The sequence below is a fragment of the Scleropages formosus genome, chromosome 3 (genome assembly GCF_900964775.1).
Source record: "Scleropages formosus chromosome 3, fSclFor1.1, whole genome shotgun sequence".
Taxonomy (NCBI): domain Eukaryota; kingdom Metazoa; phylum Chordata; class Actinopteri; order Osteoglossiformes; family Osteoglossidae; genus Scleropages; species Scleropages formosus.
The window spans coordinates 1,021,687-1,148,875 of record NC_041808.1 but is presented as its reverse complement, the minus strand read 5'-3'; the positions used below and the strand labels follow the sequence as shown (position 1 = coordinate 1,148,875).

General features: G+C 44.6%; 12 protein-coding genes across 25 annotated transcripts in view; 7 read left to right on the top strand and 5 right to left on the bottom strand.

The window, feature by feature from the left end:
* Positions 1-3,096: 3,096 nt before the first annotated feature.
* Positions 3,097-7,246, bottom strand: LOC108924740 (olfactory receptor 142-like). Its single transcript, XM_018736287.2, has 2 exons — positions 7,233-7,246; positions 3,097-4,033 (listed from the first exon to the last, which is right to left on the bottom strand). The coding sequence occupies exons 1-2, from the start codon at positions 7,244-7,246 to the stop codon at positions 3,097-3,099; spliced, it is 951 nt and encodes a 316-aa protein (XP_018591803.2).
* Positions 7,247-12,209: 4,963 nt separating this feature from the next.
* LOC108924801 (olfactory receptor 5AN1-like) lies at positions 12,210-19,723 on the top strand. Of its 4 annotated transcripts, none has more exons than XR_001965335.2 (2): positions 12,210-12,444; positions 14,254-14,289. XR_001965335.2 is itself a non-coding variant. In XM_018736372.2 (2 exons), the coding sequence occupies exon 2, from the start codon at positions 18,551-18,553 to the stop codon at positions 19,496-19,498; it is 948 nt and encodes a 315-aa protein (XP_018591888.2). In that variant the 5' UTR covers positions 12,210-12,411; positions 18,527-18,550; the 3' UTR covers positions 19,499-19,723. The 4 variants fall into 4 exon arrangements, 3 of the variants coding, with proteins under 3 accessions (XP_018591888.2, XP_018591886.2, XP_018591887.2); XM_018736372.2 differs by lacking the exon at positions 14,254-14,289 and adding an exon at positions 18,527-19,723 and having other exon boundaries at positions 12,210-12,411; XM_018736370.2 differs by lacking the exon at positions 14,254-14,289 and adding an exon at positions 18,527-19,723.
* Positions 19,724-22,518: 2,795 nt separating this feature from the next.
* pgm2l1 (phosphoglucomutase 2-like 1) lies at positions 22,519-37,754 on the bottom strand. Its single transcript, XM_018736355.2, has 15 exons — positions 37,484-37,754; positions 37,073-37,188; positions 32,608-32,775; positions 31,443-31,549; positions 30,861-30,945; positions 30,405-30,488; positions 28,903-29,096; positions 28,621-28,810; positions 28,181-28,278; positions 27,609-27,786; positions 26,969-27,062; positions 26,492-26,621; positions 26,121-26,310; positions 25,820-25,953; positions 22,519-25,232 (listed from the first exon to the last, which is right to left on the bottom strand). Exons 2-15 carry the CDS (start codon positions 37,172-37,174, stop codon positions 25,130-25,132), a joined length of 1,857 nt encoding a protein of 618 aa, XP_018591871.2. The 5' UTR covers positions 37,175-37,188; positions 37,484-37,754; the 3' UTR covers positions 22,519-25,129.
* A 1,359-nt stretch (positions 37,755-39,113) lies between these two features.
* On the bottom strand, positions 39,114-41,318 carry lipt2 (lipoyl(octanoyl) transferase 2). Of its 3 annotated transcripts, XM_018736374.2 has the most exons (4): positions 41,258-41,318; positions 40,388-40,476; positions 39,708-40,153; positions 39,114-39,627 (listed from the first exon to the last, which is right to left on the bottom strand). In XM_018736374.2, the coding sequence occupies exons 3-4, from the start codon at positions 40,150-40,152 to the stop codon at positions 39,377-39,379; spliced, it is 696 nt and encodes a 231-aa protein (XP_018591890.1). In that variant the 5' UTR covers position 40,153; positions 40,388-40,476; positions 41,258-41,318; the 3' UTR covers positions 39,114-39,376. The 3 variants fall into 3 exon arrangements, with proteins under 3 accessions (XP_018591890.1, XP_018591889.1, XP_018591891.1); XM_018736373.2 differs by having other exon boundaries at positions 39,708-40,476; XM_018736375.2 differs by having other exon boundaries at positions 39,114-39,570; positions 39,708-40,476.
* A 1,976-nt stretch (positions 41,319-43,294) lies between these two features.
* Positions 43,295-51,567, top strand: pold3 (polymerase (DNA-directed), delta 3, accessory subunit). 3 transcript variants are annotated; one of them, XM_018736366.2, is made up of 12 exons: positions 43,295-43,443; positions 43,788-43,843; positions 43,963-44,065; positions 44,860-44,899; positions 45,899-46,031; positions 46,743-47,001; positions 48,049-48,118; positions 48,239-48,410; positions 48,581-48,690; positions 48,785-48,876; positions 49,183-49,261; positions 51,004-51,567. In XM_018736366.2, exons 1-12 carry the CDS (start codon positions 43,387-43,389, stop codon positions 51,204-51,206), a joined length of 1,374 nt encoding a protein of 457 aa, XP_018591882.2. In that variant the 5' UTR covers positions 43,295-43,386; the 3' UTR covers positions 51,207-51,567. The 3 variants fall into 3 exon arrangements, with proteins under 3 accessions (XP_018591882.2, XP_018591881.2, XP_018591880.2); XM_018736365.2 differs by having other exon boundaries at positions 48,046-48,118; positions 48,242-48,410; XM_018736364.2 differs by having other exon boundaries at positions 48,046-48,118.
* An 11,422-nt stretch (positions 51,568-62,989) lies between these two features.
* On the bottom strand, positions 62,990-82,923 carry chrdl2 (chordin-like 2). Of its 5 annotated transcripts, none has more exons than XR_003797556.1 (17): positions 82,377-82,923; positions 81,332-81,479; positions 80,480-80,658; positions 80,304-80,375; positions 79,446-79,518; positions 79,215-79,312; positions 78,961-79,112; positions 78,272-78,376; positions 77,107-77,288; positions 76,671-76,744; positions 76,519-76,572; positions 76,338-76,431; positions 76,030-76,145; positions 75,185-75,409; positions 74,892-75,033; positions 73,923-74,576; positions 72,181-72,257 (listed from the first exon to the last, which is right to left on the bottom strand). XR_003797556.1 is itself a non-coding variant. In XM_018736360.2 (11 exons), the coding sequence occupies exons 1-11, from the start codon at positions 73,154-73,156 to the stop codon at positions 63,678-63,680; spliced, it is 1,446 nt and encodes a 481-aa protein (XP_018591876.1). In that variant the 5' UTR covers positions 73,157-73,249; the 3' UTR covers positions 62,990-63,677. The 5 variants fall into 5 exon arrangements, 2 of the variants coding, with proteins under 2 accessions (XP_018591876.1, XP_018591877.1); XR_003797555.1 differs by lacking the exon at positions 82,377-82,923 and adding an exon at positions 81,682-81,735; XR_003797557.1 differs by lacking the exons at positions 78,272-78,376; positions 82,377-82,923 and adding an exon at positions 81,682-81,735.
* LOC108924803 (probable signal peptidase complex subunit 2) lies at positions 81,875-86,461 on the top strand. The gene is made up of 5 exons (XM_018736377.1): positions 81,875-81,935; positions 82,205-82,291; positions 83,803-83,963; positions 84,880-85,014; positions 85,159-86,461. The coding sequence occupies exons 1-5, from the start codon at positions 81,885-81,887 to the stop codon at positions 85,343-85,345; spliced, it is 621 nt and encodes a 206-aa protein (XP_018591893.1). The 5' UTR covers positions 81,875-81,884; the 3' UTR covers positions 85,346-86,461.
* Positions 86,462-87,912: 1,451 nt separating this feature from the next.
* LOC108924798 (sialidase-4-like) lies at positions 87,913-95,863 on the top strand. 2 transcript variants are annotated; one of them, XM_018736362.2, is made up of 3 exons: positions 87,913-88,304; positions 90,578-90,805; positions 93,998-95,863. In XM_018736362.2, exons 1-3 carry the CDS (start codon positions 88,068-88,070, stop codon positions 94,949-94,951), a joined length of 1,419 nt encoding a protein of 472 aa, XP_018591878.2. In that variant the 5' UTR covers positions 87,913-88,067; the 3' UTR covers positions 94,952-95,863. The 2 variants fall into 2 exon arrangements, with proteins under 2 accessions (XP_018591878.2, XP_018591879.2); XM_018736363.2 differs by lacking the exon at positions 87,913-88,304 and adding an exon at positions 89,213-89,518.
* On the top strand, positions 88,198-108,534 carry LOC108924741 (sialidase-3-like). The gene is made up of 4 exons (XM_029250507.1): positions 88,198-88,232; positions 104,512-104,583; positions 105,378-105,599; positions 107,471-108,534. The coding sequence occupies exons 3-4, from the start codon at positions 105,387-105,389 to the stop codon at positions 108,419-108,421; spliced, it is 1,164 nt and encodes a 387-aa protein (XP_029106340.1). The 5' UTR covers positions 88,198-88,232; positions 104,512-104,583; positions 105,378-105,386; the 3' UTR covers positions 108,422-108,534.
* Positions 108,535-109,800: 1,266 nt separating this feature from the next.
* wdr73 (WD repeat domain 73) lies at positions 109,801-119,028 on the bottom strand. 2 transcript variants are annotated; one of them, XM_029250508.1, is made up of 8 exons: positions 118,958-119,028; positions 118,424-118,491; positions 118,230-118,318; positions 118,006-118,094; positions 117,149-117,216; positions 116,805-116,966; positions 116,335-116,688; positions 109,801-110,428 (listed from the first exon to the last, which is right to left on the bottom strand). In XM_029250508.1, the coding sequence occupies exons 1-8, from the start codon at positions 119,005-119,007 to the stop codon at positions 110,190-110,192; spliced, it is 1,119 nt and encodes a 372-aa protein (XP_029106341.1). In that variant the 5' UTR covers positions 119,008-119,028; the 3' UTR covers positions 109,801-110,189. The 2 variants fall into 2 exon arrangements, with proteins under 2 accessions (XP_029106341.1, XP_018591884.2); XM_018736368.2 differs by lacking the exon at positions 109,801-110,428 and adding an exon at positions 115,337-115,725.
* On the top strand, positions 111,716-115,268 carry LOC114910240 (sialidase-3-like). Its single transcript, XM_029250506.1, has 2 exons — positions 111,716-112,701; positions 114,048-115,268. Exons 1-2 carry the CDS (start codon positions 112,474-112,476, stop codon positions 115,035-115,037), a joined length of 1,218 nt encoding a protein of 405 aa, XP_029106339.1. The 5' UTR covers positions 111,716-112,473; the 3' UTR covers positions 115,038-115,268.
* An 8,027-nt stretch (positions 119,029-127,055) lies between the features above and the next one.
* The window catches only part of LOC108924766 (ATP-binding cassette sub-family G member 1-like), an 18,717-nt gene continuing 18,583 nt past the window's right edge, over positions 127,056-127,189 (top strand). Inside the window, exon 1 of the mRNA XM_018736318.1 lies at positions 127,056-127,189. This exon is cut by the window's right edge and continues 61 nt beyond it. Coding sequence (XP_018591834.1) covers positions 127,170-127,189 — 20 coding nt within the window. The 5' untranslated portion in view covers positions 127,056-127,169.

The window sequence follows — 127,189 nt, the reverse complement described above, 5'->3', positions numbered from 1 at the left end:
TATTGGGGGATCTGGTGAATAAATGTGTGCTAATGTATTTGGATGACATTGACTTTCTCATGTTCTATAGAAGAGCATGTGCAGCATGTATGTCAGGTGCTGCAAAGGTAGTTACACAACGGCCTCTTCGTGAAAGGGGAAAAATGTATCTTTCGTCAGGAGCATGTTGCATTCCCGGGGTTCATCCTTGGTCCATATGGGGTGGCCATGGACCCCAAGAAAGTCCAAGCAGTCGTAGACTGGCACCAGCTGACATCAGTAAAGGCACTACAGCGTTTTCTGGGGTTCACTAACTTTCTCATTAAGATGGTTTGAGTTCTATCTGACAGATCCTATCAAATGGTCTGGCAGAGCTTCTCCTCTGCCTCTCTCAACCGGTGTCCCACAAGGCTCGGTACTGGGTCTTCTGCTGTTCTTGATCTACACCTCCTCCTTCAGCAGTGTCATTGTCTCCCGTGGATTCAAATACTACTGCTACACTGATGACACCCAGCTCTTCCTTCCCTTTCCACCTTGAGTATCAGACATTTCCGTGCGCATTGCTGCTTGCGTGTCGACATCTCTGCATTGATGTCTGATCACCACCTCCAGCATAGTCACTCCAAAACAGAGATTCTTCACCTCCCAGCTGGCCTGTCCTCCTGTCACGATCTAGCAATCAAACTGGACAACTCACTCATTTTGCCAACCTCCTCGGCTAAGAGTCTGTGAGTGACGATTGACGGATTGACAGATTCATCTATTCTATTTGTCTATTTGTCAAAGCCAGCAGAGTAAGAGGTAAGTAGTAAAAAATTGTCTTGAACATTTCATCATTTAAAATAATTTTACTGTACAAAGGCTGGCTCCTTGTAGATATTCATCACCTAATTAATAATCAAATTCCCTTTAGGTATCAATAACATTACTGTGACCAGGAAGCTCCCAGGGCTGCAGCTTTTCATACTCAAACTGCATACATGTGTTTTTTTTATTTTGTAGCCACTGAATGACTCTGATTACATTACAGACATTTTTAAGGACTTAAAGGCACCGTAAAACCCCACAGACACCACAGCCCCAGAGAACACAGTACACCATGGTTATATCAGTGTACTGATACCTGGTGCAAATTGATGCACTGGCTCCGTCTGCAGGAGGGTCCTAGACACACAGAGAAGTGTGTAATGCGTTAAATGGAATAATGTGGGACATGTTGAATGTCATGTGCATCAGGCAGTATCACGGTACTTAGGTTTTATACTTTCGTTTTGACTCTCTACATTGCAATTTTGATTCTCTGTATTTCATGTTTTCTATTGTTTTCATTGTTTCACAGATTCAGTAGAACTGCAGTCCTTACTAAAAAACATTTATAACAACCTATGATGCCCCATCAACACGAAAGTAATCAAGTCATTACATTATTTACCTGCCAAATGGTACAAATCTGGGGAGAGCTCATGGTGTAGATGCAAGTGGTGCATGTACCCTAACCGTAACCCCTAACCCTGGGGAGCATGTAAATTCCGCACAGGCAGAGCTGAGGTACGTTTTGAAAGATGACAAAGGAGCTGTGAGACACAATGTTATTTGAACCCTAACCCTAACCCTGAAACCCTGAAACCCTCAGTGCCCAGTACCCTTAACCCTCACCCTAGCACACCCAGTCTGTGTGTGTGTGTGTGTGTGTGTGCGCGTGTGGCAGAGAGAGGGAGTGTGTTCCGCTAACATGAGTGACGCACTGTCGGAAGTGTATCTTGCACTGTAACTCTCCTCGGGTGGAAAGGTGTGTGCTAAATCCAACTGCTCGATGTTCACTGTTAGTCACTTTGGAGGGAAGTGTGTGATAAATGCAAAAATATGGAAAATGAAGGTGTGTAAAGTGTTATTAAAAGTGCATCTGGAAATGAGATATGAAGAACCTTTCTCTGAAAAAATAATTGCATCCTGTCTTTAACCCTAACCCATAACCCTAACTCTAACCCTAAGTCATGCCTGACACCCGATTCTCACTGTATCCTCTGTATTCCGGTAAAAGCGCATCCTGGACGGAACCGGACAGGACGTCAGTCCACCACACCATGTCATGCACCTCAAGCACCTCTACATGGCATCACTTCTCTACTTCAGAGTGCTGTTGGTGATGTCCCTTCACTGTCCACCTGCTCCGTACTTCATCAGTACTCTTTATGAGCAGCACAGTAGCACAGCGAGTAGCGCTGCTGTCTCACAGCATCTGGGTGGGGTGGAAGGACATGGGTTTAATCCCCACTCAGTCTGTGTGGAGTCTGGATGTTCTCCCTGTGTTTGTGTGGATTTCCTCTGTGTGCTCTGGTTTCCTCCCACAGTCCAAAGACATGCTGTTCAGGTTCCCCCATAGTGTGTCAGTGAGAGTGTGATCCACTGATGTATGGATGAGTGACCCAGTGTAAGTCACTGTGGTGAGTAAGGTGTGTGAGCTGATAACACTACATAGAGTTCATTGGAAGTTGTTTTGGAGAAAAGTGTCTGATAAATAAATAAATATAAAAATGTGTGGTCAGTTGTGTGGCTCCACTCATTCTGCTCCTGCTTAGTGTCCTGCATTCATTGTACTTGTGAGACAGAGTCATCGCTTCTGCTTCTGACACTCGGCTGCGTTGCTCTGGAAACGGAGACAGGAAGATTTCCTCACGGAGTGAATCACGGTGTGCTGAAACACGCTCGGTCTTTTTCTTCGCACCTGTCACTTACAGGAGGTGTATGATGAAATGAAAGGGTTCGTTGAAAGTGTCATATGACATTTTATTCGTACAGAAAGTCTAATCATAACCATCAAACACGGAATGGCTTCTCTGAGTCGTTTTTGGGCTTTTTCTCAAGGAAACGGTTGCTTCTAATGCCATGCCGTGTATAACCCTTTCACAAGTTCGTGCATGAGTCTGCATTACTTTACAGTATTAAAAAGCCAATGACACACAAAAGTTTAACCCCAGTTTTAAGGGCCCATTTTATTACTGTTTTTATGGACATTAAATAGGATAAGAGATAAAACACACATTTCGGAAGAAAGCAGTAAAATTCCTGACATACACATCCACACCGTCCTGTTAGGGCAGCTCCTGGACTTTATATTCATTTTGGAAATAACTTTGCGGAATAATTCTTTTTAAACACCGTTCTTATCTTCGTGTTTCTTAACCCGTAAATGAGAGGAGTTAAGAGGGGAGAAATCATGAGGAAGTAGACGGATACAAATACTCGAAGCGCAGCGGGAACATGCGACAAATCGAATCTGCTCTGAACAAGCTCGAATGCGCTGGCGAGAGAAAAGTTCATCAGAGAAGCCAAATGGGGAGCGCAGGTTTTCAAGGCTTTCTTCCGACTTTCCTCGGATGTTAAACACACTCTCAGTATTTTGCCGTACGAGTAAACGATGAGAAATGATAAACCGAAAACGGTCAGAAACAAGCCAGCCAGGCCATACACGTTAACAGCAGTTGTGCTAATGCAAGAAAGCTTCACTAAGGAATAATTGTCACAGTACACTTTATTCACGGTATTACTGCACAAAGGCAGCCTGGCAGTCATGCTTACAGTGATGGACACTTTTATGACGGAGTAAATCCACACAATAGAAATGAACACAGACACTTTGGCTGGAGTCATGATGAGCCTGTACTTTAAAGGATGGTAGATAGACACGTAGCGGTCGTATGCCATGACAGCCAGGTTACACAGCTCTATCGTACCATATGAGATAATGCAGAAAATCTGCAAAATGCACTTATCTTTGGATATTTCATGTACGTCTGTGAGCATGTTCACTAAGAGTGCCGGGTACAAGGCAGTACTTCCATACAACTCATTCACACATAAACTGCACACAAACAAATACATGGGCTCATGCAAACTCCTCTCGGCACAGATCAGCCCTACGAGCAGTGAATTTGCAAATATAATTGAAATGTACATCATTAAAATCACACAAAAATAGAAATACCTGATTGGTCCCATCTCTTGAAACACAGTGAAAACAAAAGATGTTATATGTGACGAGTTCTCCATGACTCTTGATCAATGCCCACACACCTCTGAATGAAGAAATCATCTTTGTTTTAATAATTTTAGATAGATAGATAGATAGATAAGAGTTAAAGTGCTGCAAAGAAATGAAACTGAATACAATGAGTGAGGTATAGCCTACATACAACAACCTCTGTTTACTGTCCTCTGAGCTCACTTGCAAATTTTGGGCCTTTTTAGCAAAGTAAAAGTTTGGTATGAAGCACGACCAAGTCTAATAAACTGTACAAATAGTACAGTAACATCACTATGTACCTTAAGAGGCCTAAACTAAATCCTTAGGAATAAAAACTCACATTTGTCAAAACACAATATAGCAGTAAACTCATGATTTTTAAAAATAACTTTTATTAATCACTTACCTGAATTCTTATAAACTGCAAGTTAACAAATTCCTGTAAAATTGCTTGATCCACAAGAGTTAAAGAAGGTGATTTTGTTTTCCACCTTAAGTACAATACCATTTGGTTTTTGGATACTTTTTAATTCCTGAAAGAGACAGAACTTGTTTTAATACTAATAATACTGTTTGTCTGAGATTTGACAGAGAAAAAACTTAATAAACAACACATTTTACAAAGCATGAGAAAATCATTTCTCTTGAATGTTATGCACAAACAGCATGGAAGTATAGAATTGTGTTCGGCAGCACAATTCTGTTTCGTGAAAAAGCTCCAGCATACCTCTTTAGGGATCTCAAAAATTGCAGTGACAAAGCCATAACTGTTACCTTTTATACTTTCTCCAAGATAGGCTGGACATCTGAGGCAGCTGTCAATAACAGATGATTTTATACATTGTCAGTGTCATGGGAAAAATATCACTAGAGGTGTTATTAAAATTACTCTGGTTATGAGTAGTGTGTCTCAATAGTATTTTACCGTGTAAAGTGAATATCTTGTCAACACATGAAGCAAAAAAACATAGCTGTTGAAGATAAACTGCTTATTTTAAGTCTGGGGCAAAAAAAATTATGCAGAAGCTCCCAGTAACACATATCTTCTTGAATATGTTGAAATGCGAACTGCCTTTTGTTTTACATTGTTTTACATTGTTTTAAATCTTAGTGCTTTCCTAAACATAGACAGTATTGAAGAGCAGAATCTGTTGTTAATTATAGTTTGATGAGGTTTATACAAGGCAGGGTGCTTCAGACTCACATTGGAATGCCATCTCGTTGCTTGGCACGCCCGATTTTTTAACATTAATGGCAGGTTGGTAGGATTCCTCACAATATATGACAATATGGCGATGAACTGGAGAACACCACAGTATCACAGAATATATGTTATTCAATATTTATACCTTGGTTTATGTATTGTCCTAGTTGTTGAAATTGCTTGAATAAAGCATCTGCTGGAGCACAGGACTCAATATTTTCGTGAATTCCACAACCACAGTCAGTCACAATCTCTCAACCAATGCCTCCATTCTTCAAATTCCAGCTTAATGACAAAAAGAGCACAGCGATTTGTACTGCAATGCAAAGAGTTTTCATATTACCATCTCAATAACTCTGACTTGATAAACATGTTCCTCGGATATTTTATCAAGATGTCATCTAAATAATCCATTGCTCGCCAGTTTGTGAAGTCTCTCAGCACCTTTTTTACAAATGCTTGGAACACCTAGGAGCATTACCTAGACCATAATGCATGACTAGATATTCATAATAGCCTAGTTCTCCATTTATCACCTTCCTTTGTCCTGATGACATTATGAACACTATGCAGGTACAACTTGTAAAAAATAGTTGCACCAAAGACTTACTCTAGTGCTGCCTGTACCAGTTATAGGGGATAAGGGTACATGTCTGTGGCAGCAGACAATCGTTACAAGGTCTAAGCCCTTTGTCCAAAGCAACTTCCAATGAACTCTATGTAGTGTTCTCAGCCCACACTCCTTATTCACCACGGTGACTTACACTGCTAGATACACTACTTACACTGGGTCACTCATCCATACATCAGTGGAACACACACACACTCTGTGTCACTCACACACTGCGGGCAACTTAGAGTCACCAATCTACCTAAACAGCATGTCTTTGGAATGTGGGAGGAAACCCATGCAGACACGGGGAGAATATGCAAACTCCACACAGACTGAGTTGGGATCAAACCCATGTTGTCTATTACCACCCTGGCACTGTGAGACAGTAGTGCAACTCACCATGTCACCATGTCATACCACTGAGTGGCAGAGTGCTTGCATTAGATCTTCCTAATGGAAGGGTATTTTCACAGGTATGTTAGAATTGGGGCTTTTCGCTGAGGTTGACACACAAGGAAGAAACAAACACAACCAAATTTCTTAAAAAAGGAGCTCTCCCCTGAAGCGTATGATACCCTTAAACACAGGTTTACAATACGACATGAACATTTATTTATTTAGCAGATGTTCTTCTCCAATGCAGCTTTCGATGAACACTAGGTAGTATTTATCTCACATCTTTTCATTCAAGGTGATTTCCGCTGCTAGATACATTACAATATATTTCCTACAGGCCGCCAATCATATAGACACCTGAGCAAGATGTTTTCACACACACCCATGCACACACTGAATGCGGATCAAACCCATATCCACTCAAATTGTTCAGACACTATAATACTGCGACTTGCTGTACCACCATGCTGCCCATAACCTCTTAATTTGCTTCCCAGGTTCCAAGCCAAAGAAATACTTTTCAATACAATTAGAGTCCATATTCTTCATTCATCGTGGGTATAGAATACAATGGGTGAGGCTTCCGTGTTGCTTGGCAGCACCACATCATATTCCAGTGCAAGATAAGGAAATATTTTATCACAAAATCTATTTACAACTCAATGTACAACCAGGGGGGTGCGGTGGCGCAGTGGGTTGGACCGGGTCCTGCTTTCCGGTGGGTCTGGGGTTCGAGTCCTGCTTGGGGTGTCTTGCGACGGACTGGCGTCCCGTCCTGGGTGTGTCCCCTCCCCCTCCGGCCTTACGCCCTGTGTTGCCGGGTAGGCTCCGGTTCCCCGTGACCCTGTATGGGACAAGCGGTTTGGAAAGTGTGTGTGTGTGTGTGTGTGTGCAACCATGCCAGTATAGTGAGCCAGAGGATGCATCTAGTATTTGAGGCAAGGTGCAAAACATGGACTAATTGTGATCTGTAAAGTTTACAGTTTACCATCCAGGCAAACATGCTTAGCATTTACAAGACAAGCATCATTGTGTTCTGCTCCAGCAAATTTCCATCAAATAATTTTCTTTACAGCACCTTTAATAACCCTAAGTTGTACTTCAACTGTATGGCACATTACTTTCTTTATTCAGAGCTGCACTGTTAAAGCTGTCCAAAGGGAGGTCATTACAATATCTCAAGCTCTTTTCTGGCCATCCTATTCTGCAAACAGTGCAGTCTCCAGAGAACATCATTTGTTTGTTCCATTCTCTTGCTCTCTTCAGTGAGTGGTTTCAAATTGCTTTCAAGGGAGGACAAAGACACAGTGGCCTAAGGACCTCTAACAAACATGTTTATTAGCACAGCTTCTCTTTTCTTTACCCTTGGGTTTTGAGGACAGTTAGACGTTAGTACCACAGCGATCAGTGTCAGGAAGTTTCAAAGGATCATTATTTCAAAGCGTTTTTTTCCCCACATTTCCCTCATTTATTTAGGGAAAATCAAAGGCCTTCCTGTTTCATATTTCTCATACAAAGTCCATGATGCAAGTAATTTTTCCATGTTTGGTCCTTTATAGTAGGGGGGCGCAGTGGTGCACTGGGTTGGCCCAGGTCCTGCTCTCCAGTGGGTCTGGGGTTCGAGTCCCACTTGGGGAGCCTTGTGACGGACTGGTGTCCCATCCTGGGTGTGTCCCCTTCCCCTCCAGCCTTATGCCCTGAGTTGCCGGGTTAGGCTCCAGTTCCCTGTGACCCCGTATGGGACAAGCGGTTCAGAAAGTGTGTGTGTGTGTGTGTGTGTGTGTGTGTGTGTGGTCCTTTATAACAATCTTGCCACTTTTATATTTATTGCTTGTGCAAAAAGGTACATAAACTTAAGCAACTGGCAACTCCCTATGGAAACCCCATGCAATGTCAAAAATTACCAAAACTTTCAGTGCAACGTAGAACAATATACCTAATTTTCGGCAGAAATTTGGCTAGTTACCTCTATTTCAGTATTAAACATATACAAGGATTCCTTCTATAGCAAGCTGCAGGTTAAATTCTCGAAATCTGTTTCTATCTTGTATTGAAGGTCAGTAATATAAAACATGCCTTGTCCTTTTTCCTATGAGAGTGAAATCAGAAAAACTTGGAGATGTGGAACACGCCTTTTTTAATCCATTTCACTTTAAATCCGTCTAGCTGATACCAGGATGATATGAGCATGATGCAAACAACTTCACTAACTCTTAGCAATGAAACATTCATTGCGTTATTTATGAAGAATACATATAATTCTACGGACAGTGATTTTAATTTCTTTTATTTATGCTGGAGCTAATATAAGACAGTATATTATGTTATTGTGAAGCAAAGATATATAAAGAAGAAAAGACATAAAAGCATCTAAATCACTATTTTGTCTTGTAAATAAAAGATTCAGTGAATTTAAAGAAGTTAAAAGTAAGTGTAGGAATAATAGCCTAATAAAAATTTCATGTATTATAGATAATTGCGTGACTTTTTGTAATCTGTGAACGACACAGGAAAGCAATGACCAATGACCAGAGGGACTAATTATTATATTGTAGCCAGCAGAATTGCTACCATCAAGCCCTTAGAGATGTATCACCACATATGATTTGGAAAATGTTAGCAAATTATGTCTTAGGAGATGAAGCCTTTAATGACCAAATGACCTGAGATAAACATGTTTACTATGGGTTTTATTTGGGATACTTGAGTTATTACACACTGATGTAATAACTCCGAGTAAAGCTGATGACAGGAGGCTATTTTCTTTACAGTGAGAATCGCACATACAATACATACGTGTACGTCAAGCACTAAAAGGCAAAATGATTCAGTTAAAATATGTAAGATACTTTAAGAACATATGACCAGTCTAAGCTAAAAACAGAAATGTTTCATATTGACCAAACATTGTACTGAGAATTTATATCATAAATCATGCAAAAATACATTTTGAACAATCTGAACCTTCATCAATAGTGTTTTGTAAAGTAATGTTGTTTATCAACATTAAAATCACTCAAATGTCACTTCACTGTGCAGTGATATATCCCTAAAATGTCAAAGATTAAATATAACTACATTTTTAAGAAAACTGGAGCAATTTCAAATTTCCCATACCATAACATATAGTTTGTTTAGATTGGTAAATAATATAGCACCACTTACTGACCTGAATGATTTAAAAGAGGTGTTTTAAGAGATGTACATTGTTTTAGAGGTCAAAATGAAGAGTAATTCAATTTGAGTAGTTTTGCTTCTCAAAGTCAGAATAAGCGAGATAATGACTGACCAGAGACCAGAGAGAGTAATTATTTCATTATAAATTGGGGAAATACTTATGCTCTAAAGAACGCTTTCAGGTGTTCACTTTAGAAACTCAGCAGAATTTCATTGGGGAGACGTTAATGCATTATACCGGAGGAGAAAAAAGCTGATGATGATCTAATGAGCTGCGATAAATATGTTTGTTAATACCATGGGACTTATTTGAGGAACTTGCCCATGTGGACTTCCGTTTGTCTGCTCGACGAACAAGAGTTTCAATGGTCAGTGTGCTATATGATGGGAAACAAGCTCTAGCAAGTATTCCTTTTGCTTTTGCAGCATCTTGTGAAAAACGAAGTTCTAATGAGGATCATTAGAAAATCGTGATAAACAGATTTGTGCCCACTGGGAGGTGCGCATTCACTTCCGTCAAAGCAGTTCTCACAGCAGCTATCGACAAGGCAACACATGCCAACCTATTTAATTCCACGGTCCTACCAGCCATGCTGTACGGCAGCGAAATGGGGGCATTAACAAAAAAAGAGGAGTAAAGGTAGTCGGTCACCAAAAGGGCGATGGAACGCAGAATGGTCGGCATGACACGCCTAGTTTGTTGGAAGTCGCTTTGGAAAAAAGCATCTGCTAAATAAATAAATGTAAAAATAAATGTAAATGTAGACCACGTAACCCACAAAGCGGTGAGGGGAAGCAGCAGAGTGAAGGAAGTTGTGGCAGAATACAGGTGGAATAAAATGAGATGGGCAGGACACATAGTGCGGATAGCGGACAATCGATGGACCACACTCCTGGCTGAGTGGTACCCAAGAGAATGAAAACAACCACCCGGACGACCTCCGAGGAGAAGGGAAGACGATCTCGTCAGATGGGAAGGCCGCCTGTGGAGGAGAAAAGCAAGGAGAAGGGACAATTGGAGAACTTGTTGTGATCGGAGCTGTCTAAACAACAGCTAATGGACCGATCGATCCAGGGATCCAGGGGAGATTTGTGCATCATCGGCGTTCGAGTGAAAATGGATTTTATGGCTCTGTCTGAGCCAGACCTCACAGACATAGACAAATCAAAGAAAGGAGTAGTTCTCAGAAAGCTGCATGTTCTAAAGAAGTTATCTAGACGAAGGGCAGTACTTTGTCAAGAACTCTGGTCACTGCCGTTTCAGTGCCTTGGCCAAGGCAAAAACCTGACAAATTTTTTTTCTTTGTTGTGAGGCTTCTGCTTTTCCCAGATGATCCAAGAAAAAGAGCAAGTTGAAGACTGCTGGAAACTTTTGATCACAGTCACAGTGGACTATTCTGCAGTTGCTGCGTGTCACTCGAAAAAAGAATGACCTTGGATATGAGCACTGTGTTGTGACGTGGTTAATGCAGTAAACCCAGCAGTCCTGTTGGGTATTTGAAGGTTCCTCGTCAAGGATGTGTTCTATCCTGAGCCAAACCAGGGATGGCCAAATGACCAGTGAACAAACTAAAGGGACCACCTATAAAATTATTCCAAGGTCCAGTCCTGTGTTCATGAATGGTCAAAGCCAGGTAGTAAGAAAAAGGCAGATGTGTGGTGTCCTGTCCAGTGTTCTCTGGGGTTGTAAGCCATTCGGTTAGATGGCCACACTTGGAGGAAGGGAGGTCCATGTTTCATTTTGTGTCACCATGACTCAGTAAGTTAGCCTCATTAACTGTACTTCATTAGGACACGACTGACATGGCTTGTGCTCTTGGATATCATGTACTACGTTAGAGTGACTTTCTAAACCCATGCAAGGTTCAGCTGTGGGCAGTTTTATCAAGAGCCCCTTTGATGACCACAGCAGAAGGATTCACGTTTTCATTGCTGTCCATTGAGCTTCTCTGTGGTCTCAGATGGTCTCCACGCATGTCATGATTCAGCTCTTGTTTTAGGCCTTGTTTCCAAATCTTAAGGTTGGAGCAATTTAACCCAATAAGGAGGTAATTCAAAATGACACCTTTGTGTTTGACTTGTTACAAATCAGTGCTGCAACAATTTGTCAGATTGTGAATTTCACAACAACTCCTTGACAGCTAAATGGTCCAAGAGGAGCCCCACATGGGCTCTTCTTTTCAGTGAGAGTTTGGCTTGTGCTGCATTAAGTTCTCACCCTCCGTCAACCCTTGTTTGCATGTTCCCACTGTTATCTCCATAATAAATATCCATTTCAGTGGGATGTGATGTGGGGATATTTTAGTATAGATAGGTGTCACTTTTGGCGTTCAGGAACACAAGAACATTTTACCACTGAAATGAAGGGTAATTATGTCTTTAATTTATGAGATTTTGCCTTTCGAGGGGTTCCTCAAGAATGATTCACCTTTTCGTAGGCAGGGTGAAGACTGGACTAGTGTGACACGCAAGCAGTTCCTTGTTAAATGGGACACACACTGGTGGTGTGGGCCTTCATTTCATCATCTTATTGATATTTATCTTTCTTTCTCGCAGTTTATTAGCACCCTCCCAATCTGTTCAGTGTATCAGTTCACCTTCAGTGTGTGGTTGCTAAGCGTGGATCCAGTAAGATTTATGTGTTGACTTGAATTCCCAGGATATTGATGGCTCCATTAAGTGATTTATTTTACACTAAACTCTCACATGAGTTCATGGAGCTGAAATGTCACACTAAAAATAACCCAGCTGACTTCAGATTCCCTCTATGGCTACAACCAAGCGTGAGTTCTGAACTGCCTTCGAGGGAATTTACCCATCACTGGAACTAAAGACACAGGCCAGTGAAAATCACACGGTGAACCTCATACAGTTAAGACGTCTCTTGGATAATAAATAAAAGGTTGGTCAAAAGCAAGGCCGTCCACCTTTGGGGCCCAACATCTCAACAAATTCTAAGAACTCGGCAACAACAAAAGAAAAAAAGCAGCTGGAACAAGAAGAACCAAGAGGAGGAAAGTGAGCAATGTGCTGCTGGAATTTTAAATATCTGTGAGCCATTCATGCTTTTGACCTTTAGTGTGTGTATTATTTGGTATCCACTATATGCATAGCTTATACACTTTTTACACTTTTTTTAGTTGTTTTAATGATTTGTTTGAGACCTTGGCAATACTTTCACTTTAAAAAACTGAAACAGAAAAATGTATGTCCTTGGTTTACCGGTGTATTTACCAGTATTTAGCTACCTATATATCAGCATCTAAAAAGATATATAAAGGTATTTTATAATTAAAGGTATTTTTGCGCAGAACCTCAGTCGTTATTGATACTATTAATTCAGCTCACAGATAGCCGTAAAAATAAGAATGAAATAGTTATGCTTTCTGACATTTTCAAGCAATTCAAATGTACCTTTTCAGAAAACTACTTATATTCCAAAATGCAGATTGAACATTCTATCTGTGAGCTGAATTAATAGTATCAATAACGACTGAGGTTCTGCGCAAAAATATAAATATATAAATAGTTTTCTGAAAAGGTACATTTTGCTGGGAACATTTTAAATCCCTTCTTTTTCATGAGAGACAAACAATACAGTGGGACACACGCCCATGGTGACTTTATTCATACTCTCTGCCTTCTATGAAATAGATGACATGAAATATTTATCTGCTGCAATCTTCCTGTTTTTGTACCTTTTCATTATTATTACAAATGTTACGCTGATCGCAGTCATTTATGTTGAGCGAGTTCTGCACAACCCCATGTACTTGTTTCTATGTAACCTGGCAGTGACTAGACTCTATGGCAGCACCGCTATTTTCCCCCTCTTATGAATAATTTAATTTCCTCATCTCAAGTACCACCAGCCTGTTGCCAGGTACGGATCTTTTGTTTGCACACAATGCCATTGTGGAATTTATTATTTTAGCTGTCATGGGCTACGAGAGGCTCCTCGCCATCTGTCACCCGCTGCAGTATCGCAAAGGTGTGCAGACTTTCTCATGGCTTTACCCCTTTACCGCGTTTCGTGCCTTTTATTCAGTAACGTAAACGTGAGCATTTTGTGGGAAAACAACAGACAAGCTGTACTGTATGAGCTGTTCCCTTGCGAAGCTCCTGTGTGTAGATCCAGCTGCAGTGAACATTGATGGCTTACTGTCAGTTGTGGTTTACTCTGTTCCCCAGCTGTGTGTGACCTTCTACTCCTACACACACGTCCTTGGAATCCGCATTCTGTCGTTGCGGGAGTCGAAAATGAAGGCACTAAAAAAACATGTGTCCCCCATTTATTTGCCTTGTTAAATTATTATATTCGGTGATTGTGTTAATGAATGACACATTTGGGCGACACCACGTCTCCAACCAACCACCTGTTAAAGGACACCAGTCTACTGCAGACTATGTCCCCCATGAAGAGTCTAGGAAAAGGACCAGACGCTATTAGATTACGACATTTCCTTCTGGCCTTATTACACGTCGAAATAAAGTGGCTCTTTAACACCTCAGACTGCTGGTAACGAATATCATTCCCACCAACATGCACCATCATAGTCGACACGACATTATCGGCCAAAGAACTGACACGAGCCTCGATGTCGGACGCACGTGTGCGTGGGAAACACTTCACTTCTCTTCGATTCGCTGGCAACCAAACCGTCGACTCTCCAACAATAAGCACATTGCTATTATTATCATGTCCAAGCTCAGCAGGCAAACTACTAAGAGCCGCATATCCACGTTGGGTTTGAACAGTAGGGCATGGGACGTGGGCACTCTGACCGGCTTGCGGTTATGCAGCCCCATATGCAGGAAGCTGCGATGCACTGTGTTCTAACCCCTTTCTATCATTTCCAGCATCAAGGCTCTCAGCAATTTGTGCTACGGTAGCTCTTCTGTGGGATCGGGCCAGACGATCTAGCCTTCGCTCCCCACGCCCATCAATGAGCCTTGGGCGCCCATGACCCTGTCGCCGCTTCCCAGGTTCTCCTTCCTCGGACCGATTTCGGTAGGTACCGACCACCGCATACCGGGAACAGCCCACAAGACCTGCCGGTTTGGAGATGCTCTGACCCAGTCGTCCAGTCATCGCAATTTGGTCCTTGTCAAAGTCGCTCAGATCTTACGCGTGTCCATTTTTCCTGCTTCCAACACATCAAATTCAAGAACTGACCGTTCACTTGCTGCCTAATATATCCCACCCCTCACAGGTGCCACTGTACTGAGATAATCAGTGTTATTCACTTCACCTCTCAGTGTTTTAATGTTGTGGCTCATCGGTGTTTGTCTTTTTTGTTGTCGCTCTTCACGGCTATTTTTTGACAGTCTTTACCAGTTTGACTTTAATCACCATCATCCCCCCTGGAGAAGGAGCTGCACCAGCCAATGGACCTTCTCCTGTGCAACCTGTGTGAACAGGCTGTATGGCCCCCCTGCAAGGTGCACAACACGGTGATGGTGCCCTGCTGCAGGTTCACGGCCCCCATGGGGGACTCTCCCAAGTTACTCTTCAACGCCATGCTGACATGTTTGTGTTGGTCCATGGGCTCACTGGTCCTCTACACTGACGTTGAAATACTGGCGACCTGCAGGAAGTCACAGCAGGGCAAATCCAAATGCGTACAAACCTGTGCGTCACACTTAATAAGCTTCTTGAATGACGTCACCGTCACCCTCTTTGACAGGTTCAGCAGCACCTTCACATCCCTCAGACTTAAAAGTTTTATATCTCTTCATGGATGTATGATCACCACCTCCAACTCAACCTCTCCAAAACAGAGATTCTTTACCTCCCAGCTGGCCTGTCCTCCTGTCACGACCTCTCGATCAAACTGGACAACTCACTCATTTTGCCTGGCTTCTTCACTAAGAGTCTGGGAGTAACGATTGATGCCAGTCTGTCATTCTCTCAACATATCGAAGCCACAACCCGGCCCTGCAGATACATCCTGCATAATATTCGTAGGATCCGTCCCTGCCTTACTACTGACTCCGCCCAACTACTTGCCCAGGCCATGGTGACATCCCATCTGGACTATTGCAACTCTTCTGTGTGGCCTTCCGGCTAATGCCATCAAACCTCTGCAGCTTCTACAGAATTCTGCTGCATGAGTTGTGTTTGATTTGCCAAAGCGTTTCCATGTATCTCCTCTACTCATTTCTATGCACTGGCTTCCTATAGCTGCCCGAATCAAATTCAAAACCCTGGTTACTGTGTACAAATGCATCAATAGAACTGCTCCCAACTATTTACAAGACTTAATCAACCGCAACACCTCAGTCAGGCCCCTTCGCTCGTCTACTTCTGCTCGCTTGGTGGTCCCGCGAATGAAAAGCAAAGCTCGGAGGTTCTCGGTTCTGGGTCCGTTGTGGTGGAATGACCTTCCCCTCTCACTCAGAACTGAGGAAACTCTGTCTGTTTTCAAGAAGGGTCTGAAAACCCACCTTTTCCAGATCCACTTGGCCCAAGATCTCTCCAGCTCATTTACGGTGTAATTGTTCATGCATCGTAACTCCATAAGCATCCCCAGATACAACCTTTATTCAGCCATTACTCTGGTATTGTACTGCTCATTTTTGTATCTTATAATATTTAAAAAACAATGGTGGGAGGGTATTGGGATTTGTCTATCCTGTATTTTATGCACCTACTCGAACAGTGAATCTCGGTGCAGCAAGTGGTAGGGAACAAACTAGGTTTGCTTGAGACTTTCATGTCTGCAGCTATGTCTCCTTCTCTCAATGTAATGCATAAATTGTACTTTTGCTGAGATGTATGTCGCTTTGGACAAAAGAGTCTGCTAAATGAATAAATGTATATCGGTTGCATTTTTAATCACCCCCCCCCGTGATCAATCCCGTCATTTATGCCATAAACCTCACTCCTATTAGGACAAGGGTGAGTAAAGTGCAGTAAACTGCTTGCAGACAATGTAAAGGATTGTACATCGGCAATACTTACGTCATTAATTTAATTACTTAATTAATTAACCTGCACATTCCCTTGATTTTACCTCGAAGGAATAGATAATGCTTCTGACTTCATTCATTCATATCATTTGTGACAGGCTGCCACCGTAGGAGAGTGCTGAGTAGGGTTCGAACCACAGGACGGCATTTGGACAGAGCTGGACAGCAGTATCTTATGAAAGGCTCTGCATATAAAAAACTCAGTCATCTTTAATAGAAATGGGGGAAAAAAACAATAAATAATGACTTACGCATGTTAACAGTGTTGTATTTTAAACATAGTCCAGCGCGAACAGGGTCGCTCCATCCAGTGTGGGGGGACTGGATTCGATGCCCACCACACACCAGCCCCCAGAACACAAAGAGTTGGACAACGAAGAAGGAACCTTTGAACTCATGTGATCTGGCTGCTGCGCATTCATCCACTAGGTATACAGTGTTAAGTTCCTTACAGTTATTTCCCTATTTATAGAGCTGGGTCATTTTTACTGGAACAACATAGGGCAAATACCTTGCTCAAGGATACTATAGCAGGAGGTGGGATTTGAACCTGCAACCTCTGAGCCTAAAAGGCAGCAGCTCTAACCACTACCAGCTGCCTCACCTAAAAAGCCTGGCTTCTTGTAACAGGGATGGTTATAAAAATATTAATAGAAAATTCATTGGTCATAAAAAGGGCAGGAGGGAGTGCAGTGGGTGTGTGGCAGCGCAGTGGGTCCAGCAGGTGTCTGCTGTGTGGTGGGTCTGAGGTTCAAGCCTTGGTTGGGGTGCCTTGTGATGGACTGGCATCCCCTCCTGCTTTAGTCTTGTGCTTCTGGGTGATGTTCCGGATTGCCACGACCTCACTTGGGACAAGCGGTTGTTGGCGATGGATGAGGTAGTTCAGTGACCTGCTGCTGCTTTTGGATCCAAAGGTCACAGGTTTGATCTCCAGCTATAGTACCCTTGAGCAAGGTACTTATCCTAAATTGCTCCAGTAATAAATAACTTGCTATTTATGTACAGTACAAGTTAGGGTGAAAATGTTTTCGCGGAAACAGTCATATAATAGGGCTCAAAAACTTTTCTAAATTGACGTAGACAAAAAAAAACAGTAAAATACAGAAAACGTTTAATATTTATGTGCCTTTTCCCAAGGCCAAAGGGCAGCTGATAGCGCAGCGGTCCGAGGTGCTGTCTTCGGACCCGAACATGACCAGTTCCAATCCCGCCTACTGCAGTACTACCTGTGATTAAGGCCCTATTGCTGGACTACTCCGGTAAAAATATGGTGAGGTGAACAGGTCAGTAGCTGAACAGTGTAGGTGAGTCTAGAGAAAAGTGTGAGATGAACAAATAAAAGTGACCTTTCCGTAAATCAGCGCAGTGCATTAATGCCTAATTGTGTTAACGCATTCAACATGTTCCCAAGCGGTGTGGAGGAGCTGTCGCAATGTTCAGAGAAGAGCTGCTCCGCACTTCCGGCACAGTTACAGACTCGCCGGTGGTTTATTCTCCGGGAAACGGAGCACGGGGTCCTTTTTCAGGGACACGGAGCCGCAGCTGTCGGTGTAAAGGAGGGCGAAGGATCGGGCAGCGCTCGAGGGACCATTCGCTGCCCCCAGTGCCACAAACATGACAAAAACAATATCAAATCCCTGCAAACTCCACCCTCGCAAAGATACATAAATACGCACAGTATTGACCGGCGGCTGCTGTCCGAGCTCAGTAAAGAGGAGTGTGAGCGTCAGGGTTTCCTTCACCATATACTGGTAACAAGAGGAACAGGGTACTAATGGTAATTGTAATACTTGCTCATAATAATCCATTTTCAACCTTGTGCATTCAGTGCTTGACAACGAAATTATTTGCAGCAAAAGGAAAATGAGCAAAATCAGTCTTATTTCTAAGGGTTCATATTTTTAAGGAACCTCAGCTATGTCCAGGCACCGGGTGAAGAAACGTCATTATTATTTGCTCATTACAAGAGCTCCGGGCAGCAGGGAGGGACATTTCAAAAGCACAAAACAGCATGTTGTCTATCTATCTATCTATCTAGATGCACCTGAATTTCTATCTATATCTAGACGCACCTCAGTTTCTATGTCTATCTATCTATTAATCAATCAATCTTTTTTTTATTTATTTATTTAATAAATTCTCAAACTCTTCTCATTTTCAGAGCTGAATTCATATTCCAGGCTCCATGGACACATCCCCCGCTGCTGTGTTCACCTTGTCGGGAGCAAACGAATCCTGGACTATGAAATACATCGTATTTGCTTTCACAGCCCAAGGTTATTTCTTGACCCTCTTTCTAAACATCACTCTCATCGCCGTAATCGGCCTGGAGAAGGAGCTCCATCAGCCCATGTACATCTTCCTGTGTAACCTGTGTGTCAACGGGCTCTACGGCACCCTTGGCTTCTACCCCAAATTCATGTCGGACCTTCTCTCCGACTCCCACGTCGTTTCTTACAACGGCTGCTTGCTGCAGTCTTTCATCATCTTCTCGTACGCCTTATGCGAGCTCACGAATCTCACCGTGATGGCAGTTGACAGGTATGTGGCGATCTGCAAACCTCTGCATTACCATAGTACTGTGACACGGGTAAGGGCAGGTAAAATGCTCGTGTTTGTCTGGATGCTTCCGTGCTGTTCAGTCGTGTTGTCCATACTGATCACGACCAAAATGTCCTTCTGCGGAGGGACTGTACAACACAACACACTGTACTGCAAATTAACCATCTCCACCTGCAGAGAACAACTGCTCAAGTTTGTCTTCAACGGAATATCTACAAGCTTTTATTTGTCCATGGCCTTATTCGTCGTCTACTCTTATGGTAAAATTTTTTTTGCCTGCAGGAAGTCCAGACAAAACCAGAGTAAATTCGTACAAACTTGTGTGCCGCATTTAATAACCTATTTACACTACATCTTCGTCGTTCTCTGTGACTCGTTCAGCATTCGTCTCAGCGGCACAGATCTTCCTCAGTGGTTTCAGAACTTCATGTCGGTGGCGTTCTTAGTCACCCCCCCTGTTCTCAATCCCCTTATTTACGGCATGAATCTCACTCCTATTAGGACAAAGATACGGAAAATGCTGCAAATCCGGCAAGAAAATTGCGTATTTTCCGATTCCTCAAAAGAGTAAAGCTGCTCGAGTCGAACCACCATATTATTCTTACATTTAAATGTAAAGTTATATCATTCGTCATTGTAGCATTATTAACAGTATTCAAACACAAGGATACGTAGGCACGTTTTTGTTCAATGTACGCCAGTTGTTAAGATGGAACATGAATACTTTGTTTGCATTTGATGTCTCCTGAAAAAGAATTCAAAATAAATTTCATAAAGTGATGCATTTCATTTAAAATGTGGGGTAATAATGAATAATAAACTTTTGAAATCAAACGTGTCTGCAAGCCTTAAATACAGGGTATCTGGTATCACACTACACTCAAGGTCAATTTAAGGAAATGCTCCAAAGTATACCAGCAACAACTAAAGGACTTTATACACAGACACGGCCTTATCACAATGATCTAACTCAGAAACCATAATTTCTGGATCTGAAAGGGTCTTTAGGGAATAGGGCTTCATTAAAAGGGACAAAGTTTCACAGCAGCTTGGAAACTTGTAGGTTCCTGGTTCACTTTTTTTTGAGGTATGGGGGTTTAAAAAGACCTAGATTTCTTACCCTTATTTGTCATTTTGATATAAAACCTCATCAGTTAAACAGAGAACATACATCAAAACATGTCAAAACTGCAACTTTAGGTGGATTAAATGTGCAATCGAACACCCTTAGCTAGTTTCTCTTTTTCAGCAGAATTATAGGGCTTCTGGGGTGGGGTACGAACCCATCCTGCATTTGGTAAGAATGTGCCTCTAATCCAAATGGAGAGAAATGAAGCACTTAGCAGCGAAGCACTTTTTCACTGTAAGAACCACACAAGGCTTCCTGGTGGCACAGCGAGTAGAACTGCTATCTCACAACCTCAGGATGTGGGTTCCATCCCTGTTCAGTCTGTGTGGAGTTTGCATGTTCTCCTCGAGTCTCGGTGGGTTTCCTCTGGGTGCTCTGGTTTCCTCCCACAGTCCAAAGACATGCTGTTCAGGTAGATTGTCGACTCTGGAATCATTCATAGTGTGTGAGTAACAGTGTTTCACTGTTGTATGGATGAGTGACCCATTGTAAGTAGTGTATCTAACAGTGTAAGTCGCCTTGGGTGAAAAAAAAAGTGTGATAACACTACATAGTAGTGTTTACCGGAAGTCGCTTTGTACAAAAGCGTCTGTTAATGTAAACATAAAACACAAGCCGTCCACACAAGGTACCAGGTGAAGAACACATCATTAAAAAAAAAATACATCGCCTTTCCTTTGCCGTTATGCTTTGTAGTTCTTCAACTGGTGTTCAAATATCCAAAAAAATCCAACCACTACAACCCTGCATTGGAAAAGTGGTTATTGATAATGAAAATGAGACATCACAAGACAAGCTGGAATCGTTACAAATATAACATGCTGGTCTTACCATTATTTTGGTATTTTAATATTATGTAACAGTTGATTCAAGAAGAAATAATAAATATAGTCATGAGTGAAATTCAGAACAACTTGTCCTTACGTGACCTATATGTGCACGTAATTCTTTCAAAGCACCAAAAAATTTAATTTCTAGGTCTGTCTGGTGACTACAGGTGGAATACCTCTCATACATTTTTCAGAGCACCAGATGAGATGGTGTCTGTCATTTGAGGAGTCTTCTAGATGACCTTATTGTTAGTGTTAAAGAAAAGAGCTGTAGAGTCATGTTTCACGCATGCACTTGCCAAGGCGAAATGCAGCCTCCCTGCTACAGGCTATTGAGGGGGCGCTTCTTCGGTCTCAGCTCCAAGCTCCTCTTCCTCCTCTTTATTGTCCTGCTCAACAGCTTTTTATCAGCTTTCAGTTCAGCCACTGCTGCATCTTGAGAGACCTTGTGAAGATGTGGTTAAAACTAATTTTACATTCAGATGTTACTCTAGTCACATCAGGGCAGGACTTCCTGCTTTAATAGTGCTTGTGTGGAAATGTTCCCTCAGGTGTAAGTTGAAGTTAATAGTCATTTTCTGTGCTTCGCTGCTTTTACAAGGTTAAAGATTCAGATTTTTACACTTCATAGCTTCATTGTTTTCCTCAAGGCCCCCATCTTTTCTCTGAGCAGGTAACAACACACTTTTCCAACTCTCACTGAGCTTCTTGCCGACCTTTTCACAAGCTTCAGCAGGTGTTGAGGTTTGCCAAACGGCTCCCGTTAAGGGGAGACTAAACTGGGTAACAGGGGGCTATTGTTGACTTCTCACAGGTGCACAGCAGTACAAATACATTATTACAAAATACTTGTGTTCCAGGACTTCCAAAGGTTCGGTGGTGGGATCTGCTGACCTGCAAGGTCAAAGCCGTGTCGATAAAATTCTGTGCTCAAACTGTACCACAGGCTTCTCATTATAACCCCTTACTGCCTTTTGGACCCACTTTTTCCCCATCCCTTCTCTTCAGTTCTCCAGGACTTTTCAGACTTTTGAGAACAAAGAAAACTCTTTTCCTCACTGCAGTAAGTTCTACTGTGTCATTTCCAATTGATGAGATTTGATCAATTCTATGGCTAACAGACCCTATTCAGAGCAACCAACACCTTTTATTTAAATGAATACATTCTTCAGTATTCAGCAGCTTTTATTAACCACAGCAAAAGTTCACACAGTGCCATGCAATATAACAGGGCCCTCTTCAGGGGTATAAAACTTCCATGAGGAAAATTAAATGCAAAGTCAAAACTTCAAATAATTTGATTCATCTTCAAGTTTCACAGCTTCAGATTTGTTTCCCAACCTTCAAACATGTGATATTCCAAACGTCACATGAGGAACTAAATCAACTCTGTGTGTAAAGGATAGGGTCTTTTTTGAAAGCCACCTCACTGCAAGTGCATGGTCTGTCAATATTCAGCCGCTATAACGGAATTTCTCTGCGCTTTGCACAGATGCTGCGCTCTTCCCTTTTTCATCCAGAACTGGAAATAATCACTCAAGTTCTTTTTTTAGAAAAACAAAGTCTTAAAGCAAAGACCCTGCTGCTTGCAGCAGGCAGGTATTATGAGGAAAAGAAATTTTAAAAATAAAAAAAAGGCAGCAAAAACTATTACTACAGTAATTCATTACATAACTAAAGGCTTAGTTGTACTTGTACGTTGGCTAAGTCAAATGGACAAAGCAGCTGGTCTAGCTGAAGTTGTAACTAATTCATACATGTACACATTATAAATACAAAACAGGAAAGACCATCAGTGTTGATCAAAACAATGTAGATGAAATACAATGCGCAACAATCTTACACAGCAAAGACAAGGATTACTAATGAGAATACAGCCAATAACAAGTTTGAAACAGTAACAGTTCAAAATGCAAAAATATATCTAAAGACTTTCTAATTCCACGCACTCATAAATAAAAGTCAAACAAAAAGCCAAAATAAGACATTTTACAAAGGACACACAATCAATACACAAATACAAAGTATTCTGGGAAAAAAAGAATCACTGACTTGCACAGCATAGCCTTTCCCTGTGTCTAGAAACACAAGCAGCAATGAGGAAATATAGTTAAGCTGCTGATACATGTAGTTTGGTTATTATAATGAGGTACAATAGCTGCTACTTAGAGAAAAATTCCCCCTCAAAGATTCATTCTTGTGCGGATACACACTCATCCCAGCTGAGTGCAGCATGTCTATTTTAAATAAATCGGTATTTAACCCTCCGTTTCAATGTACATCTTAAAATAAGACCAACCTGCTTTTTTTTAGTAACTGAAGGGTACTTTAGTTGCTAACAGGTATGATGAAACTTCACTTGTTGAAACTACCACATCAACAACACTGTTCATCATCTATGTGTGGGGGGGATCTTCTGAAGAAATACATAAGCATTTCAAATTCAAATTGTTTAGGCTTAAATGTAGATGGAATTGCACAATGATTCTTTTTTTTTTTTTTTAAAGACTTCAAATATCTGCTCCACTGAATTCTAATTCTGTGCAAAATATTCCTTTGCATAGTTGTTTGGCAACAGCAAAACAATCCAACAACTGTGGAAGGGTATAGGAAAAATACTTTTGTAGTATCTACAAATTATGTAGAAATTCACATTTGAAAAAAACTAAAATTACAACTTCCACAACATGTGAACAATTACTTTATGTACTATTTTGAAAAAAAATGTGTTAATCTTTAAAGGCAAGGAATTTAACTTAGTGGTGGCCAGGCAGTCCTTTACAAACTTGCCATACTTTGTCTCTCAAAAAAAAACCCTCACAGCTCAACATCAGCCTCGTACAGTTTAACAACCTATTCAGTCTCCCAAGAACTCAGCGATAAGTGAGACCACAATGGCAAATATTTACATATTTTAAAGCGAAGGTTCCCCCCCAGGGGTTTAATAGAAAAATAGTTTAAACTATTCTATCACAGTGATGACATTTTTCACACTCTGAAGGGCCCGGTCATTGTGATTGTCAGTATGATTCTACCTTTTCAGATCAAAGAGGTGATTTGTATTCGCATAAATATCAGACTGACTGTTACAGTCCTTGTGAATCCAACCTTTCTCTATTCACATCACAACATACAATATCAGGATTATTGCACAATACATTAAATAACCTAAGCAGAGGAGCAAGATGCGCTTTTAATAATCATTATCTAGTTGTATTAGCTAGGAACCTTTCTCGGCTTTGTGGAACTCATTTCTGTAAGAGGTTAAGGACTAATAATGTTGAGGCTCTTAGTTTTTCTCATCTATACTTTATCATTCACAGGCAAGTTTCTGAACTCAAATCTAAAATGAGAAAAAGAACTAAGCAAACTTAACACAAACAAATGATTCGACATCACATGTACTGACTGCTTAAGTTACAAGCTAGCTGCATGTCACTCTGAGGGCATGAAAACATGAAGAACTTTAATATTCAAGAATAAACTATAAAGCATGAAAAAAAATACTGGAGCACCTCCAGTAAAAAAACTTGTTTTGGAGTTCAGCAAAAGTGCATTTAAGTTTGGCCATTGCTGAAGTTAATTTTCATCAGCAACATGGCTGTGCGTAGTTTAGCCCACTTTCTGCAGTATTGCACACAAAAACAAAAAGGAACATCAACAGTCACACACAAAAACAATGACAATACATTCAGCATCAAGACTCAAGACTGACCGGACGACGCAGCCGACTGCTCCGCAAGGTTGCGCTACAAAGCAAATCAAACTGCAACACATGAGCCTTTGGAGAAGACTGAGCCACACTTATAATAGGAATATATATTCACTCTAATGATGAGTTTCAGCAGACCTCCACACATAAATATATCAAGCTGTTAGTGACATCACAATAAAGTAAGAGTTGATGTGCGGCAACATTTCACTGGAAAAGCTAAGTTCACACCGAATTAGAATCTTGTCAAGTACAGAGTTGGAACTGAAAACAGTGTGGTGAGCTACTATACCTGAATAATGCTGAATCACAAAACACTCCCTGTAAAATGAATAATCCCCAGAAACAAACAAAGATCTTACACTTGCAGTACAACTCTCACTTGAGTGCTTTTTGCAACTCAAAAGTAACTTCAGATGCAAATGATAAATGGAAAACCTTGACAGGGAACTTCTGACTTAAGAACATGGAGTATAAATAATCCAATGAAATAAAAGAGGGTGTTTCAAATAGGCTGAGAGAGAGGGAAGCTCAGACAGATCTTCGTATAAGGTTGTTCTTGTCCGGCTCAAGAAACTCTTCAACCAGAGCTGTAGTTACCTTTTGAAGCTCCTCCTCCAGACTGGAGACATCCCTTAAAATTCACAAAAAAAAATTAGCAACAGCCTTTCATTCCCCAAGTAGACATGCATCTGAGGCCAAATCTGCATTGCTAAAAACAAACTGACCTTGCTAAGTAAACAGTCTTATCTTGGCTCATATTGGCAATTTCTATTGAACTACAACAATTGAGCATTCCCCTTTCAAAAAGTAAAGATATACTATCAGCGATCAACTTATTTTGCTTTCAAAGAGAACACTAGATTTTTCCCTACAACTGTTTAAATTGAGACATTCAAAAGGGACAAACAGTACTGTGTAAGTGTCATGTATTCATTTTTATACTGTCAGTCTGAGAACTTCATGAACATATGTTTACGGTTAAGTTTTACAGTAAAACAGCAATTTCAGCCATTTAGAATCATAAGGGAAGGAAAGTAGAACCATGGAGCAGAAAACAATACTTTTTTTTACACTCCAGTACATTCTTCACTGTCTTATTTTTTTCCCCACTCTCCCTGATACAAGTACTCCTTACAAAACTATTCTACAGCGACACATTCACACAAATGTTACTTGCAAAAACCTAACATGCTGACGGCTTTGTGCCTTTTGACTAACCTTTTCCCAGGCAGCGCACAAAACTCAGTGTAGTATTTGATTTTGGGCTCCGTTCCACTTGTCCTTAGTGTGGCTACAATCCCACTGTGGAAGGTGAAGGTGACCATCTGGCTGTTCTTCGTCAATGGCAGCACCTGTTCCAAAAAGCACCGGTAACTGTCAAGCAGGACTTCCTCCTCCTGGCAGAATCAACACCTCCATAACAAATACTATCCGTTTTGGGGGAAACATGGGAATTTACTATAAATACTCTAACTTTGCCTGTGTAAATGCATCCATGTTTTCAACAGCAAAGACCTACACATTTATGATCAGGCTGACTGCTGTCGTATCCTGTAGTCACGTCCCTGATGTGTGTGATTCTGTAGACGCCACATGAATCTGGATACTCGTCCTTGCCATTCCAGTTACGAAGACGGGAGAATATTCTTTTGATGGTGGGAGGATCGTGGCAAATTACATAAGATGTTCTTGAAATGTGAGGACCATATCTGAAAGACACCAGCAGGGAAGAGTAAACACACAAAGCTTACTGCTACAAGAATGACCTTCACAGTCTTCATTTATCATTGTTTATAACCATGGGGGAAAAAACTGAAAATTAAAGCTCAATAAACAGGTCTCATATTACATACTGCAAAGGACAATATTAAATTAATTAAAAGCACTCACATTTCATATATATTTTCCAGCTGCCGGTTCAAGGTGAGGTTCTTTGTATTGAGATAGGCAGCCATCTCAGCCACAACAGCTGCAGCGCTGACGCCATCTTTATCCGGAACCATGCTGCCACACATAAATCCTGAGGCCCCACAGAGCAGAGAGCAAGCACAGCAGTCAGTTTGTGCCATTTAAACCTTCATTAAGCCATTTTGCTAACTGGCCTATAAAAGCAGACAGCTGCCATATACATTCAAAAGCACTTAAATGTCTATTACATGCCAAAGCACTTAATTTGAGCTCTTAAGCTAAGTAGTTGTGCTAGGACAAAAACATTTCAGCCAAATTGCTTAGAACAACAAGGTTGAATACATAATAAAATAAATGTAGGACGAGTACAATTACTAATAACTGGTATGACGCAGCATATCAGTAAGTCCTGTCACAAAGTGCAGGACCATGTAAACCTGCCATTTTAACAAATGTTACCTATGGATTCCTCAAAGGCAAAAAGGACTACTTTCCCCTTCTTTTCCAACTCATGGATTTTATTTCCGATCCATTTGAAGCCTGGTAATGTCTCCTAAAGGAAAAAGAATATTAAGGATTAAATTCCCTAAAATAAGAACTACGCCAATTCTAAAGGCAAAGGAAACTGTGCTCCAGATCTACACAAACGCTGAACTGCTTCACGAGGAAATCTGCACAACATGACACTGAAATCAACTTAAGTTGATATACAGTGCGGCTTTAAAGTATGTGAAGCCTATAGGGACGTCATTCTTGCATAAAAATATTAATAAACACAATCTAAAAGTCTAACTTTCAAATAAACTTAGCGCGAATAAGTGACTGATTTACACACCTGATTCTACTTACCAACCTGGTCTTCATGTATTTTTACACCTGCACTATTTGTGTGTTTCTATTACACACACTATTTCCTCTACAGCAACATATGAATTGGTCATCACACACCTATTATGTCACATAATACTGCTTCTCATTAAATAACCATTTTGTGGTAAAAAACTTAGGTACCCAAGGGCTTCACACACTGTCAAGCAGCACTGTATGCATCAGGAATTAGTATGTGTACGTTACTATACTGATGTCATTCAAGTGTTACCTCAAAATGGAAACCTTCTATTTGTGCAAAGGCCTTAAGGATTTTGGAGGACACCGTGGTAGCCAGCATGCACACACTCTCCATGTCGACCATCTCAGGGTGTCTATCCTTCCAGTTGAGCAGCATCCACCAGCCCAGCAAAGCAGCCATCTCGTTTCCTGTGAACACCTTCCACCGACTAATTTTAAGTCAACAAAGGTGGGGTGGGTGTTAAAAAAAAAAAAAATAAATAAATAAATCTTGAACATTCAATGATAGTACGTTTAGTGGTGAATGCCACACAAATCAAACCATTGTGAAAATGACAAAGTACCAGTTCAGCAGCATTACAGAGAGGAGGGTAAGGTTAACAGATTAACTATGTTAATTACATATTCATAGCAATCCATAAATACTACCGTAAATGTTAATTACGGTAATGTCTCTAGACATTGGATTTAACTGGCGCTTTTGAACAAACAAATACCTGAAAACACAACTAATCTGCTCCTAGTCATGGGGCTGAATTTTTAAAAATATCCCTTTAACATTGGTGATATACACAAAATATAACTATGGATATGCGGACATACTTGTCACACTTTTCAGCAACAGCCAAGCGATCTGCATCTGGGTCTGTGGCCAGCACTATTGTAGCACCCTCCTTCCCAGCCAAGCGAAGAGAGAGCTCCTACAGCAAAATAAAGTTTTTGGCATCTCAAAGAAACAGCAATTAGATTCATGATTTTTGTCACTGCGCTCAGCTGTGTTCCCCAGGAAGCATCACTGCAATTGTGGCCATCTTCAGGTCCCAATGACTTGTTCTTTATCAATGAACTACAAAACTAGAAGACAAACTAAAAAAATAAACAACACTAAGGCTCAATCATTTCAACCATACTATTCAAACATTAAGCTGTTCTTCTGGTTAATAACAGAAAAAAACCACTGTGAAGAATGACTCTGGTGGTCACATGTAGATCAGACCATTTATGGCTCCACTTCACTGAGGCACAGCATAGAGTTCACTCACTAAGACAGACTCTCCTTCCTCTGGATTTGGGCAGCTGACTGTGGAGAACTCTGAATCAGGATCCTTCTGTTCTGGTACTGGGATGGGAGGAGGCAAGTTGAACACTGCAAAGGCCTGTTGGACGTAGTTGTGCCCGACTCCATGGAAAGCGGAGTGGACAAACTTCAGTGGTGTTTTTGCATTGAGTTCTCTGAATAGGAAAAGGCAGAGACCTAATTGTTGCTGATGTGTCTTTTGACACTTGGAAGAAAGTGGACAACTGAGACAAAGCAACACTAGAACCTGTGAAAGCAGACAGATGTCAGTTCCTCCATGTAACACTTAGAGATGCAGACCAGAGGGTCACTCCGCAAAGGGCTACTGCTGCACAGGTTCTCATTCCAGGACTCAGGCCAGGGCTCCAAGCTCTCTTCTATGCACTTGAGGATCTCCTTGTCATGAGGGGCTGATATCTGGGCTCCATTCACCCAGTAGACCTTGAAATCAAAGGTTAATTCAGATGAGACATCATCTGTGGGATAACAGCAGGTAATTCTAATGCTCTATGAAAATCTTAACATATCATAAAGACAAACAGTTTCAAGAAAAGGTCTGTGAACAATTTGGTATTACCAGGATTTCTGCATCACTCACTCATAAAATGGGGCTTGATCTCAAACTCAGTCACAAGAGAAACACAAAATTGGGGAACTGTTCTCCAAAAATATTGATGCAGGTCTAAAGTTTGGAAAAAGACCACCTGGGTGTTTCACAAAATATTAACTCTCTGGCAGAAAATCACAATTTTACGGAGGAAAAAACATACCAACACCAAAGCCTTATGTCATCTATGAAGAATAGTGGGGGAACCTCATGGTTTGGGGCTGCTTTGCTGCTTCAAGACCTGAACAATGAATTCAAAATTGTACCAAATTTTACAGGACAACCAGTGTGAGTCAGTCACCTGAAGCTAAATAGAAGCTGGGTGATGCCGGAAAGAAAATTACCCAAAAAGGAGGAATAAATCAGTTTACTAAATAGTATTGCTCAAAAAGAAGAAATTCTGTGTTCTAGAACGGCCAAGTCAGAGTCCAGACATCACCCTAATTGAGATGCTGTGGCATGACCCAAAGAGAGCAGTTAGTGCAAGGAATCCATGAAATATTGGTGAATGGAAAGTTTTGTAAGGAGAAATGGTCTAAAAGTCTGTGTAAACATTGTGCAAGTCTGATTAGCAGCTATAGGAAACATTTGGTGGAGGCTAACGGCAATTCAACCAGCTACCAAATACACATTCCAGCCTGCACTGTGAATTTTTAAACAATTTATTCAACACTGACATGAATAAGTACAATTATTTGTGCATTTAGTTCACGCGTTTATCTATTATGGTAACTTAACAGACAACATTTTATGAGTAATGCAGAAATCCATTGAATTCCAAAGGGTTCACAAACTTTTTCTGCAACTGTAGCTAATGTATTGGTGGGACATTAAACTTCAGAATTTCAAAAGAAATTTTTTTTTCATTTTTTGGTGCTGGTTATATACCAAAAGGTGCATGTTGAAAGGGAATATGCAATAAGCAACCTTAAAGGATATGAGAAAAGGAAAACAATTGGTTTTCTCTGTGTAAGTGGTAGTTACTATGATTTTTGTTACAAAGAAAGTATTTTGTGCAATTAAACTTCCATACGGGATGAGAGAAAACTCACACTGCAAAAATGCTCTAAAATAACACATGGTGTGCTACTGGCAGTGTCAACTGGATTAGTATAGGAAGAGCAGTTTAAATAGCACCCAACCTTGTATCCATTGTCCTCCTTGGGGTTGTGGGAGGCAGTGAGCATCACCCCAGCAGCTGCTCCCAGATTTTTCACAGCATACGGCTTAAGCACATGAAACAACATAAATCAAATTAGGCATAAATCAAATTAACTTTTTTCTTTTAAATCATTAACTGTCCCTTAGAATAACACAAAATTAAAGGTGTTGGAAGTTCATAACAGAATGAAGTGACATGCAGCCTGTTCATCGCTTTTGTTCTTACTCTTGTACCGTGATCCCTACTAACATCTTTTCAAATAATTTTTTTTGTTAGCTGTGTAATATGAATCTGAACATACTCAGAGGTACACTAGCATTTTTGCCTGGGGTAATGTACAGAAGATCAGTGCTCAAGAAACCTCAAACCTATTTTATCTATAACAGTACCACAGAGCAGTACAAAATCCATTATTACACGTATATAATACACTTACCACAAATGGGGTGGGCACATACGTGGAAAAAAGATATACAGGGATATCTTTAGAGAGCATAACTGCAGCAGTTAACTTTGCAAGTCTGCACAAGAAAAAAAAAATTCAAATTTATCATTCAATTTACAGGGATATTTAGCTGAGTATGAAAATCAGTATCACTAAAAGAGAAGCAACTCAAGGCAATAAAAAGCAGTGCACAATGAAATTAATTCTGGCAGACTAATACAATGCAGTAAACACAGATTACTGGATGGACCAATCAAATTGTTTTCCAGTGCCCTTAAATTTACACAGTACATTGCACGATCAAGGAATTCTCATCATTGCATGTCAGAGTTAGCTGGTCAAAAAAAAACTATAAAAAAATCATAATAATTGTGCTTTGTACATTAACCTATATTAAATAAGAATGGCTTGGTTGGATTTTTAATTTATGCTGAAATATGCAAAAAAGAAACGAGGTCCCAGGAGCTAGACTTAAATTAAGACTGGTGAAGTCAATGACTTTCTACTTCATAGATGACAGCTGCCAGCTGCAATTGCTTCTGACACACAGTGGATGATGGTGACTGGACGTACCGCTCACTGGTGCAGCCACTGGCCTCTTGTCCTCGCGTGTCATAGCCAACTACAATGCCTCTTTTTCCCAAGTCAGGGAAATAAATGCTCAGATATTTGTACAAGCCCTAAAGAGCGAAAGGTTATCTGTCATTCAACAGTGCCATTCTATATTTCATGAACACTGCTAAATAAAATGTATTTGATGTCAGATTTACAGTCACTGCTCTGAGCCTAAAAAAATGAGAAACTAAAAACTTAATTTAATGGATTACATTACATAACCGATATTTATGTAATACACAGAACAGTCAAAATCAGATTTCCTGGTACAGAAAAAAATCTATACAACTAATCCATGTCACCACCACATTGTTAATATACAGGCACAGTACACTATGTGCCACAGCATTTGCAATGTTTATTTTTTCTTCTAATGTCAAATTGAAACCAGAATCTGCAAAGATCCAATTTAACGGGGCATGTAGCTGCGTTCAGAATGACCCAGATGATGGTCAAATTTTTAAAAAAAAAAAAAAAACTGCAGGCAACACCTGACAATTGTTATTGTGCTGTAATGCCAGACAGTCATCTACTGAAGACTTATGTTACTATCCAAATTCAGAGCCTCTTCATTACTGACCATGAAACTGGCTGTTTTATAATTCAAGAGGGATGTCTGTGTGCACAGGTTGCCATGGCAACACAGGATTTGGTGGACTAGTGATCAGACAGACTTTTGAGATGATATGGCTGTCAGTTTTTCTGTTCTCACACAAAATAAAGCTTCTGTTCTGTTTAAATAACCTAATTTATAACATGTTTTCAACACAGGTGCTTGTTACGCTCTATCACCACTTGCATTACCAGCCACCAGACCATGCAAACTGGTGTGTAAAACGGCACTGATTTTTAGCCCAGTTCCTGGCAGACCATCATGTGTCGATTAATCATGTGACTTATCTTAATTATGGCTCACTAAGCTGTAATGTGTCGCAATTCAAATGTTAAACCACACACATCAACAGAAGCCTTAGTCATTCCCGCTACTGTAGAATTGACTGACCTAGTAGTCCCCTACTGAAACGTACATTTTTATAATTTTTGTAACAAATATAATTTCTACAATATTCCGAGCTTTTTCTCCTAGAAAAATAGGCATACACACTAAGGCAGTGGTGCTGACCTGTGTCGACTGGATGATGGTCAAATCGTTTATAAGTGCAAAGCCCGCACCCATGGCTGCCCTCAGCCCTGCTGTCCCAAAGGACATTCGTGAACAGAGCCTGCGCTGCAACTCTATCACATTCCCATCATGCAACAGAGATTCGATCTGGGCACGGGTCCGATGATTCTGGGTACAGAACAAAGATCAATACATCAGTTCAAGGGGCAACACAGGACATTTTCATACATTTTATACTGACACACAGTTATCTACATGACAAACTGTTGTTTTAGATCTTAGGAATGTAAAAATTTCAACTCAGACATTTAAAAGATTAAAAAAGTTAACATTAACAAGAATTTTTTGCACAAAAACGAACATATTAAAGCCAGAGCTGGCAGAATACCTATCCGTAAAGGAAACTGGTAGTATTGACAATTTAATGCAAAAATAGTAGCCTTTCATATTGTACTTTTTTGATGCTGCTGCACAAATTTTACACCTGAGAGTACCAGGAAAATTAGAGTACCGTATAATTATAGACAGTACCAGTGGAAATTGAGTATGCTGGAAACTAGTTTTTCCATGAAGCATTCAGTTTCAGCACAAAAGCTCCTGATATGTCTTCCCTCCTCCTAGAGATGTAGGAACTCCTTTGAGTTTCCCTGCTTTCACACTTCTGTCACTTTCCAAGTATTCCTCAAATGTACTCAGACTTTTGATTGGTATTCTGCTACCACCATTAAATCAGTTGAGAAACATTTGAGCGCCTTTGTGAACTAAAGTAAAATGTACCAGTTTTAATGTCCCAGATGAAGTAATTTAAGGCCCATTTGAATTTGTACCAGTCATGTTAGGACAGTTGTTTGTTGTGGGCTGTCTATCGGTCAGTGTCCCAAACTGAGGGCACAACATCCACTTACTTGGACAAGCTGTTCCTTTATGTCCTGTAAGCACCCAAGGTATTTTCCTGCTTTGTTCTGTTAAAGCCCTGAAATTGCATACTTCAGCTACTTCTGCAGTAAACTGCTAAACAGCTCAATTGAGTGACGATGTTGTGCTGACCAGGGTTCTACTGGCGTGTGACAAACGTATTCCATTATTGGATGATGGTATCTGCACATGTGAAAGTCATGCTTGTGCTATGGTATAAGACTGAACCTTTCACCCATTTTTTGAGTGTTTATTTGGGTTTCCTTCTATATGTAGCATGCCGATTAGCTGTGTTAAATTAAACAATTTGGACAAGAGTTTTGCCTAGTTTTTTTCTTCCACAACTTCTGCTGAAAGCGCAGAGACGCAGTTGCTGGACATGTGTCCAAATATATGTTTGTCAGGAGTCAGACTGTGGATCACCCAGGGTTCTCAATAATCCTGAAATCCAGAAAACAGTTATCTTAGCCTGGAGACAGGAGGTGCGCTACCTCTAAGCAGCGCTTAGTCACATACTGACTGGAGCTTACTATAGTAAATGCCAGAGAATGATTCCATCATGCCCAGCATACCTGTAATAATGCAAACCCCTTACTGTGTTCTGACGGATAGCACTCGTGAGTCTTCCCAAACTGTACATTCAAATCAATCTTGGTAACAGATCTACTACAAAACTACAGTTACTATACTTGGACTGCACTTCAAATAAAAGGTTAAAGGTCCAATTTTTTCCACAACTAACACATTACTATGGTACCATGACCGTTCAACCTACATTTGCAGAGATATCAATCTCTGGTGTAATTTTTAAAAACAAATGCAGCATTTTCACCATATTTTTAGTGCCATGGACTGATGTAGTTTAGTGACAGGTGAATACCAGATCAACAGATGGTGCATGATATAAATTAGTTTACAGTGCATGAAGAAATAATACTTCGCTTCGCTTGTTTTCTAAATTTTGAGCATAGCGTGGTCATTCTCTGCAATTACCTTGCAGCCAAGGACACCAAAGCAATGTGCCACGTTTTATATTTAAGTGCTCCACTGCTGAACGAGTTTGACATTTAGCGAAGCAGGTCAGCCAGATCCTCTACTTAGAAGTGCAGCTGGGCAAAAGTGAATAGTTCCTGAACTGTAACACCGCACATGAAGCAGTGCATGGCCACAAAATGGTAAAGATGGTAACAGTGAGCTGAACCATTAAAACCATACTTGGCTGAATAGCTGATGATTCATGTATTTAAAAACCATATGCAGTAGTAATATTTAGAAACATGCAGGTTGGTAAACTGGGCCTCTAAAAACAATCCAACTGTGGGAGCAGATTGTAAACAAAAAGGAAGAGAGCCTGACAGTTCATTGATAGGCTAAATGACAAATCCAGTTGAGGCAACCATTTACCAGAAATTCTAAAATCTGGTGCAACAACGGCCATTCATTCTTGTTGCATTAAGTGAAAATACATACTACTGTTTAAGTGCAGCAGGCCAAGTGCCATACCAATGCACATCAACTTTCAACACTTTCAGATTTTTCACCATAAAAAGAATTCTCTTGATTTGCAGTTATACCATAGAAAATCTTAATTTACGGTCATGGTGCGTACAGAGCATAACTCACTATAAAGCACACCGCTGTATGATTACTTGGGACCATGTCTTAAGAAACTAATCCTATAGATGTGCCACTCAATCCTGGAGGGACGCATTTTCATTTGAAGACAAAAGGTACACAAGCTTTCACATTTTACCTAATTCTGATAACAGATGTTTTGAAGAAAACACTATTACAGTATGTATATTTTACAGTACTGTACATGCTTAGAACATCAATGAAATATGTAAACACACAGGTATACAGAGATACGTACATTCAGGTTACGGGAATTTCACCTTACAAGGAGTTTCATTTAATACCCCTACTTTGGCTTACATGACACTTCACCACATTTACAAGGACCCAGTTTGGATTTTGCATCTCTCTGTAGAGCAGAGGCACCATACAATCTTCTCGGACTGCCAGGTACCGTGTTAAGTTCTAGAGCTACAGCAACCCTTTTTGCCGGTTTCACCCATCATAACCTTGGCAACCATGGCCCCATTTGGACTGTTTAAACACAAACTTCTTGAGTGTCAATTTCTTTCTATTGTTTTCACTAAATTCTTTTGTCTTGACAGTCCCTCTTTGTCATTAAGGGTTGAATTAAAGCGCACGCCAAATATAATATGTATGTATGGTTTGTGAACATTTAAGTGAAGGACACTCAACAGCTATCAAAGAGCTGTAGAAGTGCATTTAGATACTACTGAGTCATTAACAAAGGTAAAGTGCCTCATGATGTGTTACGATAACTATTGTAGGAGTGACTATCCATTTTGGTGGAGTTTGGTAATATTTTAGCATAGAGACAGTGCATGTATCCAACCAAATGAAAGCTTAAGAACATTCATGAAAACCTTTTTGGTCTTTGCCAAACGCATGCAAACATGCAATTCAGAAAGCAGTCCAATACATACCTACATTATTTATGAGGACTGAATCTGCAGATTAAACCTTAAAAGCTTATTAGAAGATATTTTGTTCAATCTTATATCATCGTCACAATTATTTGCTCATTTATACAGCAACATTTGAACTTTTATCAACTAAAGGTAAATGCAAGAGTCAAGCATTACACAGCAGGTACGGAATTTGCCATCAGGAACTTCAGCCATTAAATGGAATTAACGGAAGGGTCACCATGCTTTTGTTGCCATTTTCTCTTGGCCCTCTGTGCTGTGGGGACTGACGAACGCAAGTTACTCTCACTAGATGCAACGATGAAACACCAAGCCAAGGCCTCATTTTCAAAAGTGCGTATGTAATTTATGGACACTAAAGTTGGAGGTAACAGGACAGTATTTTTATTTACCCAGCATTCCACAGAATGGAATACCATATATTAATACATGATATAAAGATGCAATACACAAACTACAGGGCATATAACAGACAGGCAGGTAGCATGTTCTTGGGTCCACTGTCTTGCAACCTGAATGTTGCAGGTTCAAATTCCACTTCAGCTGTGGTGCCCTTGCCTTGGCTCAAACTAGTTACCCAGAATAGATACAGGGTGTATAATCAGGCAAATCGGTGTAACGCTGGTTATCTGACACTGTAAGACTCTTTGGACAAAGTCAATTAAGTACATTTATTTATTTAAAGCAGACGTTTTTCCCCAAACTAAGCGACTTCCAGTGAGCTCATACATACACACACATAGTATGTAGCGTTATCAGCCGCACACCTTACAGGGTAACTTACACTGCTAGATACACTACTTAATGGGTCACTCGTCCATACATCAGTGGAACACACACACACACACACACACACACACACACGACGACACGTGTGAAGGCAACAGCAGCAGTGTCAGATCAACTGTCAATATGTTAACTGTGGAGATCAACTTAATACGTAACGGAACAAGTTGGTTCTGACTCCTGTAAAAAGTGCCGGGGGGGGGGGGGGCGAGGCTCGCGAGGCTCGCGACACACACACACACCTGGTCCCAGGTGAGCCAGTGGCGCGCGGCGCCGTCCACCGCCGGGTCTCCGCTTCCATGACTGAGAAGGTTCGCGTTCACGTCTCCGGCGCAGTGCTCCATGGGGGCTTGAGGGTCTAGCAGAGAGAGAGTCCTCCTCCAGACCAGCTACACTAGTATATTCCCAAGAGTTTTTACTACTAGTCTACTCTGTCTGTATCAATTCAACGCGGCGAGCAGGAGGAGGGAAAACGCAGAAACGAACGCGGACGCTGCTGACTAATTTTGGCTCAAGTTCGACAGCAGCAGCAGCGTGGACTACTCCTCCACACACACACACTTCACACCGAAGCCAAAAGCAAAGCGCTCAACAACATTTTCTGAGGACAAATTTAAGGACAACTGCTGCTTATTTTTGAAAGGGCGCCTCACCGCTCGGTCCCTCAGGTAAAAGCCGGCGTCGCGAAGGGAGCGGGACGCTCGGGACCAGCAGCAGCAGTCAGAAAAGCTAGCTAGCGCCTAGCGCACTTTCCCAGAGCGTTATCGCACTGCACCACAAAAAACAATTCAATTAAAAGCCACCTCAACTATTCCGAGGTTATTCCTGTAAACCGATTCCGGGCTCCTAAAATGGTCTCTCGCGCGGCAACACCACAACCGAAGCGCTTCGAGACTACGGTGTTACACTGAAGCGCGATACGCGTGCCTGAGCGACGCAGAGAATTTAATACTGCCGAAGTGCCTGCTGGGAGTTGTAGTTCCCGCAGACAGACCACTTTCAGCCCATGTGACAAAAATCCCTGTAAAATTATACAGTACCATAAAACATGTCTAACCCCCACCCCACTTATCTTGTTTTACCAAAACTAGAAAAACGGGGCGTCACCAGAATAAACTGTTCCAGAAATTGGTGGGTAGACCTCAAAATGCGTACAGAAGACCAAGGCAAGGGTCATACACTAGACACCATTCTGAAGAAATACGGCAGAAACTGGGAAAAATAAAAAAAAAATAAAATGGAAAAACTGTCCACGCAGCTGCAAAGATGGATTTTACTCTTACATTTATTTATTTAGGAGATGCTTTTTCTCCAAAGTGACATACAGTGGATACTATGTAGTGTTACTAGCCCACACACCTTATTCACCCAGGTGACCTACACTGATAGATACACTACTTAAAAGGGGTCACTCACATGCTATGGGTGAACCTGAACAGCATGTCTTTGGACTGTGGGAGGAAACCCACGCAGACACGGGGAGAACATGCAAACTCCACACAGACTGGGCAGGGATCAAACCCACGTTCTCTCGGACCACCTAGGCGCTGTGAGACAGCAGCGCTACTCACTGTGCCACCATGCTCTTCTGTACAGTAGTTCTACTGTCTAACCAGTGTGTAAATAATCATAATGACTTCTTGAGGACTATCTGCCTGCCATTCATATTTCTCTTTACACAGTTTGTATGTCTAAGAAACTGTATATACAACATACTAAATATGCTGTGTGTATATATATATATATATATATACATTTACATAAAACATTCAGTTTACATTTACATTTATTCATTTAGCAGATGCTTTTCTTCAAAGCGACATACATCTCCGCGAAAATACAATTTCTACATTACATTAGAAGAGAGACATAGTTGTAGACACATGATTCTTAAGTAAACCTAGTTTCTTTCTTTCCACTTTATGCACCGATGCTCATCGCATGAGTAGGTGCACAAAACTCAGGACAGACTAATGCTAATCGCCTTCCTACAATTTTTTTTTTTTTTTTTTATAAAAGGGTACACAAACATTTACGTACAATACAGGAGTAGCGGCTGTGTAAAGGGTTATCTGGGTTTGATCATAAAGTTACGGTGCATGAACATTTACACCATACATGAGCTGGAGAGATCTTGGGCAAAGTGAGTCTGGAAGAGGTGAGTTTTCAGACCCTTTTTAAATGTGGACGGAGATTCAGCAGTTCTGAGTTGGAGGTCGTTCCACCACAACGGAGCCAGAACCGAGAACCACTATGCTTTACCTTTGGTGCATGGGACCACCAAGCGGGCAGTTGTGGAAGAGCGTAGCAGTCTGGTTGGGGTGTAGCGAATGATCAAGTCTTACAGATATCTGAGAGCAGTTTTACTGATGCTCTTGTAGGCAATAACCAGGGTCTTGAATTTGCAAAACTCAAATCACGTTAAAACAGCAAGATGCCTGTGTATGTTATACGCGGACAGATTTTTAAAATTGTTGACACAAGTTGGCCTTTGCTCTTTTAATTGAGTACTACGTTCCTTCTGACCCATTACTCTTATTCACCTTTTAATTAAATATACTCATTTTGCATACATCTACCTCTTCGAATGACAGCTCACAATGAAAGTTTTCAGAAAAAGCTTGTAGCAGAGCTGGTGTGGCTTCCAGGACAGTTACGTCTCTCCCCAGTTCTCGACTCAGAGAGGTGACTCCTTTGCCCACGATCCCGCAAGGCACTATGTTGTTGAACCACTGCACCTCTGTGTTGCAGTTCAGCGCCAAGCCATGCGAAGTGACGTAGCGCCCACAGTGGATCCCTGAAAAGTTCCAGATCATTGAACAGAAACAAGTAACAAAGAGCCAGAGACTTATATGGTCATAACGACAAACCACCTACCTATGGCACAAATTTTATTCTCTCCAACCCACACCCCTGTGTCTGGGGACGTGGTGGCTTTGATTCCGAATCTGGCGCACATGCCGATGACGGTCCTCTCCAGCTCCGAAACGTACCAGCGGACACTCTTCCTAAAGTATCCCAGGTGGAGGATGGGATAGCAGACCAACTGGCCGGGTCCATGGAACGTGATGAGCCCCCCGCGGTTGGTACGGAAGAACTCGGCACCAAGGGCCTTCAGTCTCTCCTCCTCCTCGGCAGGATAGGCCGTTTGCCGTATGCCGATGGTGTAGACGGGCTGGTGCTCACACAGCAACACGGTGTTCCTCAGCACAGATGGACTCTCCACATGTTGCCTCACGTAATGTTGCTGGACTTTCAAAGCCTTCGCATAGGGCAGCAGTCCCAGGTTTAGCACCTTCACCACCGTTTTCTGCAAACCCATTCTGTCGCAAGCAAACAGCAGGTCAATGTAAAATCAATGTGAAAGGGGAGAGGATGAGCTGGGAACAACAAACTGCTGGTGTTTCACCCCCTTCGCGGCCACACTACTCCAGAACGCCGCAGCGAGGCCGAGACGCCCGTGAGAACACGCGTCTTCTGCCCTGATTGTGAAAAGTGCGCTTCGGCCTTGCATCATATATGTTTTCTTCGAGGCACTGAGTGTCAGACACACTCACCCAGTGATATAAGAGAATAAGTGCAAACAGAGCTATTCCCACAGAGGTCACAAAGATGGTCAGGCCTTCATCTTCCACCATTGGAAGACCTGTGGAGCACAAGGATTGCCATTATAAAAGCAGAGTAAGGATATAAAATGGTTTAACCACCTATCACTGCACCCAGTAATAACTGTCAATGACAAACAACCCCAGAAAACTAAATGATGGCATAAACAGTTATCACTAGCATCACACTACTCATCATCTGGGGACCTGTCGAAGACGCTAGTTTGCCCTTTGTGAGAAATAAATGGCTCTCGTGTCTCTTCTACCTCGAGCTCTCCGTCCTCCCTGTTCTCTGGTGTGTGTCAGACCTAAGAATCATCATATCACGTGCGTGCAAGTTGAAGTTCCTATTTAACTTTTCTCTCTTTGTTTATGCTCAAAGACAAACGGATGCGACTGAAAATATCACACATATCCAGCCTATGTATAACCAGTTGAATCAGAGTTCTGTTGTTAACGTTTTGTCCCCTAGACCCCGACTCACTTTCTACCAATGAGAACATCTTTGTTCTGCAAAACAGTATATAATAATCTGTGTGAAAATGCAATAAACTTGAGGATGATTCGGAACGAAACACTCTCTGCTTGTTCTTGTGGCCTAATCCTCCCAGTGTGTGATCACTGATCGTGGTGTCCGGACCGTGACGGACGGCTGAACCTCAGCCTGAGGTGGCAGAAGGCTGAGAGAAATTAAAATAATTTCTAATGTCTAACACCCTTCTAGCTGGTGGCAAGAAAACTGAAAATACAGCGACTCGTATTCTTTGTCTGTATTATTACTTTTTTCCTACTTCCAAACATTACGAAAGCATTCAATGAGACCTTGAGCGGAATCTCCGTGCGAACAGCGACCACCTCAGGGCGCCGCCATGTTTGAGATGCGGATCGTTTCTCTTCCTCGGTGGTGAAACCGGCCTGTCGCATCATAGAAAAGGAACTGAGTGGCGCCACCTGCTGGACGGGAGGTCAACGTCACAGTGCTGCCCTCCTCTGACGTCATCAGGCTTCTATATACTTCACATTCAATGTACTCATTTATACAGCTGGGTAGTTTTACTGTAGTAACTTAGAGTAAGTACCTTGCTCAGAGGTACTGCAGCTTCAGGTGGGATTTGAACCTGCAGCCTTTTGGTCCGAAGGCAACAGCTCCAACCACTACACTTCCAGCTGCTTTACATACAAAGGTATATCAGAATCTGAATTATTTCCTTATTAGTTATTGTTCAGAGTTAATATCAACACTTTCTACTGAAATACCATAACAGCGATACTTATTTATACTACATAAACTACTATAATTGCACAATACCTTCAGAACCCTGTCCAACATAACAGGATCCCTCTCAGCACGACTTCGCGAACGAAGATGACGAAGGACAGGATCCACGTGTGCTGGAGGCACGCTGGTGGCTCATGAGGCCAATGCTAGACAGGCAGAGTCTGCCACGGCAGCTGCATGGGAGGGACTGGTTCACGGTTGCTGCTGAGGGAATAGGGTTCTTTAATTTCTTCTCTGCTCCTCCATGCTGGCCCTGCGGTTTATTTCGAACAGTGCAGCGGCCTGCTGGACTGTTGGCGCCCTGGGATGTCCACTGGCGGTGACCTATACCGCAGTACGCGAGGCACTGTTTCAGAGTGTCCTTGTATTGCTTCCGTGGTGCCCCTTGGACGCGATAACCTGCGGACAATTCGCCATAGAGTAGGATCTTGGGCAGGCGATGGTCGTCCATGCTGGAGACATACCCTGCCCGGCGCAGCTGTATCTTGAGGAGCATGGCCTCTATGCTAGCACGCTCTGCTCTTCGAAGGGCTTGGATGTCGGTGACGTGATCCATCCAGTGGATGTTGAGAATGGTGTGAAGACAGCGTTGGTGAAAGTGCTCAACAAGTCGTAGGTGGCGACGGCGGGTGACCCAAGGCTCAGCGCCGTACAACTGGGTGGTCAGAACGATGGCTTTGTACAACTTGACTTTTGTGTCTGCTTTGAGGTTTTTGTTCTTCCAGACACGTCTGGAGAGTCTACCAAAAGCACTATTGGCTTTGGCCTGTCTGTTCTCCACCTCTTTGGCGATATTATGATCGTTTGAATGTAAAAGGTGTAACTGCTCCTTCAGAAATCAGTGGCTGATATTCCTTTTGCTTATTCCTATTTATTTATTATGTCTTCATTTCTGCATAAGCAGTGAAATGATAGTAACCATTATTACCCGAGAACAGGACTCTAGAAAGTTTTCATTGTTGCTGTGGGAGGGATTTTATGTAGTGAAGGAGAAGAAGACAAGCAGAAGGAGCAATGCGGGGTACACTGTGGACAAGATAGCAGGTGTCATTAAAGAACAATTGCATTCACAAACGCACACTAAAGATCATTTCATCTGAAACACACATCTTTAGACTATTATAACCGCCACATAGCCGTTTTGAGAAAGAATAAAGGGCCAACTGTATCTGCAGCATAACCGCAATTAAATTTAAGTGTGTAAAGGGGGGAAATTAACTCAGTTGATGATGGATGGTGGTGTAGTAGTGGTTAGTGCTGCTACCTTTAGACCCAAAAGTTGCAGGTTCAAATCCCACTTCTAGTACCTGTTTGGTACTTACCCTGAAATTAGTCTAGTAAAATTACTTGGCTGTGTTTGGGTCAATGTTTGTAAATGTATTGTGAGTTGCTTTGGAGAAAACCATCAGCTAAATGAATAATGTGAAGTTCAAATACCAGTAGGCGTTATATCTGCGTTTCCGCTGAGCCGAGCGAGTCGTCGTTCTGTTTGACCCTCCACGTTTTCCGTAGTGGTAGTTTTTCGCCGATTAGCAGGAAATAACCCGGAAGAGCTTGAGCCGAATGCGGAACCGCTTGTTTCCCGCCTTAAAAGTCTTACTGCTGCGGTCTGTGTCCGAGCTGCGCCCCCATTGACGTTTAGCGACATAGTGGCATTAAAACACCGTCTGTTATGGACGACCTTTATTTAGAGAACATCGACGAATTCATAAACGATCACAACAGGATTGTAAGTTGACATTTAACGTTTGTCATTTCACAGAATACGTGAAAATAAATCGTGTCAGACCCTCTGGTTGTGATGATGTGAAACAGATTACTTCCTCTCTGTGTTTGCGTATCAGAGTCAGACGCTTTTCCAAACGCACCACACTAGTGACTAGTAAATATGTGGGCATGATTCGGAGCACCTGCTCCTCTCCGCAGTGAGGTGTTTCACTTTACTGTTGTGGGGTGGCTAGAATGCAGTGCTCAGTGAGAGGAGGACGGTTTTGGGGAAGCAGGCCGCTGATGTGATGGCGGTGACTGATCATCATCCTGTCACCTGTGTCTGTCCATTCATTGTGTCCTCAGGTCACGTACAAGTGGTTGAGTCTCACACTCGGAGTCCATGTGAACCAGGCGAAACAGTGAGTGAGCGTTGTCCTCTTTCTCTTCCCAGTTATCTCCCTCCTTCCCTCCCTCTCAGTTGTGCTGCGGCTCCCTTTGTTAAATTCCCTGTCCTGCCCCATGATCCCATGTGTTCCAGAATGCTCTACCACTACCTGGACCACAAGCGCAAGGAGAGCTCTGCGTCTCAGCTTCATGCCACCTACCTGGTGTCCGGGAAGTTTGTGGAGAATGGCAACACGGTAAAGAGAGAGGAGAAAAAAAAAAAACTGTGATCTGTTTGCAGAGCACCATACCTTTTACTGCATTAATTACATTTACATTTAGTTATTTGCCTGATGCTTTTCTCCAAAGCCATTCACGATCATTTATGCGTTCATAAACCTGGTAACTTTACTGGAATAATTTACAGTAACTACCTTGCTCAAAGGTACTACAGCAGTGGGTGAGATTCAAACTGGTGACCATTGGAAGCAAGTGCAGCAGCTTTAACCACTGCGCCACCAAGTGTCTATTGTCTAAAAATGCTTTTACACAGAGCACAGTATATTGTTGCTCTGCACTGTCTGACATTGTATTGTATTGTCCAAGCATAAAGTCCTATATTCCCAAACACACACACACATTTTCAGAACCGCTTGTCCCATACGGGGTCACGGGGAACCGGAGCCTAACCCGGCAACTCAGGGCGCAAGGCTGGAGGGGGAGGGGACACACCCAGGACGGGACGCCAGTCCGTCGCAAGGCACATATTCCCAAACATTTGGGTATTTTTAGTCTCTTATGAGGTCACAAAATCTTGAAATTTTTGTTGTTACTTCGAGTTAAAAATAAATGTGTTAATGTAGACATAATAAAATCGGGGGAGCGAAATAGACTTATTTTGGGTCTATTAGAGATTTAAAAAAAAAAAAACAGGATACATAATTTTCTGTTTCACAAAGGTGAAAGTAGTGTAACTGGTTACAATGTCATTGAAATGTGTTGACTAAGAGCAGCTCTGCTCACAGCTTCTCTCTCCTGTGGTTATTTTTAGAGTCACAAGGTGGCGGTAGTGAGAGAAGATCAGCTGGAAGGTAACTGCTTTGGCTTCATCTCTTTAACTCATTTCCTACAATCTCACTCTGATCTTTTTCTTTCTGTGTGATGCAAGTTGTGGGACAGCGAGCTTCTATGAACCTCTGAAACCGAACTGAAATTGCTGCCTCACAACACCTGTGTGGTGCAAGAGGACGTGGGTTCAATCCCTGCTCAGTCTGTGTGGAGTTTGCATGTTATCTGGGTGCTCTGGTTTCCTCCCACAATCCAAAGACATGCTGTTCAGATTCCCCCATAGTGTGTGAGTGACAAGAGAGAGACCCAGTGTAAGTAGTGTATCTAGCAGTGCAAGTCACCTCGGCGAATAAGATGTGTGGGCTAGTAACACTACATAGGGTTCATTAGAAGTCACTTTGGAGAAAAGTGTCTGCTAAATAAATGTAAATGTAATTCATTTAGCAGGGGGGCGCAGTGGGTTGGACCCGGTCCTGCTCTCCAGTGGGTCTGGGGTTCGAGTCCCGCTTGGGGTGCCTTGCAACGGACTGGCGTCCTGTCCTGGGTGTGTCCCCTCCCTCTCTAGCCTGTATGGGACAAGTGGTTCAGAAAATGTGTGTGAAATATGTAATTCATTTAGCTGATGCTTTTCTCTGAAGTGATTTACAATTATTTACCCATTTATATAGCTGGGTAATTTTTACTGGAACAATTTAGGGTAAGAACCTTCTTCAAGGGGAGTGTAGCTAGTGGTGGGATTCAGACCAGTAGCCTTCAGGTCCAAAGGCAGCAGCTGTAACCACTACACTACTCTAAGTTATGATCAGTAATCGTGGTGGACAGTTTTGGTCATCCATGACTTTTGAAATAATTTTTTGGAAAATCTGTTGCATCTGTGTAAAGCAGTCGAGGCAGACTGAAGAAGTACAGTACTTGGGTGATGTCGACACATTTCTAGTGACAAGAGCCACTTTGTCAGCAAGAAGGTGTGACATCAACGTAAAGTCTGAGAGCTGATTGGAACTTTTGAAATCCCTTCTCAGATGTCAAGTCGAAGATGGTGCTCACTGTGAGCGTACATGTGTACAGCGTGCAGAAGGCGGCGCTCAAGGACAGCGGGCCCCTCTACAGCACCGATTACGATGCTGTCAAAGAGAATCTGAAGAATTGCTGCAAGTATGATTGGGGAAACTCCTGTAGTGCTGAAGTTCCGGCTCTTGTTTGTCGTGCTGTGATCTGGCAGCCACTTTTAAATCTGTGGTCACAGACAAGTACACATTGAAGTATTTGTACCATGTTTACGTGTATGGGTTTAGGAGATGCCTTTTCTTGAAAGCGACTCAGCATTACACTACTTACAGCGCTTTACCGCTTTATGGAGTTGGGCCATTATTATTGGAGCAGTTCAAGGTGTAGGTATCATGGTCCAGGGTACTAGGGCTGGACGGGGATTTGAACCTGGACTCTCAGGTCCAAAGGCAGAGGCTTTAGTTACTATGCTACCTGCTGCCCTTGAGCTGATACACTTTATGCTTTTATATTTGCTCATGCTTTTTAATCCCAGGTTGTGTTTTATATGGAATTTGACTGCTTGGGTACATACCTTGTGGTTTTTTTTTTTTTTTTTTTTTTTTATACTTTCTTTGGACTGAAGAGGTGGTAAGAGGTTACTGTAGTCCTTCACCAGAGGGCAGAGGGTTGCAGCTCCGGTCCTCCAGAGCAGCAGTTCCCAAGCTTTCAGGAGCACATGTATATTATGCCACATGAAATGACTGTACAAAGTGCTAATTAAAGTAAGGAATGAAGCTCCATGATAGAGAAAAATAAGCTGGAGAGCAATGTGATGTCGCTGAACTCCAGCTCTGTGCCCACCTCCAACTGCACCAGGTACAGTGCCATCCGATGCGCCTGCGCGGCACCGGTATCCTCCGCGGACGAGCAGTGGGGACAGGAGACGACAGCGGACCCCTTACCAGAACCCGAAACACGGAACCCTATCCTGAATGGAAGCTCTCCTCCAGCTCCCTCTAAAGCCACAGCAAAGCAGCCCAAGGGGATCATGGGAATGTTCAACAGCAAGAGCGCAACCAGGACCCAGGACTCGGGCAGGGAAGTTAAAACTGAACAGAAAGAGAAAACCACTGCGGTGAGTGTGTGTGTGTGTCTGTTTCATTCCACACACCACATCGTGGACCCCGGTCAATATCATATGACTGGTAGTATTTAATTAATGTGAAATGTAATGTAGGTAACATTTGCATTTCTGTGACATTCTTTAGTAAGAAATGTGTAAATCCGTCCCTCACACAACAGGTGAATTTGTTCCGTGAAGACACCCGGAATTTCTGTTGTAAGGGATCAAATTAACAGTATTTTGTAGGGGAGAGAAATGAATCAGATGAGAAATGTCAAAGTTAATGAATAAACCAGAAAAGGGTCTTCTTGTGCACAACAGTATTAACAGCAAGATGTTTTAATATTTTTTGCGACACGAATGATTATTTGTACCTTGTCTGTAAAAGTTATACTTCTATTCATTTGTTGTCAATAGCAGTCTGTCCAGTGCTGGGTCCTGGTGGTCTGGACTCCTATCCAGAAAGTATAGGGTGTGAGACACTGTATACTCTGCCTTTGCACTGAGAATTGCTGATAATTTGGCTCACAGATGTTTGTCATGTGAACAAATGGAATTATGTGATCACTGCCTGTGTCCTTCACGCCGCGAAACACACGAAGGTGCTGTGCAGCTTTACTGTAGTATCTTTCATCAAGGTACTTGGCCTGCTCTGTGGGTAAATCAGTGTAAGTTGCTCTGGAGGAAAGTTTCAGATACATCAGTTAATAGTAATAATAATAATAATGTGCTGTTTCACTTGTGATATTATATTTTCCTTAATCAATGGCTATGATTGGCTGAGATTGTCAGCAGAAGTAGGAAGTGGACACAGTGGTTGGTTGTGTTGTCAAAGACAGAGAATAAAATACCTGTTGTGGAAGTAAAAACCATGAAACTGGGCAAAAATGTCTTTGTAACTGAGTAATAAGGCTGCTGTGTGAAAAAGGGTGGATAATTTAAGAGGCTGTTTTAGCGCTTTTTCTTTTCGTGTGTATTTCAAAAATATATATTTAACAAGACTTCCAGTGAGCTAGAGGTGTTTCACCAGTAACTTTGCTTTGTCGTACTGTACAGCAGGAGACATCAAAAACCAAGGTCGCCGCCAAGGCCAGTGCCATCAGTAACTTTTTCGGGAAGTCGGCAGCAAGTAAGTATTGTCAGTGCTTCTCAGTAGCGTTGCGAGCGTTGCGCTGCAGTTCGATCCTTCCCTTATGTTTCGTACGGCAGCTTGTTCTTCTTGTGCATGTCGTGTTTTCCACGCATAAAGCAGGAAGCTCCAAGGAGAACTCGGAGAAGGTCATCAAGGAAGAGATCGTGGTGCAGACAATGCGTGTGTCGGAGGAGAAGTCTCTGGGGTCCCATAAAGCGGAAGTGGACGTCAAGGAGGAGGAGCACAAGGGCTCGCATACCGCGGGCAGGAAATGCAAAGACGGACGGAGGTCAGGCAACCGAGTTAATCTTCCGACATATGTATTATTACTGCTTTAAATGGCTTCACTCACTAATCGGGGCCGCAATGGAGACGCGACAGAAAACTTAATGAGACATCTTAATGTGGTCTGAAATGTAGGAAGTGCTTGTTAGTGGTTTTTTCCCTCCTTGTGAGCAGTAAGGTGAAGCGCATTGAAGAGTCTGACAGCGAAGATGAGCAGTTTGAGAGTCAGAAGAAAAAAAGGCGGCGAATTAAGAAGCCGCAGCCTGACAGCAGCGACGACGAAGGTGGGCTGGACGCCAACAGGCTTGGTGTGCTCTGCAGGAGCTGCTCGGCGGTAGGGAGTGCTCCACAGGAACTAACACTGCCCTTCGTGTTCAGTCATTGCAGACTCTTCTCCATCACACAATGTGGACACGCGGACACCTAGTCCTGAAAACAAAGTGAAGAAGGAGCCTGTTTCACGCGCTGAGGTACACACAGGTTTCAGTGTTTGGGAGTGACTATTTCTTAGAACGTCAAAAGGGATTCAGCAATTCTGAGGGGCATGGGGAGTTCATTGAACCACATCAGGGCCAAAAGTGAGAACCTGCAGACTTTAGATTTGGACCCCTTGAGAGTGGGACCACCAAGGGGGCCAGAGGTTGAGGAGCACGGTGGTCTTTGTGGGCTGTAGGAGTAATCAGGGCCTGTAGGTACTGGGACACAGATCTTTTCACCATCTTGTAAGCAGATACACTTTGCTAATTTGTGTGTTGTGTTTTGCTGTATTTCTTCAGGAGAAAACTGAAGGCAAGAGGAGGAAGAGGAGGAAAGTTCTGAAGGCTCGTACATTTGTAGACGAGGAGGGCTGCATGGGTAAGTGTGTGTCCGCGCTGTCCGCACTTGCACAATAGTACGGTTCGACCCATCAGCACAGGCCACACTCGTTCCAATAAACCAGCTCTGCTGGGAATAATTCAGTCTCGTCATGTGAAATGTACAAAGGAGGGAGCGCTATTGTACGCTTGGCCGGAAATGGAAATTGTTACAAATGGCACATTTGCTTGAAGTTATTAAAACTGATCTCTTTTAAAACAAGGTAACGGCATTAATAATAGACGCAGAATATAAAAGTGCCCCAAACAGAAGTGGTGGCTCCTTTTTTTAGCGCAAAGCTCACGAAGGACTGACGATGTGCTTGTGGTACTGATGCGACAGTGAATTACGGTAACAGACTTGCGATAGTAACTGGGCTACTGGAAAGCAGACTGCAGTGTTTCGCCTGTAGTTCCCTCAGCGAGTTCATAACTGTGTTCGTAAATCAAGTTTTCTATTCCAGCAGTTCAATTGCATTCATCAGCAGATAATTTCTGAGGCTGTGGTTTGATTTTATATTTAAATTTATTCATTCATTAATTTTCTCTAGAGCGACTTACAATGTTAAGATCCCTACAGTTATTACCCATTTATACAGCTGGGTAATTTTACTGCAGCAATGTAGGGTAAGGTACCATGCTCAGTGGTAGTACAGCCGGAGGTGGGATTCGAACATACGACTTTTAGGTCCGAAGGCAGCAGCTTTAACAACTATGCTACCAATATCCCAGTATCAAAGTATCTGAGCCTCAGACTCACAATTTCTTAATGTTTTCACTTCCCTTTCCCAGGTGGCTCTTTCTCAATGTTTTGTGCGAATTGAAGTGGAAGTTTTTCTCGCCTTTTGTCAGAAAATGAATGTTAGTCGGTTTTAACCGACAAGTGTGATGCACTTTGGAAAATGCACAAAGCACACATAAAACATGTTCGTAGTACAGCCTGTTTTTAAATCATCTGCTGTGAAGTCACAGCATAAATGGCTCAAAGTCCCTCAAATCCCCTGACCATCACTTCTGAAGATGAACCTTAACCGCTGCCAGCTTTGTTTAATAGGAAACATAGACGCTCGAGTCATAAATTCAGCCGTGCGTTCGTAGCGAAGGATTTATGTCCTCATAGCGTGATGAAACGTGACTTTGCATTAGAAAAGGACTCTTTCTATTCAAACGACGACTTGATTTATTACATCTTTTACGCGGCGTCCAAATAGTCACAGAACTTTTCCGGCAGAGAGTAGAACATTCTGGACGTGAGGAATAAATTCATGTGGAGGCTTCCAGTTTAACCTTGTGTTGCTGTGCCATTCAGTGCAGCTGGTTTGTTTATGTTCGTTTATCAGATGCTTTTCTCGAAACCGACTTCCGGTGAACACTGTGTAGTGTTGTCAGCCCACACTTTATTCACCAGGGTGACCAGTGAAACACAAACCAGAGCACCCTGAATCCACGACCTCTCGCACCACCCAGGCGCTGGTGGCGTGGTGGTTCAAGCTGCTACTTTTGGAGCTGGTCAGAGCAATAATTAGTGTGTCAGGAAATACATGACTTGTTTCACTTAGCCTTTCAGGGTAAGTACTATGGTGAAAGTGGACTTTGAACCTTTCATACGGAGGAACCCTCAGGTGTCGAAGTCCATGCCCTTGACCGATGTGGTACCTGCGGCACAAAGGACGAGCAGCGTTTTGTTAGCTCTACCGTGGAGTGCGCTCAGTGTGTTTGCGGTTGCTTTGCGGCTCCCTGCAGTGACCGAGAAGGTGTACCAGAGCGAGTCGTTCTCGGACAGCGACAGCGACTCGAGGAGCGGCCCACAGCCCACGGAGCAGAGCGGCGTTCAGGCCACTCTCCGGAAGAAGGAGGATGAGCACAGGGGCCAAAAAAGGAGCCCGGTCCCCTCCGGCAAAGCCACGAAGCAGCCGTCCATCATGGGATTCTTCCAGAAGAAATGAACAGTGGAGCAGGACTGAGCTCAGGACTGAGCTCAGCAAAGGGGCCCAGCACAAGATCCCGGGCATCACGCTTTCACTGGTGTTTCGCTGCACACCATCTCCTTCCTCTTGACATATTTTGACTTGGTCTTTGTAAGGAGCGTTTTGCCAGAATTCAGTTTTGTTCTGTATGACAGTCTGAAGGTACTGGAGGGAAAGCAGAGTCGCGGCGCATCGCAGTATCCGTGTGCATCCAAGTCTTGGAGAAGGTTTCTCAGTTGAAATTTGTGTGTGTGTGTTTTCTTTTTTAAAAAAAAAAAAATATAATTGAGTTTGAACAAACTGACATACATAATGGTGTCGAACAGATTGTTAGTATGAACTGGCTACAATTGCAAATAAAAGTGTCTTAATACACAGGTGGCTCATTGGTGTGATTAACAGGACAAAAGTCTGACCATTTTCGTACATTAAATCACAGAGCAATGACTTGATGCAAAGAACGGCTTGTGGAAATATGAGTTTTACGATCAGTTTTACGCAAGCAAAGGTCCCGGTGGTCTCGGGTCTCCTAGCTATGGGAAGAGCGCTGGCGAAACATTGAATTCCACACAATAAGTTGAGGGAGAACATGGGCCTCTAGGCTTGGATCTGCTTTTTCAATAATATTTAATATTAGTTATTAAAGCTGCTTAAATGTGGTTATTGTGCCCTGATGTGGCCATCTGTGAAGGGGCTGAAGTTGTATCGTGTTTGTATTTTACCACGAAACCAGGTGAAAAACCTCTGAGCTCCAGTAGTCAGCTTTGACGTCCAGTTGGCATCGACGTACCATTCTTTTTGTGTACATACTCTATGTAATTATTGTTACTGTTTTGAAGGTTTCGGCTCCTTTTGGCTTTCTCATCGTGTTTGCATGTGGTGAACAAAATGGAGACTTGGTCTCTTTTACAACGGTTTCCATTTCAGGTACAGTGTTTTTTTTGTTTGTTTTTTCTTCAGTTCATGGAACAATAACGTTAAACATTAACGCGTTAGTTGGATATAGCTAAAAATGACAGTTTGATTCTAGAAAGTGCCTTTACCCTTTCGTGTCGTTCGATTTAGTCCAGCACAAGTCATCCTGTCATTTCATGCAGAGGAATGTTTGTTTTTTTTCCTCTCTTTCACAACAGGCCGGAAAATGTCTCTTAAGAGGTGTTTATGCGTTCATGCATCGTGTTTTTTTTTTTTTTGTCTCCTCGGTTTCACATTTCTGCATGATGACATTTACTGGCCCTGGGCTCAACTTTGAGACTTTGATTTAAAAGCACGCACGCGCGCACACACACAATCGCGTCCTGGTGTGGCCCAGACTGCTTTTGGAAATGCACACACCACACAGACTTTTGCAATGTTGTTCCATAGCCTTGGAAGTCAGTTTTTTCATGTGTTCACCTTCATTCCTGTGGCATCCAAACGGTCACGATGTCCTGCTGTACTCCAGTGAGTTTCGGCTCCAACCCCACGCTCTCCTACAGGATTTGATCACCATATTTATATGGTTCCAGATGCTGTGACGGAACCGTGCTGTCATGGGTTAGCCGTGTCTCATCTGAGGCGGTGCCACACGTCACACTCGTGTTGATGGTACTAAACACATTCGCCCATTAGGGAAATGTCACTTGATGCACAAATGAGAAGCGCTCGCAGTAATTCTTGCTGGAACGGCAAGTACATAGTCGTCATTTCTGATAACTTGCATGGACCCCGTGTTTTGTTCGCGGTCACAAATGAGCAGTTTGCTTTTCAAACGAGACTTTCAAGATGGGTTCTATAACAATGTTTTTCCCCGTTTCTGCTGTTTCACATTATACAGCGGAAAATGTGCTGGTTCTGTCTTTAGCACGACAGCGGAGCCCAGGAAACATGAGCATTTAGATACCCTGCAGCAAACAGAGTACAGCAAGGGGCAGTTTTTTTTTTTTTTTCTTTTTTGCTGCTGTTGAAGCATATGACTGAGGGGCTGGGGGTAGACTGAATGTTTTACATTTATTCATTTGTAATGCTTTTCTCTGAAGTGACTTACAATGTTAAGCTACTTACAATTATTTACCCATTTATACAGTGTGGTAATTTTCACTGGAGTAACATAGGATAAGTACCATACTCAAGTGTACTGCAGCTGGAGGTGAGACTCAAACCTGCAACCTTTGGGTCCAAAGGCAGCAGCTCTAACCAATGTGTAACTCACTGTCATCTGTTCTTACACAGAAGATTTCTATAAAGAACTTGTGCAGTTTGGATTTTTAATAACTTCTATATGAGTTAAAAAAAAAAAAAAAAAAAAAGCTGTAAAATGCAACGGAGAGCAATTTATTCAACATTTAATTTAAGCTTAATGTTAATGATTAATTAGGTGTAAAGGTCAATTGAGTTCTCTGCGTAGTGATACATAAAACCTCTGTATTAGAGTGCACGCGTGTATGAAAGGTTTGAATCCCACCTCCTGCTCTAGTACCCAGGACTAAGGTACTTGCCCTGAGTTTATGCAGTAAAAATAACCCTGCTGTATAAATGGGCAAATTGCTGTAAGCAGTTCGACCTCAAGTTACTTAGGAGAAAAGCATGAGCTGAATGAGTAAACGTGACGTCGCAACGTGAAAAAGCAAATGTATTTCTCATAATGTCAGCAGGTGATGCTGTTGCTGCTTTTTGCCTGTAACGCTGGGAGCCCAAATCAGCATCAAGCCGCATGACTGTATAAGGCAAAGTGAACACGCTGCAGAGTTGCAGAGAGGGGCATGATGGGGATGGGGGGGTTAGGGAAACATCCAGGTGAAGCCTTGTATGTAGGGTGCAAAGAGAAATGCTTCGTGGCGTTTGTAGCAACAGTGAATTATGGGGACAAATGTTTGTAACAAAGAGAAGCGGACGAGTGAGAAACGGAGAAGTGAGCTGGTTGTGGCTGAAGCTCTCGAAGGTCCAGCTCGAGAATGAGGGGAGGGTGGGAGAGGACGGTGGCCTCGTGAGCAAAGGACAAACTTGCCACAGATTTACAACGAAGTACATTGAAGGGGTAAAGTGAGGCTTCTCGTGTATCGGGCGTGTGTACGTTGAACAAAGCGCTGGGGAGACGGATCATGGGGGCCCTTCATACAGACGCTAGGGTAAATGTACGGATTCCACCCAGGGAAGGTGAGCGCACTACACACCGCTGTGGGAAGGGGGCGCTGTTTTAGGGAGTAACGCACAGCGAGATCAGCTGTTGCTCCGCCTTTGAGAGCTGGACTCTGTCGAGGTTCGCGCAGCTTAGCAAATTGATGTTACGCATGTGAGAGGCCGCAAACCCTCCGAGACGAGATCTGGTCTCCGGGTAAAAGCTGGGCCCTCGCAGGCAGGAGGACAATGGAAAACCAGCTCAGTGCTTCAAAGGCCACAGTCCATCTTCATGACTTGGAAATGCGATGGGAGCGAACGATAAACGCGTTCCAACTTTTTCTTCAAAGGAATACTTTTGTGAGGGACAAAACCGGGGAAGAACTGGTGCGCGACCAAATCCTCGACTTTCAAACACAACTGGGAGCGGAAGTCTGCTCTTTACGCGATTTGTTCACAAATCCAAATGGTGCTTAGCCGTCGATAAAAGTGTAATAATACAGGCATCCTTTGCACCACATTCATCAATGAAGTACAATCACTGAAAACAGCAACAGATTTATTTTCTGGCTATTTACTATAGAAGTGCTGGATGTGGCCATAATAAAATAAATGGGCTATGAGATTTACATTTTTATTGACGTAAAACTACATTCAGATTGAAACTGATTTACCGAAACTTTCTAATTTTAAATAACTTAAAAAATGTCTCCACCAATTCCTGCTTAATGCAAATTGATAAAATTTTAAATTGAACTCATTCGGAAAATGCATTTGTCTCATTTAGGCTGCATTGTTTACCTGTGTTCAGAACTTCCAGAAGTGGACAAGCTGCTTATTTCCACTCCAGAACGCTAACCGCTCTTGTGTTTTTCTGAGCACCGACTCCCTTTTTTCTTATTTAAAGAAAAAAGAAAAGTATCCTACCAGTCCTAAATTGAAAACAGACTACAAGGCTTTAAAGCAACACCCAAATAATTTTCATGTTATAAATTCTAAACTTTGTGTCATCGGTTGTATAAAAAGAGCTCAATCTTACTGAATCCTCATTTGCCTTCGGTTAAACTAGGGCGAAACTCCTTTACGACCGAATCCCTGTATGCGTGAAAACCGATGTCATCTAAGCTGTCAGAGTCAGAAGCACTCGAGGGTTCCATAATTCAGCACGGACACACGCGTAAAACAGCAACATAAATCCACATAATTAGAAAATAATTGATCTATTGCTTTAGATTAACTGGTGCGGTCTGAGATCAGTACGAGTTTCCCACTGAGCGCCATTTTATATACAGTAGTTACTATAGTATAGCGCAGCCCTTCGTGTCCTTCCCTCGCTCTACGATTTCTGCTTTTCTGGTCCTGGACGCGTAGGTGCTGCCCAGGGTACAAACTCGGTCGTACTGCTCCTGCACAGCAGCGCAGATGTGGAATGCTCCGTCAGGCCCAGGTGGAATAAATCAATAGGTATTTAAAAATATATCGAGTGAATCTGTGTTATTAAATTCAAAGTGGCTCCAGGCAGTCCATTTCTCCGGCGAGTCCCTAAATCCTTTAAATATGAACTGTTGAAACATCTGAGAAATGCGCGCTGTCCTCCTAGGAGTGGCTCCTCTCACATTTTGGTGCGTCTCCGAAGAGCGCCTGTCCCCAATAAAGCATCCCGGGATGACTGATTTATGCCTTCTTCTCCGCAGAAGAATAAAAGGGCTCCATGGGCGTCTCCTGCAGGCCGACAGGATGCGCTTCCAAGCATCAAATGAGAAAAATGTGCTGATGACTGTAATTGGAACGAAAGGGAAACCAAAGACTCGAGAACGTTTCGCACATTACAGCCTACATGAAGCGGAAAACAAGCAGGGGGCACCGAACCCGATGTCAAATTGGTTGCTATACTCATGCCGTAGGGCCGATATTTACCAAAAAATGACATAAAGAGGGCATCGCACTGAAGGGCTATGACTAGTAATGTTCCAGCTCATGCCCAATTAGCTGTTTTACGAGTGAACTGAAATCCTGAAACCAAATGATGGATGTCCATCTGTCTCTCTAGGTGAAAAGCACTAACAGCTGGTTGACATTTATTATTTATGTTGTACTGTATATAGTCCCATATTTTTCATGAAAAAATTAAATGTTCTCTAAATCAGATGCTATTTGCCACAACCGTCCTAAAGCTGCAGGACTACAGTGAAACTTCACATATTTCATATAAATATATTTATATTTTTATTATTGCTTCCTTAAACTTCACTTTTGGTTCAAATAAGCACTTAGTGTAATTTTATTATACTGTAGAAGGTACAATACCATGCTTTCCAAACACTGTCAAACTACAATAGTTAGGTTACAGTTTACATTTTCTTTACTTCTCTTCTTCGCTGTAAAATGTACTGGAACTGTGGTTCATGGTGGGAACAATGACCCAGAAAATCACTGCAGCCTCATGCACATCCATTCCACCAGTGCTTCTTAAATAGCACCGATGGATGGGAATTCAGTCCCTTCTCCAGCGTCCCATGTCTGTTTACGGTTCTTGCCAAGGAGACTGTTGCAACAAACAGCATCAAAGGCGATTAAGTTGAGCATTCACATATAGTTTATTTTTATAATGCCCTTCTCCATCTCTGCCGTAAACTGCTCATGTTTAAATCGTTGCGCATTAATTGAAAACAGACCTTTACCCATGCTCTGCGCACTGCTTGATATAATCATATTTGGCTGAAGGAACACTATGCTCCGTCCAAAAAGGAAAATATGCAAAACACAGTTGGGAGAAGGGATGAATAAATGACTTCTTTGTGAGGAGCTTGCAGGCTTTCGTTCCTGGAGGACCATCGGGTTTAATCTGCTATTTATGGGCCTTGATTTATTTGGGGAATAACCAAAACCTACATGTCTGGGAAGTCTTTCCAAAGAGATCGGAGGGAGTTTTGGAGGGTTCGCGGAGCGCCGCGCGCCCAGCATTGGAGAGCTTCTCGGAGAGCACCGCGGGGCAGCCCCTAGACGGGCCGCCGAGGCACTCGGCCCAAACAAAGGCTGATTGCTGCACCGCGCCTCATTACTCAAAGTGCCAAGTTGGCGCTCCGAAGGCCCGGCGCTTATTCATCATCTCCCGCTTGCTATGACATTGCACTTTCAATTCCTCACTTGATATTAGTGTAACACTCGGGCAGGAATGAGTGTCTGCGAAAGTGTAGGTGCCTACACCTGTTGGGTCCGAGTGCAAGAACGAGGTGCTTTTACTGTGTTTGTAAGAGTGAAAATGCACGGGGGAGTGTCTGGCAGCACCCTATACCGTTCCCTTAGGAAGAAAAATACCACGTCCCTGTTGTTGCTCCGTTACCAGGAAGTGTTTTTACCTTTTTTCGCTCTGAAACAGTGGGGATCAGGAAAAAAGTTTTTAATGACCAGAGTGTTAATGACGAGTTGCCCCGCATTGTCCGCCCTTTCTTGGCACGGCCCCGATCGTCAGCTGAAATGATCGGGGCCAACTTAATTAAGAGGGGGCCGGGGCGTAAAAACCGGTGCCCTTGATAGATTTCGGAAGCATTTCGACGGAACATTAACTCAGGGGTTACTCGGACACCTTAATCGAGTATGAAAGCAAACACATCTATCAGAGTTAATTAACTTAAAACAATTTGGCGCGCTTTGAATCAAAAGGCCGCCCGGCTCATTTTCAATGCTTCAGTACCTCTCGGGCTTTGTGTTTGTCACATGAGGGTGCAGAGATTTCGAAACCCGCTTCACTAGGCCACTTCTTCCTACGGCGGCCAACGGGGCGACCGGCGTCACTCCGCCCCACTGGTGTCACTAGGGGGGTGCGGACCGCACCGGGTGACACCATCAGAGGGGATGACACCAAAATGACTGTCTATAAAATTTTTGTATAACGTTATATGAATAACGTTAAAATAAACATAATTTTCATGTAGTTCTTAAATGTTTTCACTTTGAATGCTATTGTCTTCTTACCGAATTTTAACTTTACCACTCAAACTATTGTAAATGTAAATACATTTAGGCTGTGCGTATGATATTGTAATTTAAAGGTGTCATTTTAATTCTCCAACTTTAATTTTGCTAGTTGTTTATGTCACTGCTATTGCCATTATATTCAGTGATATAGCAGACTTATGATTTACGAGTAACAATAGTAGAAAAAACATTACTAAGGATTCAGTATGGTCTGATACGGTAGGAGGTCCATTGGGTGGGTTGGTGGGGGGGGTTGACACCAACCCTAGTGACGCCACTGCTCAGCCAGCTTCTCGTAAATATACGTTCGTGCAGCTACTGCCAACCAACACCGAGAGCCACAGTTAAGCTGAAATAATAGTGGGACCACTTTAGGCACTGTGTATCGGGCAATTTTTATTTCTTGCGATACCAGGCATGACATGCATGCTGCTGTATGACGGTGCTGCACTTCTCCTCTCGGGAATTTGCTACTGTAAACAAGAGCAGCAGAGATGTGCAGCTCTGCTCACATACACAACTGACCGTTCCACCTGACTTACATGCCCTGCCTGCCCCCAGCTGCTACAGGAGCTGGAGCCAGCCTAAGCACGCATATCGGAATTGGCCTGATGCCCCATAAAGGAAATTTAACTGTTCCAGTCTTTAAAGTAAAGGAATACACAAAAAAACGACCGGTTCCATCAGGTACTGAGTCACGGATTTAGACTTTCTAAAGCACTGGGCCTGGAAAAACACAGAACTGCCACTAGCACCATGGTGCAGCACCTTGGGAAATTACTCACACAGTGCTGGATGCTGCTAATTGCCTCGCAAGTAGGATTTAGAGTTCAGGCTGCCATCATCTCTCATTGCCCTTAACCCTGCCTCCAGCACCTCGCCCTCCACCTGTTGTGTAAAGCAGCAGAATAAAACATCGTTTTACATTTGGTACTCATTCATCCAGTCATAAACTCTAGCTATACAAATCTCTATAAAGTGGTCTGTATTGTAGAAATAAAGTAAAACATCTTCTATGCATCTACATAATGAGACAATGGCATTCGTACGGGTGATCTCTGTCTCTTCCAACTTTCTCTAGTTTGTCAGCTTTTGACACTGAAATTGAACAGATCTTCTTGTCACTTCTAGTAGTATATTAATAGATCCTGAGATTGTAATGGATGAGGAATGTAATAAAATGAGCATTCATAGGTGTGAAAAGAAACTGCATCTATACTTTAATCAATCTAATTAAAATGGCTAATTAGAGTCAGCTGTATGAATACAATAAGCCTGTTCTAGGCAGCGCTGTCCACTATAATTTTCAAGTGCTTAAACCTAAAGCCAAGTTGGCAGAACAGAGATTCATAGAGGCACAAAACCACACTCAATGTAAATCTCTGAAGCTTCTGAAGCCCATCAGTCTGGACACAGTTACGCAGCTATTCCTAATGCCCTGAACCTCAAGAGAACCAGTCAGGGCCATACACTCTAGGAGTGGCTGGCTTGTCAAAATCTCATCATAAGCCAGGCATAAAATCATTAATGAACTTAAAAAGAGCCCAGAGCAAGATCTAGGAAATTATGCGCCTCTCATACCTCGGCTCAAGTTACTGTTCTTGACTCCACAGTAAGAAAGATACTGTGCTAAGGTGAGATATGTGGGACAGTGGCAAGGTGGAAACCACAGTTTACTAAAAAGAAAATGGAAGCTCATCTACAGTTCACCAGAAAGCACCTGGATGTCCAACAGTCAGGAATGGTGGTGGCAGGGTAATGCTGTGGGAATGTTTTGCTGCCACAGGACCCGGGTGTCTTGCCATCACTGAAGGAACCATGAATTCCACTCTGTATCAGAAAACACTGCAGGATGATCAGTCCGTGAGTGGAAGCTGAGGCACTTGGTCACAGAACAAGGTAATTATCCCAAACGTATAAGCAAGTAACATGAAAGTGGCTAAAATTCCTGTCCTGAATTCAACTGAGATCTTGTGATAAGACTGGAACAGATCTCTTCATGGTTGAAAACCTTCAAATGTTGCTGAGCTAAAGCAGTTCTACATGGAGGGGTGTGTTAAAAATTCTTTCACAGCGATGTGACACACTGGTCAACAGCTACAGGAAGTGTTTAGTCGCACTCTTTGCAGCTAAAAGGTGACACAACCAGCTATTGACTGCAAAGGGGAAATTACTTTTTCTCACCTGTGCCTGCATATTGATGTCTGCCACAACAAGAAAATGATGTAAAGACAGCACTGGTGTCACTTTTTCTCTCTCGGGCTCCATTCAAATACTGATAAAATGATATAATCAAATTTAATGTCAAAGAGCTGCAAAAAAAAAAAAAAAAAAACTGGGAGGGGGGCAAATACTTTTTCACAACAGCATATCTATCTATACATTGGAAAAAGTAGGTGATGCACAAAGACAATAAACACTACACACTTACGCCAAGTGCAAACACGCACGGGTCTGTCCCTTTCGGCTGAAGAAGAGCAGAGCGAAATCATCGCTGCCTCGATTAGTGCCACTCAGACAGAACAAATTGCCAGAAACTGTCAACTCCAACAGCCAGCGGAAATAATTCACAGCTCCATTGTGCCACCATTAGCGTCTGCATCTAAAGGGCTTCTGTTTGAAAATATTTTGTCAGGCCTACAGTGAGAGATGGGCAGCGAGGTCTGGCGCCATGTGTGAGGCCAACACAATGGCTCTTTGTAATCGCGTCAAGGATTTTCTGGGTTCAGCGAGAAGGGATATTAGCCTCAGCTTTCACACGCTGAACCGGCACTGTCTCCTCAACCCCTGCTTAAGTCTCGAAGAAGCGGTCGTGATGAGAAAAGAACTAACGGGGATTATCTTACACCTGGTGGCCTGACAAGCAGCCCAGACCCATCGAGCCAAAAGGCAAACTGGGCCCCTGTGGAGAACTATAGGCAACATGACAGCTGTTTCTTGAAGCACAGTCATGAGAAACAATCAGTGTCTATGACTGTGAGGCGCTGCACAGACTCAGAGTTAGAAATTCCCATAAATGACATATGCAGAAATGGGTATGACACTCAACACAACAATCTGGAGCAGAAGACCTGCAGGTTCTGTAGATACTTTTCCACTTCGGAGTCAGAGTACCATGCGAACTACACCTTTTGCGACCGGCGATGTAAATTTCCTATTTTGACTTCGTTCCCAAATCAGTAAGTACAGTAAAAACCAAGAGAGCCCACAAGAACGGCAGACTGGAAGTGCCGGTGGACCCTTGGTGCTCAGCTGCTCCCTGAAGCCATGCACACCGGGGCTGTGGTAGGTGTCTTTCTCCATGGAGCAGCGAAGATGTTAAACGTGCTCTCGGCATGACCGTTCAAGGTCTTCTCTTCCTCTTCGGCCCCATGTTGCTGGCAAAGTCCCAAGAGCCTCCAACTCCTGACCTAAATTTATATCAAAGTAACAGTGGCCCATTGTTGGGACCATACAGTTGGGCCATCGTGACCCTTGAGAAAACAAACTATTACCCTGGAACTAGAGTCCAAATTGCGGGTGCAGCTGGTGAGAAATTCCAGCAGAAAAAAGTGCCCTGGCTGACCGGCCTCACCGGAGACGAGGCTGAAATCATAAGCTGCTCTAGGCAGTTCCAGAGAAAATAAGTCAAGATCCTTTCTTCAGGTACGAATTACAATAGAATATTGCGAGGCTTTAAACCTTGCCGTCGCGAGACCATCTGACATCAGCGGTCAGTTTGAGCAGCTTGACCAGCAATCAGTGTTTAGACAAAGTGCATGTATGACGTACAGTAGGTTGTGTTGTGGAAGATCCAGTGGACATTCTGAAGGTTGAAAGCCCAGGAGAGTGAAGAACTACTCTGACTGGACACACACATCCGTAGAAATACACCGAAGTGCACTTTTGTGTGTACGACACGTACGAAATCTCCTGTGCATCATCCCAGTCAGTGTACATATGGGGTGTGGTCAAGTCCTACTGTGTGATGGGTCTGGGGTTCAAGTCCCTCTTGGGGTGCCTTGCAATGGACTGGTGTCCCATCCTGGGTGTCCCCCTCCCCTTCTGGCCTTATGCCCTGCGTTGCCAGGTTAGGCTCCAGTTTGCTGTGACCCTGCTTGGGACAAGTGGTTTCAGACACTGTATGTGTATATTGCAGCTGTTAATAGTGGAAGTGATTCTAAACATTTGAAAGCTTTATTTGATTCAAAGTAACTTCTGCACTTTTGGGGCATCTGGTAGCTCAGCGGTAAGCACTGCCACCTTTAGACCCAAAGGTCACAGGTTTGAATTCCCCTTCCGCTTGTAGCTACTACACTTAGGATAAACGGTACATTACCCAGTTATATAAAGGGGTAAACAACTGTAGGTGGATTAAGATTGTAAATTGCCTTGGGAAAAAACATAAGGTAAAATGTATATGTAAGTGCTCCATGATCTGTCCATCATCAGGGACAGCTGGTAGCGTAGTGGTTAGAGTGACTAACTTTGGACCCAAAGGTTGCAGATTTGAGCCTCACCTATGGGTGTAGTACCCTTCAGCAAGGTACTTACCTTGAATTGCCCCAGCAAAAAAAAATTACCCAGCTGTATAATGGGGGACATTGTAAGTTGCTTTGGAGAAAAGCATTGAATAAATGTATATGCTATGAAAAATAAAGAAACAGACCAGTGTGTCAAAATGACATTTTCATTTGTTTTTACAATAAATAGGTTTTTATTGTATCTATGCAATACAGCAGCATTGATCGAAAAGGACTCTGGCGATGGAAACGTGGCCTACATCAACTTTATGAAAGTGTCCCGGCCAGGAGACTGTTCAACTCGCTCAGTTGTTTCATCGTAAATATTTACAAGAAAAGAGAAAGGAGGTTGCGGCAGCTTGCTGGGAGAGCGAACGCGAGTTTGCAGAGCGAGATTACAAAGTTTAAATCGTGGGCGTTTCGCGCTCGAGCAGCTCCAGCGAAGGACACGCGCCCTCGTTCGACTGTTCCGCAAAGCTGCCACCGAGCATAAAAAATAAAGAACGGTGCCCTTCTTTGCGTTTATATCACTTATATATTGCTCTTGTCGTACACAAGAAATTACGCAGGACATTGCGGGCGCATGCGCTGCCGCAGCCCAATTCGAGAGCTCCAGCTCACCATGCTGCACAAAATCCTGCTGAATGAGAAGTGAGGACAGGAAAAGCACATGGTTATGAAGGTCTACCAAAGAATCCTGGCGTCGCCATGGCTACCGCAGGTGCTACTGGATGCTGGGGGTTTGCTGCAGATGCCCATAGATGAGTAGGATGAAAATGGCGAAAGCCACCTCAGCGGAAGCCTCTGGAAAGTGTCTTACCAGCCACGTGTGTATTTCTGACACTCAGGTCTCTTTCCGGGCACAAAAGGGACACTAGGGGCTGCACAAGTTCTCCGGCTGCTCCGGGTTCAAGAACTTCAGCACTTCCTTCAGCGCGTCCTCGCAGCTCCGCAGGAAGCCCTTTCTCCTGTCTTCGCTCTCCTTGAACTTGGTCCAAGTCTCTGTGTGCGGAAGAACGGCCAGCAGGCAATTAGCGAGGGGGTTCGGCGACAGCGATGCGTACAGGGCGCTCGGCCGCCGCACCACACAGGGCGACACAAACGACTGAGAGCAACGTGCCCGTGCGGCTTTCCCTGTGCAACGTTTACAAGGACAGTCAGTGAGAAAGAGGAAATCGGAGGCATTTTGGAGGAAAGTTCAATTTCCTTCAGTCTGTTCTTGCTGCAGATGTTCAGGAGGGTCCTGCCTGCCCAGCCCCACACACTCATCCCGTCGAAGGCATGAACCCGACCTGGTTCATTTCAAATAACTCAGTGAAAAGGGTGCATCCTTTTTAAGAAAAACAAAAGTAAATAGGTAACATTCCGACAAATGGATAAAGCCAATCATAACTGCAAATCACACAGATGGCCAGCGGGGGGGGGGGGGGCGGCGCAGTGATTACAGCCGCCACCCTGCACTCAAAAGACACAGGTTTGAATCCCACCTCCTGCTGCAGTGCCCTTGATCAAAGCACTTTTCCTGAATCAATACAGTAAAAATGACCCTGCTGTATGAATGGTCAGTCATTACAAGTAGCTTAATACTGTGATTCGCTTTAAAGACAAGAATCAGAAAAAATAAACCATTTGAATGTTTGACATGATACATATTTCCACAATTAGCAATTCATTCTGTCAGCTTTTGGTCGCGAAATAAATAATTTACAACAATAAGACATTTATGACAGGTTGTGGGACGAAGCCAGCAAGCGCAGGTATTTTGGAACGCAATGCTCATTAATCCCGTCGTTAACGTGACATAGTTTTAATCGTGCCCTTCGTTCCAATTCAGTCAATGTTATTTTTAATTCCTGCCAGCTCCCGCACGGCTCACGTACGATCTGTGAACCTCATGCACAAACACAAGGAGATGCGAAACTGGGGGCACAATAACAAATGGGGGCAGCAGCACAGAGGCACATGGAAACGGGCAGAAAGAAAGAAAGACAATTAGGAACAACTGGGGGGCGGGGGGGAGAAAGTGCAGAGGACGGGAAACAAATCTTTTAACTGGAGCAGGTGGGAAAACAAGGAAGGGTCCAAGGCAAGATGGACCATCCTGGGCGTTACAGTGGACCAACACGGGGTAACTGCTTCACTCAAGGGCTCTACAGAAGGGCTCAGCCTGGGTCGCGTCCCAATGACCTTCAGGTCCCTAAACATCTGTGCCACTTTCTACCCTGTAGGTGTCATACCAATAATATATTAATATACACATAGTATATTCTGCATTTCTGCATATTAATGGTGACTTGAAGCTCCTGACGGCTACAAAGTGCATCCAAAAGCCCGTGAAGTTGGTTACGGCTCACATCTACGGCCCGAGGGGGTATTTTTGAAGAGATAAAAACAGACGTTTCTTTGAATCCCAATGTGAATATTTCTTGGCAGAGAACTAAATATAATTTTCCTTGTGATGTGGGTTAATTTAAATAAGGTATTTTAAACATTCCCTTTCGCTGGCCCATTTTCAAAGGAGTTACAATTAAAATCATATGAAATATTCACTGTTTGAACCTTTTGAAATATTTTTATGCGTTTTTTAAATTTAGATGAGTTTCTTATGCAATGGCTTAATGATTTTATGAAACTGCTGAGCATTTCTACAAAAATGAAGCCCATTATAATTTAGGAAGAGTGCTGCTAAAGGTATTTTTGCTCTAAAGTGGAGTTCTTCCCTTAGTCTTTTTTTAAATGCCTCACCTGTACCCACAAAATCCTTTCTTCTTATGTTCCTATTTAATAACAAATACCATTTACATGTCAGGACAGACAGTGTTTTTAAAATTCGTATCAGAGAACAGTTTATGGACAGCTCACCCTCATCCACCGTGCTCAGCAACGTGTAGTTCTCCGGATGCTCTGCAAGATCCTTCTTGTGAAGCTCCCACATCTCCACCAAGTGCAAAACTCCTACGAGGAACAGTTCGAAAGTCGAGAATCTCGAAAATCACAGGGACAGTAGCGTTTCCTTAGGAATATTTCCCCAGCTGACATTATCTTAATTGCGTATTAATTGGTTAATATTTCCACATTTCTTGTTTGTTTACATTTACTCATTTAGAAGATGCTATAAGCGGTTGTGGCACGCTGCGCTCTGGGTTTCGACGGGGCAAAGAAGGACGCACAAGCAGCGTTCGTTACAAACTGGAACACCCACACACCAGGAAATAATGCTCTCGGTTCAAGGAACCTCTTTTACGCAAGGATTTTTACCTCAAGCCAGCCTTCCCAGCCTGATTAGGGGCCCCCAGGCTTTCTTTCTTTCCTACTTGCAAACACAGTCACCCCATTATATTCCCCGTAAGTCCCCCCAGCGGTTGCACACTTTGTTCACATTTATCCCATAATTCAACATTTACAATAAACAGATTTCCTACTCAAGCTCACAGTAATGCGAGTCGTTACGCTATATACACTTAAACTTCCTTAACTTTAAAATAAACTGTAAATAAAGTAAAGTTTATTTTAGTTTTATTTCAAACTAAAAAAAATACAAACTTCCCACTTTCTGTCTCAATAACATTCTCAGCCAATCGCTAAATTGGCTGTAGTAAACCTAACTCACAACTGAATAGTATTGACCAAGTTCTTCCTGTTGCGAGTTAGATTTACTACAGCCAGTTTAGTGATTGGCTGAAAACGTTATTGTGACAGGAAGCAGGAAGTGGGAAGCAGGAAGTAGGAAGTTTATAGTTAGTTTTGTTATGGAACAGGCATACCGCAGTAACCACATACTTTGCAGGGTGAACCAGATTGTCGGCGTGAACTAAAATACCTGTTGTGAATGTAAAATTGCTATATTACCGAAAAAAAAAAGTTGTTGTACTGAACAATAAGCCCATTGTATGAGAAAACCGTGCTTTCCTGAGTTGTTGTGGCAGTGTTGACGTTGCGCCGGACCCCGTTACGTGGTGGGACCGGGTGCTGTTAAAGACACTGTGATGGAAAACGCACAGCCTGCTCACCTGCTACAGTCTTCCAGACCTGCACCTCAACCTCGGTGGCTCCTTGCCTCTCAACGGCAATGATCCTGATGGCCTCTTGCGCGTCGGCCGCAGACGACGGCTCCACTTTGTAAACCGACAAGGCGTTTCCGCTCGGCCCCGGGTCGCACCGCGTTCTGTTCGATTCCGCTTTCAGTTCTCGAGACGCGCGGTGACGGGGTTGTCGAGGGTCAAGTGCCGAGGAACACAAAAGCAGAGTCAGTCCACATTGTTGATTGCTAGCTTTACGCACGAGGTGACAGAAAAGCCGAGGAGCCAAAAGGAAGCATTTGGGCAAAACGGATGAGGGTAAAATGTGATTTCAGCGGAACGGGCACCCCAACGTGCCCCACAGGCGAACGAGCGGCGAACGCGATGACTTGCGGTACGTTACCTGGACACGTTTTGCAGCACTTGCCCTCGGTTTTCTCGGGGTGTTGGCACGGATACCGGTCGGGGCACGTGATGCGCTTGCACTCCTGCACGCCGTCCCTGCAGGTGCACAGAATACACTCCAGGACTTTGCCCAGCGCCGGGTGCCACACGTCCCCGTGGGAATACGTCTTGCCACTGTACACGCAAGCTGGGAAAAGACCATGATCCGTTCTTTCAGATTTTCGGTGACGAGGACTCGGGTCAGCAGACGGCAGCCTTGTGCTCCCAGTTCAACAGCACTGTACCATTTTCCAGCGCCACAGACAGTAGAGCAAACTGTAGCACACTGCTCAGGGACAGAAACACACAAGAGCAGTGCCGCTGAGCCTGAACTCGATAGCTCTGTGAAAGTACGCAGATGGATCGATGGAACACACCAGGTCCTCGACTTACAAACGCAGCTGGGACTAGAAGTCTGTTCGTAACTCGATTTGTTCATAAATCTAGCAACTACGTCTATAAATAAAAGCTTAGCAACAGACAAGTGACCAAAATGTAATCATTTATTTATTTATATACAAATAAATGGGAAAATTGTTGTATCTTTGAAAATGGGTAACTCTAGCATTTGTAAGACAAGGATAACGTGCGCAGTGTGCAGTGTCCCCTGAGAAACAAACAGCCTTCATGGCAATGGCTTCAACTTTCACACCGGTCACATGGCCACCCTGGTCCCAGGCACACGTTTACTTGAACCCTCACCTTTTTGTTGCTTCTTCTGCATGAGGATCTTCACGGTGGTGCCTGTGGGGCCCCTGAGCCGGAGGTTCTGGAGGTTCATGCTCCAAGGGGAGCCCCTCGTGGTTGGGGCTGTGGCCTGCAGGGACCTGCCCGTCAGCTGCTGTCCAGCGCACCGGTCCTGGGAGTGCCTCTTGGGGTTTTTGGGAGGGAGACAAACGAAGAAGGCGCCAACCATCAGGTTTGGACCAAGCACAAGTTCAGCTATGCTTCCTGGGGGTAACTGGTAATGTAATGGTTAGCAATTTCTGCAAAAGACTGCAAATTTACAATTTAAGAATAATTGCGAGCTTATTAACACATTTTAAATGCCCATCACATCAGTGCACATGTCCTTGAAAACAGTCATTATTTGTATTACAATGACTTCATGGAATGTGTCAATTCCCGGAAAAAGGCAGCTTGTAGCGGTAAGAGCTGCTGCCTTTGGACCTGAAGGTGGTGGGTTTTAATCCCACCTTAGGCTGCAGCACCCTTGACCAAGGCACACACCCTAAATGACTGCAGTTGTGTAAATGGGTAAGAAATTGTAAGCTGCTTTGGAGAAAAGCATGAGCTAAATGAAAAAACATAAAAGAAGTGTTGACGCAAAGGTAATTACTCATAAAAAACTGTTTCTTTGTGTGTTTTAGGAACGCAAGCACATACAACTCCTCGGTTCAGCTGCAGCCCTCCATCTTCGAACGATGCAGAACTGACATTAGTCGCAGAATCTAAGGAGGGGAGAAAAGTCACGGTGTAAACGATCGTATGGCCCGAAAACAAGCTTTAACTTCAGTCTAAAAGAGAGGAAATTACATTCTGCCTTGAAGCTCTTTTAAAACTAAACATGGGACCCATAGGTTTCAGATAAGTCATTTTCAAAGATACACACTTTTCTTCCACACACACACACACACACACACACACACACACACAGTTTCAGAACCGCTTGTCCCATACGGGGTCATGGGGAACCGGAGCCTAACCCGGCAACTCAGGGCGTGAGGATGGAGGGGGAGGGGACACACCCAGGACGGGACGCCAGTCCGTCGCAAGGCACCCCAAGCGGGACTCGAACCCCAGACCCACCAGAGAGCAGGACTGTGGTCCAACCCACTGCGCCACCGCACCCCTACTTTTCTTCCAATTTTCTTTAAATTTATTTGTTTAATTATATTTGTCATTCCATTGTCTAAAAGAGCAAACATGTGCTGTGTCTACGTGCCAACGTGCCAACAAATGGCACTAAAGAGCACCCGTATAGTAAAGGAGAGTGGGACCGCTTTAATTCAACTCACTTCCACAGTGTCTACTACTCATTTTTGGTGTTTGTTGGTGATTCTATTAGCAGCAGTAAGAAGAGACACACTATCACAATGGACACTATCATGGAGAATAGTTTCCATTCCAAGTAGAATGTAGTAAAAATGAAAGCTGAACACACAATGGGATGGATCGGTCACCACGTGGGATTGAAGAAGAGGCCAGATTTCGGCAACCCTGTCCAATATGATTTTAAACCACTTAAACCATTAAAATACCATGGTGGCGAAACACAGAGGCACGTCACGCCACAGCCAAAGGCAATTTCTCCAGTCTGCTGCAGAAAAGTTGCTGACGTTCTGGTTACTCAAGAAAAATTGTATACAGCACGTGAAACGCTACAGTAAAAGTGTGGTAACCTTTGCATACGAGACAGCAGGTGTCCGGAAGAGAGACGGGCGAGGAGCAGGTGAGCGATGAGCAAGTCTTCAATGCACAGAAGATATTGCCGTTCTAAAATATTGAAAATAAAACACAATGCAAACATACAGACACAGAGACAGGCAGGAATGCAGAGAAAGAATTCAGTGATATTAGTCAGTGTACGGTGTTCACACCTGTTGAGCATTTATTTCATCGGGTTGTGTAAAACATTCCGCTCCTGGGTGCCACTTATTTTCCAAAGTAAAAGTTAAAACTTCATGTCACATCACAATGGTCAATACATGTATTCGCCAGGAGCAAAGGGTGAAAGGAGGAGATTCTTAAGAGAGTGAAACAAATGAAAACTATATGGGCAGCGGCTGCCGCAGGGCTCAGAGTTGGCACCTTGCAATCGCAGGAACCGGGTTCAAATCCCATGCGTTGCTGCAGCGCCCTTGATCAAGGTACTTACGCTGAATTGATACGGTAAATGTACCAGGCTGTATAGAAGGGTAGATGAGTACAAGGAGCGCACCGTACACTGTCAATCGCTTTGGAGGAAAGCGCCAGATAACTAAGCGAATGTAACGACGCGGCGGGACGAGTCGGCGAGGCTTACAGAGCAGGTACACATGACACACTGGTTTGGTTGTCGGAAAGGGAACAGGTACTGGTTGGCAAAGGTCTCCCCCGTCTGATAGAGGCTCCCGTTGTAGCGGCAGGATTTAACCGGGGCCCTGAGGCCTGCAGGACTTCTGCGATCATCTGTCCAACAAAGGAAGGAAAAATGTGATTCCCAGAGCACATCGATAAAAACACTGCTTTATGAGCTTGTTTTAATAGTTTAATGGGCAACAGTGTAATAGCTGCCAAGTTGAGCACATGTACACCATGTTAAAGAGAGACACGGTGTTACTCCCTGTGCTGTTCCGACGAGACCGAGCCGAGTGGCGGTCGAGACGTTTGCCTTTTAGGGAAAGAAGAGATGCAAAATACCTGTAATACCTGTACAGTGGGGACAGCACTGCCGAGAGTCCCTCACTGGGTTCTCGCACCGGAGGACGGGGCACTTGATGGTGCCGCACTTGACGTGGCCAGTCTGGGTGCAGCGACAACAAAGTTTTTGAGTTAAATTCCAGAACGTTGCACTACGATAACCTCAGATGTAAAGAGGCCCTGTGAAGGTTTTTAATTCAGACACAAACAGCACGGCCAAAAAGTATTCACCCCCTTTCCGGTTTTCTGTTTTTGCTGCTTTTTGACACAAAATTTGATCGATTCTAGTCAGTTCTAGCAGTACATGAACAGAGGCTGAGAGAGAAAAGTGACACCAGTGTTGTTTTTGTCATCTCCTTCATGTAGAGGATAACGTAATGTTCACCACAGGTGTGAAACAGTCAAAGTCAGTAGCTGCTTGTGTCACCTTTAGCTGTAATGACTGCAACTAAACCGTTCCTGTAGATCTTAGCCAGGATCTCACATCACGGTGGAGGAGTTGTGGCCCAACCCTTCATGCAGAACTGCTTTAGCTCAGCGACACTGCACGTCTTCAGGGTCTCCATAGCATCTCAGTTGAATTCGGGTCAGGACTTTGATTAGCCCATCTATAACTGTATTTTTTTTTTTTTTTTGCCAACCTGTTGTTAATTTGCATGTATGTTTTGGTATCACGGTCTTGATGTAGAACCCAGGTGCACTTCAGCTTCCGCTCAGAAACTGACAGCCTGATATTGTACTTTAGATTTTTCTGATACAGAGAGGAATTCAGGGTACCTTCTGTTACAGCAAGGCACCAGGACTCTGGAAGCAGAACAACCCCACAACATTACCCTGCCACCACCAGGCTTGACTGTCGGCCAAAGGTTTTTACACTGAAATGCTGCATTTCGTTTTCACCACACGTAACATGACCCGTGTCATCCAGAAATTTCAACATTTAATTCACGGATCCATAGAACATTCTTCCAGAAGTGTGGAGAGACATAAAGGTGCTTTTTGGCAAACTTTAGATGAGCTTCCATGGTCTTTCTGGTGAACAGTGGTTTCCACTTTGCCACTCTCCCATCTTCGCACAGCATCTTTCTTACTGTGGAGTCACGAACACTGAGATGGACTGAGGCAAGAAAGTCCTGCAGCTCCGGGATGTTATCACACAGTTTAATTCTTTTGGCAGCTACAACACATTTCCTGTTTCATCAAGTCATACACGCTATAATGACCGAAAAGTACAAAACAATGTAAATATTGAAAAGCAATTTACCAACTAAATTATCCCATACGACAAAATAAAAAATGATCTATGACACGGTGGAGAAGGACTCAAGTACAGCGATATGTAAGGTGCTGTGATATTTATTGCCCTATACTATATAATAGAGTCTCTAGTGTAAGTGCCATTCATTTGCCTGCACTCCTAAAAACGCTCCTCTGAGAGTTGAGGATGAATACGAGTGACGACGGGGATACCTCGGTACAGGCACACCGCACGCAGAACATGAGTCCAAAGGGCTCGAGGTAGGGGTGCCAGCTGTCCCCTGGACTGTATGTCTTCTCTTTGAAAGTGCAGCGTACTGCAGACGCGGGCGCTGCGGCGCAACAAACGAAAGAGAAAAGACACAACAGATGGACGTTAAATGTTGCTGCACAAAAGCAGCACCGCATACATACTGTACACTGTACAGCACAAACGTGATTTCTGTTGAGCATCACAAAACACGTCTTCTTGCCAAACCCAGACCGGTTACAGGTGTGTTTGCTATGGGAGGAATGTGTTCCGTAGGACAGTTACAGCAAACGCAGTACGGTAAACACTGCAAGGGCTCTGACATCTTCAGTCACATTAGAACAGGGAACCAGAGGTGTTTCCACAGCAGCGTCATTTAAACAGACGTATTTTGGATGATGCTGCCAACCGCCACCTAATTACAACGTAGTGGTTCGAGCTGCTGCCCTTATATCCAAAGGCTGCAGGTTCGATCCCCCTCCAGCTGCAGTACCCTTGAGCAATGTATTCACCCTGAATTATTCCTGTGAAATTACTGAAATGGGTGAAAAATTGTAACGTCGACGCAGTGAGTAAGCTGCTTTGGAGAAAAGTGTCACTAAATAATAAATGTCATGTAACCCAGAGGCCACTGACAGGCATTGGGCTCCTGCTACAGCGGAGTTTCAATGTATCTTATTCACATTTTATGCCACAAACACAACGACTGATATTTCCACCTTTTACCATGGCATGATGATCCATAATTCTGAATCTCTTCAAATATTGTTTCCCCATCATAATTCTCGTGCTGATCTACTGTGAAGAGCGTCAACAGCGCAGCTGTCAATCATCTTCTCGCATGAGCATGATGATGATGATGATGATGATGAATGATGCTGCCGCTCACTTACTTTTCCTGCCTCGCGGGGGTCCGGGCGCGCACGCGACGCACAGAGGGAGCGCGAGGAGCATCAGGACGCGCTTCAGGACGCGCTTCATGTCGCACAGGAGCCGAGCGGAGCGGATCGGACCGGACCGGACCGGAGTGGCCGCGCTCACACACTCACTCAGAAGCCGGAGCCCGAACGCGCTGTGTGTGTGTGTGTGTGTGTGTGTGTGTGTGCGCGCGCGCGCTGCCGGACTCCAAGTGCGACAGCGACCACCCCCCCCGCCCCAAAGGGGCCAGGGGGCGACCCGCTCCGCTTCGCTCCGCTTCGCTCCGCTTCGCTTCAGCTGCGCAGTTTGTGCGGGAACGAGCGCCCCCTACAGGCGGGGAAAGGAACCGAGGAGGCGCGTCGTGCGCGACCACGTGCTCGAACTTATTGATTGATCCGAGCTCCGATCGCAGTGCTGGCTCCACTCGTGCCCACAAACTAAGGACCAATCAAGTGTCACGACGTGGGATTTTACACCGTTTGTCGACAATAAAGGTATTTCAAAGTACGACGTGTGTGTTTACCAGTGTAACTATGGAAGCTGACCTCATGTTAGAGAAGGAAAAAGTGAACATCTTTGCAATGGAGATGGAAGGTGGCAGCGGGACCCAGGTTCGAATCCCACCTCCTGCCGGCCGCACATCCTCGATAGAGGACAAGAGGTACTTACCCTGAAGCGGCAGGGTAAAAATCACCCTGCTGTATAAAAGGGTCAAAACTATTGTAAGCTGTTCGGAAGAAAAGCACCAGGTTTTACCATACAAGATTTTCCTTCTCGAAAAATGTTCAGGCCCATCGATACACACAAGCGCTGTACGCACTGGTTTTACCTTATTTCAGGTTCTTATTTGCCACCCAGTCCATGTTCACTCTCGGAGAGCGTAGAGTCTCTCCAGAATGTTCCGTCCCGCTCGCGTCCTCAGGGCTCAATTACTGTCCTGGTGCGTTGCTCACTTCCTATCTTACTCTTCATTTCCCTTCGCCCCGTTTGCCTACATTATTCTGCAGCTCCCATGTTGCAATATTCCTGCAGCTCTGGTACTTCATACTTCAGGAAATACTACGGTGCCACAATGAGTCCCTCGCTGAATAAAAAGCACGACTTAACTGTAACTTCGTAGAACATTTTAATGACATATCCGAGCAGCTGCGACAGTTCATTCATGTACCGTTTTTACCCAAGAGGACTGCAGTTCTTGCCTTGAGGTCTTTGGTGCGGACCTGGAAATGTTCATCCTTGGCGCTTTGCTTTGGCCTCTCTTTCCTTCTCTCAATTAAGACAGGACATTTTAAGGATGCGGAGCTTGTTACGTTACGTGTCCGCGGCGACGCCCCCCCTCCCCACCCGCTCCGCGCTCAGCACTCCGCCGTCTTCGGCTTTTCCGCGTGCGGTTCGGGCTCACGGCCGACGCTACGCTGGGAACTTGGCTCCACGGGGAGATGCTCGAGGGCCCGTTCCAGAGCTCTGACAGTTTGCTGGATTCCTGCAGACAAACACATGTCGCAAACATTTACATTTACATTGATTCACTTAGCAGACGCTTTTGTCCAAAACGACTTACAACGGATACTACGTAGCGTTATCAGCCCACATACCTTATTCACCAAGGTGACTACATTGCTAGATACACTACTTACAAGGGGTTACTCATCCGTGCATCGGTGAAACACACTCACTCCGTGACACTCGCACACTAACGTACAAGACGCAGAGTATATGACCACGTCTGACAGCATGGAGACATAATTAATTATATGTCCGTAAATACGTTGCTCTTTCAGCTTAAATTCCTCCTCACCAACAGGCTGAACCATCTCAGGATCCGGTTCTGCTTCTAGGAGTATTTCATAGCCTCTGAATTTTTCCGGAATCATCCGTTCCTCTGTTGGCCTTTTCTCCTCCGCTTCCCCTCCCCAGGTGCTTCCATCTACATCGTTCAGCTATGAGATGAAAGCATCAGATGTGCGATCAATTCAGATGACCTTCCAGAAACCAGAACCAAATGGTGACTTTGAGAACACCTTCTAACTCTACCTGCACATATAGCGTATGATCCTTCCTCATATTAAGGCATAAAGACGTTAAAATAACCTGCGTCATAAAGAAACCTTCAGCGTCCTGCCCGTCCATGTGCGAGGGGCTCGGGGACCTCTTGTTTAACCTCTTGCGTCCACCTCCCGGCAGCTCCGTGTCCTCAGATGCCCTCTCCCCGAGATCCTCTGTGCTCTTCTTCACGTGGCCAGGAGCAGGAGGAGAGCTTCCGGACGCCTGCGAGCACACGGGCCCTTTTGGGACCTTTGGAATGGTCGTTTCTATCTGATGGATGAAAGAAAAAGCATTTTTATTGGACTGCAAGAACTTACGGACTATTAGATATTTATTTATTATTTCGCTGTTGCTTTTCCCCAAAGCAACTTACGATGTGAGGTTTGCATGCTAAGCTACTTAATTTTACAGACATGCCGAGCTGTATAAACAGGTAAATTGGTACCATAAGTTGCTTTTGAGAAAAGTATCAGGACAATAAATACGTTTAAACAGCAAATTATTCGTTCATAGAGTCGGGTTTTTTTCACTGTATCAGTTCAGGGTAAGTGCTGCGCTCAGGGGTCCTGCAACAGGAGGTGGGATTCGAACCTGATTCCAAGTGCAAGGCAAAAGCTCGAACCACTACGCCCCCTGTTGCCCCATTTCACTTCAAATAACTTTCATCTCGTTCAAAAACTGTAAATGTGTTTCACACCATTCTCACATCCTTGTCTTGACCTGCAGTTTCTTCATTTTTTACATACATTTTACTGAAAAAAGTCAACGGAGGACCATGTGAGGAAGCTGATTGATTGACTGAGTGATTGATCGATCGATCGATGGATGAAAAGTAACTTGCACTCTGACTCCTTTAGGCACAAGGTCACGGCCAGGATGTACTTTTCTACCTTTCGGTTTGGGTTCACTTGAACCGTCATGTGTGGTTTCGCTCCTTCCGTCTTCTTGCGTCTTATCTGGATCCCGAGTCGCTCTTGGAGAAGAGCGGTCAGCAGAGGAGGGTCGCCTACGTCGAAACGCACAGCATGAGGTCTCCCGCGATCAGTAATCGATTCTCCTACGGCAGGGTCGCGAAGGTCCAGAGCCTATCCTGGAAGCTCAGGCCGCTAAGGAACATGTAGAGCTAGAGCTACTGCCCAGCTCAGATGTGCACTCGAGAACTTGCAGACCCCAAGGTGAGCTGGTGGTGTTTCCCTACCGCTCCTTTGTGTGGTCAGAGGGTTTGAGTGGATCACGAGCTCTCTGAGCCCCGGAAAGAGAGCCACGGCGAGAAGGGCCTCTTCCTCGGCAATCTAAAGAGAGAGGAAACACGAGTGAGGGCGACGCGGGTCACGGGGATGGTATTTGTGCACGTCACGCTCGGGGCGTCCGGGACGAACCTTATTGTGGGCCAGATTGAGGTGCTGCAGTTGGGCGAAGGGCACATGGGCTCCCTACAGCGGTAAACACAGGTACACAGGGAACGTTCACTTACTGCAGTCAGTGAGGGGGAATCGAAAGAGCGCGTTAAAGGTCACTATTGGGCTCTTACCTCCGTGAAGCTCTCATATTGCTGCTGCTGCTGCTGCTGCTGCTGCGCTTGCATCCGTTTCTCGCGAGAAGGACCTGGCATTCGGAAAAATCAGACAGGTGTATAGCGCTCCAGCAGGTGCGGAATGCGCCGGAAAGTAGACTATAATAATAATTACAATAATAATAAATATAAAATATGTTAGTTTATTAGCTATTCCGGTGGGTCTGGGGTTCGAGTCTCGCTTGGGGTGCCTTGCGACGGACTGGTGTCCCGTCCTGGGTGCGTCCCCTCCCTCCCCAGCCTTGCGCCCTGTGTTGCCAGGTTAGGCTCTGGTTTGCCGTGACCCTGCTTGGGACAAGCGGTTTCAGTCAGCGTGTGTGTGTGTGTGTGTGTGAGCTATTCTAGCACACAAGTACTACTTGAGAGGATGGGTGTCTGCAACAGTAACGCCAACCAGTTTTTCTAGCAGGTTCGTTCAGCGGCGCTCTCGTCCCCAAGGACAGGATGTGGTTCATCACTTTTTCCAGTGCTTCAGCGCGCTTTTCTCCGCAGACCTCAGGCTCCTGGGGGTCTCCCCCCGGCTGCAGGTAGGGCACCCCCGTGATGCAGTTACCCCGCAGGTCTAGATGGCGCAGTCTGCAGGTAGAAGCGCACATGGCGTCATAAATATTTTCCACAAGAGACGGCAAATATTTAAAAACGGGTGAAGAAAGAAGACCAATCGGCACAATCTAATTAAATAATCCAAATCAGACTGTTTTGTTTGGCCAAGTTTGCACACACATACAGGGAATTTAGACTCGGTTCCCAGTGGCTCATATTGTACACAAGACAAAGAAGAAAAAAAAGAAACAACATACATTTATCAACATACAAACATACATACAGTGTCATCTCTTCCACCAGCTTGTATATTATTTATTGCATCTTTTCCAAACTCAGTGACTTTATTATTTGAAGGGTGTTCTGCATGTTGTTGGTCTCAACGTCCAATTCCTCATATGGGCAAATGTTCTTGGCCAAAAAAGCTCTAATTTGTACAGTACTGTGCAAAAGTTTTTGGCACTCGGTTGGGGGAAAAAAGCTGTAAAGTGAGAATGCTTCCAAAAATAATTCTCTTAATTAATGAACTTCCTACAAACTAAGCTTAGTAACCATGCATCGTCAGCAACCGCTTGTCCCAAGCGGAGTCGCAGCGGGTTTGGCCAGGTCCGGCCGGGTCCCGCTCTCTGGCGGTCGAGTCCCGCTTGAGGTGCCCTGCAATGGACTGGCGTCCCGTCCTGGGTGTGTCCCCTCCCCCTCCAGCCTTGCACCATGTGTTGCTGGGTTCGGCTCCGGTTTGCTGCGACCCCGCTCAGGACAAGCAGTTTCAGACTGTGTGTACTTTAATGACATATAAAACCCTTGCTGTAATACTGCAACTTTTTGCAAAAGGAATGCTTGGAAATGTAAAATATGCTCTTTCCCATTGACACGAATTCAGAAGACATTAAATAAGCGTGTAAAATAAATATTTTTGTGAAAGATCCAAGTGCCTAACACTTTTGCACAGTACTGTAAATCCTTAAGCGCTGTTGTTTCCTCTGAATGTTTGGATTTGACACGTCCCCGAAACGGACCTTTTCAGACCAGCGAGACACACGAAGACTCCTGGAGAGGACAGGCAGTTGTCATCTAACATCAACACCTCGAGGGCGCGGAAGAAAGTCTCCGGGGCCAATTTCCTGCGGAAACATTCATTTTCTTCACCTTTCAAACATCTCCAGCTGCGCCACCAGGCACTTTGTTCATCATTACTGAGTCACGTGTAAACATGTGGAGGACACAAAGGCGCAGGGATTGCGGTAATTTTATGAGCCTGGTACACGGTGTTCAAATGGAGGTGACATCACACACACACACACTGACTGATACTGCTTGTCCCGAGCAGAGTCGCTGCAAGCCGGAGCCCAACCCGGCAACACAGGGCGCAAGGCCGGAGGGGGAGGGGACACACCCAGGACGGGATGCCAGTCCATCGCAGAGCACCCCAAACGGAACTTGAACCCCAGACCCAGAGAGCGGGACCCAGTCAAACCCGCTGCGCCACCGCACCCCCTTGGAGGTGACATCCCATGTTCAAATTTCTCTTAAGGAAGATTATTGACTTGATGGTTTGCAAACACACACACACACACACACACACAAAAACAATAATGACATACTGTACCATACTCTACCGTACCACATTTTTAAGCAGTTCACCCAGAGCAAGCTTGAGCCAATGCCAGCATGGGACGTGCGTTGGAACGAAGAAGCACACGCTCACCGACGGGAGGCAGCGTGGCGCGTGGCCGCCGCCAAGGGATCCGGCAGAGAGCACAGCTTGTTCCCTGTCACATGCAGGACTTTGAGAGAAGGGAGGCGAGCGAGATCCAGGATGGCGCCGCTCGACAGGTTGTTGAAGGACACGTCCAGCACCTGCACTCAACCGCATGGACTCGGTCACTCCAAGGAACGGTGAAATTCCAGAAGTTCGAGGCGCAGCGCTCTGATCAACGGGAATAATAAAGAGACTCTTACTCTGAGGTGGGGAAAGCGGGCTGCTGTCACACGAAGGTCTCGCAGGCCGTTCATCGACAGCTCCAGCTCTCGTAACAGGGGGAATCCTCTGAAAGCCTCTGGACCAATCAGAAATGATATTTAGCAGTGTGTGTGCTGTCCTCTCAAGTGTCCACACACACACACACACACACACACACACACACACTGGACCAAGCGGTGCCAACACAGGAACTGCATCCCCAGAGGTACCCAGAGTGAGGCGGTTGTCAGATGCATTGACATAAGCGACGCTGTCAAATTCCTTCAGGTCATCTTCCTTGACCTGATGGGCGAGAGAGAGAGAGATGTTGGGAAACGTCCCTCATTCACCGTTTCGCAGAGCCGTGCAAAGGCTACCAATTGCCGTTTTCTGTCTAATAAATCGGCTGCCGACAGAGCGCAGCCTTTTAGTCCCATGAAATGACCCTGTTATGCAGATTACCGTGGTGAAGTGAAGTTGCTTATGGCAACAGGTTCGTGGGCAAAAAACATGGCATCAAAAATTATTTATAATACATAAATAAAAGATATTTTTGTCCGGGGCGGTAACACCAACAAATTTACGATATACGTAACTATAAATGTTTCTGCCTCGTTTTTTGATGTTACGTTTTCACTCATTCATTCCGGCGCAGCATCACAGGGGAGGTCGCAGAGGTCAGAGTCTATCCGGGAAGTGTAGGGTGCGAGAGAAGGCGTACTGCCGACTGATTGGCTCACGGGATAAAAAAAACAGCGACCAAGATCACTGCCTGTGTCTTTCACTGCGTAAAGTGCATGATTGTGCACGCGCACGCGCACACACACACACACACTGCTTTTAGAAGCACTGTGTAGAGTTATATAAGTCTATTAACATCATTGAACCTGTTCGTATAAACTAAACAACAGATACACACACGCAGCGTATCTCTAACTGTTAGGGTTAAGAGGCAGTAGGTGGAGGAGCACTCTTCCAGAGCGCACGGCCCAGTTATAGGAGCGCTGAGCGTACGCCGCTATCTACTGGCTCGCACACCGAAGTACATCCGGGTCGCGGAAGCGGCACGGCTTCTTTATTCCTCGTACCGAGTGCAGTTTCCGTCCGCTGACGTCCGCAGAGCACAGATCCGACGGCTTGTCCACGCGGTACAGTTTCATCTGAAAAGCAGCGCACAGCTCCGGCACGTCAGTCACCCTGGGGCCTCTGAGCGCCACGCGCTTTCAGTACAAGACGCACAACAAGCGAACTCGCCGCTGCTGACCAGCAAAGGTCCATCCAAAGCTCCGCCCCCGGCCTCCGCTTTCCCGCCCTGCTCCGCGCCGGCCGCGTGGGACACGGACGGATGCTCCCGTGTCGCGGGTCCCGCCGCTCTTCTGCCCGCGGACCTTCTGTACTTGTGCTCCACGGCGTTCCTGTGAGCCACGAGCCAGTGCCCCGCTCCTGTAGGATTGCACGAGGCCCGCAACGCGCGGTAAAAACAAATACCTTTAAAGCAGATATTATTAAAGTGCATCATTTAAATATATGTATCAGTCATTGTCTCATTTTAATTCACAAAAGCACATCATTTAAATAAATTTGTTAAATTAGACCATTTTAATTCTTTAAAGCATATGTTACTGTTGTTTTTTTTTTTTTTTTTTAATAATTTGGCTCACAGTTTATCATTGAATTATGCATTACATAGACAGCTGGCAGTGTAGTGGTTACAGTTTCTGCCTTTGCACCCAAACGCTGCAGGTTCGATCCCCACCTCCAGCTGTAGTGCCCCTGAGCGATGGGCGAACGTTCGTAAGCACCTGAACGCTGTAAGTCACTTTGGTGAAAAGTGTCGGATAAATGAATGGACGTATTTGTGTTTCGGGCATATTTCTTTGTCTCGATTCTTCTTAAGCAGAGGCCTCCTTGGGGCATTATTAATGTCATAAATATGATTACGATGCCTCGTGTCACAGGAGAAGGACCGACAACCTCTCATTTTCGACGGGTTCGGAGCAAATGTTTTTCAGGATGTGATGTTCCCTATAACACTCCATGGAATATTCCATAAATATTACAATTTCACTATCATAACATTCAGCTGACTGAAATCCAAGGGAAACGTGACACATACCGTCCCTGCCCTGCTGAAAGAATGACCTTACAGGAAAACAGTGGGTAGGCCTACTTTTGCCATCGTCCAACTTGTAAAACTGTGCTGCGGCCATAGCTCCTGACAGCGCAGCTGTGCAGAGTGACACACATCATATGTACTGCATTGCCTGAAACAGAAGGAGATCAGATCAGTTATGTTATGGCACAGCATTATGGTCTGATCAATTCAAAAGAGCACAAGCAACTGAAGCCAAGAGAAGTACTGATTCCATTAGCAGTTCCCTCCCTGATTCCTGGGTAAACCCATGCTGTAACCTTTTCACTGAGGGGGAAAAAAAAAAAAAAAAAAAGATAGTAGAGCTCCAGCACCTGTTACAAATGAGTAGTTTCTCCAGAGCGTGGTATCATAGCAACGCAACGAACACAAACAGGATAGTGGGACTTGTTGTTCAACTTGTTGCCAGATAAACTACAAGTCCCAGAATGCATCTCATTTCCGTACATGGGCGACGCAGGCCAATGGTTACGTTGTGGTGACGCGACCAATCGGATTACTCCAGGTTACGACGCAAATGAAAGAAGGAAAGATGGCGGCGAAGAACGGAAAGAGTGGGCTACTTACAGTAAAATACCTCTCTTGACTTTTGCTCTTGTTTTAATGATGGAACTGAGTCTCTCACTGGTTCTAATGAATATGTTTAATAAAAAACGTGTACTGTTCTGGTAGCAATGTCTGCTATACTCTTCTTGCTTGTAACAATGTAAGTTGTTAAAAAACTGTGAGTGTGCTGTGTTTGTGTGAAGTAGTTGGTGTTAAGAGAACCAGAACGCGTTTGTCAAATAAATGTAGGCTCGCTGAAGTCCTTCATGCGCCTCCTTCCTTCTTTCTCAGTGGAGGATCGACGACGAGAAGCCCTTGAAGATCGACAAGTGGGACGGGGCTGCGGTGAAGAACTCGCTGGACGACGCCGCCAAAAAGGTGTGTGTGTGTGTGTGTGTGTGTGTGTGTGTGTGTGTGTGTTGTGCGTTGTGCACAGCTGTTGTGAGCTTTACGTGATACATACCGGCTTCACGAGTCGAATTCCAGCCTCGAACACACTGACTCAGTCCACATTGACATTCGACGTGATTCGATTAGGCGCGCGCTGTACAGCCATGGCATGACGTCATTGTTTCACTTCTGAGGGGAAAAAGAGGGGAAAAAGTCTTCTTTTAGCTAAAGTTTCACTATAATAAGGTACGTTTTAATACTTGGTTTAGTTTGGTCATACAAGTGGCAAAGAAGGGCCACCGTTTGTACTCTGCTGTACTGGTACATACATGTATAGTTGTAGAGAAAGAATGAGAACTTCAGCCAGGCCCAGGGGGCACAGGTCATGAGTTCGGACCCCGCTCTGTCTGTGCGTGTGGAGTTTGCATGTTCTCCCTGTTCTCCCTCTCTGTGTGGGTTTCCTCTGACTGCTCTGGTTTCCACCCACAGTGCCAAGACATGCTGTTCGGGTTTCCCCATAGTGTGCATGTTCCACTGTGGTATGGATGAGTGCCCACTGTAAATCACTGCGGCGAATAAGGTGTGTGGGCTGGTAACGCAACATAGAGTTCCCTGGAAGTCGCCTTGGAGAAGAGCGGATGCTGAAGAAACAAATGTAAAAAAAATTTATTGATCCTGAAGAAAAATGTGTAAGGCTACAGGAATACATAAAGCACAGCAGTGGGGTAGACAGGGGCACTGCGGTAACACTAGAGTAAATAATTACTTACAGCAGAGTATCAGAATAATCAAAAAAAAAAAAAAAAATGAAAGACGCACAGCAAATAGAAAGAAACAAGTAGCACTGAGAGTTCAGCTGTCAAATATTGTAAGTATCATTGAACTGGATCCAGGTTTGAATCCCACCTACTGATGTCGTGCCCTTGATGTAGGTATTTGTCCCAAATTGATACAGTAAACCTGGCCGTGCTGTATAAATGGATAAATCGGTCTAAGTAGCTTAGCATGAGTTACATTTTGCTGGTGTTTTTCTAAATAGTAAGTAAAGATGAATATGCAAAGTAGTTATTTTGTATCATTAATTCACTTATCTCAGTTTGTAATTTCACTGTTTCTATGTGTCTGAACACTTCAGTGAGCATCTCGGGTTTTTCCATACTGCCTGAACGGTGACATCGGCACAAAGCACTTTCACAGCTTATATCAGCGGAAAGCTTGAATGCAAAAAAGACATGAGTGGTTACTGATAGTGAAGGAGTAATTGTTTTGTTTTCATATCTAATGTCTTATTATTTCCCCCTTTAAGTGACTTCAAAAAGTTTCAGCAAAGCTGTTTTCATTAGCCTTAAATGGCCATCAAAATCATCTTTCTGCACCACCCAAGGTGATCGGTATGTGAGCCCTGTGCTATTGCACGGAGTCCTAAAGGAAGGTATCGATGACGCCGGAAATGCACGTAACGTTCAGCGGCTCACGGTGCAGCTGCTCTCTGTCTGCAGGTTCTTTTGGAGAAGTACGGTTATGTGGAGAACTTCAGCCTTGTTGACGGACGCCTCGCCATCTGCACAGTTTCCTGCCTTTTCGCTATCGTGGCTCTGGTGTGGGACTACCTGTATCCCTTCCCTGAGTCGAAACCCGTTCTGGCCTTGTGCGTGGTCTCATATCCTTCCGTTCCAAGTGGGCTTAACACCAAACTGTGGGACAACATGGGACTTTTTCATTCGTCCTCTTCTGTTAGTGGCCTGTTTGCCGTTTTTCAGTGATAGATAAAATAATTTAATTTGACTGACAAAGTGTGCAAATCGCTGTTACGTTCCCAGAAACGGTTGTATCCTCCGAGAGCCAGGCAGGTAATTTGTGTCCAGTGTAGAGGACGGTTTTAACAGCACCTCCTGAGCTGTACGCACTGCAGTGCTGAGTCATAATGCACCTCAGAGGACATTTCGAGACTTTAAATGATCCCACATATGTAGGTGGTGGGACTTTGGCAGCTCGCTAGAAATAAACCCAAAGTAATTTTTGTTGCTGCATTACAGAAAGATGTAAGAATTCATCTAAGTATTAACCTGTTTAATACCCTTCAGTCATTTTAAATACACTTTAAGATTATTTATCGAAGTTAATAAAAATAATGGACTAAGTCTTAGACGCTATTTAATTTCGAATGGCTTTAGCTGTGGTTTTTATAGAACCTGACCAGCAAGGTGAGGGATGTCATACTGAGCTTTTTGATGATTATTAATTAGTGATAAAGCTGTCAATTTGTGAAGAAATCCAATTACAAACAGACTTCTTGTCCCAGCTGTTTCAGATGAGGAGAGCAGTGCACCAAACTATTTTTTGTTTTTTGGTTTTTTCTTGGTCATCACATACTGAGACAGCTGGTAGCATTAGTGGTTAGGTCACAGGTTCAGCTCTCATCTGTAGCTGTAGAACCCTTGAGCCAGGTAATTACCCTAAATTGGGTAAATGGTTCTAAGTACCTTAACATTTGAAGTCGCTCTGGAGAAAAGCGTCAGCTAAATGAATAAATGTAAATGTCACGATGCCAAGTATTTTCCTTAATCGATTGTCACTTACTTCATAATGATGGGTGTTCTCACCTTTTATACGTCGTATAAAGAGAAGAGCATTTTCCTAGTTGCTGTGCAGAAGGACCCAGCAGGCATGGATCCAGACCACGTGTGGCAGCTTTCTTCGGGTCTGAAAAGGTACTTCTGTTTTGCGATGAAAACTTGTGTCTTGTAGCAGCAGGTACTGGGACAGTCTTGCTGAAAATAGAATTGCATGGCCTGCCTATCATCAGCTTGTTAATAATTTGGATTAATTTATGCTCTATGCTTTGTGCGCCACAGGTTTGACGACAAGTACACTCTCAGGGTCTCGTTCGCTGACGGAAAATCGAGCCGCCGCAGGGAGCAGGAGTTCACGGAGTCCGTCGCAAAGTTCTTTGACGAAAACGGAACGCTGGTGATGGACCAGTTCGAGAAGAGGGTGTCCAGACTTCATGACACCCTGGCGGTGGAGAAGAAGTCAAAGTAGACGGTGTGGAACTTGAGCAACTCAGCCAGTTAAGGCTCTGCTGGGGGCACTGGCTGAGTCAGGCATGTTTGCGGTTCATGACTGAGCGGTGGCACTTGCCGGCGTTAACCTGTAGCAGCACAACACAATCCCCTTCTTTGGTGGGTTGAGGGGGCTTCCGTAGGGCTGGGATCTCAAACCACAGCTGCACGAGAGCCTGCTAGGTTCCTGCGGTGTGTGTGTGTGTGTGTGTGTGTGTGTGTGTGTGTGTGTCAGTGTCACACTGTGAGAGACACCAGCATTCCTGCACCCTGCTGTGTAGCTTACAGTGCAACCAAATGCCGCTGTTCGACTGGACCGTGAAGAGCAAACCCAGTGTGTCCTTTCATGCCCCTCTGTTCTCGATGGTATTTCGCAAACAGCAGACACTCTGGGAACACACGTATACAGTATGTACTCCTAAATGAGCTACCAGCCTGTCATTCCACCGGGAATAATTGAGCAGCACTAATAAAGTAGTTTTTAGGTGTGTTTCTGCCCACACAGACTTCGGGAGTCTTAGTTTTTGTTTGAAGTAGTTTTCACGATAGTGGAGTTAATTTGGCATGCAGACAGTTTTTCGACATTTTATTATGAAGGGGTAAAGCTCAGTTTTTCTAGAGAATATGTGTTTTCTGAAATCTGACATGATAGCAGAATTATAATTACTGCTTACACTGAGTGCAGTGGTAAAATTTCCCATTGTTTTTGGCTTTATTTGTAAAATTCCTAATGGCCCAAAACAGTGCTGGAAATATAGTATTTGAGCGATTGGGGCCACTGAAGCGTGATGTTTGTTTGACGTTCTCTACATCCTCAGTCACACCTAATCTTCTGCTTGTTAGCCTTTCGGTAGGATGTGAATTTATGCGTTCGCTTCTGTTTCTCTTGCAGTTTATCCTCCTCGATAAAGTACTTTTGTCCTGATGCCTTATTTCTATTTTGTTCTGTTTTTAGTTTTGTTCATTTAGAATTATGTTTCTGTTCTCATATTTTGCCCTTGTAAGCGTGATAGAATATGAAAAGGGAATGCCCTTTTCACCCTGGTATGTTCTTATTATGTGAAGTGACGGTCCAAATAAATAGTTAAAACACGAAGATGCAGTTTGGCTTGATGTCAGTAAAGGAACCTGAAAGGTGGATACATTTAGCAGGTTTAAATGTTAACATTAATGTGACAAAAGTTATTTTAAATTTGTGCAACGACCCTGGATACATAAATCGTGAAATACATATTTCTTGTAGGATCCTCATGTCAAATCTTCAGCTAGAAGCACTTTCAGCAGAATAAAGGCAGAATAAAGTGTTTCTACCCAGCCTGTCTTGTGCCAGTCAGTAGTAGTAACAACACAAGTGATACATTCATGAAATGCCTGCAAAGGTCTGCTCAAAATAACTTGTTTCCTAAAAATCTGTGTACAGGACCTTGGTTACAAAATGCAGGTGTCCTCGGTGACATTGTTGAAATTCTCAGTATAACTGAGAATTATATATATATATGTATAAAGCCAACATTCCTTAGCGCCGAGCGACAACTGTCAGGCACTAGGTAAACTGCTGTGTTGTCACCAGTTGTAACGATGCTGTCAGAGTTAAAACATCCACCTTTGTTTATGAGCGGAATTAGCTTTAAAAAAAAAAAAAAAAACTTTTTCATGTCACTCCTCTGTCAGGTCGTTCACTATTTTATTCTCAACTTCATTTTCTCCAAATTGGGTGCTTTGCTATTTTTGCAGTTGTCAGATGGAAACTTTCCTGAAATACCTTCCAGCGTATCTACTAATTTTCATAAGCAGATTACACTTTTCTCCAACGCAACTTCCAACGAACTATGTGGTGTCACCAGCCCACACACCTTATTCACCGCGGTGACTTACACTGCTAGATACACTACTTGCACTGGGTCACTCATCCATACATCAGTGGAACAAACACACACACACACACATATTCTGTCAGTCACGCTACGGGGGAACCCGAACAGCATGTCTTTGGCCGTGGGCCGTAGTTCTACGTTGTAATTTAGTTTAACTGGAATAATGGTGTTATACACAGAAATAAACCTGTTTCTTGATCACCGGTTCATTGTTTTTTGCTTACGCTGCTTTTTCACTGGAATGGATTCCTTCAGAGTTCTCTTCACAGTTTTGACATTTGCCTATTTCTAGAGAATGCCGTCATCATCGATACATTGTTCCCTCAGGGACATTTCATGCCCTTAAATGTATCTGACACTACTGAACTGACATTCTTTACAGCGACTAACAATTATGTACCCATTTAAACAGCCGAATAAGTCTACTGGAGTAATTTAGGGTAAGTACCTTGATTAAGGGTACTACAGCTGGAGGTGGAAATCAAACCAGCAACTTTTGGATCCAAAGGCAGCAGCTCTGCGCTACCAGCTGTCCCTTTTACAAGGGTTAGGGAGGAGTTTGCAGTATGACTATCTGGATTCCCGTGAAATTGTGCTTGGGACAATATCTGTAATTTTGGCATGATGTCCTCTTGGTGATTTGGTTTGCGGTGTGAGACATGTGAGGGCCATGGATAAAGAGCTGTTCTTCAGCCTGCTTTTCACGGGAGGTTTGTCTCCGTGCGGGCGTGTTGGTCTACGTCTGTTAGTACAGGCAAAGAGAAGAAGTGCAATAGTTTGAAATCCAGCCAAATACACCCAGATACTGCAGTTTTGCTTTCCAGATAAATGAATTCACAGGACCAATCCGGTTCAGACAGAGAAATTTCCATAAGTTACCAGATAAATTGTCCAAACTGCGAGAAGCTGCAGACGCCGTCTGAGAAGCTCCCGAGACACTTGTGTCGCAGCCAGGTGTACGGAGACGAAGACAAAGACAAAGACAAAGACGAGGTCAAAGTGCAGTCCCTGCCGACCGCTGACATCTGCACTGCACCAAGACTTCTGGGGAGAACCTGTCTGAATGTATGGTGATGATCTTCTGTTCTTCACTCATGTTCTGCACGTTGACACTAGTCTGAGTGGAGTGTGAGCGCGCTGTTAATGTGTGTCACCGACAACATGGACTTCTTGGGTACGACTGCTTTGAGCTCCACTTTTTGACCTGATCGTCTGTACTTTACTGAAGGTAGACTGTTAAAATCAGAATAGAGTTTAGTGTTTCTCTTCTTGTTTTGTAGGCAGTCTTGTTCATTTCATTTACGTTTCCATATAAATAATATGACTTTATCTCAGGGGCCCTTGGTTGAACATTGTAATGTGTTTTAGGCATTTGCTACGCTGCCACGTGCTGAGAAGTATTTCGTTCGATGTATAAATTATAGTCCTTATTATATATATTCTGTAGTATTATATAGTCCATAGTATAGTATATGAGCATGATCTTAAAGTTATAGAGCATGAACATTTACACCTTAAATGAACTTAAGAGATGATGGGTGAAGTGAGTCTGGAAGAGGTGAGTTTTCAGACCCTTTTTAAATGTGGACAGAGGTTGAGCAGTTCAGGCGGCTTTTACATCCCCCAGATATGCATGTAAGAAGGCAATAGCCAACCACTTCCGTTCCTTCCATCAATATCAATCATATGAATAATCTGCAGTGGGATGGGTGTATGTGTATGTATGTATGAGATGTACATTGCTTTGGAGAAAAGCATCTGCTAAATGAATGAATGTTGTGTGTGTGTGTGTGTGTGTGTGTGTGTGTGTATATATACTGTGTGTGTATATATATATATATATATATATTGTATATATTTTTTTCTTGCGCGATATCGACTGACCTGCCTACCTGAATAATGGATTTTCCGGTTTTCTCATTCTATAGATGACACACACACACACACACACACACACACACACACAAAGTGATCCGCCCTCAGCCAGGCCTATATATGTAGGGGAGCGAGGAGCATCCGCTCTCCAACTGGCACATCTGAAACTGCGTCCTGATTGGTCAGCCTGTGATCACGTGACGATGGCACGATATCGATTTTCACTTTCGGAGGCCGTGTTTCCCGCTCAGCTCCAAAATTAAACCCTGAGGGCAACGGCGGGTGGGAGGGAAGGGAAAAGTAGCCCTGAAATATCCAGGGATACAACGAGAAAAAGCCCCGGACCTTAAAGTGCTCTAAAATAACGGACGTATTATGAGTGAAAGGGCGGTGAGACACAGCAGGTGGGTACAGTACAAGTGGAAATGAAATGTGCGGCAATATTCTAGGGACCCTGTTTCATAACCTCAGAAAAGAACTGAAAGAATTGTTCTCAAATAATCCAGGTTTTGTTGCTTTAGTGTTTCAGTCACACTTTATTGTTGTTGTACTTTTTCTGTTTTTTTACACACTGAAGATTGCGAGAGCTAAGAAGCTCTCTCTCCTGGGGCGTCCAAACCCATGTCCTGCTGGTGCTATTGGTTACGTTTTACTGCGGATCGTCAATAGTCAGTACTTTCCTGGAAGAATATGAATATGAAATTTAAGGTCACTATGCTGACAAACTGAAACAGTTTATAGTGATTTTCCATTTGTGTTCATTTGCTTTCTTTTCATGTGTCATTGTTTAATTGGATGGCATAGCGAGTGTCCCACAGCGCCTGCATGGTGCGAGAGAATGTGGGCTCGATCCCCGCTCGGTCTGTGTGGAGTTTGTATCTTCTCCCCGTGTCTGCGTGGGTTTCCTCCGGGTGCTCTGGTTTCCTCCTGCAGTTCAAGGGCATGCTACACAGATATATTAGTGACTCTGAAATCACCCATAGGGTGTGAGTGACAGAGAGTGTGTGTGTGTGTGTGTGTGTGTTCCACTGATGTATGGATGAGTGACTCAGTGTAAGTAGTGTATCTAGCAGTGTAAGTCACTGCGGTGAATAAGGTGTGTGGGCTGGTAACACTACATGGAGTTCATTGGAAGTCGCTTTGGAGATAAAAAAGCTTCTGATAAATAAATACCTGTAAATTGGCCACAGGGAATAACCTGTTTGGTGTAGTGGCAGCTGCAATACTTAGTGTTTCGCTGTTCTCTAGTCAGTACTACGAAAGGCTTGTCAACAGCATGTACCTCCCAGCCTGGAAGTGAGTCCCACTGTGGCACTGACCCACTCACCCCAGACTATATTTATGAATATAATATTATTCTGCAGCGTCACCTGGGCTCATGTGCGGTGTTTGACTCATGCCGTTTGTTCAGTTGTTTGTTTGCTAGTTTCCTTGTTTGTCAGTTGTGTATCTGTCCCCTGCAGCGCCGAACGATGAGTGACGCCGCATCCAGTGCAACAGGGGAGCGCGTGCGCACGACCGTCTTCCAACAGGAGCGCAACACCAGCATCACCTACCGCATCCCGTCACTCCTCCGCCTACCAGAAGGGGGCACCCTGCTGGCCTTCGCCGAGAAGAGGGCCACCGCGAGGGACACGGACGCCCTGTGGCTGGCGATGAGACGGGGACAAGTGTCCAACGACTCCATCCAGGTGGGGGCGCTCTCACTTCAAACTGCCGCAACGGTGCACAGACACTTTTCTCCAAAACAATGTGTTATTGGTAACTAGTCACACAGTACATAATATTTTCCACTTTATTAATCTATTCTCACATTCCATTAAAAGTTATATTCCATTTAGTCAGTTAATTTTTACAGAGCTATTCCCACACAGTGACACAGAGCGTTGAACAAAGGATCAGACATAACTCGCCGAGCTCTTTGTTAGGAACACCTGCTTCTTCATCCAATGATGTATCAGCCAATCATGTGGCAGCAGCACAGTGCATATAATCATGCAGATACAGGTCAGGAGCTTCAGTTAATGTTCACATTAAACATCAGAATGGGGAAAAACGTGATCTCAGTGCAGCGCAGTGGGTTGCACCTGGTCCTGCTCTCCGGTGGGTCTGGGGTTCGAGTCCCGCTTGGGGTGCCTTGGGGCGGACTGGCGTCCCGTCCTGGGTGTGTCCCCTCCCCCTCCGGCCTTACGCCCCTGTGTTCCCGGGTAGGCTCCGGTTCCCTGCGACCCCGTATGGGACAAACGGTTCAGAAAATGTGTGTGTGTGATCTCAGTGATTTTTGACCGTGGCATGATTTTTGGTGCCAGGCGACAATAAACATCCAGTGAGCGGCAGTTCTGCAGGTGAAAACGCCTTGTTGATGGGAAAGGTCATAGGCGAATGGCCAGACTGGTTCGAGCTCACAGAAAAGCTATAGTAACTCGGAAAACCACTCTTTGCAACTGTACTGAGCAGAAAAGCATCTCAGAATGCACAACACGTCAAACCTTGGGGGGAATGGGCTACAACAATGTAATGTACAGTGTAAATCAGCCTACTGGTTACAGAGGAAAGGAACAAGAAAACTCCCAACCGAAAGGCCAGCTTCTCTAGATATTGTGTAGAGTGTGTTGCACAGTGAAATTCAGTGTCATATTTATTATCTGTTCATCGGTGTTGTGTTTGGGGGCGCGGTGGCGCGGCAGGTTTGGGCTTGGGTTCAAATCCTGCTTGGGGTGCCCTGCGATGGACCGGTGTCCTGTCCTGGATGTGTCCCCTCCCCCTCCAAGCCTTGCGCCTTGTGTTGCTGAGTTAGGCTCTGGTTTACCGCGACCCTGTTCGTGACGGGTGGTTTCAGATTGTGTGTGTGAGGTGTTTTGTTTACTGTCTACTTATTCCTGGTTTGTGTTTAACCCTTCTACAGTCTGCAAGACACAAGTAAGAATTTCATTGTGCGACGTACACCCATACTACATGTACCCGCACCACGTACACGTGACAAACTTGACAAATTGATTGATTAATAACACCTTCAAAGAATTTCATAGGCCCCTTTACACCTCTCATGAACAAGGTACAGTTGATGAAATATAATCATATTTAGGAGGTCTGTCACTGCATAATGTCCCAGGAAGGACAGTCCTTTTCTAAATCCACAATTTGGTCCTGAAGAGGTCTGGGACACTCTCCAGTCAGGAAAAGAACTGCGGCCTTATGGCTTTCCCTTGGAATTCTACAAGAAATTCTTGTCCAAATTATGCCTTATACTAAATCTAGCAATTAATGTGCTTAAAGAGGGGGGTCGCATCCTTGACTCTTGGAAGACGGCTTCAAATTGTGCTGTTTTAAAGAAAGGCAAAAATCCATTAGAACGCTTCTCCTTTCCACCTATCAGTTTGCTGAATGTGGACTTTAAAATTGTAACCAAAACTTCGGCATGTAGGCTCAAGACTGTCTTCTCAAAAGTCTTTAAACCTGATCTAGCTGAATTTCTTGAAGCCAGTTTTAGCTCTGGTAACATACAACCTGCCTTAAATAATACAGAATACACTTTATTGCAGGAAGAAGCTGCTTTGACTCAAGCTCATATCTCCAAACCACTCAGTGCAAGATAATAGAAACGACTTTGTGTCGGAGAGTTTCTCCACTGGAAGGGGGTACTGGCAAGGCCTTCCCCTCTGCCCTTCATTCTTCACATTCATGATTGTTCACACTGATGACTATGCGCCTACCTTTCTTTGTGGTTTGCTGAGGCTTTTACAGCACCTTACATACCAATGGCTTTCGTTGCATTTCTTACAACTCTTCCCATGTGCTGAACGTTTTCTTCGGGGGATCCTGGGTTCCACATTGGCTGCATGATTGCTTCTGATCACTTTCACTTCCATTTTTATATTTGACTTCCCCCCTTGCATCTTTTTTTCCTTTGACTTGTGTGTCCAGGTTCTTCAGTACATCCACAGCGTTTGCACCCTCACCGAAAAGTTCTTAAGCTTATGTTTTCTCAGTCTCTGCAGCCCTACACAGTGGCTTTTTCCAAGTCAAGATCTTGCTCATATAACAATCTCTCTCTCAGCTTATTGTCAGGAATCCCACACATGATCTGACCTTTTGTGAGCAGGGGCACAAAAGGTTCCGATCTTGGTTCAAATCCAGCTCAGTCTGTGCAAGTCTCTCTCTTCCTTTTTCCACTTTGGCATTCCATGCAAATGATGTCTGCTCCACACATACATTCCGTTAAAAAGCCAACCAATGGGCTATTAGAAATTATATCTGTGCTTCTGTTTTCTTCTTTCTAAAGGTGGAAATTGTCGCTATGAACACACCCACTTCGGTCACGTCTAACAATGTAAATCTTGGTAACAGGGGCAACTACATTAATAAGGAGGACCTTCTTTACAGTACAATTTAACAATAATAATAATAATATTAAAACAGGTTCTTTATGTCTGGGTCATTTTGTGTGAACTTGGCAGGGTTCCGGAAAGGATTAATTATTTACTTGCCAAGTACATAAAAGGAATTTAAACGGTGGAGCTCTTTCAGACACATTGAACATATTAGAACATCGTTAAAGTAAGAGTCAATATAAAGTTTGAACAAAATACAATAAATACTATACAAATAGTAAAATAATTTACGGGAACGGATATAAAATAAGCTTATCTTAGTAATATACCAATAGTGGAATGTTAATGTCCACTCAGATGTGTATATGAAATATAATGTGCACTTCACAGTCTGATAAGGGACACGACTTGGGGGGGACACGGCTGTTTTCTTGGTCATCTGGACATCGACCTCCTGTAGGAATTTACAGGAACTAGTAAATGAAATAGTTAATCAATAAACTCGTTACATGAAGCCCAACCCTAATTATTAGGAGACTGCTCCCCCCACAGTGGTCACCAATGGAGGAGTTGCAGGACGCCACCCTGAAATGCCACCGCGCCATGAACCCCTGCCCTGTGTACGAGAAGGATTCCAGAACTCTCTTCCTTTTCTTCATCTGTGTTCCGAAAGGGGTAACTGAGGGGGAGCAGCTCCAAAAAGGTAAAAACGCGGCCAAGCTCTGCTACATTAAGAGTGCTGATGGCGGCCGAAGTTGGAGCAGCGTCACGGACTTGACAGACAGTGTGATTGGAGAAAAGGTCAAAGCCTGGGCCACGTTTGCCGTTGGACCGGGACACGGCATCCAGACAGCGAGCGGGAAGCTGATCATTCCTGCCTATGCCTACCACATCGGCTCTTCTGTGCAGCCTCACCCTCACGCCTTCTACTTCTACAGCAGCGACAGCGGCGAGACATGGCACATCGGCGACACCGTTGACATGTGGTCGTGTGAGTGCGTGATGGCCGAGGTGGTGGACCAGGAGAAAAAGGGACATGTTTACTGCAACGCCCGAAACCAGTCTGGCCACAGGGTGGAGGCTCTGGGCCACAGCCACGACACTGGATTTAGTAAGTCTGCTTTAGCTCTGAAACTGGTGGAGCAGAATGGGGGCTGCCAAGGCACCGTCATAGGGTTTCCTGCACCCAAGTCCTACCTGGAGAAGCACAGCAACGCGGACTCACTCACATGGCTGCTGTTCTCTCACCCCACTGATGAGGGGAGCAGGAGGAACCTGGGCGTGTACCTGAACAAGAGGCCACTGCAAGGGTCCAACTGGGAGGAGCCTTGGATCATCAACCGCGGCCCCAGCGGCTACTCGGACCTGGTGTACTGCGAGGACAAGGAGCTGTTCGTCTGCTTGATGGAGTGCGGTGAGAAGAGCGAAGTCGAGCAGATCGCCTCCGTGTGTTTCTCCCTCAGTGACGTCTTGGAGGCGACTGGGAAAAAAGCTGAGACTCAGTGACTTTTTAATTTAAATAAACCATGACAAAAGCTTTCACTTCCAAAACAATGATTAATATATACAGTAATTAAATGAAAACTACAGTACAGATAGAGAATGAATGAGATGAATAATGTTACATCTACTTCAGGAGGATGGAGTTATTGAGTCTTACGGGTTCTCTTGTTTGCTCTTATTTGTCTGATTGTGATCTGAATCTCACCCCCTTGTGTAAAGACTGTTATTAGCAGAGCCGAGTAACCGCATGTAAACACCCAACAACATGTTATGAAATCATTTTCTCCTCCCTTATTATTTTTTTGAATGACAAAATCACATAAATACTTTCATTTCATGTTTTCTTTTGTGCCTTTCTGCGTTTGCTGTAACAGCAAGTAGAAAAAGCCTATGGATGATACAGGTCATTCATAAGTGTATGTTTTATTGTTTCTTTAGAAATAAGCGTAGCTATAGCTGTACTTGCTTAAACAAATCAAAGGGGAATTGCTGGAGTGTGCTTACTTTTTTACAATTTTCTAAGTATTTACTCTTTATTATGATTTACTTTGTTATCCTTTATTATATTCTTCAGCATATGGTTTTCATTTATGCCTTACCATTTTACCCCATTATATTTTACTTGTATGCATTCACTTTACTCTGGTGCATATATATATCTGTGATATTACCTGCTGCAGAACGTTCTAGAGAGAAAACACCTGTTACTGGAAAATTTCCCTTACTGGGATCAGATCCAGGAGACCTTGGATGGTATTTATTTTGAGTACAAGTAGCGAGTTTTGGTTTGTATAAAAACACGGTGAAGACGTGCAGGTGTGTGTGTCTGTGATGGGTAACACTTGGTCAGAACTGAAATAAACTGTGTTTAAGCATGACTGTGCTTCTTCATTGTGACTCAGAAAAACCACGAATTGCCTGAAAGTGTCAGTTCCAACAACTGTTATGTCACTGTGAAAAACATCCACACATGAGTTCACACTGTGGGCTTCAGTTCAGGTTTAAAGACCTGCTGCTATGTGCTCCACCAGAGTAACAAAGCGATGTTTCAGCTTGTCGTTTGTTTCTCCACCCAATCCCACATGTGTAAAGACCCGTCCATCGCCGCTGAAAGTAGAGTCCTGGGCCTCCGTTGTTATGGTGAACAAAGGACATGGGGGAGGCTGGACCCAAGTGCAGGATCATTTATTTAGAACCAAGGGATCAGACATGTTCTTGTTGTCGTGGATGGGCGAAGTGTCAGTTGATTGGTGGTCAAGGCGAGAGTAAAGATCCGTAGTCGAAGTTGGGAGGTGAGGCGAATGGTCAGAAGCCAGGGAACGAAGAACAGGATACGAGGACAAAGGGGAACAGGACATGGAATGCGGAGAGTATCGTAGGTGCAGAGGGGACAGTTTGTCTCAATGGGATTCCGTAATTGAGAAGAGACTGAGGGGTGTTTTTGTAGCTGAGTGTTTTAATTAACCTCAGGTGTTTAATCGGAGCTAGGTGCAGCTGGTTGAGGTGCCCCCCCCCCGCATAAGCGGCTCTTTTCCTATAGAAATCAGCGATGAGGGGAAGATCGAAGATGCCGCATGCCGGCACCCAGCTGCATTTCTCCGGGCCATACCCTTCCCAGTCCACAAGGTAGTAGAAGCCCCTACGCCGATGCTTGGAGTCCAGGAGGGCATGGACGGCGTAGGCCAGTGCCCCATTCATCTCAATGGGAGGGAGTGTGGGGTCTCCTCAGGACACCTGGCGGAGTGAGGTCCTCTAACGTCTGAGCAGGGAGACATGGAAAGTGGGGCATATACGTAAGTGTGGAGGCAACGGTAACTGGTAAGTGACTGGAGTGATGCGTCGGATGATCTTGTAGGGTCCGGTGTAGTGAGTTTTTTGGAGGGTAGCTTGAGCCCGATGTCTCGGGTAGACAACCACACCCATTGTCCCAGTTGGAAAAGCAGGATGATGACAGTTGGCTTGTTGTTTGCAGTGGTGGACGCTCTGGCGCAGATGTTCTTGAACCATGCACCAAACCTCCTCGCTACTCTGGAACCAGGAATCAACAGCAGGGATGTCTGAGGAACCAGGGTGCCATGGAAGCAGGGGAGACATTGATACCCAAGGAGACACTTGAATGGGAAGAGACCTGTGGAGGAGTGTGGAAGGGAGTTATGTGCGTACTCGACGTATGCCAGGAACTGTGCCCTATGGTCCTGGTTCTGGCCGTAGTAGCTCCGGAGGAAGTGGCCGAGGTCATGATTCAGCCGCTCCACTTCTCCGTTAGCCTGAGGGTAGTACCCGGAGGGTGAGGCTTACCAAGATGCCCAGTTTCTGCCAGAACGCCTTCCGTACCCTAGACACAAACTGCGGGCCCTGCTTGGACACAATATCCTTTGGTAACCCAAAGATACGGAACACATTCTGGAAGAGCTGTTTGGCTGTGGTTAGAGCAGTGGGGAGATGAGGCAAAGGGATTAGTCGGCAGGCCTTGGAAATCCTGTCCAGGACCACCAGGATCACAGTGGTACCAGCAGAGGGAGGTAAGTCCGTCAGGAAATCCACTGCCACATGGGACCAGGGCTGGGATAGCACCATGAGCAGTTCCAACAGCCCTGCGGGCTTCTGATTAGGGGTTTTTGCCTGGGCACATACGTTGCACGCTTCTACAAATTTCTGTACATAATCGTGGAGGGAAAGCCACCAGTACCTCTTCAAGCAGAGCGAGAGTCCATTAACTCCCAGGGTGAACGGCTGCTGGGTCATTGTGTGCCCAGAGGAGTAGCTGGGATCACATCCTTGCTGGAACGTACTCCTTGCTCTCAGGGATGTCCGCTGGACCCATGTCTTCCACCTGGGTCCTCTGGAGATCCTGCTTTAACTGCCACCACATCACCACCATGAAGCACAAGCTCGGTAAGATGGTCTCTTGTGAGATAGCAGCCGGGTCTTTGTCATAAATGCTGGACAGGGCGTCGGTCTTGGTGTTTCTCAAATCCAGGCTATATGAGATGGTGAACCGGAACCTGGTATAAAAAGAGAGCCTAATGGGCTTGGCGAGGGTTTAATCGACAGGCTGTTCTGAGGTACTTCAGGTTCCTGTGGCCGATAAGGACCAAAAACGGGTGAGTGGACCCCTCCAGCCAGTGCCTCCATTCCTCCAAGCCTAATTTTATGGCCAGTTATTTCCTGTTACCGATATCATAATTGCGCTCAGAGGGCAACATCTTATGGGAGAAGCATGCACATGGATGGAGCTTAGCAAGAGTCCCTTGTCTCTGCGACAAAACTGCCCCTGCGCCCAAAGAACCCTTGAGGAGCGAGGTGAGGGGATGCTACTAGAGCCGCACATGAATCGGCAATATAAGTTTGCACATCCTAAGAACCACTGTGGAGCCTTTATGGAGGTCAGACGGAACCAATCAAGCGCTGCCTGGACCTTAGCTGGGTCCATTGCCACCCCTTCCAGGCTAAGAATGAAGCGTCTGTCGCATGTGCACCACATGTTCGGCCATGGAGCATAAGAACACAAGAATATCGTTGAGGTATACTAGCACACATTTGTTCACCAAATCCCCCAACACATGGTTCATGAAGGCCTGGAAAACGGAGAGAGTATTAGCTAGACCGAATGGCATGACCAAATACTTATAGTGCGCCTGGGTGCTGCTAAAGGGCGTCTTCCACTCATCCTGCTCTCATATGCAGACAAGGTTATATACTTTGTGCATGTCTTATTTGGTGAAGACTCATGCCCCCGGTCCTATTCCAGCACCGCTGTGATCAAAGGCAAGGGATGTGGGTATTTCACCGTTATGTTATTAAGGCCGCTGTTATTTGTACAAGGGCGCAACCTGCCATACTTTCCCAAATGGAAGAAACTCACGGAGGCCAGCGAGATGGGTGGCCGAGTAATGCCCGAGGCCAAGGCCTTGGACACATACTCCTCCATGGCCTGCTGCTGAGGGAGAGATAACTGGTATACACGACCTCTCGGAGGGGAGGCCCCCAGCAAGAGGTCGATGTGGAGGCAGGGCAGATGCTGGAGCCAGGGCTCTCAATCAAGGTGGTTCTACAAGGCAGGGACAAACAGGAGGTGGCGCACTGCTCTCCCCAAGAAACCAGCTCTCTCGTACTCCAGGAGAACACGGGGTCATGTAGGGCCAGCCAGGTGTATCCTAGGATAACCGAGTTATCAGGAAACGAGATAAGAAAAAAGGAGAGAGCCTCCTTGAAGGCATTGCGTGGCGCTGGTGAGGTCGGCTGCCGTCACGACTGCTCCGACTATACTTTCCTTGTTTTTACTTTTTTTTCACAATTTATCTTACCTTAACCACTTTTTCACATTACCATGGACACTATCAGCTACGATAGAAATACTCTTATTTTTGTTGGTACACATGCCACCCACCATACGACTTTTTTAACACCGGATCCCAGCTGGCCGACCGAGATCCTGAGAACGAACAAAGAACGCGACGCGTGGCGGAGACCCCGAGGAAAACGAGCCTGCGTCAGGAACAGGCTGAGGGCTCGCGCACACCGCGCTCCCCTGCCTAGTATCCTGCTAGCCAACGTCCAGTCTCTGGAAAACAAGCTCGATGACCTCAGAGCCCAGGTTAAGTTCCAGAGAGACATTCGGGACTGCAGCCTCCTCTGCTTCACGGAGACATGGCCTACCCCAGCGGTACCAGACCACGCCATCCAGCCAGACAAGTTCTTCTTGGTTTACCGCATGGACAGAACACTGGAGGTGGAGTGTGTTTATTGGTGAACAGCAGCTGGTGCGACAGCACAAGCATTGCTACATTCCCTCGCTCCTGCACACCCAGCCTGGAACTTCTGACCATCAAATGTCGTCCTTTCTACCTTCCTCGGGAATTTACCTCAGTCATAGTCAGCGCCGTTTATATTCCACCTCAAGTGGACACGGACACTGCTTCATGCGACCTGCATGAAGTTCTCACTCGCATACAGACTGTTCATCCGGACGCTGCGCTCATTGTAGCTGGGGACTTTAACAGAGCCAACCTCAAACGCACAATGCCAAATCTCCACCAGCACATTAGCTGCCCCACCAGGGGCGAAAGGACACTAGACCACTGTTACACAGCATTCAAAGAGGGCTACAAGGCACAGTCTCTTCCACCGTTTGGGAAATCAGATCATGCCACCATCTTCCTCATGCCTAGATACAAACAAAGGCTGAAACAAGAAGCTCCGGTCAAGAGGGAGGTCACGCGCTGGACGGGATCAATCAGTGGCCGCCTTGCAGGACGCGCTGGAAGACGCAGACTGGGACATGTTCCGGCAAAGCTCTGATGACATCAACGAGTTTACGAAAGCAGTTGTGGTATTCATCAGGAAACTAGCGGATGATACAGTGAATAAAACAATCATCAGAACATTTCCCAGCCAGAAGCCATGGGTGTACAAAACCATCCGTGATGCTCTGAGACCTTGCACCGCTGCCTACAATATGGGGCTTGCTACCGGGAACATGGAGGAGTACAAGGCTGCGTCCTACAACGTGCGCAGAGCGGTGAAGGAGACAAAGCAGCGCTATGGAAGGAAACTAGAGTCACAGTTCCAGCAGAGTGACTACAGAAGCCTATGGCAGGGACTAGGAACAATTACGGACTACAAAGCACCATCTACCAGAATGGTGAATGCAGATGCTTCTCTGGCAGACGAGCTAAACACCTTCTACGCTCGCTTTGAAGCTGCAGCTAATGACGCTAACAGTGCTGTCAGCACTAAAGGCGCCAATGGTGCTAGCAGTGCTGCCGTTGCTGAAGGCGCTAATGGGGCTATCAGCGCTGGTGGTACTAACAGCGCAATTGCCAGTTTGCATGCGGACAATGCCAGGGCGGATAATGCTTTCACCATCTCAGAGCACGAGGTGAGGAGGGCCTTCAGGAAGGTGAACACCAGGAAGGCAGCAGGACCACACGGCATCTCAGAGAGACTTCAGACTACCCTCTAAGGTGCTAAGGAACTTTTACACCTGCACCATTGAGAGCATCCTGACAGGAAGCATCTCAGCCTGGTTTGGGAACAGCACCCAGCAGGACAGACGGGCTCTACAGAGCAGGGTGGTGCACTCAGCTGAACGTACCATCCGAATGGAGCTCACTGACCTGCAGTCTATCTACAGCAAGCGATGCTGGAACAAAGCCAGGAAAATAGTGGAAGACCTCAGCCATCCGAGCAACAGACGCTTCTCTCTGTTGCGGTCAGGGAAGCATTTCCGCTCCCTAAAGGCCAAAACAGAGAGGATGAAGAGGAGCTTCTTCCCTCAGGCTGTTCGGGCCCTCAACTGATACAACACCAAGGATTAAAAACCTGTCACCTCCAGGAACCATTCCACCTCTGCGGTAAACATGCGGCCAGCTCAAGGACACCAGCTCTCATTGAAGCAAAAACACTTTGCGCTTCTCAGGGATGCCATCATCGGGATTGGGCATGGCTAGCTGGGGGTTGGTCATAGGGTGATGATACAGGATCTAGCACAGGAGCGGGCATCGTCTCAGTCCTCGGATCCCTTTTCGGTTGGAACAGACGCAAGACCTCCTGCAGGGAGCCAGACAGTCGTTTCAGCATCTGCTCATGAGATCCGAGGGCTGCTCCGTGGGCAGGGATGACCTGCCACAGTGGTTTGATCTCTGCTGGGTCCATGTTGTCAGCAGAATCTACTGTCATGGTGAACAGAGGATGAGGGGGAGGCTGGACCCAAGTGCAGGATTATTTATTTAGAACCAGGGGATCAGATGTGTTTTCATTTTTGGGAACAGGCAGAGAGTCGGTCGATCAGTGGTCAGGGTGAGAGCGAAGATCCATAGTCAAAGTCAGGAGGCAAAGCGAATGGTCAGGAGCCAGGGAACAAATAACAGCATACGAGGACGAAGGGGAGCAGGACATGGAATGCGATGAGTATCGTAGGCACAGAGGGGACAGTTGTCTCAATGAGATTCCACAACTGAGAAAAGGCTGAAGGGTGTTTTTATAGCCGAGCGATCCGATTACTGCCAGGTGCTCAGTCGGAGCCAGGTGCTGCTGGTTGAGGTGCGGGCGTGGTCGTGACATCCGTGGATGCCACACATGAGTGGTGACCAACGTAGCACCAGCGTCCGCTTCAGATCCAGGTGACATGACATGACCTCTGTGTACAAACAGCACTGGAGCTTCTGATGAATCTGGTCTCCAACTCACGCTGTCATAGATGTGTACAAGTCCATTGAGACCTGGGAAAATGCAATGTTAGAATTATAAGAATTTTATTCCATTTATTTTTACAGAGCACTCTTCTCATCAGAGTGACGTGGAGCACTGAACGAGATTAGAGAGCAGAACAAACTGAAAATGATCCTAAATTACAGCTTTAACAACACGATAAATGAACTGGCAACAGTGGTGAAAAAAACAAAAAACTTCCCACCCCCATTTTCCAAAGGGCATCACACTTGTTGGTTAAAACCGACTCTCTGATCGACTGTCAGATAAAAGGCAAGAAAAACTTCTGCTTCAATTCGCCGGACACACTGAGAAAGCATATAGAGCAAAAATAGTAAGGGACCCATCACTGAACCTTGGGGAACACCATAACTGGCCTTAGACAACAATGAAGAGTCACTGTCATCGAATTTGTGCACAAATTGATGCTGATTTGATAAACTGAACCAGAATCAATGAGGAGCAGTAGCTGACAGTCCAACCAAACATTCAAGTGCACTGAGAAAAATAACACTCATCAGTATCAAATGCTGCACTTAAGTGCAACAACAACTCAGGTATTTTTTTTCTAGCATTAGGTAGGATTCAAATATCATTTACTGCAAGAGTTAATGCTGGTCCTGTGCTGTGACCGGAACAGAAACCAGACGGAAATTTTTTGTGGAAGAAAAATGAGCCACACAGACAATCAGAGCTGCATAGAATATATTCCATTTAATGTGAAACTTGTTCTGTTTTCCGCACTTGACGCAAACGCGTTATCTGTTTTGTCTCCAACCTTGGGTCACTGTGCCCTGTTTCAGTCTACTTGGGTATGAGAGCGTCAACATAGCGGTTTTCTCAGCCAGTCTATCTTTGTTAGTTCCTGCACCTTGATACAGCGTGCAGCATTACATCTCTCACTTATTTTCCATAAGCACGTACCCTCCTGGATACTGCATAGTTATGTGTTGCTTTGTGTCTAATGTCTAATATTAAATTTTCTCTCACATTTTCAACTGCATTGTTGCCTGAACTGGCAAACTTACTATTTTTCTAAGATTTTACATAGAAACAGCACATTTCAAATCAGCCTATAATTTATAGGTCCTTTTTGATGTAGATCTGATTTTTTTCTGCAGGGGTCTAATTAGGGCAATTTTTAATGCATCTGCATTGCCATAGATCAAGGAAGTATTAACATTACTAACTACAGATTCTGCAAGTGGAACCTTTACATATTCTAGCAGTGGTGGTTCTGGGAAAGGGGCTGAAGGCTATATTGTTATGTTGCTGTGACGCTACAGGGACCCAGTGTGCTGCCGCTGATGCAAAGAAATGAAGCAGCTGTGGGAAGAACATCACACTGTAACAGAGTCTACAGGAATGAGTATCCTGGCAAAGATGCTGCTCCACAGTCCCTGGGTCTACTGGAGGTTTGTCTTCGTGGAAATTGTGGTAGGAGAAACAAAGAAACGCTCCAGACACTCAGACAGAAACGTAATGCTTAATTATCGAATGCATGCGCACGGGGGAGCCTCTCTAATAGAGTCACGCATTAGCATCTAAGCAAGCAGATATTTATACAGCTCTTGTCACGCACGGCAGGCAGGGCCCCCTCCCTTTAGGCAAAACAACCAAATCCGCTTCTCCCCTCTTCTCAAGGAGAGCAGGAAGCAGCCCTCCCGGTGAGGACAGTTTCACAATACAGCTATAAGTCTTAGGGAATCTTCCTATATCACTCTGACCTGTCTTCTTCCTTCCTTGCACATACATATAATCTTTAAGCAGAGGCATAAGCATGAACACACACTTAGTTTGACGCAATTCCATAATCGCACAGGAACATACGCTGGTCACGGTGACCTTGCACAACAGTTTCAATACAAGCAAAATAACCACAAATTCCACAAAATGTTCCTGGATGCCAGTCAACAGGGTGGACAAAGTGAGAGCGTATGAATTCCGGCGAAATTCATCAAGAAACTGCAGTTTTGCTTTCCAGAGAAGGGAACCGACAGGGCGGATCCGGTGCAAACACACACACACACACACACACACACACTGTCTGAACCGCTTGTCCCATATGGGGGCGCGGGGAGCCGGAGCTGGAGGGGGAGGAGACACACCCAGGATGGGACGCCAGTCCATCACAAGGCACCCCAAGCGGGACACGAACCCTAGACCCACCGGAGAGCAGGACCCGGTCGAACCCATTGCGCCACCGCGCACCCCCCTGGTGCAAACAGACTAAAAATTTCCAAAGTTACAACACAAGTTGTCCAAACTGCGAGAAGCTGCAGACGCCGTCTGAGAAGCTCCCGAGACACTTGTGTCGCAGCCAGGTGGACGGAGACGAAGACAAAGACGAGGTCAAAGTGCAGTCCCTGCCGACCGCTGACATCTGCACTGCACCAGGACTTCTGGGGAGAACCTGTCTGAATGTATGGTGATGATCTTCTGTTCTTCACTCATGTTCTGCACGTTGACACTAGTCTGAGTGGAGTGTGAGCGCGCTGTTAATGTGTGTCACCGACAACATGGACTTCTTGGGTACGACTGCTTTGAGCTCCACTTTTTGACCTGATCGTCTGTACTTTACTGAAGGTAGACTGTTAAAATCGGAAGAGTTTAGTATTTCTCTTCTTGTTTTTGTAGGCAGTCTTGTTCATTTTATTTATGTTTTGATATAAACAATGTGATTTTGTCCCAGTGGACCTTGGCTGAACATTGTAATGTGTTTAAGGTATGTGTTACACTGCCATGTGCTGAGAATTATTTCATTTGATATATAAATTATAGTGGGGATGTGGTGGCGCAGTGGGTTGGACCGGGTCCTGCTCTCCGGTGGGTCTGGGATTCGAGTCCCGCTTGGGGTGCCTTTTGGCGGACTGGCGTCCTGTCCTGGGTGTGTCCCCTCCCCCTCTGGCCTTATGCCCTGTGTTGCTGCGTAGGCTCCGGTTCCCTGTGACCCTGTTTGGGACAAGCGGGTGTGTGTGTGTGTGTGTGTTAATTATAGTACAATAAGCAACAACTGCTGTTCATAACTCTTAGCAAACTGTCCTTTTTAATAGGACACACACTACAGGCAAGCCTGTGTTGAAACATGTGTGCGGTGCCTCATATGACATTACTGTGTGCCGTCAGTTCGGCTGCGCTTGTGCGCCGTGTTTGACAAGTTCTCTTTTGTTTGTTTGTTGGTTTGTTTGCATTTTTGTTGCATGTCCGTTCACTGCAGCACTGAGCGATGGGAAGCAGCCTCTCCGGCAGATACCGTACGGTGACGGAGTGCAAGCGCACAACCGTCTTCCAGCAGTTCACCTACCGCATCCCGTCACTCCTCCGCCTGCCGGAAGGGGGCGACCTGCTGGCCTTCGCCGAGAAGAGGGCCACCGCGAGCGACACGGACGCCCTGTGGCTGGTGATGAGACGGGGACAAGTGTCCCACGACTCCGTCCAGGTGGGGGCGCTCTCACTTCCCCTTTTCCTTTCCGCCACTAATTTTAAAACTGCCTGTTATTGTTGACAAGTCACTCAGTACATAACATTTTACACTTTATTATTCTATTCTCGCAGACATTCCATTAAAAATTCTCTTCCATCCAGTCAATTCATTTTTATAGAGCTCTTCTCACACAGTGACACAAGAGTGCAGAACAAAGGATCAGACATACAATACAAGTTAAAGGTTGGATAAATATTGCAATTATTATACAGCATATATAAGGGGGGTGCGGTGGTGCAGTGGGTTGGACCGGGTCCGGCTCTCCGGTGGTTCTGGGGTTCGAGTCCCGCTTGGGGTGCCTTGTGACGGACTGGCGTCCCGTCCTGGGTGTGTCCCCTCCCCCTCCGGCCTTATGTCCTGAGTTGCCGGGTAGGCTATGGTTCCCCGCGACCCTGTATGGGACAAGCGGTTCAGAAAGTGTGTGTGTGTGTGTGTGTGTGTATACAGCACATATGTAATTATTAAAGCTCTAAGTAAGCCTACTGGTCATGGAGGAAAGGAACAAAAACTCCCAACAAATAGGAAAGGGAGAAATAAACCTTTTGGATCCAAATGCCAGTGGCTGCCTCCCCTCCTGGACAGTCTAGATAAAAATTAGTTCAGTCAATTTACAGCTATTTATAACACTGCTGGAAAGTGGTAATAACTTGATGTTCTGGTTCACATAGGCACCTCGCATTCACCGTGGCATGCAGTCATCAGCTTCCGTCAACATGGAGTGCCGGTATCGCGGCCGGCCGGCCTCCTCAGGTCTCGTCACGGGGAAACAGTGCTCAAAAAGAAAGAAGGTGTTAGTAACTCATGACATAATGAGATCATAGAGATTTTTACAAAATTAAAAACAACACAGCAAACAGGATACACCAGAGAGAACATATAAGTCTTAAGCCTGGATTTAAAGGCTGAGACAGGCAAGACATTCATGACAGTAACTGGCACTCTTCCAAAAGTTAGGTGCTGTATAGTTAAAGGCACATCCTCCTACCGAGATCTTACTGATCACAGGTACTTAAAAGTAACACCCATCCAATGAATGAAGACAATGTGCGCGCACATGGCTGAGCCTCCTAGATAGTGTCACACACCAGCAGCTAAGTAAGCAGATATTTATACATATTCTAGGGCGGTTCTTCGCAAGCATGGTGAGATACATGTTTTGTTTCATCATCCCAGACAGGTCAAGTTGCCCCCCCAGTCTCTCATCCTTTGATGAAAACACTCCTAGCCGTCGCCAGTGTTATCATTCTCATTACGCACAATCTCACGGGAACTACGTAAATCAGTATTCCTCCCGATATGTTATGGCAACAGGCTGACACAGACTGGCACCAGACTGCTGCCTGGAATGTGGCGCTTTCTTGCATAGGCTGTTTCACTAGTTAGACATGGTAATACATAAGCATGTAGGCATAGAAAAGCTTTAGAATCAAACTTTTATACCACATTCTGGAACATAACCAATAATGTCATTATGGTGAACTGGAAGAATGGCATTCGCTGCATTATAGGTTAAAAGTAAGGTTTTACTGTATAATCAGTTCTATGACTTTATTTCTTCATGATGTATATCATGTTACTTGTGCAAAGTCTTGACTGTATTCTGTTTATTTATAGCTGGATGCCAATATGGACTATGGTCATAATGTGAGCACGATAAGAGACACGACTGGAGGGAAATATTTGGATGAATGGATGTATTTCTTCGTTTGTTCCTTTGACATTGCCCTTACATAGGATTTTACAGGAACTAGTTAATGAAATAGTTATTCAATAAACTCGTTACATGAAGCCCAACCCTAATTATTATGAGACTGCTCCCCCCACAGTGGTCACCAATGGAGGAGTTGCAGGACGCCACCCTGATGGGCCACCGCGCCATGAACCCCTGCCCTGTGTACGAGAAGGACTCCAGAACTCTCTTCCTTTTCTTCATCTGTGTTCCGAAAGGGGTAACTGAGGGGGAGCAGCTCCAAAAACGTAAAAACGCGGCCAAGCTCTGCTACATTAAGAGTGCTGATGGCGGCCGAAGTTGGAGCAGCGTCACGGACTTGACAGACAGTGTGATTGGAGAAAAGGTCAAAGCCTGGGCCACGTTTGCCATCGGACCGGGACACGGCATCCAGACAGCGAGCGGGAAGCTGATCATTCCTGCCTATGCCTACCACATCAGCTCTTCTGTTCAGCCTCACGCCTTCTACTTTTACAGCACTGACAAGGGCAATTCGTGGCACATTAGCAACAGTGTTGGCATGTGGTCGTGTGAGTGCGTGATGGCCGAGGTGGTGGACCAGGAGAAAAAGGGACATGTTTACTGCAACGCCCGAAACAAGTCTGGCCACAGGGTGGAGGCTCTGGGCCACAGCCACGACACTGGATTTAGTAAGTCTGCTTTAGCTCTGAAACTGGTGGAGCAGAACCACGGTTGCCAAGGTAGTGTCATTGGGTTTCCTGCACCCAAGTCCTACCTGGAGAAGCACAGCAACGCGGACTCACTCACATGGCTGCTGTTCTCTCACCCCACTGCTGAGGGGAGCAGGAGGAACCTGGGCGTGTACCTGAACAAGAAGCCACTGCAGGGGTCCAACTGGAAGAAGCCTTGGATCATCAACCGTGGCCCCAGCGGCTACTCGGACCTGGTGTACTGCGAGGACAAGGAGCTGTTCGTCTGCTTGATGGAGTGCGGTGAGAAGAGCGAAGTCGAGCAGATCGCCTCCATGTGTTTCTCCCTCAATGACGTCTTGGAGGCGACTGGGAAGAGAACTGGGACTTTTAAATAACTGTTTAATAAACAGTGATAAAAACATTTCACTTCCAAAATAATTATTCATACACCAATCAGTCAAAACACTGAAACCAGCTGCCCAATATTATGCAGGTCCCCCTCGTACCGCCAGAACAGCTCTGACCCGTCGAGGCCCGGACTCCGCAAGACGTCTGAAGGTGTCCTGTGGTATTTGGAACCAAGTCGTCGGCAGCAGATCCTTTAAGTCCCTTAAGTTGCAAGGTGGGGCCTCCGTGGATCGAACCTGTTTTTCCAGCACATCCCACAGATGCTCGATGGGATTGAGATCTGGGGACTTTGGAAGCTGCGATGCATTGTGTGTTCTGACCCCTTTCTATCACGTCCGGCATCAAGGTTCTCGGCAATTTGTGCTACGGTAGCTCTTCTGGGGGATCGGACCAGACGATCTAGCCTTCGCTCCCCACGCCCATCAATGAGCCTTGGGCGCCCATGACCCTGTCGCCGCTTCCCAGGTTCTCCTTCCTCGGACCGATTTCGGTAGGTACCGACCACCGCATACCGGGAACAGCCCACAAGACCTGCCGGTTTGGAGACGCTCTGACCCAGTCGTCCAGTCATCGCAATTTGGTCCTTGTCAAAGTCGCTCAGATCTTACGCGTGTCCATTTTTCCTGCTTCCAACACATCAAATTCAAGAACTGACCGTTCACTTGCTGCCTAATATGTCCCACCCCTAGACAGGTGCCACTATACTGAGATAATCAATGTTATTCACTTCACCTCTCAGTGTTTTAATGTTGTGGCTGATTGGTGTACATACAGTAATGAAACTGAAAATACAGCACAGAGAGCAAAGAATGAATGAGATGTATAACGTTATAATCTACTTCAGGAGGATGGAGTTATTGAGTCTTACGGGTTCTCTTGTTTGCTCTTATTTGTCTGATTGTGATCTGAATCTCACTCCCTTGTGTAAAGACTGTTATTAGCAGAGCCGAGTAACCGCATGTAAACACCCAACAACATGTTATGAAATCATTTTCTCCTCCCTTATTATTTTTTTGAATGACAAAATCACATAAATATTTTCATTTTACATTTTCTTTTGTGCCTTTCTGCGTTTGCTGTAACAGCAAGAAGAAAAAGCCTATGGATGATACAGGTCATTCATAAGTGTGTTTTATTGTTCCTTTACGGCTATAACTACGCTTATTTCTACTTGCTTAAACAAATCAAAGGGGAACTGCTGGAGTGTGCTCACTTTTTTACAATTTTCTAAGTATTTACTCTTTATTATGATTTACTTTGTTATCCTTTATTATATTCTTCAGCATATGGTTTTCATTTATGCCTTACCATTTTACCCCATTATATTTTACTTGTATGCATTCACTTTATTCTGGTGCATATATATCTGTGATATTACCTGCTGCAGAACGTTCTAGAGAGAAAACACCTGTTACTGGAAAATTTCCCTTACTGGGATCAGATCCAGGAGACCTTGGATGGTCTTTATTTTGAGTACAAGTAGCGAGTTTTGGTTTGTATAAAAACACGGTGAAGACGTGCAGGTGTGTGTGTCTGTGATGGGTAACACTTGGTCAGAACTGAAATAAACTGTGTTTAAGCATGACTGTGCTTCTTCATTGTGACTCAGAAAAACCACGAATTGCCTGAAAGTGTCAGTTCCAACAACCGTTATGTCACTGTGAAAAACATCCACACATGAGTTCACACTGTGGGCTTCAGTTCAGGTTTAAAGACCTGCTGCTATGTGCTCCACTAGAATAAGAGAGCGATGTTTCAGCTTGTCATTCGTTTCTCTACCCAGTCCCACACGTGTAAAGACCCGTCCATCGCCGCTGAAAGTAGAGTCCTGGGTCTCCACGGATGCCACGCGTGAGTGGTGACCAACGAAGCACCAGCGTCCGCTTCAGATCCAGGTGACATGACGTGACCTCTGTGTACGAACAGCGCTGGAGCTTCTGATGAATCTGGTCTCCAACTCGTGGTGTCATAGATGTGTACAAGTCCATCAAGAGCTGGAAAGACAGAATTTGCTTCAGTTGATTCATAACTGTTGTTGACAAGGTATGAACGGTCCACACAGAACCCGTCACAGATTTGTGAAGCATTGGGTCCTTGCGTTATACAGGCTCAGTTACAAATTTTCAAACATTTTTCAGTGTGTTCATTAATTTTTAATGGTATTTTCTCATCTATTGTCAAAAATGTCTGCTTGTTGCTGAAGGAACATGCCCTGGGTTTTCAATCTCAACCATTAGTTGGCAGTAAAAGGCTCTCAGACAGTAGGAGTGTGAGAACGGATTAGTTCCATAGCACTTCAACAATGTGTACAGCTTGTGTCGGGCGTTCCTCATGAGAAACAAGATACATGTTTAAGAAGTAAGTCAGTTAATCAAAATGAATGGGGAATTTCTGGAGACAATGTACTTTTATTCAATCATTTTAAAATTTAAATAATATTAAAATGTTTTTTCCTTCATTATAGCTATATCCGAGACTTTTACAGAACCTACCCAAATATACCGGTTCAAATACAGGTGGTCCCCGACTTACGATGGGGTTACGTTCTGCGAAACCCACCGCAAGTCAAAAATACATTTAATACACTAATGCACACCTCTGCGTGGCAGACTGGGAGGTTCGGATCGCTGCTGCCGCCCGGTATCGCTCCGCATAGCACTTGTCTCGGAAAAAAGTCAAAATTGAAAACTCGAAGTACGGTTTCTACTGAATGTCTCTCGCCAGCTCAGGAAAGTAAAGTCGAACCTTCGTAAATCGGGGACCACCTGTACATCGTTAAACACAAGGATGCAGTCTGGCTTTATGTCAATATAGGCACAAACGAGGTGGATACATTTACATCGTCTGAACCGCTTGTCCTATTTGGGGCCGCGGGGAGCCAGAGCCTAGCCCGGCAACGCAGGGCGTAAGGCCGGAGGGGGAGGGGACACACCCAGGGCAGGATGCCAGGCTGTCGCAAGGCACCCCAAGCGGGACTCGAGCCCCAGACCCACCGGAGAGCGGACCCGATCCAACCCACTGCGCCACCAGGCCCCCCTGGATACATTTATTTAGTGAATTTTCCAGACAGGTATCAAATGTTAACATTAGGCATCAGAAGTTCTTTTAAAAATGTGCAGTAAGTCCACATATTTCTACTAGGATCCTCATGTCGAATCTTCAGCTAGAAGCACTTTCAGCATCCAGCAGAGGCAGCACAAAGCGCTTCTACGACCCTAACCCTTGCGCCAGTCAGTAGTAGTAACAACACAAGTGATACGTTCATGAAATACCTGCAAAGTTCTGCTCAAAATAACTTGTTTCCTAAAAATCTGTGTACAGGACCTTGGTTATAAAATGCAGGTGTCCTCAGTGACATTGATTGAGGAGATTCACTCGTAACCAAGAGACGTTTAAAACTAGAAATGGACAGACTTTAACATATATATGTAAGTATTCAAAAAAGTATTTAGTTTGATGTATAAATGAAGTCCCACATTTTGCTCATCACGCTCAGCCAAGTCACTGTCCTTATAATATTCATCAGTTCTATATGAGTAGAGTCAGTGTAGCGCTTCTCTAAGAATTCAGCACTGAACGGAGTTAAATCGTTAACTATAAACAGCGATTGATGATTCGTTCACTAATTGATGGACTTGTTCCCGTATCAATATCAATAATAATACCAATCATATAAATAATCCGCAGTGGGCTGGAGGGGAGGGGAAATATGCGCGCGTGCTCTCTCTGTCTCCGCGCGTGTGTGTGAGCGAGAGAGTGACGCGCGCCACTTTGCTCGGCGTTTTCACTTTGGCCCCCCCCTCCGCGCAAGGACCGTCTTTACCCACAATGCCCTGCGGAAGCACATAGGCTATATTTAGGTCATGAGTTCGGAAAGCGCAGCGGCCGCACACACACGCGTGCAGAAAAATACAGCAACGTGCGCGCGGTGCCTCACGCGACAGTCCGGCCGGGCTCGTGCGCGCTGTTTGACACGTGCTCTTTGTCTGTCTGTCTGTCTGTCTGTCTGTCGTGTGCTCGTGCACCGCAGCGCAGAGCGATGGGAAACACCGCGTCCGGCGGATACCGCACGGCGGCGGAGCGCGCGCGTACGACCGTCTTCCAGCAGGAGCGCGAGGGCGGCGTCACCTACCGCATCCCGTCACTCCTCCGCCTGCCGGAAGGGGGCGACCTGCTGGCCTTCGCCGAGAAGAGGGCCACCGCGAGGGACACGGACGCCCTGTGGCTGGTGATGAGACGGGGACAAGTGTCCCACGACTCCGTACAGGTGGGGGGCGCGACCGGTTTTAATTTCCGGGTTTATTAATGAAGAAGCGCGCGCTGCTGCAGCACGCACCTCGATGCGTTTGTATTTATTCAGACGGTACACAGACACTTTTGTCCAAAGCGAGCTGTTATTGTTAACTAGACACTCAGTACATAACTGGAAAATGTTCATTTAAAAAAAAAAAACAACACCTTTTTAAAACGTGTCTTGTGTAGCGCAGCGAACAGAACCTGCGTTTCTGCGTCCGGCCGTTAGGGGGCAGTAAAGAGCAGCCGGACAGCGCAGCGACGCCGCATCCATTCAACTCGTTTCCGCGCCGTTTCCAGCTCCTGGCTGCTGGCTGCTGGCTGCTCTTCTCGAGTGGCGTGATCAATAACAATTGAGGATGAGCAACAGTGTACATGTTTATGGGACAACAATCACTCAACAACCGGTGCTCAGTAGAATCGTAGTTTGGAGATTAAATAAATTCTCTGTTGCATTTTTTGCTGTTCACCAAATGTAAACCAAAATGAACTTATGGAATAATTTCGATTTTTTGGGGAAAAAAGGAAGATCATTCAGTGGCAATTATTTTACAGCACAGATTATTTTCCTTAAATTATACTTAAGTTAAAGGTAAAATATGGTGTGTGGTGTTGACAAAGCCACGGATATTTGTTTTCGTAACATGTATTTATCAGAGCAGTCATTTAGTTGTAGCCTATTTATGAAAATGTGTCTGAACTAATGAAGTAGCGTTTGTAATAATTATCTTATGGTCAATACAGCCATTCGGAAAAAAACAAACAAGCAGACCGTGAACACGTCACACACGACGAAAGCAGGAAGTGGAAACGGGACCCTTTTGATAACAGCTGCCGAGATGTTCCTTCCTCACTTTATAACTTGCAAAAGTTTGACAGCATTGACTGAATTTAGAACATATCTTTGTTAACATCTAGTAAAAAAATTTTTCTATCACATATATAGAATTACTAACTAAATATATACATTTAATTGTTTCAAGAGTATTAAAAAAAATGGGGAAAAAGTCATGTTTAGTTGTCCTGAACAGGGCCATTTCTGCTGTTGATTATTAAATCAAACTTAAAAAAATTACCATGCATGCATACAGCATGTTCTAAAAAATAATTTAAAAGCTTATACCTAACCCCCCATTACGATACTTGATTGGCAGGACATGTTTTTGGCCAAATTGTCAAGAATGCCTGTACTACTAATTTTGTCATCAGCTTAGGATATTTGGCCTGTTGTCAGGATCGGTTAAGTGTGAAATGTGAAGTTCATAAACTCATCAAGAAAAAGCTAAACCCTAATTATGAGAGCCCCCCACCCCCCCACAGTGGTTGCCAATGCAGGAGCTGCAGGATGCCACCCTGCCAGGTCACCGTGCCATGAACCCCTGCCCGGTGTACGAGAGGGACTCCGGAACTCTCTTCCTTTTCTTCATCTGTGTTCCAACCAAAATGTCCGAGAGCCACCAAATCCGGACGAGGAAAAACGCAGCAAGGCTCTGCTACGTGATGAGCACCAACCAGGGCCAGAACTGGAGCGCTGTCGCAGACTTGACGGAGCGTGTGATCGGAGAACGGGAAAAGTATTGGGCCACGTTCGCTGTTGGACCGGGACACGGCATCCAGACGGCGAGCGGAAATCTGATCATTCCTGCCTACGCCTACCACATCGACTCCTGGTGCTTACGTGTTCCGTGCCCATGGACCGTGCAGCCTCACGCCTTCTACTACTACAGCACCGACCGTGGTAAAACGTGGCTCGTTGGACACACTGTTCACAGAAAGTCATGCGAGTGTGAGATGGCTGAGGTGGTGGACCACGAGGGCAAAGGACACATGTACTGCAATGCCCGAAACAGAGGCTTTCGCAGGGTGGAGGCTCTGGCTGAGACCAACAGCACGGGTTTTGGAAAATCTGGCTTGGCCCCGAAGCTGGTGGAGCAGCACCACGGCTGTCAAGGCAGCGTCATAGGATTTCCAGCACCCAAGCCCTACCTGGAGAAGCACAGTAAGGAGAGCACAAAGCCCACGGACTCACTCACATGGCTGCTGTTCTCTCACCCCACTGACCGGAGGAGGCGGAGGAACCTGGGCGTGTACCTGAACAAGAGGCCACTGCAAGGGTCCAACTGGGAGGAGCCTTGGATCATCAACCGCGGCCCCAGCGGCTACTCGGACCTGGTGTACTGCGAGGACAAGGAGCTGTTCGTCTGCTTGATGGAGTGCGGTGAGAAGAGCGAAGTCGAGCAGATCGCCTCCATGTGTTTCTCCCTCAGTGATGTCTTGGAGACGACTGGGAAGAAAGCTGAGATTCAGTGACTTTTTCATTTAAATAAACTGCCTTCCATGCATGTGCACAAGGTGTCATTTCCAGGAATGTCCGAAAAGTCAGTGACAAACCTTTTCAAACAAGTAGTTTTTTAATATTTCAAAACAGTCATTGATAGTTCTAGTAAGAATAATGCACGGAGATCAGAAATGGCTACTGCACACTGTGCCTGTCTGTCTGCAATGTGAAATCAAGTGCTATACAACATTCGTAAAACTAAAAAACAAAACAACTTGATTTCAACCATTTTCCATTTTGTTTCATTACATTATTCCAGTGGATTTAAATTAAAAAAAAAAAAAAATTGTGAACAAAGTTAAACTTGTATTAAACAGAGATAGATGCCATGACATTGAAAAACATGAGTTCACACTGTGGGCTTCAGTTCAGGTTTAAAGACCTGCTGCTATGTGCTCCACTAGAATAAGAGAGCGATGCTTCAGCTCGTCGTTCGTTTCTCCACCCAGTCCCACACGTGTAAAGACCCATCCATCGCCGCTGAAAGTAGAGTCCTGGGTCTCCACGGATGCCACACGTGAGTGGTGACCAACGAAGCACCAGCGTCCGCTTCAGATCCAGGTGACATGACGTGACCTCTGTGTACAAACAGTGCTGGAGCTTCTGATGAATCTGGTCTCCAACTTGTGGTGTCATAGATGTGTACAAGTCCGTCAAGACCTGGAAAGATAGAATTTGCTTCAGTTGATTCATAAATTTTGCTGACAAGAGAAAATGGTGCACACAGAACCTGTCACAGATTTGTGAAGCAGTGGGTCTTTGTGTCTGGTCTTTTCATGTTAAAGAATGCTTCACCCTAACATGGACAGCACCTTGTCTAGGGTGTGCCCTGTGTTGTGTGCCATGTTTTCGGGATAGGCTCTCAACCACCATAACCCTGCACTGGGCAAGTATTTGATGAAAATGGAGTGAGCAAGCTCTTTCCGAGAACTTTTTCCATTCATTATTTAATCAGTTTTTACAGAACCTAACCTGTGAAGAAACTGAGGGATGTGTGTACTATATTAAGATAGGATTAACTGTGACTTGGTGGTAACAGTAACTTTGGACTTGTAGAAGAAAAAAAAAAAAAAAAACTGACTCACAAACAGATTTCTGGTTCAGTTGTGTTCGTAAGCTGAGGACGCAGTGTATCAAACCTTTAATTCATGTGACTGGGGCTAAATGAAGGCAAAAAAAAATCAATACTTCAAGAAGTGGTGTTTTTGTAACTGGAAGTCACAACATTCCAGCCAACACAATAAAATACTGAAAGACTGAACTGCTCACCAGAAACTGCAAGGCAGTTGTCCAGCACAGGGGCCCATGTCACACTTAGGAATTCACAGCTGGTGTTTTCTGGCTGAATGTTCAGCTGGGCCTGACTGAAAGCACTTCTCAGATCCCTCAGATCTGACACAACCACCTGAGAGGAGGAGGACAGCCGTGCCACGGAGCAGGACACACCGTCTTTCTTCAGGTCCATGCACCAGTGGGAGCCGCCGTGTTCCCCAAGAGGGACACGCCTAAGGCCCGAAGGGTCCCGTACATCACCAAGGCACAGGTCGCCACCGTCCGTGCAAACCACAAACACGCTGGCATCAACAAACTGCAGACCACTCACTTTGTCTGAAGCATCTTCCCCTACAGAGGACAAAAAGCTCCACTGACTTGAGCACAGTTCAAACAAGATATCACAAACAATCGTGTTTGATATACATCCTGTGAGCTCAACAAGTCATGAGCTCTCTGTTTCTTACCAGCTGTGTAGAGCAACTTTCTGGAAGTCAGGTCTGTGAGCTCAATATCGCTGATTTGAGAGCCATGAAGTACAGATGGGGCTCCAGCAACTCCAGATGCCAACTTGCATACTGACTTTGTCTCAGTCTTAAGATGTATGTCTCCTATCTTCTTGAGCACATCTTCAGATTCAATCAAAACAAGGTTATTTGTAACAATACGTCAACTAAACTGTGCTGATACTCCAAAAAAATCTGAGCTTCAAATGTACATGAACACACCAAGTATATGAATGTAAAATAAAATAGGGAATAAATGCAGCACGCAGCACCTGAGATTAACTGTAGAAAAAATAACATCTCACCACAATCTTCCCCTCCAATGTGCCATAAGTGAAGGCTGGAGCCAGGATCACCGCTGGTGACCACACATCTAACAGGAGAAAACACAGTACAAAAGCCCAGGAAGTCTAGTGTGGACTTGTAATACACAGAGTGGGTAAAAAACAGCTTTTTGTAAACGTGACCTTCGGCTTTCTTGTCTTGCAAAGTGAATGTGTTGCACTGGTGAAATAACAACCACTATGACATAGTTCCTCAGATTACTGTAAATCACTGCAAAACGCAGCACTTCACCTGTGGCTCTGTAACGAACACCAGCATGACAGAAAGCGAAAGGAACAAGTCAAGACTGTCGCTTTCAACACTGCTGCTAAGGCGCTTCATCCTCCTTCTGCCCGGTACTTCCCAGTTAAACACTGAGGATCTGTACCTGGCATCATAGTCTCCATCCTAACTAGTTTCCCTTGTGTACTCAGCTGCCTCCAGTAAAATATGGAACCTGCCTACACTTTCCTTCTTTTTTTTGGGTGAAAAGAAGCATAAATCGGTTAAGACTCATATCTGTCTTCCACTCCGTCAAGAGCCCAGATTTTCTTTTTGACTCGTTTCACATTAACTGTCACCACTGCGCTTCAGCTATGCCTATACATTTATTTTTTACAAGCTTCATTGTAATTGTGAACCATATACTATAACTTGTTCTATTTATACCACTGTAAATTTTCTTAAAGACAATTCTTCTAATTTCTTTACACACAGTCTAACACTGCAGAAACTAGTAAGTGTCAAGACATCATCGCCTTCATTGTTAATCGGGAAATGAAACAATACAGCTTCCGCAACTGAAGTGATTCTTCTCATTTCTTATAACAAAACGTACCTTGTCCCTGAAATATGCGTCAGGCAGTTAACAGAGTCCTCTGAGAAACCACCATGAAGAACTTTGAAATCTCGTTCAGGACAGAGGCCCTGCACACAAACGGAAAGAGAACAGCGGACTGCTTTTAAAACGTAGAAACTTCCCAGTTTTCTGTTTAAACAGTGAATAAGTATTTCCATCCACTGCGTTGATGAAATTTAAAATATCTGAGGACACTGAATTACCTGGTTGTCTTTAGCAGATAGTTTCTGTGGTAAAAGGAGCTCTAGGATTTCATGCACCTTGGCAGCTTTGTAACCTGCCACACACACACCTAGAAATGTCCAACGTGTAAACACACATGTAAGGCAAAGTGACCCATGTATGCAGTGGGTTTTAATAAAAAAATGTCATTATGCAGCACAAGTGGGAAGCTCACTTTTATCCGAGGTCCACCCGATAACCCTGGTGGGGTCCTGGAGTTCAAACACATGGAGATCAGTGTACCTGCAAGAAGGTAGAGCTGTGCATCACTGAGACCGTGTGTGTGTGTCTCTCTCTCTCTCTCTCTCTCTCTCTCACACACACACACACACACACAGACTGAGAAATCTTATTTCCATTCCAGGCCTGAAGCTGCTTACGTTACGAGTTTAACCGAGATTGATGTGAACATAAAAATAAGGGTGAAAATACATATTTGGATCATGGAGAACCTACAAGCTGTGCAAAAATGTTTTAAAGGGATGTTCTCACTTTACTCTGTGCTCGGTGTTGAACGGAGTCAGTGTAAAGTTTACCCCACGTCGGCAGTGCTGCACGAGTCCGACGTGTTTTTTTGAAACTACTACTAGCGAGTACATGTATTTAATCAATCAATGATGCACGGCTATTTATTCCAGATTACATGTATTGAGCGCGTTACTTATTTCCTAGTGTCTGAGCTGTAAATAAATAATAAATAAACACTAACATGTGTAGTGACTCAATAAACCAGTCATCTTCTTCAGTTTGCTCGTCCATCGCGTCGCGCCCAACGGAAGTTAAAGGTACTGCTTCCGGTGTCGACGGTCGCACTGGTGACGTCATGCGGCACGTTTGCGCCAAGCGATTGGAGTTTATGAACTTAGTGGAAAGAAAAACAATTAAGGACTTGTTAATAAATTTGGTAAAGATGTTTTACAGAAGCACATTGTACAGCCTCTACATTCTTTCTGTTCTATTTCAATATTGATTTCGAGCTAATAAAGGAATCCTTGGTATACCTACTGTAGTACTTAACTCTGGTGCAGTCAGAATACCCTGCTCCATGTAACATAGGTACATTACTGTCAGCTTTATTATTTACCAGTAATAAAAGTGTTTCTTTACAATTGACTGTGAATAATGCACGACCTTGAGATGTTGTGTAACAGGAAAAATTTATCCCTGGAGAAGAATTAGCGAAGGATATACTGCAACACTGCTGTCGTATCCGGTGTGAAACGGTACTTGAGAAGAGTGCGCAGGAAATATTATAGTGCAGCTATTAGACAATAAGAGATAATACAGATGTTGGGCTGAGTGATTCTTTCTTCTGAAGTTGTAAATGTTGGGACCAGATTAATCCTGCTTCATTTATATCGCTGCACTTGCTGAAATTAATCAGCTGGACACTTGGGGTTTTGATGGCATCAACAGGCACTGGTCAACAGTCAACAATCATCATTCATCAGCCAACGGTCATAATTTTTCAGTCAATAATCATCAGCCAACAGTCATCCGTCAACGGTCAACAATCATCATTCATCAGTCAACAGTCATCAGCCAACAGTCAGCATTTGCGCTACCTTCATTTTCACATGTGAGCCTTTCGCTGCTCCTTCTGCTGAAGCCTTTGCGCTATTATTGTCCCGAAGGTGGTGACATCAGTAGCATGACATCAGCGCAACAGACTTCATACACAGCTATGACACTATTGCCTGACACTATTGACATTTCAAAGTCCACACTCCAGCAGCAGGTCTGGGTGAAGAATCGCTTTATGCTAAATCAACGAATTCCGCTGCGAAACTTTAGGTGACCAGTATATAGAACTTCTAAAAAATGCCATGAAGAGCATCACTGGTGTCGTCATCATGTTGTACACTTTTTCTGAGCTCCTAGACCACCATAATCTCCTATTTATTTTTTCCTTTAATACCGGAAAAATGACTGCTATTCATATCATAGAATATTAGTTGACATTCAGGGCTCAGCAGTAAATAAATACATAAATGAGCAAAGTATCACTTGCTTTTCATGTGATGTGCGCGCCGCTTGTGAAACGAGACCTTTTTTCAATGTTTGCTGGCGAGACGGGGGCAGCCGGGGGGGTGGCGTCGGGTGGGGTGCGGTGGGGTTGACCGGCTGGGGCAGCTGTCTGCAGCTTCCAGTAATGTTATTGTGCGGACAGAAGCCCTCCTGTAAACAGATTTGTGGGGGTTTACTCCATTGTGGCGCTGTCACACTGTGCTGACCGAATAGCAGGGGGGCAAACACTGAATGAGCGCCCAGACCACAATGATCCGCACAATGAGGCCGCACATGTTTACCGATCACGTTCGCACCTTGCTCTGCGGCCCCTGTGCGGCAAAACAGCGCGGCACGCTCTTTTTTCTTGAGACCGGATCTGGCAAGACATTCTTTTTCTCTCTTTTTCTGTCTCTCAGCAGGTTTTGTACCAAGGACATGGCAGTTACAAAAAGGAGGTGGCACTGATGGATTTTATGGCCACTTAGGAAGAATGGAAGTCTGTGAACCCTGTAGGGTTGGTCACTATTCTTCCGTAAAACACTGAAATCAACAGAAACTCTGAATCTTAAAATAACCCTATAAAATGAATAAATGACTATGATTTACACACCTGATTCTAATTACCTATTTGGTTTAACCAATGAAACTTGAGCCTCACTTACTTTTGAATGTGTGCTGCACGCACGGTTTCCTCTAAAGCGACGTATGGAATTGGTCGTCACACACCAACGTGCACACCATTGTTGTGTCACGTGAGAAAGGCCAGTTTTCATCAAATAACCACAACGTGGTAAAAGCGAGGGACACGAGGGTTTCCCACACACGCTCTTTCTTGCGTGTGCAGTTCATTTGCTCTTAGTTTCCCAGCAGTAATCCTGTGTCTGATTGAAGGTTTCCATTTAATTTACATAACTGCTCAGGGAATTTAAGGAACTTCAGTGCAATTCCTGGACTCGCTGAACAACTGACAGTTGTTAGTGTGTGAGTCCTCCATCAACCATAAGGTCTCAACGAGCATGTGCTGCTCTTACCAAACGCCTTGTGTGTTAATATGGCATCACCAGTTTGTTTCGCACCTTTATGCTGAATTTAATCTGGCAGCATCACTCGCTCTGTCATTTATGTCTAAACTGTCCTCTCAATTACAAAGGGAGCTTGGCTGTAGGTGTGCACTTCTGTTTCCCTTTGTCAGCTGCTTTAGTTTTCTGCTGCTTGCGCACTTGTTCATGTTTCGCTTGTTGAGTTTATGTAATATTCGATTTGAGAGCAGCTCTACACAAGGAGACTGGTTTGCTGCCTCGATTCTTCTTGCAGTGGCGTTCCCCCCGCTCCTTGTTCCGCTTTACTGTGGCCTGGAAAGTTCCCCCGCTCTTGAGCTAAGTGGTAATAAATTCATATTTTAATATATACTGGTGGCAAACCAATCCAACGTAACCTCTGTCCCCGGCACTAGATAGAGACCGAAAGACCGAGACAGACCAAAGACACCCAGAACTCCCAACCCTGTGCACTAGAACCCTTTGCCTTCCTTCGTTCCCCCAAGCACCGCATCACGGTGTAAATGAACCTTACCTTGGTGTCTCAGAACCATCCCGCGTTCTGTGTATCGGTTTCATTTCTCAGTCGTACAAAAAAGACGACTGCTGCGAACATTTCATACATCAAATTAATTTTTGTCCCTGCAGTTTAATGAAGCTGAACCTAGCCCCAGTATGTGAGACTCTAAGGCCGCTCCTGCTGCGGCCTGTTCTGGGTGGTCCATTTTCAGTCCTTCAAGACGAGAAGACAAAGAGCTTATGAACGGGTTTCAAAGGTGTAATTCGGGGTCTTGCATAGAAAACACTACTCATGAGAAGTCATTATGCATTTCATGGAAGAAATTATGAAATAAAAGTGATTTGCCAGCTGCAGTGAAACACACCCTCTTCTTGACCCTGAGTCCCCTCAATCCCCCCCCCCTCCAACTCGGTGCTGGCTGGGTGTACCTAATAAAGTGGCCGGTGACTGCAACCTAAGCAGAGGATGTGAGAAGAAGAAGGTTGACTGGAGCAGGGGTATGACACGGGAGTGGTGCCGTCGGGCTGATGGTACTGATGGCGGCTCATTAAAAAAGTGGATTTTCTCATATCGGAGTTTTTCAGATTTTATTTCCAAGTTAGAAAACACATCACTTCATACACATATAGAGCCATGAGATACATGAACATGAAGACAAAGTGTAATATCTTATTTACATTCTGCTATAGCTGTGTTGCAGCTCGGCTGTCCCCTTGACTACGCGTTTGTCCGGCAGCCGTACACACGCCGTAATGCACGCCGCCCCGTACTGAACATCTGGGAAAAATGACCGAAGAGAGAAAGCGAACGGCATCGGCAGCCTGGGCCGCTCCTGGCTTTTGTCTTGAACGTCAAGTCGTATTTCTGAGCGTCCCGAAAGTTTGCTCGCGACCTTTGCTCGGCGGCGGCACCAGGAAGGCGAACCGTTGCATCCGGCACGTCCAACACGTCCTCCTCCCCCGAGCTGCCCACAGTTCCGTACCGCGCTCACAGCACGCTGACCGCACTGCCGTTGAGTGCGTAACCCTCTTGAGCGAGTCAGCCAAAACACGCTCTTCCTCATGAAACGGTAGAGAAGACCGATGGTGTTCGGAGCTCGGGTTCTTCATTCAGGTGTTCAGGTGTTCGAATCGTTCTCGCACCTCTTAGACCCATCTGGCGCCGGTTTTGGTTCACGGTGTCTCGATTCATTTTCTCCTTCATTTTGACCCGGAACACTTTTGAAAGTACACGCAATACTGCGCTACGCTAAGTGCGCGACCGCCAACCTCGCAGTAGGCTTCACGCCTTCGTAAGGAATCGTTGCGGTCGGCGCACGTAACGGTGCCTATTAAGGTGGCTACTGCAATAAAAGGTGAACGGCAAACCTCCAGCAAAGCACCCGGTCCAAGACACGGGGAGACGCTGGAGCGGAGAACGCACGTGGCGTTTGAGAAAAGGCCCCTTCGGTTATTAGCTCTACGCGGCGCCGCTACGTACTTAAGCTACCTGCCAAACAAAGCGCCGCTCTGCGTCTCAAGTGTGTCGCTAGGCAACAGGCCACAGCAAAGCCAATGTATCGATGAAGACAGCGCTCTGTGGTTTCGCTCTCATTTCAGCCTCTTTCCGGCTCCAGGCTCCCAGGCGTGAGCTTCGGCCTCGTGTCGCGCTGCTAAATCCGCATAGCGCAGCATCTGCGAACGACAGAGCGAAGGAAACGCAGTCAGCGTCCATCTCACACGACTCGTCGCCGTGGGTCGATCACTTCGTAACGTTACCAGTCGATACTCACGTTGACACGAGCGTTTCAGCCCAGTCTTTGGACTCATTACTCCATTATTCCTCCTTTAGCAGAAAACACTACTGTAGGCTCCCCGATGTGACAAATGTGTCACTAGCGGTGTGGCCATACCTCTTCACCTCGGTCAATGCTCTTGGCTTGATACAAAGTACTCAAATAGTGACATATCAACGTATTTATCATATGACAGAGATTAGGCCCAATAAGATAATCCGGGGGTTTGTTTGCACCCTGCAGACTGAATCGAAATATCACAATAAATTTGTGCAGGTGGACATTTAGACACATTTACAACAGGAAGAATGTAAAATCACCTAAATAAGCATTAAACCTGGGTCTAATTAATGCCAATTAATTAATTACACAGACAGATAGATACTGAGGTGTGTCTATAGATAGATAGATAGATGACAGACCTGTCAGTGCTATGGAACACGACTCCATGTGGGCCTGTGCAATGGGGGCTGTACCTGTATCTGCGAGGGCAGCCGTGGTAACCGACAACGTACTCCTGGGCGTAGCAGAAGCGCCGGCACAGCCCTCGGTACCCACAGGTCCAGAACTGCGTTTCGGGATTGTCCGCTGTGTGGGAACACCGACCACAGAGTCGACACAGGAAGTCACGGACACAGAGGAGAGTGTTTATTCTTCATTCGGCGTCATTCTGTTCGGCTTCGCACACAGCTCTTCGGTCACAATGCACTCTACCACGGTGCCGTGGTTGGAGCAGCGGCAACGTAATGTAATAATACAGTACACACACACACGTTAAACGTGTTCCGCCGTAACACTGCAGGAAAAATCCGGATGTGGCTCCAGACGTGAAGGTACTCTTACACTGACCTCAGCGCTAATGTCACTGTGGCGGAACGGCACATGTGGCCATAATAGGGGTTTTTTTTTACAGTTGTATTTCCCGATTTACTCTGAATCCAGAGGTACTGTGTGAGTTTAGTGCGTGAAACACTTTCTGTGAACAAACTGTGTGGTCAGCATTACTGTTTGGAATTGTGGGCCCTTTTTAACAACACACACACACACACACACACACACACACACACACACGCACACACACACACACACACGCACACAGAAAACACATCCAGCGCTCACCTTTGACAGCTGTCAGCAGCAGCAGCAGGAGCAGCGCCAGGCCCAGGGTCCTCATGGTGCGGCTCCGCTGTCTCCTCGGCCACTGCGGCGCCCACCGCTGATGCTGCATTTATAAAGTATGGCCCCCCGTGGGGGAGGAGTGGCTGGGGGGAGGCCGGGCGCGACGGCTTGCTCCGCTGTTTTTCGCCATGTTTCATAATGCGCTGAGAGAGCGTCTTGCTGGGCTCAGTGGCGTCCCGGCCAGACCCCCAGCTGGCACATTTTACTGTAGAGATCGCAGGACGAGACCCCAAACATCACCTCTGCCATGAGACTCTGAAGAACTTTCCAGATGAAGTTATTGCGGTAATGCAGAAGGTCACAAACAAATTACAGCCACCACCGCTTACATCAAATACGCATTTTCACATTGGGAAAGCGGCCGTACAACTGTTGCGCTCTTTTGTACGGCTCCTGCACGGCAAGTCCATCAACGTAACTGTACGAAAGAACAAACATTATCGGAATGTTCAATTACTTTTGGACAAAACTGTCTGCTAAATAAACAACGTAATCAATACTGTTTAAATATCCGATAGCATCCGAAACACAGGTGAAGCAGGTAGTTTGGTGGTTAAAGCTGCTTCCTTTGGACCCCCAAGGTTGTAGGTTCAGACCCCACCTCCAGCTGGGACAAGGCACTTCCTCTTAATTGTCCCAGTAAAATTACCCTGCTGTGTAAAGGGTTAAATAAGTGTAAGTCATTGTGGAGAATATCTTGGGTACAGAGGACATGTATCATACTAATTATCATAGATTTTTTGTTTTTCTTACTGATACATTGACACGACATGCGTAAATATATACGTCGGTAAGATGATATATAAAGTGAAGTGCCTAGAGTGAATTTGCATATAACACCCTTCCTCTTGTCAAGAAATAGCACTGAATGCCTGAAGCACAGAACTTCTGTGTTGTTTTCATGTCTCTGGATAATGGGTCATGGTAGCTGAGGGCACTGATTGTTCTCGGCTGCGCTGCGTGTCGCACACAAGGGCACAAATATGGGCACAAATGAATATGTTCCACTTGATTTACACATATTTTCCATGAGAATGGTGTACACGTTTTGCCATGTCCGAAGTGCCATCAAACAGCAAGAAACACACAGGTCTCTGAGCTACAAACCATTGTGTTCATGTGTACATGGATGCACATCAATGACCCCCCAGGGAGCAGCGCCTTACAGACGTGTGCTGCACTGCTTTTCTAGCTCATTACCCTACATCATTACCACCTATACGTACAGTGTATCGGGAAAAACATGACCTTTTTCCTAAAGAGGCTCAGTACTCCAACAGATGTATGTGCTGCAGTATTTACACTACTCTATATTTTTATTCATGTACCTATATTTTCTATACAAACTAGTGTAGTTATACTTGTATCTACATTTGTATATCATTAATCATATTCTTTATTATTATATATGACCCAGGTGGTTCAGAGCTTGTTAGTCACTTTCATATATATTTTGTATGGTGTAAAATATCAAAAATAAAATACAAAATGTCTCGACTAAGAAACTAAGGGTTGAATAACAAAACAACATTAATTAAAGACAGTAGGTTAAAAGAGCAGTGTTACACAATCGTGATGAATAACTAACGGATAATGATTCTCAACATGAGTCCTTTTTACATGACATAGTATGAACAATGTGTGAGCGCGTGTTCCAGACTGCAGTTCCGCCGACAACCGATAGGGGGGGGGAACAAACATCGCGTTCCGTCGGTCCATGTGTTCGATGTATAATAATAATAATAATAATAATAATAATAATGTCAATAAGATAGGGAAATATTCTCTGGTTAAATTATATTTAATACTGTCTTCCTGAATGTGATAAAGTGTTAAAACCGACTCGTGATGTCGCTCGCGTCCTCCTTCCGTTCACATCATCGCAGACAAACACAAATAAATCTCTGATCCTAAACAATGCTGTTTATAAATATGCTGACGTTGCGAGTGGTACTTCGTGGGACGAAATAATTATTTTAAATAAATGTTGATTTCTCCTGACAGTTTGAATCGGAAGAGGTTTCCCGGACGATTGCAGTCAAAAAGTCTCTTTCCAATGTGTTTTGGAACATCCATTCTTTTTTACTGTACTGTGCTGTACCCTCTACCACGATAAAGAGTCGATGTGCCGCGGAGGCGGGCGCATAGCGCTCTTTAAGGACAGTATCGTTTAAGCCCCGCCCCTCGGTTAGCGCGCTCCAATGGCGGGTGGCGAATTGTGTGACGTCAGCGCATAAACAGCCAGTGCAGCGAGCGATTGGCGCTTAAACAATAACAGAGGGAGCTCGTGCCGCACGCGCACCCGGTGCAGCAGCAGGAGGGCGTTTAAAAAGAAAAAGAAAAAGAGTAAAAACACATCATTCGGGCACTGATGCTGTAGGAGCTGCGCTGCGAAAAGCTCATGACCAGAATAAAAAAAAT

Excerpts from the sequence above, each read along its gene's own strand:
- LOC108924801 (XM_018736372.2), top strand. The coding sequence starts at position 18,551 with ATGGACACATCCCCCGCTGCTGTGTTCACCTTGTCGGGAGCAAACGAA.
- pgm2l1 (XM_018736355.2), bottom strand. The coding sequence starts at position 37,174 with ATGGAGCACTGCGCCGGAGACGTGAACGCGAACCTTCTCAGTCATGGA. Across the intron at positions 32,776-37,072 it reads ACTGGCTCACCTGGGACCAG|AATCATCGGACCCGTGCCCA; the intron begins GTGTGTGTGTGT and ends TTCTGTACCCAG. Across the intron at positions 25,954-26,120 it reads GTCAGCCTGATCATAAATGT|GTGCTGCCATTGACGAAGAA; the intron begins GTAGGTCTTTGC and ends TTTTTGGAACAG.
- lipt2 (XM_018736373.2), bottom strand. The coding sequence starts at position 40,152 with ATGGGTTTGCAGAAAACGGTGGTGAAGGTGCTAAACCTGGGACTGCTG. Across the intron at positions 39,628-39,707 it reads GAATAAAATTTGTGCCATAG|GGATCCACTGTGGGCGCTAC; the intron begins GTAGGTGGTTTG and ends GGAACTTTTCAG.
- pold3 (XM_018736364.2), top strand. The coding sequence starts at position 43,387 with ATGGACGACCTTTATTTAGAGAACATCGACGAATTCATAAACGATCAC. Across the intron at positions 44,066-44,859 it reads TTGTGGAGAATGGCAACACG|AGTCACAAGGTGGCGGTAGT; the intron begins GTAAAGAGAGAG and ends GGTTATTTTTAG. Across the intron at positions 46,032-46,742 it reads AATCTGAAGAATTGCTGCAA|GTACAGTGCCATCCGATGCG; the intron begins GTATGATTGGGG and ends CAACTGCACCAG.
- chrdl2 (XM_018736360.2), bottom strand. The coding sequence starts at position 73,156 with ATGAAGCGCGTCCTGAAGCGCGTCCTGATGCTCCTCGCGCTCCCTCTG. Across the intron at positions 70,772-72,138 it reads TGCGGTGTGCCTGTACCGAG|ACTGGCCACGTCAAGTGCGG; the intron begins GTATCCCCGTCG and ends CGCTGCACCCAG. Across the intron at positions 65,759-66,813 it reads GGTCTGGAAGACTGTAGCAG|GAGTTTTGCACTTGGTGGAG; the intron begins GTGAGCAGGCTG and ends TGTTCCTCGTAG.
- LOC108924803 (XM_018736377.1), top strand. The coding sequence starts at position 81,885 with ATGAAAGAAGGAAAGATGGCGGCGAAGAACGGAAAGAGTGGGCTACTT. Across the intron at positions 82,292-83,802 it reads TGGACGACGCCGCCAAAAAG|GTTCTTTTGGAGAAGTACGG; the intron begins GTGTGTGTGTGT and ends CTCTGTCTGCAG. Across the intron at positions 85,015-85,158 it reads CTTTCTTCGGGTCTGAAAAG|GTTTGACGACAAGTACACTC; the intron begins GTACTTCTGTTT and ends TGTGCGCCACAG.
- LOC108924798 (XM_018736362.2), top strand. The coding sequence starts at position 88,068 with ATGAATTCACAGGACCAATCCGGTTCAGACAGAGAAATTTCCATAAGT. Across the intron at positions 88,305-90,577 it reads TGGGGAGAACCTGTCTGAAT|CGCCGAACGATGAGTGACGC; the intron begins GTATGGTGATGA and ends TGTCCCCTGCAG. Across the intron at positions 90,806-93,997 it reads TGTCCAACGACTCCATCCAG|TGGTCACCAATGGAGGAGTT; the intron begins GTGGGGGCGCTC and ends CTCCCCCCACAG.
- LOC108924741 (XM_029250507.1), top strand. The coding sequence starts at position 105,387 with ATGGGAAGCAGCCTCTCCGGCAGATACCGTACGGTGACGGAGTGCAAG. Across the intron at positions 105,600-107,470 it reads TGTCCCACGACTCCGTCCAG|TGGTCACCAATGGAGGAGTT; the intron begins GTGGGGGCGCTC and ends CTCCCCCCACAG.
- LOC114910240 (XM_029250506.1), top strand. The coding sequence starts at position 112,474 with ATGGGAAACACCGCGTCCGGCGGATACCGCACGGCGGCGGAGCGCGCG. Across the intron at positions 112,702-114,047 it reads TGTCCCACGACTCCGTACAG|TGGTTGCCAATGCAGGAGCT; the intron begins GTGGGGGGCGCG and ends ACCCCCCCACAG.
- wdr73 (XM_029250508.1), bottom strand. The coding sequence starts at position 119,007 with ATGGACGAGCAAACTGAAGAAGATGACTGGTTTATTGAGTCACTACAC. Across the intron at positions 117,217-118,005 it reads ACGCATATTTCAGGGACAAG|ATGTGTGGTCACCAGCGGTG; the intron begins GTACGTTTTGTT and ends TTCTCCTGTTAG. Across the intron at positions 116,689-116,804 it reads AAAGTTGCTCTACACAGCTG|GGGAAGATGCTTCAGACAAA; the intron begins GTAAGAAACAGA and ends TGTCCTCTGTAG.